This window comes from Calliphora vicina, chromosome 4, assembly GCF_958450345.1.
Source record: "Calliphora vicina chromosome 4, idCalVici1.1, whole genome shotgun sequence".
Classification (NCBI taxonomy): domain Eukaryota; kingdom Metazoa; phylum Arthropoda; class Insecta; order Diptera; family Calliphoridae; genus Calliphora; species Calliphora vicina.
Genome location: NC_088783.1, coordinates 81,706,348 through 81,842,078, shown reverse-complemented (window position 1 = coordinate 81,842,078; position 135,731 = coordinate 81,706,348). Strand labels below are relative to the sequence as shown.

General features: G+C 29.4%; 13 protein-coding genes across 13 annotated transcripts; 8 read left to right on the top strand and 5 right to left on the bottom strand.

The window, feature by feature from the left end:
- Window positions 1–1,230: 1,230 nt before the first annotated feature.
- On the bottom strand, window positions 1,231–6,985 carry LOC135958770 (N-acylneuraminate-9-phosphatase). Its single transcript, XM_065509668.1, has 2 exons — window positions 6,594–6,985; window positions 1,231–2,818 (listed from the first exon to the last, which is right to left on the bottom strand). The coding sequence occupies exons 1-2, from the start codon at window positions 6,786–6,788 to the stop codon at window positions 2,036–2,038; spliced, it is 978 nt and encodes a 325-aa protein (XP_065365740.1). The 5' UTR covers window positions 6,789–6,985; the 3' UTR covers window positions 1,231–2,035.
- Window positions 6,986–8,082: 1,097 nt separating this feature from the next.
- On the top strand, window positions 8,083–8,997 carry lin-52. The gene is made up of 4 exons (XM_065508778.1): window positions 8,083–8,205; window positions 8,267–8,359; window positions 8,543–8,647; window positions 8,729–8,997. Exons 1-4 carry the CDS (start codon window positions 8,172–8,174, stop codon window positions 8,875–8,877), a joined length of 381 nt encoding a protein of 126 aa, XP_065364850.1. The 5' UTR covers window positions 8,083–8,171; the 3' UTR covers window positions 8,878–8,997.
- A 157-nt stretch (window positions 8,998–9,154) lies between these two features.
- Window positions 9,155–10,288, bottom strand: LOC135957234 (uncharacterized). Its single transcript, XM_065507940.1, has 2 exons — window positions 9,995–10,288; window positions 9,155–9,907 (listed from the first exon to the last, which is right to left on the bottom strand). The coding sequence occupies exons 1-2, from the start codon at window positions 10,255–10,257 to the stop codon at window positions 9,532–9,534; spliced, it is 639 nt and encodes a 212-aa protein (XP_065364012.1). The 5' UTR covers window positions 10,258–10,288; the 3' UTR covers window positions 9,155–9,531.
- A 1,411-nt stretch (window positions 10,289–11,699) lies between these two features.
- Window positions 11,700–16,849, top strand: LOC135956888 (zinc finger protein 184-like). The gene is made up of 2 exons (XM_065507490.1): window positions 11,700–11,913; window positions 14,586–16,849. Exons 1-2 carry the CDS (start codon window positions 11,791–11,793, stop codon window positions 16,473–16,475), a joined length of 2,013 nt encoding a protein of 670 aa, XP_065363562.1. The 5' UTR covers window positions 11,700–11,790; the 3' UTR covers window positions 16,476–16,849.
- A 687-nt stretch (window positions 16,850–17,536) lies between these two features.
- Window positions 17,537–19,382, top strand: LOC135957988 (uncharacterized). The gene has a single exon (XM_065508839.1). The coding sequence runs from the start codon at window positions 18,092–18,094 to the stop codon at window positions 18,602–18,604; it is 513 nt and encodes a 170-aa protein (XP_065364911.1). The 5' UTR covers window positions 17,537–18,091; the 3' UTR covers window positions 18,605–19,382.
- Window positions 19,383–24,074: 4,692 nt separating this feature from the next.
- On the bottom strand, window positions 24,075–27,841 carry Rtel1 (Regulator of telomere elongation helicase 1). The gene is made up of 8 exons (XM_065507488.1): window positions 26,733–27,841; window positions 26,346–26,668; window positions 26,081–26,287; window positions 25,604–26,018; window positions 25,297–25,545; window positions 25,087–25,238; window positions 24,563–25,013; window positions 24,075–24,476 (listed from the first exon to the last, which is right to left on the bottom strand). The coding sequence occupies exons 1-8, from the start codon at window positions 27,777–27,779 to the stop codon at window positions 24,267–24,269; spliced, it is 3,054 nt and encodes a 1,017-aa protein (XP_065363560.1). The 5' UTR covers window positions 27,780–27,841; the 3' UTR covers window positions 24,075–24,266.
- Window positions 27,842–29,608: 1,767 nt separating this feature from the next.
- LOC135957516 (DNA replication complex GINS protein PSF1-like) lies at window positions 29,609–30,479 on the top strand. Its single transcript, XM_065508283.1, has 3 exons — window positions 29,609–29,792; window positions 29,854–29,918; window positions 29,976–30,479. The coding sequence occupies exons 1-3, from the start codon at window positions 29,703–29,705 to the stop codon at window positions 30,421–30,423; spliced, it is 603 nt and encodes a 200-aa protein (XP_065364355.1). The 5' UTR covers window positions 29,609–29,702; the 3' UTR covers window positions 30,424–30,479.
- A 2,707-nt stretch (window positions 30,480–33,186) lies between these two features.
- IntS6 (integrator complex subunit 6) lies at window positions 33,187–46,431 on the top strand. Its single transcript, XM_065506806.1, has 2 exons — window positions 33,187–33,440; window positions 42,404–46,431. The coding sequence occupies exon 2, from the start codon at window positions 42,674–42,676 to the stop codon at window positions 46,121–46,123; it is 3,450 nt and encodes a 1,149-aa protein (XP_065362878.1). The 5' UTR covers window positions 33,187–33,440; window positions 42,404–42,673; the 3' UTR covers window positions 46,124–46,431.
- A 25,601-nt stretch (window positions 46,432–72,032) lies between these two features.
- Window positions 72,033–103,136, top strand: LOC135957119 (heat shock protein beta-1). Its single transcript, XM_065507795.1, has 4 exons — window positions 72,033–72,405; window positions 95,330–95,405; window positions 98,773–98,868; window positions 102,413–103,136. Exons 1-4 carry the CDS (start codon window positions 72,227–72,229, stop codon window positions 102,605–102,607), a joined length of 546 nt encoding a protein of 181 aa, XP_065363867.1. The 5' UTR covers window positions 72,033–72,226; the 3' UTR covers window positions 102,608–103,136.
- A 3,760-nt stretch (window positions 103,137–106,896) lies between these two features.
- Window positions 106,897–107,597, bottom strand: LOC135957322 (coiled-coil domain-containing protein 86). The gene is made up of 2 exons (XM_065508048.1): window positions 107,344–107,597; window positions 106,897–107,277 (listed from the first exon to the last, which is right to left on the bottom strand). The coding sequence occupies exons 1-2, from the start codon at window positions 107,517–107,519 to the stop codon at window positions 106,986–106,988; spliced, it is 468 nt and encodes a 155-aa protein (XP_065364120.1). The 5' UTR covers window positions 107,520–107,597; the 3' UTR covers window positions 106,897–106,985.
- A 318-nt stretch (window positions 107,598–107,915) lies between these two features.
- LOC135958046 (probable mitochondrial glutathione transporter SLC25A40) lies at window positions 107,916–111,431 on the bottom strand. Its single transcript, XM_065508910.1, has 5 exons — window positions 111,055–111,431; window positions 110,836–110,990; window positions 110,271–110,774; window positions 109,962–110,043; window positions 107,916–108,455 (listed from the first exon to the last, which is right to left on the bottom strand). Exons 1-5 carry the CDS (start codon window positions 111,236–111,238, stop codon window positions 108,223–108,225), a joined length of 1,158 nt encoding a protein of 385 aa, XP_065364982.1. The 5' UTR covers window positions 111,239–111,431; the 3' UTR covers window positions 107,916–108,222.
- A 6,425-nt stretch (window positions 111,432–117,856) lies between these two features.
- Window positions 117,857–123,661, top strand: prtp (pretaporter). The gene is made up of 2 exons (XM_065506611.1): window positions 117,857–118,054; window positions 122,196–123,661. Exons 1-2 carry the CDS (start codon window positions 117,888–117,890, stop codon window positions 123,226–123,228), a joined length of 1,200 nt encoding a protein of 399 aa, XP_065362683.1. The 5' UTR covers window positions 117,857–117,887; the 3' UTR covers window positions 123,229–123,661.
- A 1,289-nt stretch (window positions 123,662–124,950) lies between these two features.
- Window positions 124,951–131,399, top strand: Tango10 (transport and golgi organization 10). The gene is made up of 4 exons (XM_065508612.1): window positions 124,951–125,268; window positions 125,339–126,347; window positions 129,013–129,170; window positions 130,772–131,399. Exons 1-4 carry the CDS (start codon window positions 125,146–125,148, stop codon window positions 131,027–131,029), a joined length of 1,548 nt encoding a protein of 515 aa, XP_065364684.1. The 5' UTR covers window positions 124,951–125,145; the 3' UTR covers window positions 131,030–131,399.
- Window positions 131,400–135,731: the final 4,332 nt, after the last annotated feature.

Genomic DNA, 135,731 nt, shown 5'->3' with positions numbered 1-135,731 from the left:
TTCTTTTAATTTTTTTGCCAATTATGTACGTGTGAAAGAAAATAAAAACAGAGAGCTCTTAAGGTGGCTCTATGTCTGGCTTAGAGCATAGGGAATATACTTTACCTGCGTTTTTAGATATACAGAGAGCCTTTAATAACATTAGGATAGAGGCAAAAAAAGAGTTGTTAGTTGAATTCGAGGTTAAGGACTTCCGAGTTACCAGAAGTACACCGCAGGGTGGTATCTCCCCTGGTATCGTTACTAGCAGTGAACTCTATTCTCAAGATCTTTGAATCTAAGGGTAGGAAGATAATCGCCTATGCGGACGACATTGTGATTCTCAAGTGGAAATTTATTTCGACAATCAGCGAAATCCTGCAGGCGGTGCTAGGCGATCTCTCAACCTGGGCCAAGCAAAGTAGTTATAGGAAAATACACATTGGCATCACTGATGTCATCAGTAGCACACCTCAGGCAGCATTGGATATAATCCTTAACTTACTGCCAATCGAGGAATATGTGGTAAGTGTGGCGGCTAAAAACTTGCTTATACTCTTTGAGTCTACTCTGGTAAGACCAAAGCGGGTAAGTCACACGAAAATATTGTGATAGGTAGGTCTAATTGGTCAGGCTACTGGGATTACGGACCATATGGTAACGACTTTAGACTTCGGTATTTCATCTCGAATTGAATTTTCAATTAGGGACGAGTGGGTAGGATCTGAACAGTGGCCAAATTACAGCATTCGATATCGAGTAAAATTGATCGTAATTTTCTTATTTGAGATTATGGCATTCGATATCGAGCAATAAATTTAGTACATTTTATCATAATTTCGATATCGAAATCATTTTTCGATACGATAGCACATTCTTGTGTCTTGCAGGCAGAGATCTGGTAAGCCACGGATTTGATAAGAGCACACGTCATGTAGTATGTAGTGACAATTTATGTAGATAGTCAGGCAGAAAAATCTATGGGATATTGTATAACTAGACTACAGGGTCTCAGACAAAAATGGCTAGGAGAAAGATTACATGATGAACTTGTGGATATAGCTAAATATGATCTAGGAAATCTACTAGGCTGTAGCTGGGGAATTGGCTGGCTATTTTTAGGTAACGCTTAATGGTATCACAATGGATCTCCGAGTGGATGAGTACTTCTAAAGTACCCCTTCAAATCTGTATCTGTCCCAAAAGTATAAAAATGAGTATCGGATTAATAAATTCTAAATAAAATGTTAATTTTTTGTTTGCATTTATTTCAATTTTATTTATTAAATCCATTTACATATAAAATTGTGTATTTTTTTAACTAAAAGCCAGTTTTTGGTTTGTGGATTAAAGGTAGATTTTAAAATTCAGCCATTCAATACAGCTGAAAAAATAACTTTTATTTGTTGATGAAATAATATACCTACATATAGTACAAAATTTTAAGTAATCAAGTAGAAACAAAAATACTGTCAAGATTGCTTATTATAAAAGCGTATAATTTTGTATAGCTGCTTAAGAATTTAGTTCAGTTAAAATGCTTTAGATTATCTATTTCACAGCCCGAAAACTCGGACTGAAAATTTATTTTAAAGATTTCGGAAAATTTATTTTAATTTCCTATTAATGAGCAATAAGATAAAAATATGTGTAATGCCAATTCAAATAATAATGATACTTAATGGTATATATAGCTTAGTATGCTTTCAGCTAAATTAAATATTTAAATTCGTAAAAGAACGCCAAATTCCTAATAGGAAATAATTATTAATACGTATATACCAAAAAGTATATTAAAAAAAAGTGCATAAAGCATATTGCTTTAAGAAACACACAAGCTTATACTATAGTTTATATAAATAGTTAAAAATGACTTAAAATAAAACGCAGTATTGTTGTTTAATAGTGGTTGGTTGGGTACCATGTATTGTTAGACTTAGTTAAAAAAAAAGAAGTAAAAAATCTTGTACATTCATTTACGATTTGTTACAAAAGTCAGCAAAATTGTGACTTTGAATTTAGTGTCGTGTAGTGGATTAAAAAAGGTACCAGTAATTTAATTTATACTATCAGAACTATTTTCTGAACTATTATCAGTTTCACTATTTATTAAATAATCAATTGTTGGCAAGGAGCCTGCACGACGATATTTGTTACTTTGGCTATTATACACAGGTACTTGTTCATTTATTTGATGCTGTATTTTAATATTAAAATATTTATATAAATCTAAAAGATTCCTGAGTATATGCGTGGGTTTACGATCAACATCACCATCATTATTTAAATCTTGTATGGCATCCGGTGTAAGTGGTAACCAAAATGTAGCAGCTAGACCAGCTATATTGCCACCTTTTATATCACTTTCTAGTTTATCACCAATCATAGTGCACTGTTGCGGTTGAACATTTAGATATTTACAAGCTGCATAAAATATGTTTGGATCAGGCTTTTCCCACGGCAAATCCGCTGACACTAATACACAGTCAAAATAGGGTTGGACATGTAATTTTCGTATTTTTTCCCATTGTGCATTGGAGGGACCATTTGTTATTAAGGCCAATTGATAGTTGGCCTGACGAAAACGTTTTAACATTTTAATGTAATCGTCCGGTATGGCTAAATAGCAATAACGCATTTCTAGCCATAATGGATAGATGGATTCGGCCAATTGTTTGTACTTAGGAGGCAAGGATTCGCGCCATAAGTGTATGCGCCAAGTATCTAAAGATGTTTGCGCGTTATCTGGGCAGCGTCTGAATGATTTTAAAAAGTTTTGTGTGGCATAATTTGCTTCATCTTTTGTAAAACCGTATTGGATTTCAAGACGGTCTGCGACCTGAAAATAAAGAGAAAAACAAATGAGATTATAAGAATATATGTATGTATTACTTTAAATCATCATTAAATTAATTATTTTAAATGGGTTCATTTGCGAAACTTAACTTCTTTACATTATTGGGAAAGTCTAATATAAATATGTATGTACATTAGGCTGGGTAGATTTGTATGGACGATCAAAATGTAAAAAATCGTATAGCAGAAACCAATCTACGGAAAATTCTAAGAAAGTTTCCTCTAGAAACCATAGGTCTAAAATCAAATCCTATTTGCGCATTTCGTCTTTTTCGAATTTATTTGAATTAATTCAGATCTTGGGGTCGATTCTGGTTCTGTGAAACGGTGAAATGAAAAAAACTTTTCATTTTCGTTTTCATAAGAACTTTTCATATTATCATTTCACAATTACACAAATTGCGATTCCCGTTCTTCAATTTGTTTTATTCAACTTTTTCTTTTCATATGAAAACATTTGAATTTATTTATAATTTTTTCACTAAACGAGAATCAGAAACTCTATGAAAATATGAAAAAACTTTTCATTTCACCGTTTCACGGAACCAGAATCGACCCACTGCTCTTGAATTTGATTGATTTCATTCATTTGAATTGCTAATTCATTTTTCTAATTCCATTTAATTAATTCAAAATCAATTCAAATGAATTGCGCCTCTTTTTATACCCTTCACCTTCGTGAGAAGGGTATATATAAGTTTGTCATTCCGTTTTTAATTTCTACATTCTGGATCCTTATAGATAGCGGAGTCGATTAAGCCATGTCCGTCTGTCTGTCTGTTGAAATCAATTTTCTGAAGACCCCAGATATCTTCGGGATCCAAATCTTCAATAATTCTGTCAGACATGCTTTCGAGAATTTTGCTATTTAAAATCAGCAAAATCGGTCCACAAATGGCTGAGATATGAGGAAAAAACCAAGACAACCTCGATTTTTTACCTATATCTGGATTACTAAGACATTAATATAGACAATATGGATATCTAATGATAGATATTTCAAAGACATTTGCAACGACGTATATAAATAAGACCATAGTAAGATGGACCTACAATGGGTCAAAATCGGAAAAAAAAAATTTTAACCCGAATTTTTTTTTTCACAAAAAATTAAAAAAACAACTGGAAAAAAATTAAATTTTGTTTACCTAAAAATATTTAAAATTTTGAAGTATAATTTGGTGAGGGGTATATAAGATTCGGCACAGCCGAATATAGCACTCTTACTTGTTTTAAATTCATTTGAATTGGAAATGAATTGAAATTCATTTCTGCCTAATTCGTTTGAATTGATTCAAATTTCATTCAATTCATTTTTGTTGTAAAATTAATTAATTCAAAATTATGCTAATTCATAAAGAAATCAAAAAAGAATGATTCATTTACAGCTCTGAATATAGTCAATGTTCACCAATTTTTTTTTTAACAATTTTTTTTCTCAAAATTTGTTTTACTTACATAAAATCGAGTTTTCAACAATTTTTTTTACAAAAAATTGTTTTTAATATTTTTTTTTTTTATTTTGAAGAATTAACAACCCAGCAAAAACTTTACTTACCTAGTAAGCCAGCAAGTATAATTGGAGCAAAGCGATAACTACTTATTATTTGACTGAAACACTACTTACCGTTGTTCGAGATTTTTAAAAAATTCAGGGGTCAAGCTTACAAATGTACTTACAATCAGTTGAGAAATAAGTAGTAAATTCACAACAATAAAATGTAGCTAAAAAAGAAAACACAAAAAATATTGCCTTGTGTGGGAATCGAACAGTCACATTATTTGCTTGTGTTTGATAGTCAAGCTGCTAACTCACTGCTCCATGTACGAGTTATTTTATTGGAAGTTAACAATAGTTTTAACATCAACATATAAATGAATATGATATGAACAAAAAAATTGATGGCTTTGACAGGTGGCGAACCACTAACCTCCCGTTTTCCAGATAGCTGTGCTAAATGCAAAAGTTCATTACCAGCCTGTATAAAAATAAGTACTTATTTTAGTAAATAAAATAATGTGCTGGGTAAACACCACTCCTTACAAAAGAATGCATGAAATAACTAGTTGTCATTACAAAAATTCACAAAATTTTTGCTGGGAACAGAAACTAAATTAATTGTATATTAGATGTACATATTTTTAGAGTGCTACATTCGGCTGTGCCAAACCTCATTTATATACCCTTAACCATAGGGTAACAACCTAACTCTTGCAATAACAAAATACAAGCTAGTCAATGTATTTTGTTGTTGTATCAGACATACAATTTGTTGTATTTTTGTTTGACAAATCGGAGTGTCTCGTCTCTATGTATAATTCTCTATCACCTTAACATTACTTAGTATTAATAACCTTTTATTGGTGAAAAAAATAAAGGAAAGATTTTCGGAATTAACAAGTAAGAGAGCTATATTCGGCTGTGCCGAATCTTATATACCCTTCACCAAATTATACTTCAAAATAAAAATTTTAAATATTTTTATGTATTTTTTTTGCAGTTTTTTAATTTTTGGGAAACAAAAATTTTTCGAATTGTTTTTCTTTTTATTTATTTTCAACAACCTAGCCTTATTGGCCATAACCGGTTATAAATTTGTACTTCAGTTTTTTAATTTTTTTTTTTTAAATTTAAAATTTTTTTTGTAATATTTAGCGAAAAAAATCGGGTTAATTTTTTTTTTTTTGTTTTTTCAATTTTTTTTTTAATATTTAGCGAAAAAAATCGGGTTAAAACATTTTTCCGATCTTGACCCATTGTAGGTCCAACTTACTATGGTTTTATATTTGAAATATCTATCATTAGATATCCATATTGTCTATATTAATGACTTAGTAATCCAGATATAGGTCAAAAATAGGTCAATAGTTGTAGGTTGTCCTGGTTTTTTCCTCATATATCAGTCATTTGTGGACCGATTTTAAATAGAAAACTTCTCGAAAGCATGTCTGGCAGAATTATTGAAGATTTGGATCTCGAAGATATCTGGGGTCTTCAGAAAATTTACTTCAACAGACAGACGGACATGGCTTAATCGACTCCGCTATCTATAAGGATTCACAATAAATTTTATACCCTTCACGAAAATCTTCTATACAAATGGATACGAACAAATAACTTTTACTGTATTCTTTGAAATTAATAAAAAATTAAAATATGAAATTTTTTTCTGTATCATTTATTTCATTAATTATCACTGCCTGTTTCACGATGTGGAAAGAAAAATGATTCGAACAAATTTGTATGAAAACTATTCGAAAGAATTTTAAAAACTGACTGTTTTTCATACAAATTTTTTCGACTCATTTTTCTTTCGACATCGTGGAACAGACAGTCAATTTTAAAAAACGTTCGAAAAAAATCAAAAAAATATCTCAACAAATATTAATTCATGATATATACATATATTTATCATTAGAGGGTTGCCTCATTTTTTCTGAAAAAATCACTTTTCTAGCCTTGTTTTTTTCTAAAAAAATAAATCCCCTTTTTCTAACATATATTGAAAACTCTCAACGGTAACGCTGGCTGTTACAGTAAAACAAATGTAATAAGAAAAGTAAACACTCTCTCACTCCAAACAGAGCAACGCACGCTATTTTCATATTAATGAAATAAACAAAGTTTAAAAACGACAAACCCAACCAGCAATTATCAGTGGAAAATTTCCAAAAACAAAAAATGTTTTTTTTTTTCACCAAAGAATTCACACATGTAGTGTGTTCGTATATACTATGAATGAATGTATTGTACTTACCTTACGGCATGCTTTGGAATCACCCGATCTTGTGGGGGTTAAAGTATTATCCAAGTCAAAAAAGATTGTAGTTATTTTTGATAAATTATAAACATTTTGTGGTTGTTTTTGCAATTTTTGATTAGCAGATAATTGAAAATGTTTAGCGTTGGCTGACGGACAGGTATTGTTAAAATTTATGTTCGTTGAGGCCATGAGTTGCTTAGTAATTATGAAAATAGATTTCTTTACTTATTTAAATTTTATTAAAAACAGTATTTACAGAATACAGAGAATTGCGAATTTTATTTACACGTTTCTTAATTTATTTTTTATTATTGTTATATAAAATTAGTATTACTTAAAAAAACAAAAAGACCCTGTTCCAAATGACAACTAGCTAGCTAAGCAATTATTAAAAGAATAAAAAAGAAAGAAATTTATGTACTGCTACTATGTGGGGAAAAGAAAGTGTTTAATTAAAATATGTGAGTATTAAGAGAAACTTTTTTGCATATTGCGAGAGAAAGAGAGACAATGCGGAAGTTTTGTCAATTCTTAGTGATGCCATATTGATGGAACTAAATAAAATAATACTGACAGAACTGAAGTACGTTATACGTCAACATTTAAATTATATTTCACATTTTTAATTTATAGCACGTTACTCCGTTTGAAGTAATGAACAAATATTTATAGTCCAATTACATCAGCCCAAAATCTAGTTTAATTGAGAATTTGATAAAACAAAATCTATTTAAATTTTAATAGATTTTACAAATTAAATTTAAAAATGCAATACTATATTTTGCAGTGCGATAGTTAATTCATCTACATGCGTAAACGTAAATGCATCTAAAATTAAAAAAAGTGATGAACAAATATAACAGTATTTTAGTGATTCAGTTGTCAAAGCATAGGAACTAATCAAGATCCCAATAACAGTTTATATTTTTATAATTTTTTCCTGATAATATTTATATTTTCTGTATCGCCAACCTTCGGCCGGGCGAAAGAACTTTAAACTTTGGGGTGTATCGAACACCGGCTTCGCTAAAATCACTTTTTCTGTATATCGAAATTTTCTGAAGTACATACTGTCATATAAATTCAAAAAGGTATTTTATGTTCGCAATGTTAATAATAAACAGTACCACATTATATATCATATTAATACTCATAATGATGCGATTATCTTTCAAATACATATATGAAAAATTTACTATTATACATATATATTGACTTTAAATTCTTATAACTCTTAAATTAAGAGAGAAATTTTAACGTTTTTGTGCTTATAATTGAGAGAGCTATCATCACCAACAACATTATTAAAATTCAAGCTGTTTCGATGATCTGATTAATGCCGAGATTTTTCATAACAACTGTCTTGTAGTATTTATTGCGCCTGATTTGAATTATCCAGATTTTGCTGTCTGTGATTGAATTCAACGTTACGTATAGACGTCATGTAACGTTTTCTATGTGACAGCACCTTCGTTCAGCTGTAGAAATATTGAAATCTGGTAGCTCTGCATATTTTATATTTCAGCTCGTTGTTGTGACATTTGCAGTATTTTTGTTTTTAAACTTTGAAAAATGTCAACAAACAAAGGACGCACATTGTTAAAAAGTATATATTGGTCAAAAAAAAGTTGTAAAATTTCAACAATAAATTTTATTTACATTAACAGGTTCTATGATAAAAGATGAACTGCAGGATGATGGTGGTTTATTATCACTAGAAAAACTGGATCGTGCTTCACCAGATTTGTGGCCTGAAAAAAGTGAGTTTTCTCTGCATAGTTTATTCAAGCTAAATAGAATGTCATGTTATCATTGGGTGAATTTACAAAACAAATCTGCTAAATTGTTTTGTTGTTGTGTCTGTTAATAAACTAACAAACGCAAGAACATCATTTTGTCTACTTTTACAATCACGAATCTAATTCATATGATTTGTTTTTTAGTACCGGGCATTACGGATTTTATTGCTATGAGTGACACACCTATTCGGACACCTGCACCTGAGTGGTCCAGAGGACTTTCCCAAGAGGATATGTCAGCTATGTTGGGTACGTTCATATGTATGCATATTGTACATACAAACATATCTTCTTTGGAAAATCAGTATAACAAATGTTTTCATTTTGCAGAGTTAAGTTCTTTGAAGCCAGATGCTTTGATTATGGAGATTAAAAAGATTTATGACGATGCCTATCAACTAGGTGTTAGCGAAGCCAAAGAAATGACACGGGGGAAATATTTAGGCATATTTAACAATGCGAAGAAAAAAGCTATTTAAATTATCTTTTAAATTACTCATTAAACGTTAGCATTTGAAAAAAATTAGGCATATTTCATAATGCTAAAAAAGACTGTTTAAGTTACATATTAAAAATAAAATATATCTAATCACAATAAATGCTTATTAATGTTAAGATTAGTTTAGCAAATCAAAATTTCCCAGCAGTCGTAAATTAGCTCTGGAGGGAAATCGACTTTGCAGGTAATTATCGCTTAATGTCAACCTGCACATCATTTTTTTTTTTTTGCTATTTTAGATAGATACGTATTACAAGTTATATAAAAATGTAGCTTATCCCACTTTTTTTTATTGATATTGTTAATGTAAGGACAGTATGTAATATAAGAACAGCATCAAAAAAAATTTGGGTTACACCACTTTTGAGCAGATGACCTCAAAATGCCTACAAATTTCAAAGTTATCTAACCCCCAGTAACACGAAGTCTGGTTATGTATTAACTAATAGTTATACTGACAGTTTTCATACAAAAATAATTGTAACCGACAGTATAACTGTTAATTAAAGCATAACCAGGCTTCGTGTTAATGGGGGTAAGAGATTAATGTATATTTTTACATGTTTTCATATTAAAAATAAACTGTTTTTTGTTGCTCTCCTCAAAAGTCGTTGAAAAATATTTAGCACTTATTTTAACTCATCATTTGAACTTCAGCTTCGTCCATAATATCGGCAATCTTACGTTTTGTTTTAACCTGCAGTTGTATTGGCATCTTTTGTAATTGCTTAGCATATCCTAGGAATATTAGCTCCAACGATGACAAATTTGTAAAAGAATTGCTTTGATTGTTTGATGGAGCTATAGATTGAGTCATTTGATTACATTGTGTGGAAGTATATTCAAATTTAACAATTCGGTCAGTTTTCATATTGTTCTGCTGTCCTGATGAAGTTTTAGGAGTTTCCTCATCTTTTTTCAAACTGCCTGAATTAGAGGCATTGTTTTCATCAAATCGTTTAGAATCAATAGCATTCAACAGCTCATCTTCGTCAATAGTTTCACCATCACTTCATCAGTTATAAGAAATTAGAAAAATTAACTTCATTCAACATACACAATCATAGGATGAACATTTTAAGTCACTTACTACTTACTTTATAGTAAAAAAATATGGTTGTAGAAAATCCATATGCTGGGCCAAATTGAAATCACGATTATTTCTTAAATATTCAACATATTCCAACAAAAGTAGGTTCCATTGTTCCTGTGCCTCTGAAATTGTAATTTTACATTCTTCTGCTACTGCTGTCCATTCTCTGAAATCATCATGTTCAACATTTGATGTCGAATTTGTGAAAAGGTTAGGATGATTTTTAACCGCTTCGATTAAATTCACTAAAACATCCATATCCTGCATTTCGTTATATTTCACAAATATTTCACTGTATTTTGATAGCCGAATTTATAGGTGACGAAACAACTACATGTTTAAAAACAACAAGTACTTTGCTTTTGTTAAAAGATATTTGAACTATCAAAGTTGTTTGAGGTTGTATTTGGGTTTGGGTTTGTTGTACACCAACAAATACAAGAGAATTGACAGTTCAAATATATAAACAAGCGATGAAAAAATTATCTGCTGCTATTCTTAGTTCACCCACTATAAATTCGACTTGGTATTTTGTTTACAAACAATGAAATTACAGAGTTGTTTAAACAACCAATGGGAAAAATGTCGAACATTCGATTACGTTATTCCAAAGTAGTTGATAAAATGTCGGTAATTTTTTATTTCGAATTTTTGTTGTATAAAATGAGTTTTTTTCATTAATTAATCTAGTAATAATATATTGTTTACTTAAAATATGATGAAAATAAGTGGAAAAAGTTGAAAATATATTTTCGAACAATAATATTTGCGAAATAATTTCGCAAAAGCAGTACTCTGTTCTTATCGTGAAAAACATGTGAAATAATCTGTCAACCTTATTTTTTAACTACAAAATAACATAAGCAGCACTTCTTTCGCACGAAATTAAAACCAACAGTTGCATATAAAATTTTTCGCATGAAAAAACCATACTTTTTCGCCAATATGAAGAGAGTACAAGGCGTTAGACTTTTTGCTGAAAAAAGTTGAATAGTTGAATCGATTAACTAAAAAAGGTGTAATTAGAGTGTCCAAAAAACCGGCAAATTTAAAAAACCGGTTTAACCGAAAAGGTGTGTTTTTGAAAAAAACAGCTTTTGATTTTTATCTTTTAAAAAAACCAATAATCCGGTTTTGGTTTTTGTCTTCAAAAAAACCGGTTTATATTAAATTTTTTATTTTTTATTCAATATGAAAAATACGCTAATTTAAAATTTTTGAATTCTTAAAGCAATTATTTTATATATTTTACGAAATATTGTCTAATGCTACAATTTGAGAAGACTTTTGACTTGACTCAATTTATAAAATCCTAGTACTGTCCTGCCGATTTCTTACATGGAAACTCTAACGCAATGACAACCCTGTATCAAGACGAATTCATATAAGGTGGTGTCAGATCTACAAAAACCACAAATGGTGTAACCAAATGTCAAAACACAGAAATGAACAATTAAAAATATGAGTATTACAACTTAATATAGTGTGGATAATTGAATAGTGGGGGCTTAAAATATTTATGTATGTAAAAAAATGGTTTTTTAATAAGCATAGCATATGTAGATATTGCAATATAAAAATTAATTTTGACAGAAGCTAAAACCAAACAAGCGAAAAAAAGTAATCAGCTGTTTGACTGACTCCACCTTGTATAAATTCGCCCTGGCCTGTACTTATAAATTGTTTTCAATTACATTTGTCAATAGTAAACAGACGTTGAATTAAAGCGCATTTCGTCAATTGTAAAAACATAATTATTTTTGTTTACAAAAACTAATATTTACACAATTTCAACTGAAAATGGCATCAACAACATCGTGCCGTTTATGTAGTTTTACTTGTGAAGAATTTAAATGTTTATATGACGACAATGGCCAGGAAAGTGCAGTTTATCAAATTGCAGTCAAATATTTTAATCCATCGGTATGTTTAACAGAGTTCTAAAATAATGTATTCGTAGCCAATATACGTTATCTAGCAAACGTTTTTTTCTTCCATAAAATGTTAACATAAACATATTTTTATTAGTATATGTATCTTAATATTTTAAAAGGTTTACTTACTTTTACAAAGATTAGATTACTAATGATTTTATGTTTGCTATAAAAAGCTGTATCTGGGGTTAATTAATAAATTTTTGTTAAAATATAAAGTTTTACCAAAGCTAATACTTTTTATTCTGAGATATGGGTCTCCAATGTCCGAATATTTGATGTTTTATTTTTGTTGTTTTTTATCCGATTTGTTCAATATATACAATATATCGTCACACAGACATGTAATCCGACCCGATATTTCAATCATCTGCTCATATTGTCAGTTAAACACATTTTGAAATCATGCATTAAATTTCGAAGAAACCTCTTCAATACTGATCCAATTTTCATTCTTTCTAATCCATCATTGAAAATAAGCAACATATTTAAATAATATGTAATAATGTTTATGTTAACCTTTCGTTAGTCGCAACTGATCTGGTTGATACAGGCAAACACTTTTAATTGTGATTTTTTTAAACACCCTAAATTAAAAGCTATTTCTTGATAAAACTATATTCTGCAATTTTATTTTAATTACTCTTTTAAATACTTTGAATTTACTATTTGTTTTTATGTTTTTGAAATAAAAAGTGAAGAGATTATTATCTTGAATTAAAGCCATTAACCTTGACTATAATTTAGTGTACAATAAAATCTACCATTATTACTGTAATTTTTAAAATAAAATAGATTTTTAAAAAAATTCAGAATAAAATTCGAAAATCCGGAATTGGATCTAAATGTGTTAATAATTTGGGATGCTTTATTTAAAGCTATTTCGAAAAGCTTTTAGAAGATATAAAAAATGTTTCGATCTGAAAACAAATATAAAATTAGTGTTTCAACTTAAGAGGTCCATAACTCGAAAGCGGAGACAATTTTTTTCGCCTATATTAAATTGTTCACCTGGCGATTTTAAACTAGATTTATTCAATGTTAATATCGATTTTTACTTTTAACTATGTAGTAGTTTAAAAATAAATTTAGTTGATGAGAAGGAAAAAATTCAATTCAGGTTTTTAAAGCATTCTTTTTTCGAATAAGATTTTTTTTTTGTCCATTTAATACAACCTTTATAATGGCATTCATGCTTATTTATTTTTTTATTTATTTATATGTATTATATATCGTCCGCTTAATAAAATTTTGACCACATATAGAATCAGTTATGTAGATTCTTATTATGCAATAAAAAAAATAATAGTGTATATGCTTATACACTATTGTTTTATTGAGGGGACATACATATATACAAATATGGAAGATTTCACGTCAAGTGAACCAACTTTTTAAATTGATGTCTTCTGATCGGTATGAAATTTGCACCAAGGTTAGACCTATTGGATAGTAATTCAGACACAATTTATCATCGGTCTAGAACTCTCTGAGATATAGGGGGTTTGACATTTTGGCCAAACGTGATTTTTCTCATCCATGTAACTTATTACCTATTGTTCTTATCAAAATGTGTCCCAAATAGTTTTTATAGCTATTTCTCCAATCTTTCGAAAAAAAATATTAAAAAAAATTTATATTTTTTTCCGAAATCAAAAACTTTTTTGACTTTTTTTTAAAATTGGCCCTTTTGGAGAAAAATTTGATTTCGCCAAAAAAAAAATCAAAAATTTTATATCATGAGTTACAAAACATTTATTTTGCTATATATCCCACTCGCACCCCACTAAACGAACAAATAGGTCTTATATGAACAGACCCAAGCTATCTTTTGAGCAGAAAAAAAATTAAAAAGGTCCCATTTTGTAAAAAAAAGTTGGATTTTGCAAAAAAAAAAAAAAGGCAAAAATTGCATGTTTTGAGTTACAAAACATTTATTTTTATAGATATCGAACTCGAACTCGCATCCCACTACGAGACCAAATAGGTCTTCAAGAAAAATATCTAAGCTTTTTTTTGAATAAAAAAAAAAATTAAATAAGTGTCCATTTTGAAAAAAAAGTTTTTTGATTTTGCAAAAAAAGTCAAAAATTCCATGTTTTGAGTAACAAAACATTTATTTTGATAGATATCGAACTCGCATCCCACTAAGCGACCAAATAGGTCTTAAAGGAAAATATCGAAGCTTTATTTTAAGAGAAAAAAAGGACCCATTTAAAAAAAATCAAAAAAGTTTTTGATTTCGGAAAAAAAAGATTAAAAATTTTTAATTTTTTTTTCAAATATTTTTTTCGAAATATTTTTTTACAAAGAACAATAGGCAATAAGCTACATGGATGAGAAAAATCACATGTTTGGCCAAAATGTCAAATTTCTTGTTCGAAGTCCCATTTTGTTGAAAAATGTGTCTGAATTACTATCCAATAGGTCTAACCTCGGTGCAAATTTCATCCCGATCGGAAGACATCGATTTTAAAAGTTGGTTCACTTGACGTGAAATCCCCCATATGTGTATTGATTTATATGTATATATGTATTTGCGATAGAATAAAAAGATACGAGATTGGTACTGGGAAGTTTAAAGTTCCAAAATATTTTTAACATAATCAAATTTAGATTAAAACTTCTCATTGTTAAAAAATTTCTTTAAAATATTTTTAGCTCTTGAATTCTGGTACAGATACTACTTTAAGGGTTATTTGTTTAGAATGCTGGCAACATATTAGCGACTTTCACAGTTTTCATCAGTGGATCCTTAATGCTCAAGCACAACAGGAAGATATGGAATTGATCGTACATGAAGAAAAATCGGATGAACAGATTTCGACTTTTGATGTTATTGAGTTTGATTTAATTGATGATACTAGTACATCAAAATCAAGTCACTCGACCAAATCAATTTCTTCGCCAATAAATTCGATAGAAAGTGAAGATGAAAACTATAATGATTCCATAACGAAATTGAGGCGGAAGTTGGAATGCTATAAATGCAAGGACATATTTGAAAGTTTTGCTAATTTAGATGCCCATTTTCAACAATTTCATCCAATTGACCAATTTTATGTTATTTGTTGCAACGAAAAATTTTATCAGAGATGGAATCTCTTTGAACATTTTCTTGGTTTTCACAAGCAAAAAGATGTAAATCCTTTTAAATGTGAACAATGTGGAGCTTCATTTTCACAATATGGAAACTTAAGAAGACATGTGAGAAGAAAACATACGGTACAGCCATTACTTAAATGGATATGCAAATATTGTAATAAAATGTTTAAAAATCGATCAAATTTAGAAAGGCACAAAAATAAGATACATACTTCTCAGTTAAACAATGATTTACAACACGAAAATAAAATTGATGAAGAGGAATATCTAGATAGTTTCGAAATAGACTATGAACCAGAGGAGGATATTCAAGTGGATGCAGTGTATGAAACAAACGACATTTCAAATCTTAATAAATACGAGTCTATATTGAATGCATTTCCCTTAGAAAGTTCGGAAGTCAATAAAGATCTACAAAGTTTGAAGCAAGTTTCTTATAGTAATGATATATATATAAAAGAAGAATCAGATATAGAATTTGACATTACTTCATCATCAACTGACATAAATGCCACTAAACAAATACATATGCCTGCTTTAGATATTGTTGATATAAAGAATGAAAATTCTACGGATACTGAAAGTGAAGGAGACACAAAAAAATTTAAGAAAAATGTAAAAACTAATGAATTCAACTCAGATTTAGAAAAAGGATATGATGACTTCATAGATAAATGGAAAGGGGATTTGGAATGTCCTAAATGTAATAAACACGTAATAAGTTATCAACAGCTAAGTGAGCATTTTGCTTTGGAGCATCCGGAAGAACGTTGTTATATTAACTGTTGTCACATTACCCTTTATGAACGTACAAGTATTGTTGAGCATTTACGTTTTCATGAAAACCCTAATGCTTTTGAGTGTTCAGATTGCGGCAAATGTTTTAAGAATAGCAAAGGTTTGGGCTCCCATAAGCTACAAGTTCACAGTGACAATCGAAGTGCATATCACTTACATTTATGCTATTGCAAAAGAGCCAAAGAACTACATGCCGAAAATAAAGCTAAAGGACAACAAATAGAGTACGACACTGTTGTATGTTGCCAACGTAAAAAGAAAATATTAGAAGATGATGCCCTCATTGCAGGGTGGAAAAAGGATTTAACTTGCGAAATATGTAAAGAATCTTTCTCCTATTACTCCCTGATGCGTGCTCATTTCTACCACAAACATCCAGGAGAAAAATGTTATATTTTATGCTGCCATCGCAAGATATCTCGAATTTCTGATGCATTAGAGCACATACGTTCCCATTTGGACCCCCAAGCATATCGATGTAAAATATGTAACATAACATTTTCTGGCAAAAGCACTTTGGCAAAACATATGCGCAATGTGCACATGGATTCCATACCGAAACATAAATGGGCCTGTAATAAATGTGATAAGACTTTCGAAATACGTCAAATTTTAACAAGACATCAAAATGTTTACCATTCTCAATAGAGATTGATAAATTTTTAGTTTACACTAAACTATAAAACAAAATCGTCATACTTATTCTTTAAGACTTGAATATTAAAAAAAACTGAAGATAAAAGTTTACTATTCCTTTTTTATATTCTGCCCAATTATGAATAAAAATTCCCTGGAGTTTTCTCCCTTTTCCCATTTTCCTATGTAAATTCAATGGGAAATAACTTCAGGGGAACAAACTCCCGGGGAATTTTTTATTCATAATTGGGCTGATTAATTATTTTATGAATTTATATTTTTTAAAAGTACAGTAATTTTTATTTTGTAAAATATGTATTTTTATTGGCCTATTGAGGCTTTTTAATATTACTTGAATTAAAATAAAAAAAAGCATTCGAAATCTATGTAAATGTGAGTTATATTTATGATATCATGATAATATTAATGTTAATATTTACGAAGCACGTCAACGATCAAGCATCCAGTAAAAACTGTTCCCTTGAAAATTAATAACACATTTGAAAAGTCTCGGAACAGGCCAAATATTTTTAGGTTCGGTTTCGGTCACACTCTAATTGTTTACCAAAAGGAAGCTACAACAAATCTATCTTAAACAATAAAATAAATATGAGGTCTATAAATATGACTGCTGATTTATACGTCACACAGTTCTTCTAATGTCCTAGCGGTATGAAATATAATATTCTAGTACCTAACAAAAATATATACAAAATTTCATAAAAATAGATAAATATTTAATTTGAAAGTAAATTTTTAATTAGGCTTAAGTTCATTTTTATTATAACTTATTTGTAATAATTCAAAGAATATCACTGAATACTAAAATATCGGCTATAAAACGGGTGGGTGAGGGTTTGTTGATGAAAATTTGGGGTTATATGTATTTTTAATGCCAAATAAATAAAATGCAAAAAAAAGCTTTTGGTCAAAAAATTGTAAAAATAAATTCTGGATAGGGTCACCCTATAACCCAGCGGTATGAAATATACTTTACGACCTATTCTCATACCTACCAAACATACATACAAAATTTCATAAAAATCGGTTGAGCCGTTTCGGAGGAGTTCAAACACTAACATTGTGACACGAGATTTTTATATGTATATTAGAAGATAGAAGAAGAAGATAATGTAAATATTTAAAACTTTAATTTTGTTAAACAATTTTTAATAATTTTTTTTATTGAAGAAAAATTTAAATTTTTGTTGTATGATGGCCACCACGTACTTATAGTATAAACTCACAGATGAGTACATACATATGTAACGCTTTTTTTAAATATTATCTTAATCTACTACCGTTATGTTTTAAATCAATGAAACTTTCTGCTACTTTTAATACCATTTTATGCAACGATGTATTACAATTACAATTTTCCAATTTATTGTTTTCATAAACTTACAAATTTCTAACGTCTTCTTATTAAACGGACCAAAACGATGCATTAGAAGGCCGTATAAATACAAGGCAGTGAAGATTTATCATCTCATTTTGTCAATAAAATAAAACGAAATAAATAAAAGTGTATAAGTCTGTGTGAACTAATTATTAGTTTTGGAACATAAAAAACAAGTGCTTTAATTAAATAAAAAAGTGGATTTGTAAGAATAGTAGCAGCCAACAAAATGACAGAGGAAACAAACTGTTTACGACCAGCAACTGCTGCACCTGTGCCTGGTGGTGGTGGGGAATATGTGTGGACACATAGGGAGCCTCTAATGCATTTACAAAAGTATACACCCTTCTTTCGTTTAATTGATTTTGTGGAAAAAACACGTACAAAACGTTTTTATGAACCTGCTGAACGCTTCGAGATTCTAATGTCAGCGTGCATACTAAGGCATCCAGCACCGTTTTGTCAGAATCGCCGTTTTCCTGAGGACTATTGGGCAAATTTGTCAATTGGTCCAGTTGCCGAAGCTTTTGATCGTTTAATTGCTGCTCTAGATATACCCAGTCCCCAACTATTATCGCAAATGAATGCACAAGATTGGGATACGTGGAAGAAAAAATTTGATTTAGCCATGGCAGACATACGAAGACTCTCCTACTGTACAGATTTGGATAAATTGGCTGATATTGGCATTTTCAATCGTCACACATTCGAACAACGTTTCAACATGCAGTGGCACGAATAGAATTTTGTACATGCATGCAATGCAACAGAGAGTATGATATGTAGTGCACAGAAGAGGTAGTATATATAACATGTGTATGTTGTTATTGTTTTCCCCTATGTGGGTCAAGTTTAAATAGGATGATGACGACGTTGTAAAAACATAATAATGGTGGTGGTATATTTTGTTTAAGCATCATATGCATAGAATAAAATTGGGTTGAGTTTTTGTTTTTTTATTTTTATGTTATGGGTTACATAGAGACGAGAAGAAATTGTCAAAAACCTAACTCTTGCAACAACAAAATACATCTTAATCAAAGTATTTTGTTGCTGTATTAGGCAAATGATTTGTTTTATTTTTGTTTGACAAAACGGATGCATAATTCTTTATGTTTAAAACCTTATTAATTTTTAAAAATTACATTCTGTTAGTTTCTCCTTTTTTTAATCAAATCAATGTAAAACGAATTTGTATGTAGTCTCGTATTATAATAAATAACTGTAGTGTTTTAATTTGTAATTTAGAATTAGTCAATCGTAAAGGAATTATGTTTTATACACACAAACAATTTTGTGTGGTGTGATAAATATAAAATTTTTCTATATTGGTTGTGGTTAACAAATTAATAAAAATGTATGCATGTCTCATTTTGTAGGGAGAAAAATACATCAAAACACTAGTTTAAAACCTGTAGAGGCAGGAAAATGAATGGTAATTTTATTATCTATGTTACATTTTTTTAATTGTTTAGTTTATTGCTTAAGTTGCTTTTGGCATGGCGAAGGGAAAAACTTAATAAAATGGTCAAATAAACAATCTAAATTGTAGTTAAATTTTTTTTGCTTTTTTTTTAGCTAAATTTAAAAAATTTTTAGGAATATATTTTGGATTTTTGTCAGTCAAATGGTTTTTCGTGTAATCTAACGAAATGTAGTTCATACATTGTTGCACAGTGGTTTTGGAACATATTTTTTACGTTTTAGGAATTTCGGTATTTATGTGCTGTCAATGGCAAAAGTTATTAATCCATTGATAAAAATACCTTTCGATCTATATATAATACATACGATACTAACTGACACGGCAAACGTTGTTTTGCCATACAAATTGTTCATACAAAAATACTGAAATTATGATCAAAAAACAAGTAAGAGAGCTATATTCGTCTGTGCCGAATCTTATATACCCTTCACCAAATTATACTTCAAAATAAAAATTTTAAATATTTTTGGTAAACAAAATTTTTTTCCAAAGTTGTTTTTTCATTTTTTGAAAAAAAAAATTTCTAATTGTTTTTTCAGATTTTTTAAATTCCATTTTTTTTAAAAAATTTTAAATATATATATTTTTTTAATATTTAGCGAAAAAAAAACTTTTGGTGAAAAAAATTCGGGTTAAAAAATATTTTTTCCCATTTTGACCCATTGTAGGTCCAACTTACTATGGTATTATATACGTCGTTGCAAAGGTCTTTGAAATATCTATCATTAGATATCCATATCGCACTTGATCAACCAGAGACCGAAAATAACGGGTTCACTTTCATTTCAATGGTAAATTCTCATTCGCAGACATTTAAAAATTATTTTTTGTGATATATCACTGAGAGAGTGCTTTATTCGAGAACATTTTAGGTTTGGGGTTGTGAGAAACAGAAAAGAAACAAACACAAATAATCTGGATGAGTGATTTATTTATTTTTTTCGTAAAGGTCAGCTTGTGACTTTTATTTGCGAACATGAAAAATAAATCGGAAAAATGCATTTGATGCAAATCAACGCTTAAATATATGTATAAAACTTATCAAAAGATTAATAACAATTTAAAAAAAAATTCTCTTATTTTTATCACAAAAATATAAATCACAATTTGGGTTTTTTGGTATATTCGATCTCTGGTATTATTTTCGATCTCTGGTATTAACTCAAAATTTTTAAAATTTTACTTTTTGCAAGAAATCAACTAACAACATCAATACATATGTATGTATATATCTACTGTAAAAATTTCAACGTATTCCGATTACTCTTTCATCTCGAAAACCACATTTGAGACCATTTTCGTGACCACCTTTATATCAACAAAAAGGTATTATTTTGAGTTAATACAAAAGTTGAAATAGAAATGCATCGAATATTTTCATAAAAAGGTATTATTTTGATTCATGTTAAAAACAAGTAAGAGAGCTATATTCGGCTGCGCCGAATCTTATATACCCTTCACCTAATTATACTTCAAAATACAAATTTTAAATATTTTTAGGTAAACAAAATTTATATTTTTTTCAAAGATGATTTTTTAATTTTTTGGAAAATTTTTTTTTTCTAATTGCTATTTTTAATTTTTTTTTTTAATTAAAAAAAAAATTTTGGTGAAAAAAAAAATTCGGGTTAAAAAATATTTTTTCGATTTTGACCCATTGTAGGTCTTACTATGGTCTTATATACGTCGTTGTAAAGGTATTTGAAACATCTATCATTAGATAACCATATTGTCTATATTAATAACTTAGTAATCCAGATATAGGTAAAAAATCGAGGTTGTCCTGGTTTTTTCCTCATATCTCAGCCATTTGTGGACGGATTTTGCTGATTTTAAATAGGAAACTTCCCGAAAGCATTTCTGACAGAATTATTGAAGATTTGGATCCCGAAGATATGTGGGGTCTTCAGAAAATTGATTTCAACAGACGGACATTGCTTAATCGACTCCGCTATCTATAAGGATCCAGAATATATATACTTTATAGGGTCGGAAAATTATATTGTGGAAATTACAAACGGAATGACAAATTTATATATACCCTTCTCACGAAGGTGACGGTTATAATTACATGACAAATAAGTAGTTAAAGCAGGGGTTCATGTGATGACGAAGTGGTTCAATTTATGTGAAACATGCTTAATTTTTAGATTAACATGTCATTATAGATCATATGTTATTGGAGTTATAATTAGTTATAACCATATAGAATAGACAGTTATAACCAAATTTAAAATTTCTTTAAGATATCTCCAATCGTTCCAGAGCTTCCGAATTATTCACAAAATAAAAAGTGGAAAAAATAGGGAGGCCAAAAAATTTAAAATTAGCAATAACTCACATGACAAAAAATAGTTTAGGCAGGGGTTCAAGTGACGACGAAGTGGTTCAAATAAACAGCGTTTTAAAAAACAAATATTTTGAAATTTTGCTAAGAAATAGTTTTGTTTGACAAAAAAAAAAATGAGTGTTAAAGGTAATTTTATTGCAAAATTTCGTTTTTTTGGTTTATTCAATGAGCTACACCGTTTTTGAGTTACGGTAATGTTTTGCAAACTCCTCCAAATTCTATACGTCATATCAAAGAATTAAGGGTGTACATTTCAGTTTCAATTTGAATGAATTTAATCTAACTTATTAATTATACCCTACACCACCATAGTGGGGAGGGTATTATGCGTTTGTGCAGATGCTTGTAACGCCCAAAAATATTAGTCTAACACCCACCTTAAAGTATACCGATCGACTTAGAATCACTTTCTGAGTCGATTAAACGATGTCCGTCCGTCCGTCTGGTTGGCTGGCTGTCCATGTAAACATTGTGCGCAGAGTACAGGTCGCAATTTTGAAGATATTTCGATCAAATTTGGTACATATTATTTTTTCACCCCAAGGACCAAGCCTATTGAAACTGGCTGAAATCGGTCCATTATTTCACCTAGCCCTCATACAAATTTCCTTCCGAAATTGGACTTTATCGGTCATAAAAGTTTAATTTATAAATGTATCTCCACAAATTGCGCTCCAAATAAGTTTTATATATACAAAATTTCACCAAATTTTGTTATGATCGGTCCATAATTAGTCATAGCTCCCATATAGACCCGCTTCCGAAAATCACTTTAACGTGCATAAATCGCTTAAAAATGTTGGTATACTCACAAAATTCAACATAGTAAACTTTCATATAGACATAAATCACACGACCTAATTTCATGGTGATCGGTCCATAATTGGTCATAGCCCCCATATAAGGCCCACTTCCGAAAATCACTCAAAAATATAAATTATTGAAATTTTAAAAGAAAAATGTTTTTGCTCTTTTACTTAGTGTAGGGTATTATATGGTCGGGCTTGACCTGATTTCACCAGTCGATTCTGCTGCAATACTTAATACAATGGACGTTTTTTGAACCCTTAAAAAGTTCCAAAACCCTACAAATCTAATTTAAAACCACCTTAAGGCGGAGGCCAGGCAATGAGCGGAAAAAATTTAAAACATGAAATACTTTTAGTTTTTTTCTGAGCGGTAAAGAATAAACATGGCAAAAGTGAATGTGAAGCTCATAATTTCATCTGTACAAAGCCGACCCCTATTATGAAATTGTTTTTCTTTGTTTTGTCAATCTGGTGTTAACTTTTTGCAACAGCAAATCAAAGGATTTCAGACATACGGCTGTATTTCTAAAATCTGTCTGGAAATTTGCATAGATTTGTATATAAATGGTTAAATTCGCCGTAATGTCGCCTTACATGATTTATATGAACTCCAAATCTTTTTTTCCTTAAACGCATTAAATTCTTATAAATATGAATACCGATGTCCACGTAATAACATTAAACAAACCACTTTTGACAATGGCATTTTAACCACTAACCGCTCAGTATTAAGCCACTTGTCGATCACACTCGCCGCTCATTGCGTGGCCTTGGCCTTGGTGAACATTTGTCCATACGCAAATCATTTTTATTTAAGCAAAAACCGTCAAAAAAAAATTATGGTACAAGCAAATCGAATTTTTGAAATTTAATCTAATAATTATACTCTGTTTATCCTAAAATACAAATAGTATTGATTGGTAAAATACTTGGGTGTGTTCGTAAATGCAGTAAATTTGCAACATATAACTTAATGATGCATTGGTTGCACAAATTTGCAGCATCACTGCCAACAATTTGCATTAAAAAACGTTTGACGTAAAGAAATAATCGCAAATATGCTTTTTCGAACGCTAAAATTTTAATTTGCTGCAATCATACTGAATTTACGAACACACCCCTTGTTGCTCAAATGCTGTTCAGATAAGAATACTAAGGTAAAAAACTGAACAAAAAGTATATAAATAACCTTATCATTTTGACGGGTACATTATTATACCTATAGGTAAAAAATAAACGCTGCAACAAAGTAAAATTGTTTCGAATTTTGACACAACTGCAGCCACTTGGTGTGGAAATACAAATAACACACGTTTTATTAATACATCCATTATTGATAATTAAATATATTTAATGTTAAGCCTTATTTAAAAGTTTGAATTTTTATTTATCAAATAAAGAACTGGATCTTAAAGTTTTAATAAAATATTAAACAAATACATAAATATTATCTTATTTAGTTTGTTATTAAATATTATTTTTCTCCTTCAGTCGTAATTTACATATTGATTTCGATATCATACTAAACAAACCTAAGACTACTTGAAAAATAAAATGCAACTTAAAATTTTACTTGTAAGAGAAGTGTTAATAGTTAGTAAAGTTTTAATTTTAGATTTTATTTTACATCAGCGCTTTTCTGAATGAAATGCTATTTATTAAATTAAAACATTAGATAAAAACATATGTATAACATTCTTATTAATTTTAAAGTGAAATAAAAACTTAATAGAAAAGAAGTTCTCATACATTGGCCAATCTACTTTAAACCCGCTAAACGTTCATCAAATTGCGGTCGATGTTCATTTTTTAAAAACCGTCTCATGCCACGCAACATGTATAATAAATGTGATTGACCCAATAAGCGAAATAAAAGATCCAATAAAAAGTCAATGGTATCGTCGCGTTTGTAGGACACCAACGCTGCCGTAAAAGCACTAAAGTCAGCTGGGGATAAAATGCTGCGTAACTAAAATGTTTATTGGATTATTATATGGTAATTGGTAACAATAGTTTAACGTTTTATGTTTGTTTAATATTGTAACTAATACTTACCACTTTTAAAAATTCAACTCTGCCTTCAGGTGCAGTTTCAGTATTACTTTTTACATTGAGTACTTGAGCTTTTCTAAACTCAAATGTTTGTAAATCGTTAATTGACGTTGAAGACGACGATATTGTGGATGTAGTGAGCTTTGAGCTGAAAGTATTTTCAACTAATTTGTATTTCTTCTTTTTGATTACTTCTGAAGTGGTGGGACTTGTCGAAGTCGATTGGCTTAAGGGACTTCGTTCCCGTTTGTGTATTTTAACCAAACCAGTTGTTGAGCAACTGCTACCACTACTAGCCGAGCAGGAGGAATTGAAATCAATTGCTGAAACATCTGAATCTAAACGACTCATAAAATCCATAGCATTCGGAAATTTGCCATTAAGCGACCGTCCAGCAGCCGTCGCATAGTCATTAGGTGACCATGATTGTATAGAATTAGTTTTTTCTATTTTGCTGCAAAAACAAATTGCATGAATTTGTTTGCTTTTGTAATTTATTAAAATAAAAAAAAAAACAAGGAACTTACATGGCATCATTGTGAGCATTGTGAAATTTAGTTTTGGCAGCTAATATTTCTTTAGGGTCTGAAAAGTATTTACTACGAACAACATCTGCACTAGACTCACTACAAGTATCACTAATCAAAGTCTCAACAGAGCGTTCAGTGGGCTTAGGCATCTATGTATTATGTTTAAGCAAAATTATTTGATTATTTTGAAAACAAGAAATATCTTACAATTTTGTCCGCATTTTTGAAAAAGTCTCTCAATTCCTTAACCACTGGACCAAAAGCTGTACTTTTTGGGGAAGTTCCTAAAATATCACGTATCCACTTAGATAGCTGTTGCACTTGGGATGGCTGTTGAAAACGTATGTCACACAGTAGTATGGCGCCATAATCATTACGATGACGTATAACTCGACCTATAGCCTGATTAACTGCACGCGTGGCATCCAAAGCATACCAAGCTTGGCCAGTAAGTAGCTAAATGAATAGATTAATTATGTATAATGTTTATCATTCTCTGGATTATTAAACGAACCTCATTTTCTTTTGTGCGATTCTCTTCTAAATATTTCTTTTTCAGTATAACTTTTGGATCTTTCAAAGGAGGAAACGGCAAACCGGTTATGATAACTGCACGACCATTGCGATCGGCAAAATCAAGACCCTCGGACACTTTGCCACGGCAAACGGCCATGAAACAGGCTCCCTTTGAATCCTTTATGCTTTGGTAAAATGACTCCATGGCTGTGATGAAGTCGTCCTTACCTCTAGGCTCTACATATATGGGTTTATAGCGTGATATATCAGCCCATAACCCTGAAGCCTGCCATGAGTTTACACATTGATTGAGTAATGGATACGAGGGAAAGAAGACCAACAAACCATCGGGTATAATACGGGCCACATTAAGTATCGTAGATCCCAATGAACTAATATATTTGGGATTATCTCTATTTAAGGAAAATAAAAATAACATTCATTAATTTACTAAACTAATTTATAAACCACTTACCGATTTTGATAATTGGATATTAATTGTTCGCGATCTGGACCGGAACCAATTATTTTAACATACACCTGTGAAGATTGCACTATGTGAGGATTCTCCAGACGTTGGGCTATGGGTATGGCCAACTCAGCTATGAGAGGTCTTAGGGGAGCCAAAGTACCACTAGTTAAGATGACACTTCGTACATTTGTATTTAATAATTGTTCCATACTGGAAATAGTAATTGTGTGTAAACTTTGGCTTAAACATTTTTTGGTGGTCTATTTACCCAAATCCTGGATTAAAACACCAATAATTTATAACTTTTGCAGCCTTAGTTGTTGACGTTGTGTTGCCCTTCGATAACCAGCCATCCTTGGCAGCACCCTTTGTGTACTGCTGTTTGGGTTCCTCTATCTGTACATGAACTTTAAAACTACGATAAACCTTCTGTATAGTTTCCTCTTTGTTGTTATACACAATAGTAAATAGATCGGATAACTTTTGATAACTACCACCCTTGCGTAAATGATTACTTTGCGAATCGATCGCCATAAATTGTACCAATTTGTCTAAAAGAGCTACAACAGCTTTCGAGGAGCCGTAAGATATCTAAAACGAACGATATTAAATATTATTTCGAGGAAAACCTTACAAACAGGACTAAAACATTTACATTTGCTTGTGCGAGTAAATCAAAAATGTATGATGCGGGAAATGTAGCTCCTTCTTGTTTGTTTTCCACTACTATATCATCTATAGCCTTTTCGAGTTCCATTAGCATTTCCTTAAGTAGAGCCAAATCATCCAGATTGAAATCTTTTTGTTCGTCGCCAGTATCATGCATTTCTCCCGAACTCATTGCCTTCATGATGTGAGTTGTGTCTTCTATAGCCATAGCAACATCCGACGATTTAATTTGCACGGAAGCTGATTCTTCACATATTTTTTCAATATTATGTGCTTCATCCAAAATGCAAATAGCATTGGATAGTTCAATTTTGTTCGCTTTACGTGCAGATGGATCCAGCAGATAGTTGTAGGGCATAAAAACGATATCGGCATCTTCGACCAACTCCTTAGAAGCATAATACGGGCACATTTTAAGTTTCTGTCCGGACTTTATTAGGTCTTCTATATCCATAACAGATTGTGCCCTGAAATCTGGATCATCTTTTCGCGACTCAACGCGAGAGTGAAACGAACATGTGCGAGTTTGAACACGCAGTTTGCACATTTGAATTTTGTTCGCATTTCCCTGTTCTCGCATTACCTCGGGATGTATACAGAGTTGATCTCTGGAACCAAGAACAACCGCTCTCATAAATGAATATGAGGTTCTCTTTAATTCCTGCATTGCTTGCGTCAATTGGGAGTGTGTTCGCGAGGCATAAATGATTTTCGGTACACCCCAATTGCCTTTACCTTTTGATCGATTTATCATTTCAAGTTGTTCCATTATTTCAGGCATGTTCTTATTGCCCTCGCCTGTATGGGGTATTGTCTTTTGCATATTTGCCTTCATTTCCTGTTTCTTTGTCAGAAGCCATGCTAATGAAGAGCAAAGAAGACTTAATGTTTTACCAGTGCCCGTGGGTGATTCCAACACACCATTGGTACTGTCACGCAAACACAAGATTACCTTCTCCATATAGGCTCGCTGTACCTCATATGGCTCGAAGGGGAAATTTACCGATATCCCGGCAATTATAGATTCAGGCATTTTACTCCAAAATTCTTCCTTATAACACTTTTTTAAATGATTATTCTTTGTTAGAACTAATTTAACAAATCTATTGAAATCCGCCAATTTTTACGGCAAATTATCAACAACAACTTCAACAAATGTCAACAAGTATTGACATTTGAGGTGTCATACTGTCAAACTGTTTAAGGAACTAACCAAGGCGTATTAACAAGGTGAGTGCGTCCCGGCAACAAATACAACAATGCAAAAACAACAGGCAATTTGTTTTTGTTAAAATGTACGGTAAATGTCAAAATCAAGGCGAATTAAAATATTACTATGTTATTTACAATAACAAATGTAAACATAAACAAAGTTTGACATATAGTGTACATAAAACCACAGCGAATTAAGAAACAGCTGATTTTATGCACTCACCTTGTTAATACGCCTTGGAACTAACTACTACAACAGGATGACTCTAGTCAAATTATTATAGTGCTACTGTTGCCAGTTTTGGATTTTAACCTCAAACATGTGAATTTTTCATTGACAAAAATATATATATACTTTTCAAATTTAAAATATTGAAATCAGTCGGTATTTCAAAAAATCGTTTCGAAAAAACATTCATTGTTTACATGATAGTATTACAAATATTTTATTTCTTTGTTGATTGATATTTTTCTGAAAATTTTATTTTTATTTTATATTTTCTTGACATTTTTATTTGCCTTATTTGTTTTTATAAATACATACCCGATACATATGAAAATAAAAAGTTTTTGAATTGTTTTAAACAAATTTTCAATACCGACCGTAAATCAAAAAAATCATTTGTATTTTTTGAAAATCTAATACAAATTTTGTTTAGACGATGAAATTGTATTATGATACTTGAGTTTTTGACAAATATTAATACTCAGTATTGCCGTCTATAAATAACTTAAGCAGAATGTTCGGGAATATTCCAATTTTGAAGTTTTTATAAAATTATAGGAATAGAATATTTGAAGTTTTTTTATGTACATCCGTCGAAAATATTTTTGATCGGCTTTTATATGTAAAAGAAAGTGATTATGGCTGACTTTTAATATATATAGAATATTGAGATGGATATTTATAATAATGTCTTCCCTTCCGAGATTTAGTAATTTATTCACCTCAGATTTTTTATATTTTTTGAAATTTAATCAACCTGTATAAATATTTATAATCTGTTTCCTTTTTCATCTTCAAATTTGAACGAAAGCTAAAAAAACAAAATTTTATTTGGCATTTTTCAATAAACTTAACATTTTATGATTTAAAGCTTCAATAAATTTGATTTAAACATAGAAAGATCAAATTTATATTATAAGATTTATAAATGAAAAAAAAACTCAAAAATCTATATAAATATATAAATGTCTTTGTAAGTTTGTTTGTTGGTTTGTTTATTTGTTTGAGCATCACGCCTAAACGGCTAAACAGATTTTATTGAAATTTGGAACGTAGATAGATCCTTACGTCAATAGGCTATATAGTTTTACTACGACAGGGGCAGCGAAGCGCACCGGGTCAAGCTAGTAATTTATATAAATTGAACAAAAAATAAAATTTAAAATACAATGATTATTTACTGAATTTTAAATAATAGCCAAAATATATTCATTAAATTTAAGAGGCTTAATCTAGTGAACTGATAGTACAACTATTGAGAATTTAAATCAATCATTATGATGAGTATCAAGAAAAGTACATTCATATCAATTTTTCCATCCCTGGTCGAAACTCATCTTAATTAAATAAATATCTACTGATCACTAGATGGCGCAAGATGTGAGTAAACAGCTGATCGATTAAATCAAAACAAACTATTTTATTTTGGCGCGTTAAAAGTAAACAAATATTTGCTGCATGTACATCACAATAAATGAATTAATAATACATTAATAAAACTACAATTGTATAATAAAAATGAGTAAATCAAATAAAATGTTTGCCGATAAGGCATTTGAATTAATTAAAGAATTGGAAAGATCCTCACAAACTATACCAGCCTTTGACGTAAGTAATATAAAAAATTTATAGCCTATGAAGACCCATTGTTTGTTTTTTTTTCATTTAGGACGACGGCGTTAGGCAAGTTTTGGAAGAAATTAAAGCTATATTTGAAGAAAATTGCGCTCAAGCGTAAGTAAATTAATTTGTTTGTAATATGATGAGCAATAATGTATAAAAACTTTCTAGTGCTAACTATTCCACTTCTGGAGATCGTACTTTATGGCCTTTACTAAATTTTCGTCATGCCGCCTTGCAACGTAATAAAAGATGTCTCCTTACCTACTTGCATCAACGTCTGCAGCGAATTAAAGCTTTGCGTTGGGAATTTGGTCCGATCGTACCATCCGATATCAAAACAAATCTCTGCGAGCCAGAAGTATCTTTTTTCAACAAGTATTCGAAATCGTTGGCCTCTTATATGCGTTCCATAGGCGATGGTCAAGGTATAGATTTAACGGGCGATCTTCGACCACCAAAGTCATTGTATATTGAAGTTCGATGTGTTGAAGATTTTGGAAAATTTGAATTAGAAGACGGTGAAGTAATATATCTAAAGAAAAACAGTCAACATTACCTACCAAGATCACAGGTGGAAACATTGGTACGACAAGGTATTTTACAACATATTGTCTAATATATATTCCCTATTTTTTTAATAATAATATAGAAATTATTTTTGTATAAATTAAATAGATGTGTTCAATTTTTGTTCAAATAAATACATAGTTCGAATAATTGTTTATACCATAGTAAATGTGGCAATGTTAAGAAACGGGTTCGATAAGTAGAAATATTTGTCTGGTTGTGGTTAATAAATGTGTCTGTGCGGACAAAAATGATTTGATTATGGAATACATTGAAACATGTTCTTCTGTTTAATAATTTATCTCTATAACAGATTTCTGAGACGCATTGTCATTTCGAAATTATTTTAAAAAATCCAAACGAAATAGAACAGATTACACAGATATGAATCAGCTGGTTCCAGTAATATAGCAATAGAAATCAATCAAAAGAAAATGTCAAAATGGTTGTGGTTTGGAAAGAGGGGCAATAATATCACACTAGTTGCAGACTGAAAATTGTATTTTTTTCTCTCGCTCTGCTAACCACAATCATTAAAAAGTGGTTGTTGAACGTTTGAGAACTGTCATTTGTTTCATATCTGTGCGATTATAGCGAATTGGATGGATATTAAAAACGTGTTTATCTGTTTTATTTCAATTTAAAGTTCTTCACCTCTATAAAAAACACCCTTTATATATAATAATAATAAAAAGTTATGAAATTTGAGCAGTTCAAATTCAAATTTCCAAATTCAGGTTATTGAAATTTTTCGGCAACTTTCATATCGAGGGATTGCCTGTATTCAAAATCACAAGTTTTCAGGAGAGCAAAACAACTGCTTATTTCTCTAATTCAGTAAGGGTTTTGCATTGTAAGAAATACATTTTAAATTTAATTTATTTATTGGGTCAATTCTAAGATTTTTTCATATTATTTAATGGATTTAACAAATCAATAGGTGCATAAGAAATACATTGTAAGAAATACATTTTAAATTTTATTTATTTATTGGGTCAATTCTAAGATTTTGTTCATATTATTTAATGGATTTAACAAATCAATAGGTGCATAATATATAAAATATATGTATTAAAAATAAAATATAGTAAAATAATTGTTTCAAGTTTAAGATTTACTGATTTCAAAAAATTGGTTATCCGGGAATATTATGCTCTTTAAATCTTATAAATTATTTATTTGAAGGTATTGAAAATGAAACAGAATAAACATATAATGGGCGATATATCGAAAATGCTTTAGTTAATTTAAATTATTTTATCATATTCGTGATCACCAAGTTACTAAAAAACATTTTTTTGTTTAGACGATGATATTGTATTATTATACATAAGTTTTTGACAAATATTAATAGTCAGTATTGTTGTCCATAAATTCTTAAAGTATTACATGAAGTGTTGCACTACCACCGGAGATCAAAATCCAAAAATATTTTTTTTTTTTTGATTTTAAACAAAATTTATTTAACCTTCGCTTTACCAAAGGTTTTTTTATGTACATGGTTTACCAATACCCACCCGGGTGACACTACACTTTTATAAATATATGCGACGAATGAAATTTTAAAAAATTTAAAAAACCTTATAAAAAGTTTAAAATGTTTCTATTAAATTCTATAGAACCTTAAAATTTGAGTATGAGTGAGTATAAATTTCATTTAAATCAAAACAAAATTATAAAAAATATTAAACCAATAAAAACGATGTGGTCCCCGGGTGGGTATTGGTAAAGCGAAGGTTAATCGAATTTGTTGTACTAAAACAGGATGATGGACATTTGAACATATTAGATGATAATATGAAGCAATAAGTGTACAAATAGGATCTGGATCTTCTAATTAGATAATGAGCCAAATCCAACATTGGCCATTGTAAAGGAATAGTTGTTGTGTAATGTACTAATGCTAACTTTATACTCCACTCATATTGACTTGACTGCAAAATAAGAATTGCAATAAGGAAACCACCAGTAAACTGATATATTCAATAAAAATGGATTAAATGCAACAAAATATTAATCAAGAATATTTTTCATAAAATATATAAGAATATTCTGTATATTAAAAACTGAATTTTATTACTTAAAAAATGTGGGTTTTAAATTTTTTTTTAGAAGTTTTATTTTTTACAAGCTAAATTGAATTTTTTATGTGGGTATATAAATATACTCCAAAATATGACATAAATATACTCCAAAAAGAAATAAATGCAAAAATATGATCTTATATTTAAACAGAAACATTCTACAGGTAAAAAACTTAATTTAAAGAAGGGGTTGCTCACAGATTGTTCACATCAAACGTGTTTATTATGTTTTGTTCTATGAAAATGAAATAAATAAATCCAACTAACTGGATTTAATAAATCCAATTGGATTCATTTTAATTTAACTACGGCAAAATGAGTAGCCTATTGGAACTCATTTACACTTAAAGAGCTAATATTTTAAATTACTTTTAAAATAATACAGAAAAAATTAATATTAACATTCAAAAATATAAAAATAAATTTCGGGTTTTTTTAGATGTTCCCAATTAATGGTGGAAAAAAAAACAATAAAAATTGTAAAATGTAGAACTCACAATTCGATCCATATTACATTGTTCATTATATCATGAATACCTATTATGAATCGAAAATATACTTTAATTTTTATTAGTCATCTTCCCTTGTTGCACATCCACTTATACAACATACCTTGCTTACTGTTCAATGACATTTGAGTAAACGAATATAAATACTAAAAGGAAATATGGAAAAATTCTCGCTTCTATTGCGTTTGAATTGCACGAATTTGACAGTTCGTTTCTTACTTTTGGATGGAGAGGTCGTTTGAATAAGTATAAAAGAAAATAGTCAACACGGCAACGCAAATACAACAGGAAAATAAGTAAAAGAAAAATATTTTAAAAATAAAAGAGAAGTGTGTAATCAGCGCAACAACAACAAAAGCAGCAGAAGAGACACATGAGGAAAAAATTTAACACAGTGGAACAATAACAAAATATAAAAAGAAGAGAGCATTTTCGTGCTCGCCGCGCTCCGTTTAGTGATAAAAAATTTTGTTGTAAGCAAAAAAGAAAATACAAAATCTATTTTTTACCTTCTAGTGTCAAAAACAAGAAAAAAAATCGAGTGATTGAGTGAGTTACTGTGAGTGTAGTTAAAGTAGATGACGAGGATTGTGGATGTGATGGATGTTGTTGGTCGGTCGGTCGAAATGGCTGGCTGGCTGGTTGATTTTTAGTTTAGTTCGAGTAGATGGTGTGAAGAAGTTTTGAACGAAATAGACGTAGATTATTTATTTAATTTAATGTAGTAAAGCAAAATACTCAAGAGAAGTGGAAGTTTAAAACAAAAAATGAAAGCAGCAACAACAATATTGCATTTTATTAGCAACAACACACACTGACGAACCCAACTAAAAAGCAAAGAAAGACTTGTGAGCAAGAATTTAAAAATGTATCATTTTGTTGCTGTTTTTTATTTAACAAAAAGTCTCAAAAAAGTAATGTGCGTTTGTGTGTATGATTATTAATTTTCTACCAGAGACCATACAAAAATTAACTCATGAGATTAAGTTTTTTTTATTATATTGTGCGATGCGGTGTGCGTTTTTAATTTGTATTCCCGACTACACTGTTTTTGTTGTTGTAACGCATACGGTAAATTATTGCGTACTTTTGGATGCAAATATGGCAAACGTAATGATTGCACATAAATGCTCCAGTAGCTGACATTTTTGTCCATGTGCTTTTATGGGTTAAAAAAATATTGCAAAACTACAATAAAGTTATTAATCTTTTAATTAACTTTTGAAGAAATATGTAGGACCTTGAAAGGAAATTTAAAACAATCTTCAGGATTACCAAAGTAATTTTGAATCCAAATTCACAATTTTTTAACGAAGGCGCGCAAAAATGAATTGAAAAAATCTTCAAATATCACATCATAGATTACCATTTAAATTTTGACTGCAGTCCTCTTTATCTTCTTCCCTTCCTAACGAATCATCTGCTAAATATTCATTCAACCTACTATACCACCCACCTGCTTGCTACACATTGCAAATTTGCTTTCGTTTCTTTTCAACTTAAATTCTTTTGTTTTGTTTACATATTTAATTTTGCTAATTCTAATTTAAAATTAACGGTAATTCTGTTTTCACATGTCAAATTTTCCTCATTATTGGCTTGAGTTTATTTTTGCTTTAAATTGTCAATTTTATTTAGGTTTTATTTTTTCACTTTCTAATTGAGAAATTTTTAAATGATTGAAAAAGTTCTTACAAACATTTGTTTTATCGTCTTAATTTTTTCGGCATTGTTGTTCAAAAAGATTTACTCGCACTCTAATTGTATGCATTTTCTCACTCATATACGTATTGTTATGTGAAATTTGTTTAACCTTGCCAGGGTTGTCAAGTACATAGGTAAATTTATTTTAACAGGGAATCATAATTCATTAATTCTCTAAAGAATAAATTCCTTACCGAATTATTATTTTTGGAATTTGCTTAATGGAATTACACTTTAAATTCTGTTTGTGATTTAAATTGCATTATTATTTTAGTGAATTAAGAATAAATTTCATTCAAAATTACAATATCTACTTAGACTCATCGTCACCTTTATTTCATCCAATACAATATGACAGACAACATTATTTATACTATACTGTGACTTATTTCTAACGTCTGAACGAACAATTTGAACAAAAGCGCATTTTTGTTAATTTCGTTTAATTTTATAAAATTGTGAAATTCAATTTTATGACTAATTGTGAAGTTATTAAAAATTGTACCGCTTAATGTAAAATTTTAGCAGAAATTGCAGTTATTTCGATAACAGTATTTTAGCAGTATCAACAGTTGAACTAAATAGGTATTTTAGGAATAACGGTGGCTAATCGGTAACCAACCTTCGAAGAAAATATAGACGAAAATATTATTTTGGACAAACTTATTTTGTAATTATAAAGGGATAATAACAATTTTAGAATTTAAATGTAATAGGTATAAAATTATAGGATCCACATGACAACGATGTCAAGTATATTCAAATCTGGATAAAAATAATCTTCTAATATTACAGTCAGAGTAAAAATTTAGTATACAACAAGCATTATAATCTATGAAACGAAATATTTTAATTAGATAAAGAAATATATAAGTTTGAATAAACTTAAAATTAAATTTAGAGCATAGGGTAACATAGAGACGAGACGTAATTGTTAAAAACCTAAGTATGTTGTCAAAAACCTATCTCTGGCAACAACAAAATACATGCTAGTCAATGTATTTTATTTTGTATCAGACATATGACTTGTTGTATTTTTGTTTGACAAAAAGAGTTTAATTCTTTATTATTTTTAAAATTTTAAAATTATAATTGATTTCGTGAAAAATGTATGGGAAAAAGAAACAAGAACATACCTAAAAACAAAAGTCAAACATGAGTACCTACTGCTGTATTCAATTAATCGGGTTTCTGGTTTAATCGGTTAATCGAGCAAATAATTAATCGAGGTTTAGATTTATTTGGTTAATAATCGGTTAATTTAAAATTATTCGATTAACCGAATAATTTCTAATTTAATTTTAGTTTTGCGTACAAAAACATAAAAAACGGCAAATGAGGTATTTGAGATAATTTTTGTAAACATATCGACTATTTGCTGCAACAACGTCATAATTCAAAATCCGTGTTTTTTTGAACTGAGTAATACAAAATATGCGCCGTTCTATAATATTTCATCTAGTTTTATCAGTTTTCAAAAAAGTCAATTATTTTGTATTTTGTAAACTTCAAAATTAAAATTCATGTTTTCTCGTATTAGATTAGAAAGATATTAACATCTACTATTTATATTTCTGAAATCGCATGATTTGTTGAAAATTTATTTCAGAAATAGTAAAATGTCATAAAACATTCAAAGACGTTTTTCTCGAAACAACTTTTTTTGAATTATGACGTTGTTGTTGCAGCAAATGAGCGATGTGTGAGTTTTTTATAGTTTTAGTGAGATCTTCTGAAATAATCTTTTACAAAAAGAATATAGGTATTTTAAAAGTTTTTTTCTTTAGATTTAATAAAACTTTTCTCGGGAAAAAACTCTCTCGCTGATTGTATATGTTGGAGAAATCAAAAGCATGATAAAGAATATTCCTTTTTGGATTGTTTTAGATTTTGATTAATTTAATAGTTTCGTTTAGTTATGATAAAAGACTCATTTCAAAAAAAGTTTCGTCTATACATGTAAATACAAACAAATTTCCAAAGACATGTAAATTAAATATGTCAGTTGTTATATATACTCACTAATCAAGTTTATTGGATGTTCAAAAAATATCTAATTTTAATTTGAAATTTGTATTTGAATTGAAATGGAAAAATAAATACAAAAAAAAATTAATGTGCAAAGAAAAAAGAATTTCGGTTAATCGACACAAATTAATCGGTTTATTTGTTATATGAAAATCGGCAATTTTAAATTATTCGAACAGTTAACCGTCCAAAATTAATCGGTTAACCGATTAACGGTTAATCGATTGAATACCCTAGTACCTACATATACAGTTGATTTTCCGACAAAAAGTTAATAGGTATTTCGTTGGCCTCCATTCAGCTTACTTACGTCCTCTAGTCAAATTTTCATGGAGTTTGCAAGAGGTTCAGTTACATCTTTAGTAATTTTGCCCCACTCTTCCCTTACAGCTGTTCGGAGTTCCTTCTTAGAAAAATTTTAAATTTACTATCATCAGTAAATAATATTATATTATTCCAGAAATACTGTGGAGAATTTAAGTAGGTTTTTGCAAAGTCTTTACGTTTACAAAACCTTAGAGCTACCGTAAAATATGCGGTTAATTTTGTTGGACTAGGAAGGGCAGGACATTTTGTTATTTCCTAGGGAATGTCCTGGAATTGTTATGTCTTACTTATTTCGTTACTTTATCTATAATTTTCTGTCATTTATATTTTACTAACTATATTTAACGTAATCTTAACAGTTAATTTTGTAACTATACTTGACTTAATCTGGAAGGGAATCATAAGTCTCTGAATGAAAGTGTACCTTTCTACACTGACCTTCTAAACTAAACGAATTGAAAATCACCTATAAGGGGTGATTTTTACTATACATATCCATGGTTATAGCCTATTTTTATTCATATTTTCCCGTTTTATTTTTAAAAACAAATTTTTAAGAAACAGAATTATTGAAAAATTTTATAACAATACTACACAGAAAAAAGAAATTCATAATTGGAATGAATTTTGTAATAAATATTATTAATCGAACTTTTTTTGACTTTTTTTTCCCAAACTTTTTTCATTCAGTTTAAGAACATGTTCATATGTAAATATTATAAAATTGTTCATGACGGAAATTTTTGCTTTTTTTTCATAAATTTAATATTTTATAATAAAATGCATTATAATTGGATTATCTAATGAATTAATAAAAATATTTGCTTAGTAGCCATATATTTTAAGATGAATCAACAATATCTGAAACTTAAAAAATATCATTGAACATAATAAAATATCCATAAACATTAAGCATATCATCCCCTTAAAAAAATTTAATCAATTTCGCGCATATTTGCTCATTTTGTGGCTGAAAATCATAAAAATAAATAAAATATTTTCCAACACAGAAAAAAGTTTCAACATAAATATTATGATTCGAATTCATTGATTTCAATTCAAAACATTTATAAATAATTTCTTAAATAGTATGATTTTTTTAATATTTTATGTTTTGAAATAAAATCTAGAAGGCTTGAAAAATATAATTTCAATTTCATTTTTATTTTTATGTTGTTCAAAAATGTTTGAAATTTTTCATCGAAAATTTTTAGTTTTTTTATGATTTTCAGCTACAAAATGATATAAAAAGCACGAAAATGATTAAATTGATTTAAGAGGATGAAATGCTTTTATATTTATGAATGTTTTATTATGTTTAATGATAATTTTTAAGTTTCAGATATTCTCCTTTTTATCTTAAAATATTGTCCAATATATGGCTATTATGCAAATATTCTTGCACTAATTCATTATATAATACAATTAAAATGCAATTTATTAAAAAAATTAAGTAAAAAAAGCAAAAAATTCCGTCATGTAAAATTTTATAATATTTATGAACATGTTCTTATTTTGAATGAAATAAGTTTGGGAAAAAAAAGTCAAGTTCGATTAATAATATTTATTACAAAATTCATTCCAATTATGAATTTCTTTTTTCTGTGAAGGAAAATTTCAAACATTTTTCAAAAACAAAAAAATATAAATGAAAATGAAATTATATTTTTCAAGCCTTCTAGATTTAATTTGAAAACATAAAATATGAAAAAATCTTAATATTTAAGAAATTATTTATAAATGTTATGAATTGAAATCAATGAAATAACATCATACTATTTATGTTGAAACTTTTTTCTGTGTAGGTATAACATAGAACTGTACAATTTAAGCAATTACTTAAGCATTTATTTTTGGACCTATAGTTTTAAACATAATCTCTAATAACTGCATTGGAAATTAAATAATTTGTATCACATTGGCAACTCACTATGTAGTAGCAATAAACACACTCATTTTAAAATACATATTTTTATTCTCTGAGTACTTGCCGTTAATTTTTTCTACCTTACCATCTTGAGCATAAATCTCTCATTTATTCCCACAATATATTTGCTTGTCAAAAAACTATATAGCCACGAAGAAAAAATAAAAAAAGAGTTGGATAAACACATTTGTGTCATTTGCCAACTGATAGTGAAAAGCTTCCCTCGAATTAGTCGAGTGTAGGGTGTTAAAGGGGCTACTAAAGAAATAAATTTAACAAAATAAGAAAGAAAATGCATTTATGTGTGTCTGATTGTTGTTTTGGTCTTTTATTTGTAAGATTTAATCTGGATATTAATTCAAATATACAACTAATTTGCAAAGATTTAAATATATTTTTTGTGTTTTTCATTTTGCACCATTTAGGTCATATCAATTAGTTTCTTGATAATTACAAATATTTTTAAATAAACTTCGTTAAAATAATTTTTCTTTTGGCTAGTTGAAAGTTAAAAAAATGGTTACGAGTGAGTACTTAAAAGGTGTTCTTTTTGTCATGAGTTCATTTATCTTTTCAATATCGTTTACACTCTACTCTGTAAACGCAATTGTAAAAAAAATAACAAAAAGTTCATATCAGAGTCAGCTGTTGTTTCAAGTTGTTGTCTCTTATTATTTTTATTATTGCTGTTGTTGTATCTCTATTCATAATCTGTACTTATTTTGTATGTAAAGATCTAACAAGTGTATGTATGCTAAACACATGTTGTGCTTAACATTATTTTATATCATTTGATATACAAATTATACCTACTACTAATAATTTTCCGTATATATTGAACTCTCCACTCCACTCAACTTAGTCAAAAAGTACTACATCAACTATTTATAAAACTTTTTTATTTAATAATTAATTTTATTTACATAAAGCAAGGTTGGCTACCATTAACGAAATTACTCAAATTACCGTTACCGATATTCTATAAAATTTTTAAATTATAAAAATACAAATTTTTTAGTTTTAATAAATTAGTTTATTGAAATCTACATAATTTATTTTTTATTTTTGTAAATTTTATTAACTATTTAATTCATGAAATTTCAGTTATCATTATTTATTTATTTTATTTATTTTCATTTATTTAGAATCAAGCCCTTAGGGCCAAATATGATTCATATTCCACTCAGAAAAAATTAATTACATAAAATTAAAAAATTTATACATAGTAAGAATAGAAATTAAATACTAAAATTTTTTTAAAAAAAAAATATAATAATCAATAAAAAAAAAATTGTAATATAAAGTATAATAATTATATACATTATACGATAACAGTATTAGGTAATATGCAAAGGGGAGAATAATAAAAAAAAATAGAAGCAAAGAAGCAAATTTACAAACTTTGTTCAAAATATGTTAAATGTTTGATTCGAAAAAGAAAAAAAATTTAATTTTATGGGAAGAGGATTCCACACCCGTAAGACTCTCACGTGAAGTGATCTTTCATAAATGGAAGAGGCTATACGGTGACACACTATCTGTGGGTTTCTACTAGATCGCGAAAATTGGAAACTATCTACAATATACCTCGGACAATTCATCATAATAGTTTTACGGAATAGTAACAGCATTAAAAATAATAAAGATACCTATAACTGTTACCTTTTTTTGAATCGGTAGCCAACTCAATCCTGCACCCCTGTATGGAATCTGTAGTACATTTTCAATTGGTCCTCATATAATTTCCTACAAGAATTCTTTATATAGAAGCTAAAGGCAATTATTGGTTAATTCTAGATTTCCCAATTTCCCGGACTTTTTCCATTTAAAAAATCTGTTTATTCCCGGGAATTTTTTCAATCTAAATTAAGCCAAAAACCAATTGTTAAAAAATAGGTCAACATTCAATAATCAATTTAATAGATCCGACTAAGTTTAATCTGGAAAAAAATTTAATTCGTTTCGAAAGATATTTTTTTAGATATAAACCAGTATTATTGTAATTACTGTCTGTTAATACGAATATCATTATCAGCCCAATTATGAATAAAAAATTCCGCGGGAGTTTGTTCCCCGGAAGTTTTTTCCCATTGGAAAAATGAGAAAAGGGAAAAAACTCCGGGGAATTTTTATTCATAATTGGGCTGTAGATGTTTAATTGTTAAAAAAAAATAGGTCAACATTCAATAATCAATTTAATAGATCCGACTAAGTTTAATCTGGAAAAAAATTTCAAATATTATTTCGAAAGATATTTTTTTTTAGATATAAACCAGTATTATTGTAATTACTGTCTGTTAATACGAATATCATTATCAGCCCAATTATGAATAAAAAATTCCGCGGGAGTTTGTTCCCCGAGAGTTTCTTCCCATTGGAAAAATGAGAAAACGGAAAAAACTCCCGGGGAATTTTTATTCATAATTGGGCTGTAGATGTTTTAATGTTAAACTTTTTAATAACTCCTTTAAGAACTTAAAATTCTAATTTGTATTAAGTTGACCTACTAGAAAAGTTAATTTTCCTGTTTTAAATAAAAATGTTTCTGTTTTTTCACACGGTGAAAATAAATATTCCCTTGAGAATTATTCCGATTAGGAACCCTACTCAATTCTTGAAATTAATTTGACTGGAATTGAATATTATTTATGAGCCTTGGCCCTCCCTATTTTCGGGAGGATGCTAAGCAGGATGATCTCTATCCTCATATAAGTTCGTAGAGTGATTTATGTATGTTTTCATGAAACTTGTTAATAGAATATTAATATGTACCGATTTTCGGGAAGAAGCAGTATACGGGAACCTAAATTTTGTACCGATCCTGCCAAAATTTGGTACAACGATTTCTGCTTCTATAAAACATAATATAAAATTGATATAGCAATTTTTAGGAGAATTACAAGCGTAATCACCTTTTCGCCAAATTTTGAGTGTTTAAAATTGAATTATGGTGAATTTAATTATAATAGTAAGCTTAAAATTTGGAAGGAAATTTGTATAGGTCATTTTCAATTGATTCGTTGTTTTTATATGTACCAAATTTCATCAAATTATATTCAAACTTGCTACAGATAAAAAATTACAATACTTACAGGGACAGGCGGGTGGAAAAACATCGTTAAATCGAATCTGAAGGGTATAAATAGTTTTCTTGGTGTATTCATAAAAAATTTTTAAATTTAAACAATGTTTTAAAACAAAATTTCCATACAAAATTTGATTTTAAAATGTTAAAATTTAAAAATTGTTTATGAATACGGCCATAAGTATTAAAATATAAATATATTTTTTTTTATAAATAAGTATATTAGTTTAAACAATTTGCCATACTACACTCAATATCTTACTCCTCTTAAATCTGACATACTGCAACTCATTAATTACTTTTAAATTATACATATAACTACCATATAAATTTTATACATATATTTTTCTCTTGAATATTTGCAGATTTATTTTTCAATTTTATTAAAGTAAAAGGAATGTATTTTAAACAAGATGACTACGAATAGAATAAGCGTTCTTAACGCTTATTTTTATTAACTATTGAAAAAGGAAAGGTTTATTCGCAAAGGAATAACAATTTCAAAAGTAACATTTAAATACAATAATAACGTTATAAACACAAAATCGCTCATTCAGTTGAACGACATTTTTAATATAGTTTGTCCGAAAATCGTCAAACACTAAGACAGAGTATATTTCCAAAAAGAAAAAGAAATGACTATTATACTCTTTTTGGTCGACACTTCGTCGTCCATGTGCCAAAAAGCTTATGTGAATGGGGTGCAGAAGTCGTACTTAGACATTGCCAAAGGAGCTGTCGAAACATTCCTGAAGTACAGACAGCGTACACAAGATTGTCTGGGCGATCGTTACATGCTGCTGACGTTTGAAGAGCCGCCGGCTAATGTTAAAGCCGGCTGGAAAGAGAATCATGCCACATTCATGAATGAGCTTAAGAATCTCCAATCGACCGGTCTAACGTCTATGGGAGAATCGCTGAAAAATGCTTTTGATTTGTTAAATTTAAATCGTATGCAATCTGGTATTGATACATATGGACAAGGCAGATGTCCCTTCTATTTGGAGCCATCAGTGATAATTGTTATAACAGATGGAGGACGCTACTCATATCGTAATGGTGTTCATCAGGACATCATATTACCATTGAATACCCAAATTCCGGGTACTAAATTCACCAAAGAACCCTTCCGTTGGGATCAACGTTTGTTCTCCCTGGTCTTGCGTATGTCTGGAAACAAAATAGACGAAAGAGTCGAAGGAAAAGTACCCCACGATGACTCGCCGATCGAAAGAATGTGTGAAGTAACCGGAGGAAGATCGTACCGAGTACGATCTCATCATGTGTTAAATCAATGCATAGAAAGTTTGGTACAAAAAGTACAACCCGGCGTGGTTTTACAATTTGAGCCGTTAATACCAAAAGATCCCAACAATATGCCTAACGAGGCATTGCAGGATTTGATTTTCCAACCACTTAAGAAAATGATCTATGTACAAAAACATATTAGTCAGAAAACCTTTCCCATAGGTTACTGGCCTCTGCCAGAGCCCTATTGGCCAGACCCTAAGGCTGTAACTTTACCTTCGAGAGATGCTCATCCGAAGCTAAAAATTGTAACGCCTGCGGTAGAAGAACCTCAAATGGTACACAATTTCCCAGTGGATAAATATGAAATCGAAGCCAGTCCTTTGACGCTCCAGATTTTGCAGAAACGCGAAATGAAAAAATGCTGGCAAGTGATAATTTCGAATGGCATGCATGGTTTTGAACTGCCGTTTGGTTACTTGAAGCCTTCTTCAACAACTTCACAGGTACATCTATATGTCTTAGCCTACAATTATCCAGCATTGCTGCCACTTCTACACGATCTTATACACAAATACAATATGAGTCCACCAAACGACTTAATGTACAAATTTAATGCCTACGTAAGGTCTATACCGCCCTACTACTGTCCTTTCTTACGCAAGGCTTTGCTTAATATATCCGTACCATACACTTTGCTACAATTTCTGCTACCAGACAACGTTGATAACTATTTGTCACCAAACATTGCCAACCAATTGAAGCACATTAAGAATACGGCCAAGCAGGATCAAGAAAATCTCTGCATGAAGGTGTACAAACAACTGAAGCAACCCAAGCCTCCTTATCGACAGGTAGAGACGGCCAAATTGAATCCAGGCGTTCCCTTGCGTCGAGATTTAGTGCGTCACCCGTTACATCGTGATACCTTTGCTAAATTGCACTCCGAAATAGAGCCACTTGAAAACTATACGATTGTGGTTCCTCAGCTAACTAGGCAATCATCTGCCAAGTCTTATCGCAATCCATTCGATATACCACGAAGAGATATCATTGAGGAAATAGGACGCATGCGCGAAGCATTTATGAGACCGCAACCTACCAGTCTCGTGGCCAAAGATTCGGGCCACTGTTTGCCTATTGCTGAGATGGGCAACTACCAGGAGTATCTTAAGAATAAAGACAATCCCCTGAGGGAAATTGAGCCCACTAACGTTAGACAGCACATGTTTGGCAATCCTTATAAAAAGGATAAGCATATGGTAATGGTAGATGAAGCCGACCTAGGAGAAGTGGCGCCCATGAAGGGCGGTAGTAATGGTGCAGGTGGTCCTGGTAGCCCTGGTTCGACTATGGGACCATCGGGTGTTCTCAAGAAACTGGATTCATCTAGGCCGCGCAAACGTAAGGCTGGTCCTATACGCATGGACTATGTTTTCAGACGTACCTCCACTGATTCTCGACCACGTACACCCACATCCACATCCAGTATGTCGTCTGCTAGTTCCGCAGTATCATCCCTGTCGGATTTAGAATCGGACGACTCAGCATCCGAAACTTCATCCATTTCGTCGGGCATTTCAGAGGATGGTGATCCGGAACGTTTGGTGGTGGCCTTTCCTGACTTTGCCGACGAGGAACCACCAGATCAGGAATTTGCCTTCAATGGCTATGTTAGAGATTTCATAAATGGAGTGGGCGTAGAAAATAGCTGTGATAGTTCGAACAATGATATTTTAACGCCACCCAGCAGTTCGAATCCTTTAGGCTTGCATGTCGGCCCTCTGCACAATGGTCAAATAACACCTCCTATGAGTCCTCATCCTCATATGATGCAACCACATTCTCCTGCCTCGTCGCCCCACCCATATCTAGCTAATTATAATATACCACACGAACCAACCTCGCTACCACCACCACTAATGGGATCTCCTCATATTGGACTTGGTAGTACGCCACAGCACCAACAACCACCACAGGCGATGAATGGCGGTAGTATCATCTATAATGCACCTATTCTCCAAACCACCAGCAATGGCATTGTTAATAATCTTCTCAGTAATCCGGCAATGGTGTCTCAACAGTCAGCAGCATCGAATGCATATCATGTACAAGCCACACAACAACAGCAGCCGTTGCCACAACATACACATCAAATTCCAGCTAATATACAGCAACACACAGCGCCAACACAACTGCAGCAGCAGCAGCACATACAACATAACGATATTAATGATGCTCAGGAAATATCAAGAATATTACAACAATGTCACAATGGCAATATAATACAAACATCAACTTCTACGTCGTCATCGTCGTCGTCATCATCTTCCCCAACGACAGCTAGTGATTCAACTTTAGACAGTGCAAAGGTAGATCCTGAACAAGCTTTAATGCCGCCACCTTCCTCGATCTTATCGCCCTCCATGAACAATAACAACAGTAACAGTTTTGATACACTGAAAAGAGAAACACTTGCCACTGCAACAGCAGCAGCAACCTCACCGTTTGTAACCGCATTTTCAAATCATCTCAATCACAATAGTATACAACAACCTCCGCTTCTTCCCATCCAACTAACCGATGAACAAAAAGAACTGGCCCGTAAACACAATCAAGACCTACGTGCTCAAGTTTTCCGCGATATCCGCAAACCGGGTCGCAACTACTCCCAACTATTGGAACATTTGAATTTGATAAAAGGTGATCTAGATATGAAATCAAATTTCATACAAATGTGTATAACCGAATCGTTAAGATTTCGTCGCAAACAAATGGTCAACAGCATACAGGAATGGTGGGATAAAAAACAGCAACAATTGCAAGCAACCAGTTAACAATTACTAATGTAAACTAAAGTATTCTTAAACCCTATACATACAATATACATATAGTACATACATATATAAATGAGCATTGAAGCGGTTGATCGAATGAAAATTATGTTGAAAACAGACGGGTAGAGGAGAGGATCTACATAAGTAATGACATTGTGAAAAATTTGCTTTTACTTATTAGTGTGTTCTTTTTTTTTAATTAATTACTTGAATGTGTATTATTTTTGTTCATTTGTTTGAGGTTCGACAATAATGGTTTTACTTGTTGCCGTATCCTTATTTTACAATACCGAATACAGACTTAATATAGTATTTACTAATGTCATTTAGAAAATTTATTTTCAAAATGTTTTTCTTTTTTTAATCTTTTTGTTGAACTTAAACATTTATCTAAATATCGAAGTAAAAATTCCAAAATTATGGTTTCATTTAAATACGTTATATTTCAAACATGTGGAAAAGCAAAAATGGATCTTAATTTCGATTTGTAATCCATTATTCTGAAATTTGTAAGAAAATTAAATCTAAGAAAGGTCTGAAGCAGAAACACGACCGGAAACAATTTTAAAATGATTGTATGAAAATCCCTCAGTTTTCATATAATTTTGGATTGTTTTTCGCACAAAAATTTGAAAATAGTTTTCCGGTCGTTTTTCTGAATCAGTAACAAAGTCGATTCAAATGTTACAAATTTAATTTAAAATTTTACTTTTTAACTACCGTTTTTAATTTGCAAACAACGTTCAAAATAAAGGGTTTTTATAGAATCTTTAAGAGACATTTTTAAGTATTTTATTAGGCTATGTGAACAAAATGAATTATGAATTTTTTCTGTCTATACTCGACAAATATTTATCAAAACAATTAATGACGTTTGTTGTCTAGACAAAATTGTCTGAGCAAAAGCACTAACAATTTTATCACAAGGATGCAATAATACTAATATCAGGATTAGTTTTTATCTTGACAACCATTTTGACGTTTATCATGATACAAATTTATCAGGTTAGACATAGGGTTTAGTAATCTTTGTGATATTTCTACAACGAATTCCTAAAAACCTGGTCGTAGTGATATCCTAATATACAAATTAGCTTGTATAAAGATTTATACAAATAATCGGTTTATTAAAGCTTTAACTGGGTTTTTTTAAACAAATTCCGCTGTCTTTTATATATTTTAGGAAAAACAGACAAAATATATTGAAAAAAATGTTTAATTCATTTCATTTACGAAGATTTTCCAAAACCCGGCGTCCAATTAGAAAAAATATATTAAAACTATTTATTAATTGCATAACTATTCTGCTAATTTAAAGATCCACTGCATTATTTTAAATGAAAATAGCTGTGCTTAAGGGATAGTAGCTCTCAATGACCTTGACCATGATCGATTTCAAATTCAAAGTGAACATTTCTTTTTAAATATATATATATAACAAGTCGTAACATGTGTAATACAAAATCAAGATCTTTAATATTGTAACGATACTTAAACGGCATTGTTTATAACTAATATGGAAACTTTCACAATTTTCTACTATCACTCTGCAAACCACAACCAAAGTGGTTGTAGAACGTAAAAAAATATCCATACAGTTCAATATTACTTTATTAAGAACTATCATTTATTTCATATCTGTAATAATCTGTAACATATACAATCCTAAAGATATTTACAGACGACAATACTGAGTATTAATATTTATGAATAATAATAACACAATTTCATGGTCTTAAAAAATATTTGAAACATCCTCTTAAAAACTGAATGCTCCTTAGAATTTTTAACATTTTTTCGATTCGGAAACTTACAAGATTATTAAAATTACATGACAAATGTTTAGATTTAGTTTAGGAGTTTTTAAAATATGCAGTTCACCATTCGAATGGGTGATAGAATCAATGAATTGTCGATTTTATTTTTATTTGCATTGCGATAGATATTTTAAATTGTCTTCGAGAAAAAGTGTAATGCACAAGAAATTTTAATAATAAAAAAATAATAAATGACATTCACTTTCAATTTGGTGAATTGAAATATTTACGAATTGAACTTAAAAAGTTTTTATGATGGATTTTTATGAATGTTTAGTTGCATTACTAATCATAATTTGTCATTTATTTATTTAACCTAATTAGACAAACATTCATATCTTCCTAGAAAAATCATTTCGTAATAAATTGCGTACTTCTGTATAAACACGACAACGTATGTAGATTAGAGTGTCCCGGCTTTTTTGGGAATCTGTTGTAGAAATGTCTCTCAAACAGGGACCGAAATTAACAAATGATCGGTATTGATGAGATGAGTTAATCGCTAATTTTATTTCAAATTTATAGTTTGGACATTTTGAAAAATGGTTTTGTGGGTGACATTTTTGTGCCAAAATGACCCGAATAAATTACACAATATTTTGAACAGTATGTGGTGCTAAAATATTATTATTATTTTATAATAATATACAAATTTGTAATTTTACAAGAGATAAACATAGTAGTGTGAATAACCTCACCATTTAGCACATTTTAAGTTCACAAGCAACGGTTTTAAAAAATACGATTTACTTTTAACAATATTGTTTATTGACACATACCATTCTGATATAATATAAATTCTTTTTGAAAATTGCAAGCTTCGAGAAAAATTGTTTATTAAAGGAAATACTTTTTTTTACAAACAAAATTACCTAAAATAGTGGCAAAATAGCAGCAAATCTTCAAAAAAAATGTCACATTGTTACAGTTTTATAACAAAAAATACTTTTAAATTATAATTATAATAAATATATTATTTTTGCATATTTTTTTTAATATTTGCTCGATTATTTTATATTGTCCTACTCCTTCTCCCAATTTTTAACTTCAACCAATATTGATTTTGTACAAATAATTTTTTTTTTGTAAAATTACTATAATGTAATAATGTAAAAAATGAATTGATATTTTGTTGAGTATTTTGAACATAAATATTTTCTGTTGAAATCAATTTAATATCCTAGTTTTCTTTTTAACACCCCCTGCCTCATCGTTTTACCTTTTAGTTTTAATTATGTTTATAATTTATTGTTTAAATATTAAAATATAATAAAATTTACTTAAAGTAAAATTGATTAAAACAAAAAAAAAAAAACAACACAAAAGCTAATAATAAATATAAACAAAATAATTTTTTAATTTTAGTTTAGAAATTTAGGTTATCATACAATTTAAGATACATAAAAAAATATTTGCTAATTTAGTAAAACAATTTAAAGTAAACGAAAAACAATCTATTTGTTACAAAGAAAATACTGTTTTTATTAGAGAAGGAAGCACTGGATCATAACAAGGTTAAAATTTCAATAAAGTAATAGGTGCGTTCGTAAAGGCATTAAATTTTTGCTTAAACTGCAAACTTTTGCGACAGAAAACTAAATCATGCAGTGGTTGCAAGAATTTGCGGCATCACTGCATAACAATTTTCAATAAAAAACCTTTGCAATGATGGCAAATATGTGTTACTGCATTTACGAATGCACATAGGTCTGGCCAAAACTCAAAACTCTTTTTCCTATATTTGTTGTTAGGATGTAGTAGCAAACACTTCAGATAAACAAAAAAAAATATTTTGTTTTTACAAACTTCAATTAACCGTTATTCTATGAAGGGAGAAAGTTCAATGTTTTAAGTACAGTGGTAAACTGAAACACGTGGTGTAATTTTTTGTTTTCTTTGAGTCACATATTACACGACTTTTTAAGTCAGTTAGTTATGGATATTAATGACGATGGAAAGTAGTTAAATTTTTAATAGTGAAATATTCAATTAAAATTATGGTAATAAGAAATTACATAAAAAACTTTCATAACCTAAAAATCAGTGATTTTAACTTTTTATAAAAAAAAAATAGTATATAACTTATATAATTTCAACCGATTTCAACCAACCAAAAACGCACAAAATTACAGTGATATTTTGTGCTTACGAATCATCAATAACTTTCTGCTAGTTTTTGCTTATTTTTAAGAAATCAATTTTTGTTTCAGGATACTTTTACTTCAAAAATTGTGATTTACTCAGAGTTTGGCAGAGTGGAAGTGAAAAAAATAGAAAAAAGTTAAATTATTAAAAACTTAATAAAATGTATGTTTTTTGTTATTAATTGTATCATTTGTATGAATTTATGTATATAAGTGAATATTTTAGTTTTGGCCAAAAAAAGTGGGTCGCCAGACCTATGTGCAATGTTGCGATACCTATGTTGGCATGATCCTGGTTTTTCAAATTATGTATGTAATGAGTTTTGAAATTTACTTTCAGCCTGATGATTATGAAATTCAAAAGACGAAATGAAATGGTAAATATAAAAAACACATTTATTTGTGAGGAAATTATTATTTTATTAACTACTATTCTATAAACCCTGCAAACAATTGGCACAACAATTTCTCAAAGTACTATTATTTCATTATCATTTAATTTGGCTCCCAGCGTCACTTCGCTTAGCCATCATGTCATTTATTTACCACCTTTAATAGGTTCGATTTACGGTGAACGATTACGAACAAACATTCCTCTATTATTAAGGCAGAAGATATATAAATTATAAACAGGGGTTCTCACAAGCCCCCCTGACCCATTACTATAAATGCCCGGCCCACTTTTTTTTCATATTCTTATACACAAAACATACAAAAACAACAATTTCTATTGTTAGGCATACATACATATAATTTATAATTATTTTTAAAAAAATAGAAGTCAAGATTTCATGTTGAAATTGAGAAAAAACTAATTTAATGAAAAACTAAAATAATGTTAAGAAAATATAAATTGAAAAGAAGAAATTCCAATTAATATTGAGAGAAAGACAAATTGTATTTTCGCAATCAGTTTTATTGCGTTAACCTCATAATTTGCTTAAATAACAAGTTTTGAATATAACTTCCTGAGTTTTGAATATAACTTGTAAAATGTCAAATAAAAGTAATAGACATTTAAAAAGCTGTTTCCCCGAAACACAATTTTCTATTTAAGATGACAAAACTAGATTAATGGAGTCCGCAATGTAAAGTGGATTCCCCGGGGCACCTAATAATTATCTAAATATGGTCTAAAATGATGATAATTCTATTATTTCTCAAATAGTACATTTTTCAAGTTTCGGATTAGGACAAATGTTTTCTCTTGTGTTGTGCGTTTGATATTTCACCTCCCTCCCGAATACTGATAAACATATTTTTAACTGTATAATTATGGTTACATAAGATAAAATCCAAATTCAATTTTTTTTTCTATCAGTAAATATAAAACTTTTCTATTGGTGCAAATCATATTTCTGATTGCGATCAGTTAATGCTGATAATTCCAGCCATAATCATAGCCCCAGCCAATTTATTAAACATTTATAAATACATATATGTTTAAACGTACATATATGATTTAGAGTAGCTCCTAAAAATATGCAATCGTTTTTAGATCATCTTTTAAACCATATTATCGACAACCGCATTATTCTAAAAAACACCATTTTTTAAAATAATAAAACAGTGTTGCCACTTCATATGTAATTATTAGAGTGCCCAAAAAACCGGCAAATTAAAAATACAGGTTTCCGCGTTAACCATGTCGGTTTTATCATTCTAAAAAAGGTCTATTAAATTTATTTTTATAGACATAATTGAAAAATAAATAGATTTTAACAAACCTTTTTTGTTTATTATATTTGCAATAAATAAACTTATTGGCTTTAATTGCATATGTAATTTATTTTCTATCACAATAACCATAAGGTACAAATATAAAAAAATTAATCGTTATTGTTTTGCCATCATATTTCAGTTTTGTGGACGCTAAAAGGTATATTTTAAGAATTTTGTACTAAATTCTTCCAAATTTTACATTTCTGAATATTTAAGGCGTCTAACTTTATGCAATTATTTTAAATCTTTTACGAAATGCTAAAATTTTCTAAAAAAATAAAGAATATTTTTAAAAATTTTATAAAAAAAATTGTAAGCAATATGTTACGTTTTTGCATTTTACAAAATCATTGGTAGGCAAATAGAGGCATTTAATTTGTATGCATTCAGCATCAAGCAACTGAATGAAATATTTGTATTTTTACGATCTATTGTTTACATTCAGGTTGTGTTCGTGTAAATTGACGAAAATCTTCGTAACCTGAACAATATGAAATTTTAAATAGTCACTCTCTTTTAATACACACACTTACATTACACACTGGTAATACAGTTAATGTTAAGTCTAACAGCGCCTACAATACACTGACTCTCTGCAACTTGCTATTACTATTTATATACACAGTGTTATCTTCTAGTAGTTTCATGAATTATCTAACGGACAAGACTAGAATGTTCTATTTCTAGAGCTTTTATCAGCTTTAATGTTAGCAACTTTAACATTTAATGTTGTTATAATTACAAATATTATGTGTAATTTTTAATTACATATGTAACGTATTTGTAATAGGTACTTAAACTGAAATTCATAATTTTAAATCTATCCTACAAGCCCAGTATACAACTTTTGATCGGCTGGTGAAACGAAGTTCGCGTAGAGAGAAGAGGGTTTGGATGGGAAATATGGCCACAGTAGCCTAAGCATCTGCCGATACACATCGATGTAGAGATTTGTACAAAATTGCAAAACAGATATCAGAGAACTCCCTTTCAACCACATATCCCGTTTAATACCCGATAGGAGGAATTGCCTCGTCCGTGGAGCGGCAACTGGTAATATGGTCCGACTATTATGCCGGCATACTAGTACTTCACATATTTACTGACAGTGATCATTAGGTCTATATAGAGTGTATACATTAAATCGAATATTTCGCAAGAAGTATAGAGAGTCATTAATCGGTTTATATCGTATGGATTCGTGGGCACTGGGGCATAGATTTTAAGAACAGGGTGAACAGGTGATTCAGAGCAACAGGATGGCTGGAAACATAGGGCGTATACACAATATATAGCAACGTCAACATACATACGTTTGCACAAAGTGAGCATATTTCAGGCGCCTGCCAATTATCTGAACATATTTGTTTAATTAAATAGTATTTTATTTTAAGAAGATTACAGTGGAAGATCACTTTTACAACCGTCATGTAAAGTCAAACACATACAGTGGCTCACAGCTTATTTCGTGTATATGATTTTTTATAAAAGATTTCGTTATAAAAACAATAACTCAAAGCGTATGTCGCAAAATGCACTCCAACATGAATGGCAGAAGATAACGGCGGAATATACACAAAATCTGGTTAACTCTATGCAATCTAGACTTAAATCAGTTTTAAAACAAAAGGGATATCCCACAAAATATTAGTTTTCTTTAAAATGTGAATAAAATTGTTTTAATTTATTGTTTGTAATAAATTAATTTAGTAATTTAATATGTGCACGAAATAAGCTGCGAGGTTATATTTCTTGAAATTTCGTTTTTATGTTAAATATTTTTAATAAATGAATTGTTTTTAATTTTTTTTGTTAATACAATAAATAATACCATATTTTCAAATATTTGTCGGTGTTCTGTTTTTGATATGTAAGATAGTTATAAAAATATAACGAAATCTTTTATAAAAAATCATATGCACGAAATAAGCTGTGAGCCACTGTATAATAAAAATATTTATTATTTCCTCTAATATTTGAACAATGTGTAAGTAAATGTTTTAACCGTCATAAGGTCTTCAAATTTACTGACGTTAACGATCTTCGGGTCAAATTTTACCCAAATACAAAATAGATATTTTTGTTTGCCATTTTTTTTCGCAAAACCCAAGGAGTATTAATCAGGTGAGATCGTCTCGGCAACAAACACAATATTTTTTTATTGTAAAATGACTGACAATGTCAAAATATGCACATGAAAACTGTAAAAACAAACAAACCAATTTTGGTCATCCGTTGAACTTTAGAGGATTCAATTTCACTGCTACTCACACCCGATTTTATTGTTTTATGTATTTTCATTAATTTTTTTTACAAAATTCTTTGTTTTAAACACAATTTTCGATATTTTAAATTTTGTAATATTTTTTTTAAATATTTTTTTTTAATGACAACAAAAAATATAAAGAAAATTTGACAAATTCAAACACAACATAAACAAATAAATAAAAATCAGCTGTGTTCGTAACTTCACCTTATTAATACTCCTTGACAAAACCTAAAGTAGTTGTTGACATTTTAAATTAAATAAAATTCATAAAATATTAACCACTCACTTTTAGAAAAAATTCAATTTTAATTTCAAAATTGTTCAAATTTGACCCGAAGACCTTATGAAGGACAAGAAACACATTGTTATGGTATTTACCCGGGGAATCCCAGTTTTCACACAAGTATAATGTTCTGCAATTATGATGAAAAGAGACTGATATATATTAGTGTTACCGTTAGTGGCTACACATTGTTTTAATGCACCTTGAAATATAAACAAAGAAACAATGCTGCCAATAAAACCGTTTAATTTAACATAAACGAATAGAGTTAGCAGCACTGACACTATTTTAATTTCAAAATGTTAATTTCAAGTTAATTTTTTTTTATCGTTTCAGCTTTTTTATCGATGACAAGATGTTTCTTAATATATACATTCACACTCCTTGTCATAAGGGCTTAAGTAAAAAAAATGATAGCTTGCCAAGACGTAGGGTTACTTTCTGTAAATTTAATAACTAAATAAGGTTAATGCCACTAAATGTTAAACAATTATAATGCTACTCTGCTGATTGTGATAAATTCTCTTATACATATGTATGTACTAATTTTCTTTCGTTTTCTATAAATATGTACTTCTTTGTATAAAATGATTTACATATTTGTGTGCAACTACTCACTGTTCAAATTTGTTTCCATCTGCAGAATATTTTCACTTTCGCAATATTCGTAAGGCAGTATGTTTCAATCTATATCTATTCATATGATAACACATTCGGTTTGTAACATATTGATTACGTATGAGTAATTAAATATAGGAAAAATCCCTAATTTCAGGTAATTCAGTTTATCGTAAGATTAAAGATTTTCTATATATATAAAAGAGTAACGTTACTGACTGACTGACTGACTGATTCATCATCGCACAGCCCAAACGGCTGAAGCTAGAATCACGAAATTTTAACTGTGGGTTCCTCCCTCTCCAAAACGATCCGATAAGAAGGGATTTTTGGAAATTCGAACGTTTAGGGGGTAAAAAAGGGTAAAAACGGGTAAATTCGGTAACCTTATATCTTCAAAACTAATAAAGATATAAAAAAACTTAAAATAGCATGTTACTCCATTTAAAAAATAAGCTGACAGGTGTTTCGTACTTTTTGGAAATTCGAAACTTTTAGGGGAGAAAACGGGTAAAAACTGTATTTTGGTACTTTTTTTGCACCCTATGTATCTTTTAAACCAATAAACATAGAAACAAATTTTAAATCGTATTCTTTAATTAACAAAAAATAAAAAATATAAGTTTGGTACTTTTTGGAAATTCGAACCTTTAAGGGATAAAAATTGTGTTAATTTTTGGTACTTTTTCATAAAATATGTTTTTCTATAATTTGACATAGACATACGAATATTTTATTATGAGCTCCCACCACGTTACAGAAATTTATTTGAATGAAATTGTACCACCTCAATGGGGATAAAAAAGGTACCAAAAAGGGGATAAAATCGGGAAAATACATTATATTTGAAATTATTAAGCCAATTTTGATAATTTTTTTAACGTTGGTTCCTGGATTCATACAAAAATTAACTAACAGCGTGTTATTTGCAACTCGAGTACCAAGGTGTATATTGGGCCAAATCCGGGTAAACAGTTTGGTACTTTTTTTAAAACATATTTATTCTTGGGCACATGCATAAACAATTTTGGCAAAATGGAATATTTTTAAATTTCAAACTTGAGGGGTGTTCAAGTAAGAAAAGGGAAATTGGTACTTTTCTCCTAATGGTACTTTTTTAAAATTTTAAATTATTTCAGTTATCGACATTAAAGTTAGCTGATATTTATTTGAGTGAAGTTAGTGTTAGGAATAGGGGATAATATTTAGGTACCAAAATGTGTGAACTGAACTATAGGTACTTTTTTGTTCATCTAATGGTACTTTTTTGAAATTTCTATAATAATGGACTTAGAAACATGAAATTAAACATATATGGTCCTAAGTGAGTGAGATTCTAGCGGGGGACTTTTTGGTACTTTTTCTTTATTGGAATGGTACTTTTTGTAATTTCTTCACCAATGAACCTAGAAACATGAAATAAAGCTTATATATAAACCGAGTGAGTGGAAAACCACAAGTGTGGGTTTTTTGGTACTTTTTCTATATTCTAATGGTACTTTTTTGAATTTTCTATAACTATGGACTTAGAAACATGAAATTAAGCATATATGGTCATAAGTGAGTGAGAATTCTAGGGGGAGACTTTTTGGTACTTTTTCTTTATTCTAATGGTACTTTTTGAATTTTCTATAACTATGGACTTAGAAACATGAAATTAAGCATATATGGTCCTAAGTAAGTGATAATTCTAGGGGGAGACTTTTTGGTACTTTTTCTTTATTCGATTGGTACTTTTTGTAATTTCTTCACCAATGAACCTAGAAACATTAAATAAAGCTTATATGGAACCGAGTGAGTGGGAAACCACAAGTGTGGGCTTTTTGGTGCTTTTTCTATATTCTAATGGTACTTTTTTGAATTTTCTATAACAATGGACTTAGAGACATGAAATTAAGCATATATGGTCCTAAGTGAGTGAGAATTCTAGGGGGAGACTTTTTGGTACTTTTTCTTTATTCGAATGGTACTTTTTGTAATTTCTTCACCAATGAACCTAAAAACATGAAATTAAGACCGGAGTGAGTGGGAATCTACAAGTGACTGCTTTTTGGTACTTTTTCTATATTCGAATGGTACTTTTTGAATTTTCTGTAATAATGGACATAGAAATATGAAGTTAAGCATATATGGTCCTAAGTGAGTGAGAATTCTAGGGGGAGACTTTTTGGTACTTTTTGTTTATTCTAATAGTACTTTTTTGAATTTTCTATAACAATGAACTTAGAAACATGAAATTAAGCATATATGGTCCTAAGTAAGTGAGAATTCTATGGGGAGACTTTGTGGTACTTTTTCTTTATTCGATTGGTACTTTTTGTAATTTCTTCACCAATGAACCTAGAAACATGAAATAAAGCTTATATGGAACCGAGTGAGTGGGAAAATACAAGTGGGTTGTTTTTGGTACTTTTTCTATATTCTAATGGTACTTTTTGAATTTTCTATAATATAATGGACCTAAATATGAAACTAAGCGTATATGGTCCTAAGTGATTGAAAATTCAAGCGGATACCTCATGGTACCTTTTGTTTATTCTAATGGTACTTTTTTTAATTTTCTATAGCAATGGACTTAAAAACATGAAATTAAGCATACATGGTCCTAAGTGAGTTAGAATTCTAGGGGAGACTTTTTGGTACTTTTTCTTTATTCGAATGGTACTTTTTGTAATTTCTTCACCAACGAACCTTGAAATATAAAATAAAGGTTATATGGACCAGAGTGAGTGGGAATCCGCAAGTGTATACTTTTTAGTACTTTTTCTATATTATAATGGTACTTTTTTGAATTTTCTATAACAATGGACTTAGAAACACGAAATTAAACATATGTATATGGTCCTAAGTGAGTGAGAAGTCTAGGGGGAGAATTTTTGGTACTTATTCTTTATTCAAATGGTACTTTTTGTAATTTCTTCACCAATGAACCTAGAAACATTAAATAAAGGTTATACGGACCCGAGTGGGTGAGCAACTACAAGTGGGTGCTTTTTGGTACTTTTTCTATATTCTAATGGTACTTTTTGAATTTTCTATAACATAATGGACCTAGAAATATGAAATTAAGCGTATATGGTCCTAAGTGATTGAAAATTCAAGCGGATACCTCATGGTACCTTTTGTTTATTCGAATGGTACTTTTTTTTAATTTTCTATAGCAATGGACTTAAAAACATGAAATTAAGCATACATGGTCCTAAGTGAGTTAGAATTCTAGGGGAGACTTTTTGGTACTTTTTCTTTATTCGAATGGTACTTTTTGTAATTTCTACACCAATGAACCTAAAGCCATGAAATTAAGCTTATAAGGACCCGAGTGAGTGGGAAACCACAAGTGGGGGATTTTTGGTACTTTTTATATATTCTAATGGTACTTTTATTGAATTTCCTATAATAATGGACCTAGACTTTCCGAAGAATTTCAAAACCGCGGTTTCGGTTTTAAAAAATTAAAAACCGATCGGTTTCGGTTTTGTGATAATTTATTAAATCTTAAGTATTATAGAAACAAAATTAGTTGATAATATAGGAAATGATATACAAATCTAAAATTCAAGCTTGACGGGTTATGGTTTAGTGAATGCGAATTTAAAAGTGATAATCAATGGTACTATTTCCTTATTGCAATGGTACTTTTTGAATATTTTATAATAATAAACATAAAAATTTAAAATTAGGAACACATTTTGCATTTTCTATAATAATGGACCCAGAAATATGAAATTAGACATTTACAATTAGATTCGCAAAGTGAGACTTGATAGTACTATTTCTTTCTTCTAATTGGGGTGGCGAAGCGCACCGGGTCAGCTAGTTATATAATAAAATTTTAAATTCATCAGTGGTGTATGAAACAAAATGTCCTATGCTATGCTAATTATGTTAATTCCTTTTCTGATTTTTAATCAGAACTTCTTAGATATTTGGAGTGTACGAAAAATAAGAGATCTTTAATTTTCTTACATATGTATGAGGATCCAGAATATTAAAATATTCTTTATAGGTTCGTAAATAAATATTGTAGAAATTACAAAAGGAATGACAAACTCATAGTGGACATACAATGAGTGACAGTACAATGCTCATAAGATAAATTTAAATCTAATAGTTTTTATATTAAATTATAGGAAATTTCAGATTTTTAATAATTTTGTATCGTGACGATAAACAGTTCTCATACAAAAAAAATGTTAATTGGAGGTTTATCGTTACGAAAAACGATAACCAGATATTGAGAAAGTTTGACAAAAATATGTACAGTGATCGACATAAGTCTACGTACGACCAAAATTTTTGACACTTTGTTAGAGAAAACCCGGTAAATAAAAAATAATAATGCAGTTTGGTTTGAAATCTATTTTTATTGTTATGCACCAAAAAAAAAAAATGTTGTTGCAATGTAAACTTGCAAAATTATTCATAAAAAACAATAAAAAAACATTGACAAAAGTCTACATACGACCACAACATGTCTGTTTGTTTTGAATACTAACAGATAAGCATACAATTTATTAAGTCTACAGTTCAAACAATATTCAGTAACTTTGAAAACACTGGTAGAGTTAAAAACAAGCTGCGAAGTGGTCGCCCAAAGAAACTACATCGTAGAGTTGTAATCTTCATTTTAAAAGAAGTCAACAAAAACTCAAAAGTAAATACCACAAAATTGGCCAAAGAACTCGCAACAAGATCAGAAGTTATTGTTCATCCACGAACAATTCAAAGAACCTTAAATAATAATGGTAATTAAAGCAGAACTCCTCGTAAATTAGCGAACGGATCGCAAACTTCGTTTGGAATTCGCCCAATAGCACTTTGAAAGGGACATGGAATTCTGGAAGCGAGTTTTGTTCACTGATGAGTTGAAGTATAACATATTTGGAAGTGATGGGAGAGATAAAGTATGGCGCAAAACAAATACAGCAATGGATCCGAAAAACTTACTCGCTACAGTTAAGCATGGTGTTGACAGTGTGATGGTTTGAGGCACTGTCGCTGCTTCTGAAGTGGGAAAGTTAGAGTTTATTGAGGATAATATGGATCGTTATCAGTACAAATCCATTTTGGAACAAAATTTGAGAGCATCCGTTGATATTTTAACTCTTGGTTAAAGTTGGATTTGGATTCAGCAAGATAAATCAAATCCTATATTGCGCATTTCGTCTTTTATCCAATAAAAAAAATTATTAAAAAAAAAAATACTGAAATATCATCGAATCGAATTACATAAAAACCGCCCTGGAGTCTTATGTATCGGACCTTTAATTTAAAATTATGTACAACGATTACTTGACCAGATAATATAAGATTAGAGCTTGCGTTCCACAAAAGGAAGTGTTATTGGGTCTATTTATTTTACTCCTCCGACTTGGCTATGTAAGATATATTACGTGTTTCTACATTTAAGCCTATTATTAGCTCGCAGTGAAATCTACTAATAGCTACATTAGATGTGTGAAGACATGGTTCATAAACTTGCGAATACGATTGAATGAGATAAAAACTTTGATATTCACTTAGATAGTTGCGTTGGTCTCATAATATAGAAACCAAGAAGTTAAAAGCCTTGACAACATAGTTATCCTGTATCAAACCGTTTTAAAATTAATTTTAACACATGGAATCCAAGTACCTGCCGGCTAATTACTGCAGTCGAACACGATCGAATACTTATTCGAACGTGAGAATTTTTTTATTTTTGGGATTCTCTTATTCAATATCGAATAAAATGTATAGAAAATTATAATGATTGTACTTGATAACGTACGAGTTTTTACACGAACGCTAACAAGCGTTCGAAATTTATTTCGATTATGAGTACGAGAATTTTCCCGCTTGGACTTGGAAATACCATTAATAAAGCATGAGTTTAAGAGAGTCCGTGAAATACACATTTAAACTTCAAAGCCACTAACTAAAAAAATCAGATTCAATAAATAAACAATCCATAAGAAAATGGATCCATCCTTTAAACAAGTAAGAAATTATAGTCAAGCCCGACCATATGATACCCTACACCGAGTATATGATTATAAACAATTTTCTGTTGATATGAATCTTATTTTAATGCCAAAATTTGTAAGATGTTTATGCTGGATAAAGTGATTTCGGAAGTGGGCCTTATTGGGAGCTATGACTAATTATGGACAGATCGTCACAAAATTTGGTGGGATGATTTGTGTATATGTATATGCAACATATTTGTATTGAATTTTATTTGGATACTAACATATTTCAGAGATTTATGCACATTAATGAAATTTTCGAAAATGGTGATTATATGGGAGCATTGTGGACCGATCGGTCAGCTTATATAAAACCTATTTGTGCTGAATTTTTTTTGGATATGTTTATAATTAAGATATTTATGAGAGCTTAACTATTTTCAGATAGAGCAGTTGTATCGGGGCAGGAGAAATAATGGACCGATAGTTTGATTAGAAGGTTTACATGGACGGACATCGACTCAGAAAGTGATCCTGAGCAGATTGGTAGACTTTAAGGTGGGTTACAAACATCAGAACTAACCCAATATACCCTCCCCACTATGGTGGTGTAGAGTATACAAATTGCCGGTGTAATTTTTCACTTCTATAAAACTTACTAATGGCGAATATTATCTTATATGAATTTGTGAACGTTTAGAATGATTTTGGTTGTATTGAATTTATTTTTACTGAGTATTAATACGATAACAATATCGTTAACAGCTTTATATATCCCGACCACGGCAAAGACAGCTAGTTTTAAATAGTTTGTTGGAATTATATAAGATTGTACATTTTAGGGCATGTCACACATTTCGTTCTGCAAGGTTTCAATGCGTTAGTTTTTATTCCGATCGATTTTCAGATTCTATTTGATTACGTTAATTCTCCATAGATTTAATAATTCTGTTTTCCGGAATGTCAAGATTTTATAAAGATTTAAAAATTAACCAAAAAACAAACAATTGCAAATAAATGTCAATTTCACTTTAAAGAAAAAAAACTGAAAATGGTTTTATTCCGAAACAAAATTTCGTATTACTTTTTCTGAAGAAGCAATCGAAATGGAATTCTGTGACAGAGGGTTTAGATATGCGGTTATACATACATTGTTATGGGAGTGTATAAATAATTCGACCTATCCTTACATACATATATGTATACAATGTATATAAATAAGTACAATTTTTTATTAATTTCATAATATAGAACAAATATTATTGAAGTGAGTAATACTCATAAAAAACACACAAATAAAGGCAAATTAAAGAAAACTACGTCATTTATGGCATGTGGGATGCCATTTAATAAAACAAAAACAATAATAACAACAACATTAATACACAAATATTTATAATGAAATTAATTTTGTTAGTTAATATACCTATAAATTATGTCACTTAACAACAAAATCTTAAAAATGTTTCTTCAACTTTGATTGATTTGAAAATGTTTCAACATTTTCTTAATCTCTGTGTATCTATAGTCAACAAATGCGAATTTTCTGGGGAAAACAGCAATTGTATGAGTATTTGGAAAATATTTTTAAAACAATGACAAACAAATTGTTTCAATATTATAGAATATTTTTTTTATTATTGCAATAATCATACATATACATATGTAGTATGTATGTAGAATAAAATACAGCCAAGGTTATAGAATAATGGGTTTATTTGTCCATAGACCAGGCAAGATACAGTGTAAAATTTGAGTAGGAAGAATCTGCGAGTGAATAGGTGTACACACATACAATTTTTTACCGCACTGTGTACTAATACAATTTTTATTTAATTTCAAAATGTCGTTAATCTGAATTATACAAATTATATAAGACATGTTTAAAGTTATTAAAATTCCTTTATCTTGCATTCAATATTTTTCACTTATCAAAAAATACCAAATATCTATTTGAAAATGTGAAGCGAAAATTTTGAGTTTTTCTTCAAATTTTATTACCTCAGTGTGGTGAAAAAAGTACCAAAAGGGTAAAAACGAAAAAATGCAGAATATTCAAATCATTGAGCCAATTTAAAAAAAAAACAAGTAAGAGACCTATATTCGGCTGTGCCGAATCTTATATCACCAAATTATACTTCAAAATACAAATTTTAAATATTTTTAGGTAAACAAAATTAATTATTTTTCCAAAGTTGTTTTTTTTCATTTTAGTTATTTTAATTTTTTTTTTTAATTTTTTTTTTAAATTTAAAAAAAAAAATTTTTGTTTTTTAATTTTTTTTTTTGGTGAAAAAAAATTCGGATTAAAAAAAATTTTTTCCTATTTTGACCATTTATAGGTCCAACATACTATGGTTTTTATGATTTAAAATTATTCAAGAAAAGATTAAAACAAAATTTTTTTTGAAAAAAAAAACATTTTTTTGGTTGGTTTTTCACGGAAACATGTCTTTTTTCAAAATTTTACCTCTAGCAAAAAATGGGGCAAGAACGGGCAGCTGGAAATTTTTGTATTAGGTAAAGGAATAATCAAAGAACTTATTTTGAAAATATGGCAAATATAGAAATTGATAGTTTTTTTATTTTCCTTCAAAGTTGAGAAATAATGGATAGTGCGTAAATATCGATTTACTTGGACAAATACAAAGCAAACAATACAATTTTTGTTTATTCTTTTCTTAATAAATACAGGCAAATCCCGGTATAACGAATCTCACTTTAACGAAAATCCGATTTAACGCACGGTCAAATTCGTAACATTGACTAGCTTATATAACGAACGTTTCAAAAATAGTATGCTCGATATAACGAATGGTGAGAAAAAATAAAGAAAATCAAACAAACAACCAAATTTTTAACATTGATAACCTTATATAGCGAACATTTCGAATATTGTACGTTCAATATAACGAACAGAAAGTATAAAAACAAAAGTATAAAGAATGTTAAAATAAGAAAATAAGTCGTTACAGTACCGTTTTCAATGGTTACTATCTTTAAAAATAGGTGCTGTAATTTTTTTTATAGTGGTTTTAATTGCTTGTTTCACAATATCGAATGAAAGATTTCGTTCGCATTCTAAGAGAGAGAAACCATTCGTTCACATAAACATGAAGGCAGGGAATCCAAAATCAGCTTTCTTTAGCTTAGAATGCGAACGAAATCTTTCATTCAATATTTTGAAACAGACAATAATTGTGCAGGTATTCATGTGAATTAAATATGGGGAACCTTGGAAGAATTTCATTGAAAGAAAAAGTAAAAAATTTAAATGAATGAATGAAATATGAAAAAACAAAGTTATCAACATTTTGAAGAAAATAAAACAAACATTTTATCGTGACTAAATGTTTCCTGTAAATTATCTTCACACAAATTAAGTCGAATCTTCAAAATTATTTTTTTTTTAATGAGGGATAAACAGTTTAATTTTCTACAGGTTGAATCATTTTCAGAATCGAAATCCCTTACAATGGATAATGCACCAAGCCATTATCCACGATTAATAGGATATTCATTCCTTGATTTGGACGATATTCATTCCTCCTAATGTCACACAGCTCATCCAACCTAGGGATCAAAATGCCATACGTTTAGTTAAATTCCAATACAGAAAAATTTATCCAAAATTAAAAAAAAACATCTCGATATTACGAATTTTTCAATTTAACGAATGGGCCTGACAAAATATCGTTCGTTATACCGGGATTTGCCTGTATACACTGAATGAATCCGTACAGAAATACTTATAATATAAACTAGCAAATTTATGGTCACTTTTCAATACATATTTAAAATTTTTATACCCTTCACCTTCGTGAGAAGGGTATATACATATAAGTTTGTCATTCCGTTTGTAATTTCTACATTTTTCATTTCCGACCCTATAAAGTATATATGTATATTCTGGATCCTTATAGATAGCGGAGTCGATTAAGCCATGTCCGTCTGTCAGTCTGTCCGTCTGTCTGTTGAAATCAATTTTCTGAAGACCCCAGATATCTTCGGGATCCAAATCTTCAATAATTCTGTCAAACATGCTTTCGAGAAGTTTGCTATTTAAAATCAGCAAAATCGGTCCACAAATGGCTGAGATATGAGGAAAAAACCTCGATTTTTGACCTATATCTGGATTACTAAGACATTAATATAGACAATATGGATATCTAATGATAGATATTTCAAAGACATTTGCAACGACGTATATAAGACCATAGTAAGTTGGACCTAAAATGGGTCAAAATCGCTAGCCAACCTTGGTAGAATGTCGTTTCTAATGAAATTTTCAATGCAACCAACACGGAATAACATTATAAACTATTGATCTCGTATCTTTGAGATATTTTTCTCCAATTTTTTGTTTATATAAACTATTTTATTTGAATCTTAACTTGAAAATAAATTTATTCGATTAATGGACAATTATTGATCGAATAATGTTTTATTCTAAAATTAAATATTTTATTAAATCGAATATAAAATTATTCGAATAATTTTTATTTTAAAGACAATCCTAGTAGGAACCAATAACGGGCGAATTCATTTCATAAAATCTAAATACTAGAGGTATTTTTACAATATTTGTTTAAACTTTTAATCAGTTAATTCAAAACTGCATTATTCATCTTTTAAACAAAATATCTATTATATATGTATGGATGTACATATATATTTAATACAATATTTGTCTATAAAACCATCAATGAAATAGTATTCTAATAATAAATATAATATTCAACATATATTAATAATTATGTAGGTGGTTTTGTTTTGTTTACAAACAATTCATTTTTTTTTTGTTTTATTGTGTTAAACAAATATTTGTTTTTGCTTCATTATAAAACAACAACTTTCTACAAAATTCGAGATACAATAACATTTTTTTGACACACAATATTTAGAATTCTCAATCTGTAAACCTCCCCCTCAAAACCTCTTCTTACTCACTTGTCAATAGTTGAATATGAAATTTATTTTATAAATAATTCATGTTACAGAATTTCAAGTTCAAGTAAATAATTTTATGATTGTGTTACAATTTTGGTAAGATCACATGACATTGTTGTTTTTTTTTTTTAAATATTGGAGATGATTTTAGAATTACACCTACTTAAATTTGAATTAATCTGAATTGTTCTTTAGTAATCACATAATCTTCAGACATATATTTTTTGTGTAGTAATAAGATGACAAATATTTTATTTGAAAAAGTATTATTTATTTAAATGGTTACAATAAATTAAAAGACTATTAAAATGAGTCTTTAATAGGAAAAAAACATATGAATTTATCATATGATCCAAAAATTTTCCATCAAAAGGAAAACATTTTTAAAGTGAGGTGCAGTGGTTTACAAAAGAATAATATTCCGCTTACAACTTTATAGCTTTAATCGGGTTTTCATTGAAGATCTATTAAAATTTCTTTAGTTCTTACATGCAAATATAAATCTAATTTCGACTCGTTTTTATGATAATAAACGTTTTTTGATGGTAAAATGTTCAGTAAAACAGCCCTCATATAATAATTCACACCATATTATGGTTATTTATTGTATCTTCATTACTTTATGAACTAACAACAAGTATTTCAAATCTTATATCTAATTGGGTGCCACGATAGACCAGTCGATAGTGTGCTGAACTATTAATCTGAGGGTTGCGAGTTCTATTCCCGCCATAGACTCTGGGTGTAACTGCAGACAAGCAAAACGATTCGCAGTTTGTGTTTGTTTTTAAAAAAAAAAAAATATAATTTAATTAGTCCAGCCAGTGCCGAACGATAAATTGTTTATTCATTGTTGCTCTGATTAAATTGGCCTTCTTGTTTTTGTATTTGGTCTGCTGTATACCTCCTTACTCGAATGTGATCACTGTAATCTAATATGTTGCGGGCCAATGGGTTTGGGTGAATTTAATTTTTTTTTTAAATATTTTTCTACATTTCTCGTGGTCTCAGTTTTTACAAGAGACACGTTTAGATCTTTGTGTATATTTGCGTTTTTGATATACCTGGGGGCAACTGTGATCATTCTTAAATACTCGTTTTGGCGTCTATGGATTTTTTCAAGATTTGACGCTGAAGCCGTGCCCCATAGCTGGATAACATAACACTATATCGGTTTTGTGATCGAGTTATAAAGTAAAAGTTTACAATCTAAACTAATCATAGAGTTTCTGCCAATGAGCCAATTAATTTTAATTGATTTTAATTTTATTTGAGCCAACTTTGCATCTATATGACTTTGCCGTGTATGGCGACGATCGAGATGTATTCCGAGGTATTTAACTTCCGATTGTTGAATTATTGTTTGGTAAATTTTATGTGTACATTTTAGCTTGTTGACTTTATCACATCGCTAAATTACCAGTGGGGATACAATTTCTCGGGCGCTCAATAAAGTAACAATAGTGGGTGAGTGATCTGAAGATAGTTACAACGAGGATTCAACTTAAATCATTTCTCTTGGGATATTTTTCATCACGCTAAAATCAATAACATCTAGTACAATAACACCGCTTGAAATCACATTCAAACCCATTTTAGAAATTGTATCAAATAAAACACGACCTTTAGGGGTAATCAGTCCTTATCCCCAGAATGTGTGCTTAGCATTATACATAATCGCCAGCAAACCGGAAACGAAGGCCAAGTGACAAGTGAATTCGAATATTCAGTTAAAAAACATTGTAGAAAGTACACCACAGATGGCGTATGTATTAGTAAGATCTAGAATATTCGAACTTTGACAGTTAAAGAGAAATCTAGAGTGCAGATGTCAGTGTTATAAATAGTGGCAGAGGTTGCAGTCGTTAGTGAGTTTATCAGAGACGCTATTCGAATAAACATCAACTGAGTGCCTTAAAGTGTGCTGTATTTTTCAAGTGAATTCATGTACATTATAAAGTGTCTGTATATCTGAGAATTTATAAACGTGTATAAAAAAACATTGAGTGACTATTTAATTCTGTGGTTGTTGTACATTTTAAATAAATAAAGAGTTGTTACAATTTTTAAACTAGTAAACGGCTTTTATTTGCAATCAAAAGTATCTGGTTTATTTAAAGGAAATAAACCAAGCGTTTTGAAAAGGTTAAAACGTAACAATATATTACATATTCATTTATTCGAAATTTCTGGACGTCAAATAAGTTTTAGAAGTCAACATTACATCAATTTGTGTTGTAGCTTCCAGTCGCCTAAATTAGAAGTGGGAGGTTGGTCTGCAAAATCAAGGTTGATATTAGGATTATTTTTATTCCCTAGTTATGGGTTGTAAGTGAATGTTTGATTTGTTCTTAGAACACTTGCGTATGAACCTTTATTATTTGTGGTTTGCGAGATTTTGGGGTAATGGGAATCTACCAGGTTCGTTGTTTGCACAGGATAAATATTAGGTTTATAAAAAAAAATTGATAAATTAAACAATTCATTATGAATAAGCATTTAATTTATAATTATTTAATAAAAACAAAATTATTGCTATTAAAAAATTATCGTTAAATTTATGAAAACAGGAAATCGTACACTTTCTTTACAACTGTTCATTATAGACTCCCACACATACAACACTGCTGCCATTTAATGCAATGCTGTGTTGAACTACTATAATTTCTTATTAGATTTTCATTACACATGTGTCAATGCGAATTCATACAAGGTGGAGTCAGCCAAATAGCTGATTACTTTTTTGTTCGCTTTTTTGGTTCTAGCGCCTGTCAAAGCTTGTTTTTATATTTCAATATCTATATATACTATGCTTATTAACAAATATTTATTTTTTACATAAATATGTTAAACCCACACTATTGAATTATCTACACTATATTAAGTTTTAACAAGTAAGAGAGCTATATTCGGCTGTGCCGAATCTTATATACCCTTCACCAAATTATACTTCAAAATAAAAATTTTAAATATTTTTAGGTAAGTCCAACTTACTATGGTCTTATTTATATACGTCTTTGTAAAGGTCTTTGAAATATCTATCATTAGATATCCATATTGTCTATATTAATGAGTTAGTACTTCAAATATATGTCATATCGAGGTTGTCCTGGTTTTTTCCTCATATCTCATCCATTTGTGGACCAATTTTGGCGATTTTAAATAGGAAACTTCTCGAAAGCATGTCTGACAGAATTATTGAAGATTTGGATCCCGTAGATATCTGAGGTCTTCAGAAAATTGATTTCAACAGACAGACGGACTTGGCTTAATCGACTCCGCTATCTATAAGGATTCATAATATATATACTTTATACGGTCGAAAAATTACAAACAAACTTACATATATGTATATGTACATTAGAGTGACAGCCGATTTTTTTTTTTTTAGATTTCAAAGAGTGCCGGGTGGAATATTGTGACACTAGGCCTAAATGTTAAGTGCTGAAAATTTGAGCCAAATCGGACAACGATTTCTGGACGCGCATCGAGGTCAAAGTTCAGATATATGCAGAATTTTACTGTTAATATGGAATAAATATGTGAAACTCGTTAACTTTCTGCATTGTTTTCTAGAAATATGTAGATTTATTTATATTAATGAATATTACATTAAAAAAATTTTGGAAATTAACCCGGTATCTCCTTTGGTTCAAAATGACCCAAAAACTGTATTATCGCCAAAATTAGAGAAAAATGCAAATTTTTCAGTTTTTGAAAAAAGTTTGCTACTAAATAAATACTTTTGCAATTGAATGCAAAAGAATCGAAATGTGTACGTAATTATCGTTGTAATAAGATATAAATGACAAAATTTGATTAAAAAATTTTAAAGTTATTACAAATTCGCCAGACCATTAACGTGTTTCAGGCCACATGAACAAAAAATTTAGGAAAACAATTAAGATATTTCGAGAAAAATTAAAATTAAAGCTCATTTTTACTTAAAATATGTCCGTATTTACTTGTATATGAGTTTTTGTCTTCGTAGGATACCGTTAACCTATTTGCAGGTATGGCCAAAAAAAATATTTTTTTTAACGGCTGTTTCAAAACTCCATTTTCAAATTTTGAAAAATTTTGTTAAACAAATTTCAGATTTTTTCGATCATCACATTGGGGTTTATTGAGATCAAAATAGGGAATAAAAATATGAAAAAATTATGTCAATACCTCTTACAGTTTTTCCGTACCTGCGATTTAAATTTTGCGTTTTTCAAGAAAAACTAATTTTTTGTCCATATTTAGGCGAATGAGTCCAATTTCCTTACTGTTATACATTTTAAGTAAAACCTATTCATAATATTATAGTCCTTGTAATTTTAAATACGTTCTGAAAGTTTTACTGAAATCGGAAAACGATAACCTTTGAATCGTGAAGGTCAAAGGTCAAATTTTTCAATATTTGGAATTTCTAATGAAAAGATAGCGAAATGTTATATATTTTTGGCCCGATTTTAATGCAAATTAAGGAAAATATAACATAAGGTCCAGAATTTAAAAAACTAGCACAAAAATGGAAATTAACCCTTAGCAGCACTTGGGGTCCAAATTACCCTCAACTTTTAAAATCACGAAAAACACAACCATTTTGACCCCAAGTCCTCTTAAAGGTTAAAATCCATTTTTGCACTGTTGTTGTAAATGATAGACCCTAATATATATTTTCCTCAAGTTTCATGAAAATCGGGCCAAAAATATATAACATTTCGCTATCTTTTCATTAGAAATTCCAAATATTGAAAAATTTGACCTTTGACCTTCACGATTCAAAGGTTATCGTTTTCCGATTTCAGTAAAACTTTCAGAACGTATTTAAAATTACAAGGACTATAATATTATGAATAGGTTTTACTTAAAATGTATAACAGTAAGGAAATTGGACTCATTCGCCTAAATATGGACAAAAAATTAGTTTTTCTTGAAAAACGCAAAATTTAAATCGCAGGTACGGAAAAACTGTAAGAGGTATTGACATAATTTTTTCATATTTTTATTCCCTATTTTGATCTCAATAAACCCCAATGTGATGATCGAAAAAATCTGAAATTTGTTTAACAAAATTTTTCAAAATTTGAAAATGGAGTTTTGAAACAGCCGTTAAAAAAAAATATTTTTTTTGGCCATACCTGCAAATAGGTTAACGGTATCCTACGAAGACAAAAACTCATATACAAGTAAATACGGACATATTTTAAGTAAAAATGAGCTTTTATTTTAATTTTTCTCGAAATATGTTAATTGTTTTCCTAAATTTTTTGTTCATGTGGCCTGAAACACGTTAATGGTCTGGCGAATTTGTAATAACTTTAAAACTTTTTAATCAAATTTTGTCATTTATATCTTATTACAACGATAATTACGTACACATTTCGATTCTTTTGCATTCAATTGCAAAAGTATTTATTTAGTAGCAAACTTTTTTCAAAAACTGAAAAATTTGCATTTTTCTCTAATTTTGGCGATAATACAGTTTTTGGGTCATTTTGAACCAAAGGAGATACCGGGTTAATTTCCAAAATTTTTTTTTTAATGTAATATTCATTAATATAAATAAATCTACATATTTCTAGAAAACAATGCAGAAAGTTAACGAGTTTCACATATTTATTCCATATTAACAGTAAAATTCTGCATATATCTGAACTTTGACCTCGATGCGCGTCCAGAAATCGTTGCCCGATTTGGCTCAAATTTTCAGCACTTAACATTTAGGCCCAGTGTCACAATATTCCACCCGGCACTCTTCAAAATTTTAACAAAAATTTTTTTCCATACAACTGATTGTCACTCTAATGTACATATACATATACCCTTCTCACGAAGGTCGCAACGAATCGCAATAATCGGTCCATAATTATAAAAACCCACTAAAAAATTGTGGTATTCAAATAAGATTAAATACAAGTAAGTTTCATATCAAAGGAAAACTGTTTATAATCATATATTCGGTGTAGGGTATTATATTGTCGGGCTTGCCCTACTATACTTTCTTGTTAATTTTTCATTTCTGTTTTTTGACATTTGGTAAGACCAATTGTTGTTTTTGTAGAACTGCCACCACCTTGTATTAATTCGCCTTGACATGTGTCAAATAAAAGCACCATATCAACGCAAATTACGTTCAGTCTTTCAGATAAAAGCAAAGTGCGAACAACTAAAAAATACTAATCGCAATTCACAAGTGAGACACACAAAAATAAAATCTTTTTTTTTGAAAAGCAAAATATCTCTATCGCAACAACAAGATAAACAAAGTGTACTAGAAAATATAAAAGAAATAAAAAAACAAATTTGGTGAAATTTCATATTGTGAGATTAAATAAATAATATAATAAAAAAAATCAACATAATGGCCGATTCTAACAAGCGTAATATTCCTATCAAATTGGGAGACTTCAGCGTTATCGATACAGAATTCAGCAGTATTAGAGAACGTTTCGATTCTGAAATGCGTAAAATGGAAGAAGAAATGGCTAAATTCCGTCATGAACTCATGAATCGTGAAGCTAATTTCTTCGAAAGCACCAGGTATGTAAATTATTAAATAAATTTTGCAAAAATTTAAAATTTTTTAAGTAAATCTCAACAAATAACGGCTGCTACTGGAGGATAAAATGTTAGATAAATTCTAATTAGTTAGTTTAGTAATGGAAAGGAAACGGATATTTTTACCGGCTTTTTTTATTCTGATTGAATTTTTGTTTCCATTTTGAATTTCAACTATGATGAGTTGTTAATGCAATTTAATATTATTTCCTGGTTTATTAAATTATTTTGCATTCACCGTATTAGTTTTTTTTTTGTTTCAAATTTCTACATTTCAGTTTCCCACACATTAGTAACATAAAACAACAAAAACAATTAACCAAACAAGAGAATAAAATAAAGTACATAATATGTACCTACATACATACATATTTATTTATTTCATTTCTTGCTCTTGTCTACGTTGCCAAATGATTTATATTATTTTGCGGAGGTAGATTCTTGTGTTTGTTATCGTTGTTGTTACCCAGCAGTTAAGCAAGTAGTCAATGTATCCCTTATAGACAGTAATTGTCACTAATGTCCAAGTGGTCGGCTGTCTCCAATTTATATATTTTGGGTCATTTGACACGTAGATATGTGCTCTTTGTAGTGCATTGTGCAATTGGTTATTTTATACATCCCAGGTAATCTAGTAAAAATACAATTGTCACTTAAGTGTATCTAAGTAATCTAGAGTGTAGTCACTTTAAAGGTTTATTTTTCTATGCATTTTTTTTGTGAGAATTTTGTACAAACTGGTTTTATACAAATTCTGTTGATATAATTCTTGTCACTTTAGTGTCTCTAAGTAACCTATATAAAGTAGTTATTTTACCCACCAGAAGTAATCTGTTGGAGAGTTGTCGCGTGCAGATTTGTTTACAAGCAATCATTTATTGGACTAGTTATGTAGCTGATCAAGTAGCCAGTTAGGTATCAGTAAGGTAACTGATTCTATGTATCCGTTAAGGTAATCCAGTCTCATTATAATCCAAAATGGTCAATTGACCCCCTACTTAGGATATGCATGTGTTAAAATAACTAGTCACGTCGCTAGTTATGTAACTAGTTGTCACCCTAAATGATAGGCAAAATCACTAGTTCGTCATAGTCCTTTAGAACTGCTGGGTATTATTGGTGTTGTTGTTGTGGTTTTTAATGTTACACTATTAACCAACAACAAAAACAATAACGGTGAGGTATTTCTTTTCTTTGATTTTTCGTGTGTTTGTTGTTCGTTCATTGAAAAGGTTGAATGAATTATTGTCGGCCAAAAAAATAATGTACCGTGGGTAGAGTTTGTTACATTTTGATTAAAATTAATAAAAAAAAATTTAATCTAAAAGTTAAAAGTACAGTGAAAATCCTAAATAATTTTACAAATTTCATAGGCTGATACCAAAATCAGTTTTTAATCTATTCAGTAGTTTCAGATGTATTTAGAATATTGTGTGTCCAAAAATATTATACATGGGAAAATTAAACAATTGTTGTTTTTTTTTAATTTCATAAAAAGACTAAGATCTAGTTTTTGGTATAAAGATAATCTACAATCTCTGTTTAAACATAGCTTACAATATAATTTGTGTTTTTCACTTATTGTTTATAATCTAGGTTTAACTGAGCATCAAACAAACAGCTGAAATATAAAATAAACAATTCAGCATAGCTGTAGTTTTATTGATATACTTTATTAATATCAATATACAGGTCTGTCACACATTTTGTTCGGAATGTTTTCAATTCCGTAGTTTTTATTCCGATCAATTTTGTTTTAGGTTCTTCTTCGTGTAATTTATTAATTCCAAAAATATTTAATAATTCTATATTTCTGATTTAAATTTGAAAGCGTTTTTTATATAAAAACAAAAGGGAAGCTTTTGGTACAGAAATTGATTAAACATTTTGGAAAAACAAATAATTACAAAGAAATATCAATTCCACTTTAAAAACTGAAAGTGGTTTCATTCCGAAAGAAATTTTCGTTTTACTTTTCTGAAGAAGCAAAATACGGAATTAATTCCACTTTCGATCGGAATGGAATTCTGTGATAGGCCTGATAAAGTCCGCCAAAATTTGTTTCATATATAACTTAACAGCATATTGAGCTAAGTTTAACTAACAAGTAAAAAACTAGCTCTAAAGCAATATGAGACATAAATCCTAAAATTTCTGAACCCATTAGGTTCAAAAATCAAAATTTTGTGTTTTTATCCCGATAATTTCTGGAAAAATTTCTGTTTAATCAAAATAAGTATGTCAGATTTTTATATATAATTTGACTTTACATTTTTTATAATAATTTTATTCGTAACACTTTAGGCTTTCATTTAACGTATCATACGGTAACATTTGCTTTCATAGTCCCATGTTATGGGTCATTAAACAAAAATATTTTATTCTTTTCCGGGAGAGAAGATTTTAAAAGTTTTAAAATTATATATCTAAATTAATGTTTTATATTGCAAATTGACTAAAATTTAGTGTATTTTATTGCGTTAATTTTGAAATTTTAAATCAATTTCGAAAAGCTTTCAAATGATATAAAAAAATGTTTCGATCCGATCAACTTCAGACGCTCATAAATCGGAAAATATGGACTGGCGACAAACAATTTTTTTTCTAAATCACTTTGTCGTCGCCCATAAACTAAATTTGCTCCGCCATTTTTCGAAATACACACACTTCTTCAACAAATCAATTTACTTATATCCCAATGTAGACATAGAATCCACAAATAAAAATAAATTTAAGGATACCTTTTTCATATTAAATAAAAAATTAATATGATCAGATGATAAAAGATATTTAAGATTTTTAGTTAGTAAATATCTCAATGAATACGATTTATAACTGGTTATTGTTTAAAATATTCAATATAATTATTTGTTACAATAAAACCAAAAATTTAAGAATTACAAAACTTTTAAACTTTCTACATAAAACAAACAGAACAAGTTCTAAATTTGTTTCTATTTACAAAAAAAAAAAACTATCTATCAAGAAAAAAGCAATTTATCTTTGTGACTCCACGGTTTTTCTGTTATTTGGATTTAACACGTTTGAGTGCCTTTCTATAACAACGACCTCCTACTTGGCGGCATTTTCTTCATCATCCAAATCGGATTCTAAACCTAAAAATACAAAAAACTATATTAAAGACCAAGAACAATTTTTTTTAATATTGCCAAGCAACAAATATTTTAACTAACCGACCAAGTTTACACGGGGGAAATGTTTAAAGGAAAAAAACCAACAAATTTTATGATAGATACACACGTTTAGCCAAATCTTTGAAAAAAAGAATATTTAAGAAAGAAATACAAGAAAAATTAAAGATATTTTTAGAACTGAATTTCTTTTTTTTTTTTCTTCGTACATAAATTGTTCTAATGAAAAACAAAAAATTAAATGTACTACGAAATAGAAACACACATAATTGTTGAATATATGTACATATGTACATTAGGGTGGCCCCAAAATTTAAGTTGCGGATGTTCCCACCTAAAATGAAAATTTGATTCATTCTAAGACTACGTTTTGAATTTTTTTCGTCCTGGGGTCAATATTTGGCGAGCTGGATCGAAGGATAAAAAGGTCCTTTTTTGAAGTTTTTTACATTTTTTCCATATTTCTTCCAAAGGAAGTATATGTAAATTTGGTATCATATGAAAGGTCTTTGAGAGGCGCATTCAATTGGTTAAAAGAAATTTAAAAAAAAAAAATTTTAATTAAAAAATTTTAAAAATTTTCGACAAAATTTTATTTTTTTTTAATTTTTTCATAGAATTTATTCAAATACATAGATGAAATTTCTTGATCATAAACATCATGTAATTTCACCGAAATGGTTTTTCTCGTTTTTTAAAATTCAGTCCAGTTCAATGTTTATTCAAATTTGTTTAAACCCAATTTCATTCCTATCTGTTAAGCAGTTTTTCACATGTTACTTAAAATTAACAACAACATTCCAAAGGAATAACATTAAAATAATCATTATAGCGCTATGTATAGCAAATGTTTTAGCTTAAATTTAAATATTCGCAGTGTAACAAAAGAAAAGTATAAGAATTTATACATCGATGGAAAGCTTATAAAATTTGAGTTATTTTGATGCCCATACATATACTATGAATTGAGTACAGAGATTGTCAGATAGGGATGAAATTAGGTTTAAACAAATTTGAATAAACATTGAACTGGATTGAATTTTAAAAAACGAGAAAAACCATTTCGGTGAAATTACATGATGTTTATGATCAAGAAATTTCATCTATGTATTTGAATAAATTCTATGAAAAAATTAAAAAAAAACTAAAATTTTGTCGAAAATTTTTAAAATTTTTTAATTAAAAATTTTTTTTTTTTAAATTTCTTTTAACCAATTGAATGCGTCTCTCAAAGACCTTTCATATGATACCAAATTTACATATACTTCCTTTGGAAGAAATATGGAAAAAATGTAAAAAACCTCAAAAAAGGACCTTTTTATCCTTTGATCCAGCTCGCCAAATATTGACCCCAGGACGAAAAAATTTCAAAACGTAGTCTTAGAATGAATCAAATTTTCATTTTAGGCGGGAACATCGATACCTTATTTTTTCTCCATACAAACGGGGCCACCCTAATGTACATATGTACATATTTAGAAAACAATGAAATTTTATCTCAAGTTTATCTCTTGTATCAGAAAGTACTAATAGAAATAATGGCAGCAAATATAACAAAATTTTATCTACTCCAAAATGTACAAAAAATGCGAAAATAAATAACACTCACAGATAGAAGTATGCGTACACAAACACATTGCTAAATTTAATTTCTGAGCAGATGTGAATCTCTCTCTTGTACGCCCATAATTTTAAATTGCATTTTCGGTTATTTTCAAAAATGTTTAAATATTAAGACTCAAAAACACTTGTTTTCAGGAATTTTATATTTTGCCTACACATTTTTTCTGTGTTAATAAAATATTTAATAAATTTAATAACAAGGTCGTTCTTGGCTGTATGGCTGTTGATATTATTAAATATGTAGAATACAATCAATTGAACACTTTAATTCCATTACTACTATTTATTATACAAATATAGTACAGTTCTGATGCATGTGTTTGCTAAAGTAAATATTTAAACAATATATTTGATTTGTTTTTTTTTCTGTTTTTTCAATGATGTTTATTTAAAAGAAAAATGTAAATGATTCAGAAGAGAATAAACATAAATGATATTGAAAGATGTTTATGAATTATTCAAATATGTATTTCTGAATTGCTTTAGCTAATCAAATTGAATTTTAATATGCACTCCTTACCAAAATATATCCCAGCAACTATTTTAATTTAAATTTAGTCATGAGTCCTTTAATACGCTATACCCAAAGTACATACATACATATATTGTGAAAACGATATTTTGAAACACGAAATTTCAATATTAATATATTATCCATATTTAATAAATTGTATTTACACAAATATCGTAAGTAAACATTTTGTATTCTCTTAAATTTGTATAATAATTAAAACATACGATTCATAGTGTCTCGAACGCGACATTCGTACACCTTTGAAGTGAACAGAAATAAAGAAATTTAAATAATTTTTTAACAACTAAGATTAGCTGAAAATACACTATGTACAGTGAGCCTCAAAAGTGAGTAAACAGCAGCGAATTTTTTGATTTTTTAAGATCATGAAAATCATTATAGTCCGACTTAAATCTATATTTTTCACAACCAAAGATATTATTCAAGCCAATCTCTATCAAACTGAAACTTTAAAATTTTAATCATGGATAAATTTTAGAATTTTCATTATCTTAAAAAATATCCAATAATTTTTGGTGTATACTCACTTTTGCGGCTCACTGTATATCATAAAAACAAGTAAGAGAACTATATTCGACTGTCCCGATTCTTATATACCCTTCACCAAATTATACTTCAAAATACAAATTTTAAATATTTTTAGGTAAACAAATTTTTTTTTCAATTTTAAAAAATATTTTTTTTTTAATTTTAAAAAATATTTTTTTGTTTTTTAAATTTTAAAAAATATTTATTTTTTTTTGATGAAACCAAAAAATTTGGGTTAAAAAATATGTTTCCCGATTTTGACCCATTGTAGGTCCTACTTACTATGGTCTTATATACGTCGTTGCAAAGGTCTTTGAAATATCTATCATTATCTATATTGTCTATATTATATATCTATGTATAGGGTCGGAAAATTATATTGTGGAAATTACTCACGAAGGTGAAGGGTATAATAAGCACATAATATTTAAAAAAACCCACAAATTTCAGCACTTGATAGAAGAAAAGTTTTAGCAAAAAGTTTATTTTGCCCTTATTTGCTAATTTTTTTTATATTGCAATAAAAGCATTTCTACATGTGATGTTTCATCTTATCACTGATTAAATTTTATTTATATTTTATTCAATTTTTCCATTTCATTCCCTATTTCATGCGAAAAGCAATTTAAAACACATTTTGTTTCATTTTAGTTAAATTTCTTAGTCACAATTTATAAAAGTGTTTGCCCTCTGCAAATGATTACAGCAATAAATAGACTATTCATTTTATTGTTTATCATTTCAGTCATTTTATTTGTTTGTTTTTTTACTTAAGCACACCTTTCTCCTTTTAGAATGTGTTTCTTCAAGTGAAAGCCAGAAAACCATCAGACTTTTCATTATATTCCTACTAGGGTTTTCGAATAAAAATTATTCGAATAATCGAGAAAAAAAAATAATTAAAAATTTTCAGTTTAGAATGAAAAATTATTCGACTAATAATTGTCGAATATTCAAGTAAATTTATTTTAAAAAAATAGTTTATACAAAAAATCTGAAATAAACAAAATCAATAATTTATAATGTTCCTCATTGGAAATTTCTATATTTATTGAGATCTGTTAGGGCTCACAACATAATCAAACTTAACTAGAACATTTAAATTTCTGTTTTGGCCCACGGCTGCAGCCAATTGATATCGGTTCGGTTAGGTGAACTAGCCACATATTTTAGACCCATCGGAATTGAGCTGGAATTTGGCACAAATCTGTTGTCTATATCTCGTTATTATATTGTTAAATTGGGTTAATATTATTCCTTAAATTAAGTAGTCCCGAAATAAATATCGGTATAGAATTCTTGACCAATTTATAATTAAAAATTTATCTTGGATTCTAGGGAATATCCGACTGTATTTTCTTACTTATTTTTTTTATTATTTATATGTATAAAAATTTATTTTCTGGTTTCAAATATGTATATAGTAAATTATTCGAATAATATTTTTTATTGATTATTCGTTGGAATAATCGAGGAAATTTTAAAAAATAATTTATCACTCGAATAGTTAAAAAATTGTAAACTTTTATTTGATCAAAATGAAACTCGAATAATTGACAATTATAAATCCTCCCATAATGGGCGTTCTGCTAGCTGCAGTCTGTATAATAAATTACATACAACAATAATAATTTGTATATAAAAATTATCCAGTACCACCTACCAAGACTAAAATGCTAAACTAAATACTAAAAGTTGACCTATTTTAATAGATATCAAATGAAGTAAGTATACAGCCTTTTAGCAGACTAAATAAAGTTTTTAGAATTAGCCTTCAGATTTAAACTTAAACTGAATTAGAGCGTCAAGCGTTTTAAATATTATGCATTATTATACTGTATGTATAACAATCAATTATTTCCCTTTAAATTTAGTTTGTATTCTATATTAATACTTACTATAAATTTTTATGACCTTTAACATTTTACCCCCACTAATTTGCGTCCAAATAAGTTTAGCGCTTTGTATCGCATCTATAGTATTAAAATTTTGTTTTGGTTTTCCAATTGACTGTTTATTATTTAGTATATAATATACAGATACATATATGTACATATATATATATACAAACATATCTATGAGGTCACTATTTCTTTTTCATCCAAAAACGTGCTTAAATATCGTTGTAGTAATTGTCTGTTTATTGAATATGTATGTTTGAAGGAAATTTGTGTTTCTTTGGTTTTGTGGATTTTGTATTATGTATATGACTCATATAATAAAGTTCATTTCTTTACCATGAAGTAATTTAATACAAGTGGATTTACTTCCTACCCTTGTGCGAAAAGAAACATAGAAACGAATTTGTCATTAGATGATAGAAATGTTAGATTAGACATTTAGTTTTGTAATGAACAATATACATATGTATGTATAAATACATAATGCATGTAAACAAAACATTTCTTACATTTCCAATATTAAATATCAAAGCCACTACTGTAAATAGCAATGAAAAAGCTTAAACGTTTAAGATTCTGTAAAATCCCTGTAAGGAATATTTTAAAGATTTCCTTCCCTTATTCTATATCGAATAAAATGTATAGAAATTTATAATGATGGAGTTTGATAGCGAGCGAGTTTTTACTAGTAACCTCCGATTATAAATGCTATAATTATCCCCCTGAATCTTTGAAGGATGTAACTGTATTGTCCAGAGGAAAATGAAATTATCGGTTTAAAGTTTAAATAAGAAAGAAGCTGACATTATTTCATTAATGTCTTAACTCTCCCAGTCATGCTATCTTATCTTAAAATGTTCATTAGATAGCATTAAACACATTCAAGACAACAGGCTACACGACTACACGAACACAACTTCTGCTGGCTGCAGTTGTAGTCGTGTGGCAGCTACTGAATTATTTTAAAGACGACAGCTACAAAGTAAACAGCTGATTTATAATTCAGTGGTGCCACTTTAAGAAAAAATAACCGTACAAAATTCTAAAGTAATTAAGCTTGAAACAAATTTTTTGTGTAAAAATATATATGTATATGGTTATAATTATTTATGTACCTGTTATTACAGTCCCGAACTAGTGATTTTAATTGACCTCAAATAGTCAGCTAAAAAGACATATTATAGACAGTCCAATGAACGATTGCTTGTAAACAAATCTTTCTCCGACAACACTCCAATAGATTGATTCTGGTGGGTAAAATAACTACTTTCTAAAGTGCGGAAAAAATAAACGTTTAAAGTGACTTCACAATAGTTTACTAAGAGACACTAAAGTAACTATTGTCTTCACGTTATGTTGCATGGGATAATAGTATACTTAAGCAAAAATAAAAATAAACTTTATGAGAATTATATTAACACAATTTGTATAAAACCAGTTTGTATGAATTACTCACAAAACTTTTAAAGTAACTATACTCTAGATTACTTAGAGACACTTAAGTGTCAATTGTCTTTACGCTAGATTACTTGGGATGTATATAGTAACCAATAGTCTTCTGCACTATAAAGACCATATACGTGCCAAATGACCAAATGATAAGACATTAGTGACAATTACTGTCTATAAGGCATATATTGACTACTTGCTTAAATACTGGGGTATTAATAATATATTTATAACTGTATTATTTTTGTATGCGAAATCAAAATTAGGAGTTGTTTTCTAAATTTTGTGATTTTTTTTTTTGCAAAAATGTCGTGGTTAAAGCAATTGCAATATTATTAGATTTAATACGCATTAAAGATAAATTTAAGATATATTTCAACTCTATCGTGTGATAAAACTACATAAATAGTTTCTATAAATCCACTGTTATTTTACTTATACAGTGGTGGCCACCAATTTAAGACAAATACTTGAATTTTTTTCATCAACTGAATTTTAAGTGCGATAGAGCCAAAATAAAAGGACTTCTAAGGGTATGAAATTTATTATTAATGTTTCTAGTTTCTGAAAAATGTTTGGAAAAATCGGTAAAACATATATGGACAAAGATATGTGGAACGTTGACTCACCTCAGCGAACATCCGCTGTTAATAACATGATATGACCGAAACTAATGGAACTAAAAATACGAAATTTGGTCCGAATATTTTATAATAATAAAATTATAATGATATAAATGTGAGAAAATATGTTTATTTAAAAAAAAATTTTTGGTCAAGTTGTAGAAAAATTGTATGTGTTCATGGTGAATATGTATGAATTGACACAGTCGATAAAACATACTTGTGTGTTAAAACAGTCCTCATGCATACATATTTGTGGAAATATTTGAAAAAATAATTGACAATTACATGGAATTTAGCAAACAATTTTTGTCTTAAATTCCTGGCCACCACTGTATATGTTAAAATCATTTTCGAAAGTGCAGTATTTTTGAAGTGTTGTCAGGATTTTTATTGTTGAAAATACTTTCTTGTTGTCATTCTTTGTTGTCAAAAAAAAAAAATTCAAAAAAATTTACAACGTATACATAGCACGTTCTTTACGTTAATTAGGTATATATGTATCTATAGAATAATTTTTAACTGATAACAAAGAACAAAACTGTCAACAAACACATCTACACACATGAAATCTGCTTTAATTACTCTAATGTCACAACAATTAACAATGTACTGTACAGTTTGTATTGTTCTGACGTTTATAAAAAAAAACTCTCTTTTGTTGAAGTGATATTAACAATTGTTCTCTTGTATGGTTTTACACCGTAATAAAGTTAATAAACGCAAAACACGTTAACCGTTATAATGCTTTAAAATGGCCATACAGATACGAGATTTGCAATTACTTTTGAATTTTTATGTATGTATGAACGTGTGGCGCTTAATATGATTTTATGACGTTTTAAGAATTGTTTCTGTCTTGTTTTCGATTAATTTTATTTCGTTTGTGGTTAAAACGAATATTTGTATTTGATTCGTATTTACTTTATTTCAGTAACTGAAATAGTTGGGCATGTATATTTAGGGGAATACATTACTAAACTACGAACTAAAATATATGGAGATCATATGAAGGTTCAAATTAAAAGTCACTTTACAGCTATACGAAAACCTTCTTATCTTTCTACTGTGGTTGTTCGGTTATTCCAAAATTTTATGGACCGAAGGATTATGGACCTATTAGTCATATTATTTCCTATTGAAAACTCTGGAGAGGACAATTAATCTTCATCGGAGAGTTACATTGCGAGGACTCTCCAGTATGAATGCTCTTATATTCCGGAATCATGGCCGATGTACATTGTGGTATAATTTCTAAGAGTGGTATATACTTATTAGTCATCTTCTTTCCATTTGAAAACTCTTCTTCTTCTACAGATTAATGTTTATCTGAGTATGTCGATTATACCCAGACTCTGAACATTTTTATATGAAAGGCAAATTTGTTGAAACGGCGCTACCAGATTTAGAGGACTCTCGAGTATGAATAATATACTTTGACAATAATGTCATCTCACGTCCGACTTTATCTTTCGACTTGAAAACTCTTAAGAGACTGATTAACATTCATCTGAGAAAGTCGATTAGACCCAATCTACTATCTGCCTCTCAACATTCCTTACGAAGGCCAAATTTGTCGAAACGGCGCTTGTGAGTTATATTGAGAGAACTCTTGAGTATGGAGAGTAAACATTAGTGGCTTTCTTGGACAATAATGTCACCACAGGTACGACTATATCTTTTCATTTGAAAACATTCGAGATAGTGATTACTGTTCATAGGAAAATGTTGATTAAACTCAATCTACTATCCGACTTTCAAGGTGGCTTGGTAAGCCACCTTCAACCTCTTATAAATAAGTTATTACTTTAATATCTCTAAAACTAGTTACAAGTAACGGCTTTAATAACTCATTGAGTTAAAAAGAATGTGCTCATGCAAAAGACTAGTCATTATTCAACTACTTCTATGTAATGCAGCTGGTATATAGTAGTCAATAAAATGTATGTTATTCAGTAATTGCAAATCATTGCCATGTGTTTGCTGGATTTTGCTATTATTTTTCTCAAAGTGTATTATGTATTGCTATCTGGTCTGGTTTAGCAGTAATTCTCTTTCCTTAATTTACTAGCCAATAAAATTACCGTTAACTATGAGTTAAAAAAAAAACAAAAAGTTGTTATAATCAGTGTTACCATCAAACACATTTAGCCAAGCTAGCAGCAGACATTCATCCCACTTTTGCTAACTGACCGACTGCCGTTCGTTGTCGTCTGGTTGGCATGGTAATAAATGAATTCGTTTGAACAAAATACAAATGAAACCCAGCAAAATTCTCCCATTCTTCTCTCACTGATGATGATGTCATGCTTGGTTTGATTTAAAAATAAACATTTTGAATAAACTTTGAATCGGTGTATACGATTTCTTTGTAGGTATTTGTTTATTTTTTGCTGTGTGTGGATTTTTTTAATTTTTTATTCATTCTCGTATTAGAGGAAAATAAAAACAACAAGTAAGAGTATTAGATTCGGCTGTAACGAATCTTATATACCTACATTTTGTATAAAAACATTTATTGTTATCAGATGTTTGCCTATTTTCAATACTAATTTGGTATTGATAGAGCCATATTCCGGGAAGATAATTGTATGTGTGCCAGGAGAAATCATTTAGCTATATTTTCTACAGAAATTGTTTTTTGTAATAGTGAAATGTATTATCTACACTATAATTGAAGAAAATTTAAAAAAAGTTTTGAAAAATACCAGCTTTTTTGGAGGTTGTCACATTTTGATCCATAAATCTGGTTATATTTAACCGATTTTGACCATTTTCAATACCAAACATTTCACCATGACCAATATTTGCGAAAAATTCCTGTCTGATATGTCTTTCCCTGTAGGCCATATCGTGACTTCAACAGACATACGGACGGACGGATATACCTAGATCGTCTTAGAATTAGAACCCAGAATATCTATACTTTTATGAGTCTTCGATGAATATTTCGATGTGTTACAAACTGAATGACAAAATCAATATACCCCTCACCTTTTTGTTTGAGGGTATAAAAATAAGGTGTATTTTGTTCGATAGCAAACATTTGTTTTCTTCTCGAATATTTTATTAAAAAAAATAAAATAAAAACTTGAAAGATAATAAAATCCGAGAAATAAAATAATAAATTTTATCGTTATTGTATTGAATTGAAATATAGAACAGAACTATTGGAATTTAATCGCCTGCTGTATGTTGTCTGCAAATGGCTACCCATAACAGCAACAACTACACTGAAAGAAAGAACAATAATTTTGTTTAATTTTCTGAATATGTCAGAAATTTTGTTGTATTTAAAAACAAATTTGTTTAATGTTTTAAAGTTTGTAACATATGTTTAGTTTTTCTTGCAAATTCCAGTAGATCATGTTTATATGATTTATATTTAGATTTATTTAATTTTTTGTTTAGATTAAACTTGATTCTTTTTTTTTGCTGTTTCTAATGCATTTATAAAATTCAAATATAATTTGCATGATCTCATCTGCTGTTTAAATAAATGCTTATCGATGGAAAATAATGATGTTTACACGTACGCTTTTAACATTGCTTTTTTTCGCTCTCCAAAATTGTGAAATATTTTGATTTCTTATAAAATGTTTTGAATTTGTTTTCTTTAAATTGTTTATTTTATTATAAACATAAATAGATATTATGTACTTGGTTATTATAGCAGATACAGAATTTATTTTGGAATTACTTAATTTTAACTTTTAAAATGTTTTGTCAATATCAATTTATTTATAAATTATCTAACAATTGTTTAATCTTCTTTATTATTTTATAATTATTGTTTTCGAATTTCTTCATTAAAATTTTAAGTTTTATGAGATCTTCTTTCCAGTACCTGGCTCACGAAATTTGTATCGTTTATTTTATAGTTTATTGTTTTGGTTTTTAAATTTTCTAAAATCTTGACCCTATCCATTTTTACTATATAAAAAACTTATTTCTCGAAAAATTATCAAAATAAATTAAATATTAAATTACGGTAAAAAATTGTGCTTTTTACATTCTTTTCTTACATATTCTTTTTGTTTTAGTCTTCTTTCTTGCAGAAATTTAAAAGTTTCCATTGTTTTGTCAATGCTAATAAATAAAATCACATTATATGTGTTTCTGTTAAACTTTAATTAAAATTTAATATATTTAATAAAACACCTAATAAATTTGTATTTGTCTTAGAAATATACAGTGGGGAGCTCAAATGAGTACATGTTTCTAATTAGTGCACTTCTTATGGAATAAAAATAAAACTAATAAAGCAAATCCAAAAATTTTTTCTGTCATTTATTTTATGTTTAATATGTAACAAAATGAATTACAATTCAAAACAAAAAACATACAGTTCTAAATAAAAAAACAGACAAAACTAAAATAACTCGCATGTACTCAATTTTGCACCCCACAATAACTTTAGGGAAGAATTGCATTTTTTAAAAAAATTTTCAAAATCCTTTATTACGTAAATAAAATTTTACACGCATTGGCATATTTTCTATAAATTTTTCATTAACTTTTTTTGGAATACTCTCTCTCTCTCGTGCTCAATCCGCTGTTAAAGCTCGTACAAATTGGTAGGAGTTAATCGGTATTGTTTCAACCGCCAATTCACGATTCACTAAAAATTCTCAATAGGATTGAACTCAGGACATTGAGCTAATAACTGCATTAATAAGACATTTTTCTAGGAACACCATTCTTTACGATTTTTGACGTGTGTATTGGGTCACCATCCTATTGAAAAATTACTTCTTCTGCAGGATAAGCATTATAATCTACAAAGTCAAAAGATGAATGTGAAAAATACAAAGATATTTACGTATTCAGGTCGGTATATCGAACTGGACACTATTTCGGTAGAAATTTTGCTCACTAAACCATTTTTCAAAGTTTTTCATGAGTGCTTTAATTCGCCGTCCTGCTGTAAAATAACTTATTCGACATGATTGGCGCTCTTATCCACAAAATCGGAATGGCAAGTCTATAAATTCGGTATGATTAGTCTTCAATATACGCAGATAGTCTTCTTAACTCATTATTTCGCCGATTTTTTCAAAATTGGTGACACAGTAAGGAAACAGTAAAACACGGTAATGATATGGGGTTGCTTTATATGGTGCCACCTTGGACCCATGCAAAGAATCAATGAAATAATGGGAAAAGAAAACCATCTGCGTATTTTGCAGACTCACCATACCTATTTTGTAGTCTCATCATCACGTTTTTGTATATAAAAGAGGAAATCCTGCAGAAGAAATAATTTTTCAATAGGATGGTGACCCAATGCACACGTCAAAAATCGTAAAGACTGGTATTCCTAGAAAAATGTCTTATTAATGCTGTTATTAGCTCAATGTCCTGAGTTCAATCCTATTGAGATTTTTTAGTGAATCGTGAATTGGAGGTTGAAACAATACCGATTAACTCCTACCAATTTGTACGAGCTTTAACAGCGGATTGAGCACGAGAGAGAGAGAGTATTCCAAAAAAAGTTAAGGAAAAATTTATAGAAAATATGCCAATGCGTGTAAAATTTTATTTACTTAATAAAGGATTTTGCAAATTTTTTTAAAAAATGCAATTCTTCCCTAAAGTTATTGTGGGGTGCAAAATTGAGTACATGCGAGTTATTTTAGTTTTGTCTGTTTTTTTATTTATAACTGAATGTTTTTTGTTTTGAATTGTAATTCATTTCGTTACATATTAGACATAAAATAAATGACAGAAAAAAATTTTGGATTTGCTTTATTAGTTTTATTTTTATTCCATAAGAAGTGCACAAAATAGAAACATGTACTCATTTGAGCTCCCCACTGTACATTTGAATTTGGTAAAAGGAAATGTTTTTGAAAACTGAAATTACAATATGGTTAGTTTCCATTGTATATTAACACACTGTATTTCGGTTATTGTGTGTCCTAGATGATAACTATAGGAAATGTTATAAGTTTATCATTTATTAAATATTTATTATTTCTCAGAAATGTTTTCAATTTAAACTTTTAGTAAATCCTTGAATTAATTAAAAGTTATTATGTACTTGTAAACACCCACACAAGTTTTTTTTATAATTTATAGAAAATGTGTTAGGCTTTGAGTTTTAACTCTAGTTTTCATAATTTAACTACATATGTATTAGTTAACAAATACATTAGACAGAGTTTTTAAAGTATGAAATCATTTTTAACCAAATAAAATTAATTGCTCTGTAAAATTATATATAACTACACCATTTCCAATTGTAGAAGTTTCTAATTGTATTTCAGAAATTTCCAATTGAATTTCAGAAATTTTCAATTGTATTTCAGAATTTTCTAATTGTATTTCAGACATTTATACAAAGCCTATTTCAGAATTTTCCAAATGTTTTTCAGAAATTTCTTAAATACAATTAGAAAATTCTGAAATTCAATTGAAAATTTCTGAAATACAATTGGAAATTTCTGAAATACAATTAGAAACTTCTACAATTGGAAATGGTGTAGTTATATATAATTTTACAGATCAATTAATTTATGCTAAATATTTGTCTATACTTGACAAATATTTAGCATAATAATTAATGACGTTTGTTGCCAAGACAAAGTTGTCTTTGCAAAAGCACAAACAATTTTGTCTTAACGAAGCAATAATACTAATAAATGGAGACTATACCTGATAATTTTTTATCTTGACAACCATTTTGACGTTTATTATGATAAAAATTTATCAGGTATAGACAGGGGTTTAATACATTTGGAAAATTCTGAAATATAAATGGAAACTTTTGAAATATAATAGGAATATTCTGAAATTCAATTAAAAAATTCTGTAATACAATTGGAATTTTCTGAAATATAATTATAAAATTCTGAAATAATTTTACTCTTTTTTTAACGAATAAATTCTTTTAAACGTCGATTTGTAACCCACATGCAAAAAAACTTTATTATTTTAAATAATAAACAATATTCAGTTAGCACTTATTGAATATTTCGTATGTATGTATGAATAATTGTGTTTTTAGACGATAATCATTTGAAAAATTGTTTTTATTTTCAATTATATTTTCAAGTTCAGTATATGGTGCAAATGGCGGCGGGTGTTTTGTAAGCGGCTGTGTGTAAATTGTTTTATCTCACCACTCTCTGCGAGACACATCAGCAGCTTAAGCATCGAAATTGAGTAGTTAGACTTTAAAGTTCATATATGGTAATGAATTGTGTAGATAAAATACAAATTGTATATTGAAATGACAAAATGTATGTATGCAAATTATATTTTGCAACTAAAATACAATAATATGAATATTGTAAGTTCAGTCATGTTTTATGGCAATTTTGTAAGTGTTTTTTTGTTGAGATACGAGAAATTTAGTGTTTTCTTGCATATAAAAACGTTAAAATGATTCGATAACCGTAAAAGGTGTATATTTTTATAACGTGCATATTAGTGTACATATGATGTATTTATGTATATGAAAATGAAATAATAACTTGGAGAAATAACGTAATACTTTTGTAAAGGAGTGAATGAAATTTAGTAATTCCTAATAAATAATTATACAATGAATGTATGAGTCTGAAGGAATATTCACATAAGCCCTAATGAATTTTAATCTTTAGAAAAATATTAAAACAATTTTACTTTAATCTTGAAATAAACACCAATTTTCTAAATAAGTATCGATTATTTGATAATTTGTACAAATTATTATTATTTTTTTGAAATATTAGCTTTCCAATCTAAGACAGTGTTGCATTTTTAATAATGATCATCAATTCAAAATGTCTTCAAACCATAACTCAATACATATTTATTTTGCTAATGGCTAGTGTCAAAAACAAATTTTTATTTACAATTACAAACATTTCCGCTTTATCCATCCACTAGACTTTCAATAAAAATTGTTATTTAAATATTTACACAGTTATTTAGTTTTCGTAATTGCTATGAATAGTTTGAAAATAATACAACCAATTATGATGATTAAAACACAGAAATATGCAAATTAACAGACACCCAAGACATGATGTCATAAATTTTTAAAATCTTTTTTTATTTTTTTGTTTGTTTTCAGAATGTTTATTAATTCAATAATTTTATGCGATACAAAAAAAATGTATTTGTTTGTTTTTATAATGTGCATGTATGTATTATGTACACTTGTACATATTTACAATAATATATGTATGTACAACAAATAATAAATATTAACGCCTTTCAATGCCATTGTAGCAAATGACTTTTATGAAATAATTCATTCATTCATACTTATTTCAACTGATAAAATTTTTAGAGGATAATGAACCTAAAGTAAAAAATTTTGCAAATTTAATTGACATTTTTAATTGACGATTTTTTTAGCAGCTTAATTTTGTATTGGTGTGACAGTAAATCTTATTGATTAATTATTTTTAGGTTAAAATATTAGCTGCTGAGGCAAATGCTGTTGCAATAGCAAAATTTAGTAGTATTTTTTGCATTTCAACAACTAAATACACAGGATTGCAATTGTCATACCATTGCAACATTCAAAATGGTTTTTGCATCACTCTCTCTTTTTCAATATGGCGAAATTATAATAGTAGAGAAACCGAATGAATGGAAGAAAATAGTCATAGAAAAACAATTATTTGTCAAGATGTTGTCATAATTTAATTGTGTATTGCAAACTTTGTTAAAAGAAAGGAATGAAAAGTGCGTTCGCAATCAATGGCAAATAAATTGCAAATGCTATATTTCACAGCTATACAATTTTGCATTTGCAATGTTACCAGGTCATTGGTTGGACCGAATCTTAAATAGTATTAATGGAAAAAAATTATGAAAATTGCAACATTAACCTTAGGTCTTCACGTAGCAATATTTATTGTTAAGCACAATCAAAAACGTCGGCAGAATAATAGCACAGGATTGCTGATTGCTTTAGGTGGAGAAAACGTTCGTCACAAATACAAAATTTTCAACGCGAGAAGTTCTATGAAAAACCGAGGTGTATTTGCTTATATTTTGAATTCCACTAATTTCTTTGTTTTTTACTTTTGATACTTAAATAAATTAAATGTTTATGCATTAATCACACCGAATCATAAAAAGAATTTTACATTACCCCCTGTCTATACTTGACAAATATTTCTCATAACAATTAATGACGTTTGTTGTCATGACAAAGTTGTTTGTGCAAAAGCACTATAATAATATATGGAGACTATACTTGATAATTTTTTATCTTGACAACCATTTTGACGTTTATCGTGATAAAAATTGATCAGGTATAGACAGGGGGTTAATGACAGCATATTGCTTAGCAATAATTGCTCAAGCAATCAGTAGATTAATCATTGCGCAATGAATTGCTACATATGACAATTGCTGTGTCTACACATCACAAATTTTATGGACACAATCAAATCAAAATAATATTCAAATAGTAATTTTTTCATATTAGCCTAGTTTTGTTGTGAAAACGGTCTATGAAAATACTGTTATACAAAAGATATAATACAGAAAATATTGTTATACAAAATATTTTCTAGAGAAACTGTTGTTATACACAAAATATTGTTCTACGCATGATTTCTATATGACTGTTATTCACATGATTTGATATAGAAAATACTGATATACACACGATTTTCTATAAAAAACAGTTGTATACACGATATTCTATAGAAAATACTGTTAAACACAAACATTTTCTATAGAAAATACGGTTATACTCAAGATTTCCATAGAAAATATTTTAATCTGTAGCAGAAAATCGTACTGAGTTTATAGCAATGTGTAAATTTTTCATGTTACTCAAAATATTTAAAATTTTTTGAAAGTACTTTTGAATAAAATATATTATCTAAAAAAGTACGATCGTCTCAACTATATCTAATATAGCAGCCGTTATTTGTTATTTAGGTAGTTTAATTGTATGTAATATTTAATTATATTTATTATAAATATTTTCTACATACATATAATTAATATATTAATCTTATTATATACTCTTTTTTCCTTTATTCCACTGGCTTTAAATAAATAAATGCTGCTTTTATATACATACATACGTAATCTATAATATTAATTGTAATATAATGGACGTTTACTATTTCTAATATATTTCTATTTTGGCTGTCTTACAAAAAAATAATGAATATTTAATTAAAACAAACAAATAAATCTCATTTATAAAATAATATTTATATACAATACATATTAAACAGTACAACAAAAAAGACAACAACAAAAAGGTATTAATAAAATTTTCAATTTAGATGCAAATATTACAAAGAAAATATACAAAATAAAAATTAATGTACATATTTCTTTTAAAAGATACATAAAATATCTGTTTATAAAGTGATTTCAACATAAAAAAAATACAAAACAAATGTTTTTTCAACATAAAATCTTTAGACTTCAAAATTTTATTTTTTCGTGGTTTTATGTTGAAAATGTACCGAAAATATCTTAATTTAAAATACCTTTACATAGAAATCTGGTACTTTATTAAAAGTATTCATGTGAACATGTTTAACAGCGATATTTATTGAACGTGTAGCATGCGGTATTCAGCAATCGCGATCAATATCGCTAAATAGCTTAATTTTTCGCGATCCGGATCGATGATCATAAATAAAACAAATAAAGAATAAATCATGACGGTAATTTGATTTTTCTAATCAACCACCTACCCTCAAAGCAAAAAAAAAATGAACATGTAGCATACGCGCTCTATCCATAATTCCATTAAAATGTATTTGATTCGACCCAATTATCACAATATACATATATTCTACGTATAGCAGTGCTCTTTAGTATAATAAGTTTTGCTTTCGAAAAATCATATTTGGCATCACTACATCAATACCGAACATTTTGGAAAACGCTGAAACATTTATCATTTCAATAATCAAGCTGAAATTACTAATTAATTATCCCCTGGTTATACCTGATAAATTTTTATCATGATAAACCTCAAAATGGTTGTCTAGATAAAAAATTATCAGGTATAGTCCCCATTTATTAGTATTATTGCTTCGTTATGATAAAATTGTTAGTGCTTTTGCTTAGACTTTGTCTTGGCAACAAATGTCATTTATTGTTATGATAAATATTTGTCAAGTATAGACAGGTTCAGTAATTAATAAATTGTATTTTTTTTTTAAAAGTTGAATTTTGAGGACTCACTCTATAAAAAAATTCAATTTATCTTAATATTTACTAATAAGTTCTCATATATGTTAAAAAAAAGTCTGAAAATTTCAAAATTTATTTGATTAGATTTTACATTATATATGAGAACTCAAAGGGTAACATTATTTATAAAAAAAAACAAAAGATTTAAATCGGATTTTTAATATGTACATTGATTTTTATTTATTCATATACAAATTTTAATTACTTTTATTTAAGTGACTAACTTTTCTTATTTTGTAGTGTAAATTTTAATTTTCAATATTTTGTAATGCGTATATTTAAAATTAATTTATATACATACATATTTCATATTGTTGTTAATTACGAAAATACTCTACATACATAAAAAATGTATGTATTTTTTTTATTTTTCAAAATTGTTCATAAGTCTGACAAATTTCAAAATTATTTTTAACACATGACTCAAGCAATTTTTTGTTGTTTTTTTTTTATTTAACACATTTTTCACAGTCATATTCATTTAATATTCTTATTTTGTATTTTCTAAAAACAAAAAAGAAAATCATCTATATATGTTTGAGTTTTTTTTTTATTTTTCTGTTTTCACCTGTCAAATTAATGGGGAAATTGTGTTTTCATGGCATACTTTATGACAAACAGAAAAACACTTCAAATCAATTTGACATTTTTGAATATTTTTCTTGAAATTTATTATAAAACAGTAATGAGCAGTAAAAATTCCAAAATTGTTGTTTTGTTTGTTTCTTTTATAATAATATTTATAACCACATGTGTGTAGAAAACAAAAATTCATCATATTTTTATTTTTAAAATATAGTCTTTCAAAGTTGTTAATATGGAACACAAATTTGTATGGTATTTGTACAGTTAAGTAATCATGGCAACTATTAAACGAGGTTTTACCAATCTTTCCTACTTAAAAACTCACTCTTTATTTACATTTTGTGTAAATACTTGAAAATAAGTTTATTTGCAATTAAAGCAAATTCAACAAAATTTTGTTGTTTTTATTCTTTTTTTAAGCGCCATTTAATTTTAGTGTTGCTTAATTTATTTGCAAAAACAAAACAAGAAAAACATTTTATAAAAAAAATGTTGAAAACTAAATTCAATTTTACTGCTAGATAAAATTTTATGGTTTTGCCTCTTGAATTTGCCAAGTTTTTATTTTTCTACAAGAATTTCTATGTCTGGCAAAACTCAATGTATTGACGTACAAAAAGTACATTCATTCCTCTTCTAAATTTAAAACACTTTCAAGTATGTTATTTAAAAATTGTCTTTTATTGTTAAGAAAATAACAACTCAATCTTAAATTCTAACACCTTTTTTCCAAACATACGACAACAGCTGCCAGATTCATGTTTTAAATCTAAAATTAGCTTTACTTCCCACTTAAATAACAAACATAAATATGTAATTAAAAGATTTCCAATATCTTAAATACATGCTTCCATTATCTAGTATTGAAGCTGGGTTTATTTTTAGTTTAAGGAAATTCTAGCAAGACATCCGTTTTCGCCATTTATATTTTATTTAAGGGTGGTTTTCTTTTCATCTATATTTAGTTTTCAAAATCAAAATTTGTCTTAATATTTTGTATAAAAACTGGAGCTCATTTCCTGATCTTTAGTTAGTTTTAAAGAAACCTTTGTTGTTTAAACTTCAATTTTAAAGTTTGTTTTAAATTATTTTCTTTTAATTTTTAATCATCATGAATACTTTCAATCGTTCATTTTCCACACACACCAAAACTCATACACGTTCGTATAGGTAAATTGTAATTCGTTCATTTCAAAATTATTTCAAACTTGATTTTAATTTATATTGGTGTATAATTGTTTTTATATTTGTAACATTTTTTTGTTGAATATATTGTATTATTTTCTTTAGTATTTTATTAACAATTTCTTTTATTATTTATCTTTTTTATTATAGCTCAACAACAAATTCAGCCCTCTCCTCCAGACCCAAACAAAATTATATTTCGGACATGAACTCACCTTTGATTCAGGTAAGAATTAGTATTTTATAAGAAATATGGTTATGTATTTAATAGTAAATTCTAAAATAATTATCAATAGAACATTAATGTAAGAAACCATAAATTAGATTTCACATTTGTGGCAGTGTCGTTTTCTTTTCGGGAATAAATTGGCACTTTATGCCCTTTTTTACAAAAGTTTGTTTGTCATTCCGTTTAGGAATTTGTAAAATATTAATTTGCGATCCTATAAAGTATATACATACATATCGTTAATTCCCTGAAAATTGTTACTTTAATTAAACATACTTAGCCCCCTTTTCTCAATCTCTGGTTATCGTTTTTCGTAACGATATACTTCAAATGAAATACTTCACGGGAAATCAAGATTCATTTTGAAATTTCCCGGGATCCCGGGAATTCCCGCCTAGAACAAATTATTCAATTTTAAGAATGTAGACTTCGTTAAAAATCTAAAAAATGTCTTTGGTTTTAAAATGTAATTGGATACAAATAAAAAAATCCAATAAAAATTTAATATAAAGAGGTAAACTGACACGATTTCTAATTTTGGTTATATACAAACTTATCACCATTTGTATCGGAATAGCTAATTCGCAAAAAATAAATATTTTTTTTTTAATTTTGAATTGCATTGTTTTGATTATTAAAACAAAAATTAAGTAAAGATGTTAATTAAAACTTGATGATAACCCAATAATGGTGGTTTTATTCCAGAAATTTTAGTTTTACTCTTTGTTAAAAAGCAAAATACTAAAAAAACTACAGTTTCGGTCGGATAGAATTCTGTGACAGCCCTGAACATTCATGAGTTTTTGGAATATTTTGAATAATGAATTGTATGAATCTTCTACATTTGTTTTGAAGCTTTAAGCTTCTTTTAGAGAAAATCAAGTTCAATAAAATCACATAAAACTAAGGAAAATAATTTACCGGGATTTCGGTATTCTAAACGGCTTGTACAAAATGCAGCTATTAAAATTCGTATTTAAATCAATAAAAGGTCTCGGAAATTCTTCCATTCAGTTTTTTCAAAATGCCCAGGTCACAAATCGAAATACAAGACAAGGACAAAATCTGTCTGTAACAAGATGTCGTCTTGAGCTGACAAAACAACGGATACGTTTTGCTGGTTCTAATGAATTTAATAATTTGCCTGTTTCTTTAAAAAATATTTTACTTTTTTCAACGTTTAAAAAAGAGCTTAAGTTGTTTTTATTAAACAATCTAGAAACACTTCTTACGCAAACTTAAAAGATTTTTATAAATATAAATTCCATTTTTTTTCATATGTAAATAATTTTCAATATGTTAATATGTAGTGTAAACACAATGTAAATAAACTAGTTGCCTATTAGCCTCTTTAATGCCAATTTTGGTGCTGAGACGCGTACTTAACATGTATTAATACTATTTTTAAATAAAAATTATTATTAAAAAAAAAAAAAAAAAAAAAAAAATGTTTAAAAAAATAGTTTAGTTCACATGAAAATAAAATAATAATTTTGATAAATTTATGTTTCATCAACTTTCAAAGAATAATGTAGCGGTAAAATTCTGAATATGATTTTTAAACATTTTAAATAAATTGGGGTACCTCTTAATATTATTTAAAGTAAAGACGAGTCGTTTGAGGTATATTACGATAATATACCCGAAGTACAAACGATGTAAAAGCACTTAAATTTACAGAAAGTGAAGTTTTAGAAATGCATATGTAGGACTTTTTAGCGTATATAGTATAGTAATGATAGTAGTCTAGAATAGTCTAGTGATTGTAATATTTGTACTACGTACATATTTTATAATAAAATCGCTGGTACATGTTATAATTCTCATTTCCAAAATATTTCAGTAAAATTCCAAAATTCCCGATTATCATCTATGAAAGTTTTAGTGACTTATGTGCCGAATAATTAAAAAAAATAATCTTTTCTGGGATTTGATCAAAACCTTGATAGCAAAAACCCACGATTTCTAAAACCAATCAAAACTTTCAAAAATAATTTATGAATTATATTTGTTTCCAAATCGGTGAAATTTGAGCCAATTTCCTAAAAATATTTTCTACCCGACTTTTTGAAGAAAATCTTGAAATAAATCTGTAAACAAAATTTATTTTTTTTCCAGTTGTTTTTTAATTTTTGGGAACAAATTTTTTTTAGAATTGTTTTTTTTTTTCAATTTAAATTTTTTTTTTGTTTTAATATTTAGCGAAAAAAACTTTTGGTGAAAAAAAAAATCGGTTTAAAAAATATTTTTTCCGATTTTGACCCATTGTAGGTCCACTATGGTCTTATATACGTCATTGCAAAGGTCATTGAAATATCTATCATTAGATATCCATATTGTCTATATTAATTATTGACTTAGTAATCCATATATAGGTCAAAAATCGAGGTTGTCCTGGTTTTTTCCTTATATCTCAGCCATTTGTAGACAGGCGGACATGGGATAATCGACTCCGCTATCTATAAGGATCCAGAATATATATACTTTATAGGGTCGGAAATGAAAAATGTAGAAATTACAAACGGAATGACAATCTTATACCCTTCTCACGAAGGTGAAGGGTATAAAAATAATTTTAATTTGGAAAAGTGTTTCTCATTCTGTTTAATGATCAAATGGGAGAAAATAAGTTTATCATAGATATATTTAATTTTTTAATAGTTTTTGTCCATTACTTTAAAGCATTTTAGGTGATGATATGAAGATCTAATTAAGGTTGTATATAGCCCATGTATTAAGCTTTAATTTAAGGTATAACACATGCACTCTGCTAAAATTCCGTTCATATTAACCGATTAGATAGATATTAAAAAAAAAAAAAAAAACAAAAAATTCTATTAAGGAAAAGGGTACAATGTAAAACTCCGACTTGTTTTTATAGCATTTTAATTTAATTTTAAATTTAATTTAACTGAGGTTTAAACTTTATTTAACCATTAAAATTATTTACATTTTAAAAACTATATCTTGAATTTGTTATTCATTTCAAAATCTTTAAAAGTTTATTTCCTTTTGAATTTAAAAATCTCTAACTATAAAACTTTCACTACATAATGATGCCGATGATGATGATTTCAAAAGTCTCTTGCCACCCACATAAAGTTAATTGAATATTGTCACGTTTTCATGGCATTATTTATGAATAAAATACTGGTTATTTTTTTGTTAATAAACTTTATAATTAATTAACAAAATTATAATAAATACATAAGTATTATACTACATGGAAAAGTAAATAAAATTCTAAGAATTCTGAATATACAATTAAAATATAATGATTATGTAATAGATATTAATACTTCAGTGCAATTATTATTATTAATTATTTTTTTCCTTTTGTTTCTTATTGTTTGTCTTTCTATAGGAGGATGGTGATAATAAAGTATTGAAATTACGTTTCGATGTCAGTCAATATGCCCCCGAAGAAATTGTTGTCAAGACTGTTGACCAAAAATTATTGGTGAGTAAATATTTATTTTAATTTGATGATGATGATGATGATGATGATGATTTATTAAGTAATATAAACATTTGAAAATTATAAATTTCTTATACTAAATCATAGTAAGACATAACAAAAATGTTGTGTGTCTGATTGGCTGAAATTTTAACATTTATAAATTTAATTACAGTATTTTCTTTTGCATGCTAAAATATTAATTATAATAAAAATAATAAATGACAATAATAAAAACAATAATAATAATATCAATAATAACAACAATAATAGCAACAACAATAATAATGACAACAGATCTTGTTTACAAAAGCTTATTCCTATTTAATGAAATTCACTTATAATTAGTTTTCTGTATTTTAGACAATTTATCAGAAAAGTGTATAAACGCACATAATCTTTGCCATTTAGTATTGCATAAACCTCTTCAGTCGATAAAATTCTTTTCCCAAATATTGTCAAACGATAATTAGATAAAATGGGACATCTGCCAAGAAAATGATAAATATTCTCCAGTTCATTACAATTGCACAATGTACATATATTAGTATCATTCCCATAAAATGGACGAGAGTTCAAATTGAGTAACCCTCCCCTAGCTTTTATGATCAGGCTTATAATATGTGTTGAATAATAATCGCAGAAGTATGGTTTAATGTCATATTGCAATGCATGGTATGTGTCATGAAAACGTGAGTTTCTGGCACTTAAGACAAATTTTTCGCGTTCCAAATTTTTCAGGGAATTCAGTATGAGGTTCTGGTGATGTCGAAAGTTTCTTCTAAAATGCGCAAAATTAAAACTGATTCCAATTTCACTGCACAAAGTCCTCCAATATGGTTGCCAGAACACCTGCTGTCGTACTGTTTCCTCCGCTAATATTCGTGGTAATCTATCACCTGGCAACTCGAAAGTCTTCCTAATATAGCTAATATGTAAATTCAAAGTTTCAATATAAAGTGATGGTATACCTGTTTCCAAGTGAAGCATATAATTTGGAGTGTTTCGGGGAAGGTATAATATTCGCTTCAAAAAATATCTCAACAATTTTTCAACTTCATCAAAACTAAGGAAACCCCATACTTGTGCGCCATAAAATAGTATGGATTTTGCAGCTGAATGGAAAATTTTTAGTTTGTTTGAAATGTTTATTTTAGGGTGATGAATGTAACTTAACCAAGTTGAGTTAATAGCAATTTTGGAGGAAGTTAGTTTGGCTGCAATATGTTTTCTAAATGAAAGATTATAGGTTAAAATAATTCCTAAGTATTTATATTCATTTACTATATCTATTTGATTGGTACCATATTTCCATGAAAGATCACGACTAATCCTTGCACTGGTTCTAAATATCATTATCTTAGACTTGTCTAAGTTTATTTTCAAACACCATAGATCGCAGTAGTTATGCAGTGCATCTATCATGTTTTGTAACATAATTGGACAGTCTGATAATAAGACAATGTCATCTGCATATAATAGGACTTTTACAACAGTATCATCAACAGTAATGCCACCCGGTAGACATTCATGAAGGTCATTTAAATAAAGGGAAAATAATAGTGGACTAAGTAGACATCCCTGTTTAACACCTTGCGTGACTGTAAAGGGATTTGATAAAGTACTACCATCCCAAACTTGACTAGTTGTATTATCGTATAGCTTTTGTAATATCCGTAACAATTTCTGTGAAAACCCTAAACAGCATAGCTTATAAAACATTGAATTTCTCGGTATTATGTCAAAAGCTGAAGAAAAATCAACGAAAAATGCAAAAGTTCTCTTTTTCCGCTTAAAATTAAGATTAACAATACTGGTTAAATTAAATAAATTGTCAACAGTAGAATAATCTTTGCGGAAACCAGCTTGGAATTCATTTAAAATATTGTGATAAGATATCCAACTGTTAATACGATTGAGGATGAGGCCAGTAAATATTTTATACATAGTGTCGAGAAGCGACAATCCTCTGTAATTTGTTACCACATTAATGTCACCCTTCTTGTTTGTTTTTTTTTTCTTTTTGCATATTTTTAACCCTTTAAGAATCTCGAATTTCATAAAAATGAAAAAAATTAACATTTCTTATAAATTGAACTAAGAAGATGACAGATATTTTTAATGTCTCATTAAATAGACTAATAAATTAAAAATTATGGAATTTTGCTCCAGAAATTATTATTTGACAATCATTTCATTTGCATCCAACTCAGAGGACACCTCTCGATATACATATATAGGAATAAGTAATCAGCGATGAGAATTTTAAAATATGTAGAAATATTTAAATGACCCCATTGCATCTTAAAGTGTTAAAATTTTAAAGCAACAAATTAAAATATTTTTTTTTAAGAGATTTTTGTTTGTTTAACTTTTTTTCTTTATTTTTTGTTTTCAAAAATTCATTTTTATATAAATGATGACTCATTTCTGTATTGTAGAATTTGTCTATTAGAAATTTGTTAAATTGAATTAGTTTTCATGTTTTTGTACATCTCTATATTTTAATTTTGATTTTTTTTTTGGCATATAACGTTGTTGAATTTTCGAGAATTTTTTTTCTTTTTGCAAAATAACAAGAAAAACAAATTGTGATGTCAAGGCAGTTTATTCTGCTAGATTTATGAATATTATTAATCTTTTCAAATACAACTTTTTTGAAGACAAATAAAAAAATAAATGAAATCTGTTAAACAAGTACTTTCCTTTTTTAACAAACAAATCTCTAAACACCTACACAAAATATGAAATTCAATTATTTTTCAAAAATGAAACGAAAAGAAACAAATAATGATAACTGGCCAAATAAGTGAAAGAGTTAAAAAAATTAAAGGTCTGTTTCAAAATGTGATAGAAATTAACGACTTTAACAAATTAGTTATATATAGCAATACATATTTAACGATTAAAAACATGATGAGATAATAATTCCGATTCGAAACGGTTAAAACGTAATGGTAACGCTAATTTGTATTATTACGGTAACGGTTATTAATAAAATCTATATATATGTATAAAAGTTAAATGGACCATGTATGTAATGGCATCACGTGAGATCGGCTGGCGTGATTTGGCCGATTTTTTTTATTCGTTTCGAATTTTTTAGGAGATGGTTTGCAAAGAAAAAAATTCCGGGAAAAACTCGAAAAATAATTTTTTTAGTCCAGTCAACTGTAATAAAAAAAGCTCCCTAAAGTATGCAGTACAAATTTAGACATTTTATTTGCAAATAAATAAGAACAGGCAGGTGTTGTGGGTTGGAGAAACTTGAAGAACTAACATTAGTAAATGCTACCGGGCGAAGCCGGGGCGGTCAACTAGTTATTAATACAATTTACAAAAATTAAAAATAAGTTGAGAAAGGTGAATTTTATTAAATTTTGTAGATTTCAATTAATTCAAATGTAATAGCAGATATTTTGCTAACGGTAGCTAATCTTGCTGAAATGTTGAGATAATGGTTTTAAGTTTCACTTAAACGCTTTATAAATTAATTAAAAATATTTCGAATTTAACTAAATTTCTTTTGTATTTGTTACCATTTCAGGTTCATGCCAAACACGAAGAGAAATCCGACACAAAGAGCGTCTACAGGGAATACAATCGTGAATTCTTGTTGCCCAAGGGTGTTAACCCTGAATCCATTCGCTCGTCACTCAGCAAGGATGGTGTTCTTACTGTAGACGCTCCTTTGCCGGCTCTTACTGCTGGTGAAACCATGATTCCCATCACTCACAAGTAAATGTTGCAGCCACATACTACAGTTAAACTATACTTACAACAACATCAAATGTGTGCTACTCCAAACAAATCATCACAACAACAACTACTACCACCACCACCAAAAACATTAGGCAACTCCTTTTATTAATTTATTTAGCTTTTTTTTTTTGGATGATGCTCTCAAAGAAGGAGTGTAATGTGTAAAAAAAGCTAAAATGTTCTTAAATTTAATTAATAATTGCTAATTTTAAAACGTCTTAATTTGTTTTTATATTAATTTAACATAATTATTTTAATTTTGTTTTCTATTTATTGGGCAATTATAAGTTTTTATTAATATTTTATAAATGTGTGTTTTTTTTACCAAATGAAAAGAAACAAAATCCTTATATGTAGAACAGTTTAATTGGTGCAAATTGTTTCATGTACTCAATTTATTTATGTGAAAAATTTTTATTTTTTTTTGCATAAATATTATCAGAAATGAAGAAAAAAAATAAATAAATTATAAATAAAAAAAATTTGATACTCAAAACCAAATGTAAGAATTATTTGTTGTTTTTTTTTTGTATTTTTTTATAATTTTTTAATTTTTCTTTTCAAGCTATACTTACTTACCATGCCATGATCTGTGTGCGCAATTATATATTTTTGATGAATTTTAGCATTGAGCTTAAACTTAATAATCGAAATATTCGTATTCGTATTATACTAAATTTGTAAAACAATGAATTTCAATAAAATTGTGAGAAATTTTTATTAAAGAAGTAATCAAAATATTGTTTAATTTTAATCGAATTTTAAAAAATTGTTCAATACCGACCGTAAATCATAAAAATCATTTGTATTATTTGAAAATCTAATAAAATGTTTGGCTAAGCTACGTTTCCGTATAATTCTATTTAATGTGCGACATTATGCCGCAACGCACCCAATTGAAACGAAAACTATTCAGAAACGAGACGGTGACGAACACCAACGTTTTTCAGTTTTCGTTATCGGCGCCGATTACGGTGTATGCGGAAACCCTGTTTTAGACGATGAATTTGTATTATGATACATCAGTTTTTGACAAATATTAATACTAAATATTGCCGAGAAAGAGATGGGGGAGCCCCAGTTTGGGTTTAAATAAGGAATGGGTATCCGTGAAGCGCTTTGTTCTCTACAGATACTAGTCCAAAAATGTAGAGATATACAAAAGCATGTTTTCATATTGTTACGTTTTAACCTTTTCAAAACGTTGGTTTATTTCCTTTAAATAAACCGGATACTTTTGATTGCAAATAAAAGCCGTTTAGTAGTTTAAAATTTGTAACAACTCTTTATTTATTTATAAAATGTACAACAACCACAGAATTAAATAGTCACTCAATGTTTTTTATACACGTTTATAAATTCGCAGAAATACAGGCACACTTTATAATGTACACGAATTCACTTGAAAAACACAGCACTCAGTTGATGTTTATTCGAAAAGCGTCTCTGATAAACTCACTAACGACTGCAACCTCTGCCACTATTTATAACACTGCCATCTGCTCTCTAGATTTCTCTTTAACTGTCTAGACTCTAGAGGTTTCTAATACATAAGCCATCTGTGGTGTACTTTCTACAACGTTCTTTAACTGAATATTCGAATTCGAATATACGGTCGCAGCAAACAGCGTTGCCAACTTACGATTAATGGTCAACTGAAAGCTTTTATTCAATGTTAATAATGCCCACAGATGTGTTACAGTTTGCTATTACAGCACTGTTATTTGAAAGCATTAGGCTACTTTTAAATCAGCCGTTAAAATCGTTATATTTGAATTCAAGTACAATTTCGTAACAATATGCTTCGTAGATAACGAAAAAGCTTGTAAAAAAGTGAAACACGATAAACTAATGAACTTCCTTATGTCAATCGGTATAGACGTCAAGGAAATCCAATGCATCAAAAGGTTTTATTGGTACTAATCCGCACGATTTCAGGTTAACGGAGAGCTGTCTGAAAGCATTTCAATTTCGAGATGCGTTCGGCAAGGTTGTATACTGTCCCCATTATTGTTTAATATACACATGTGGATTTAAAAAAAACAATATAAATTGTAAAAATTTACTTCAATAAGGAATATTTCGCATTTTTTGTTAAGGAGAACTTTTCTAAGATGAAAATCAAGGATTTCCACTAGCGGAAATCTATCCTTTAAAAAATTCTGGAATTTTTTTTGTATAAATTTCTTTCAGACTTGGACAATAAAATAGGTTTTTTAAATCTATCCTTTAAAAAATTTTGGAATTTTTTTTATTTAAACGAATACATTTCACATTAAAAATTATTAAAAACTCTTTTGGAAGAGTCGTGGCCATCTTTTTAGTGGCAAGGGTCGGAAACTAGTTCATCAGCACAGGGAACAAGAAAAAACTTCAAATATTATTACCAAATCCTTTGAATGGTAAAATAAACTTCGTTACAAAGGCATTTTAACTAAAACAGAACTTTAGGAGATGTGGAAAAAATTAGGGCATAGCAAGTACATTAACACGAAGCCTGGTTATGCCTTAACTAATAGTTATACTGTCGGTTAAAATTATTTTTGTATGAAAATTGTCAGTATAACTATTAGTTAACACATAACCAGACTTCGTGTTACTGGGGGTAAGAAGATTTTATGTCTAACTGGGAAGGTAATCCCATTCCTAATGGCCCAAAAAAGATTCCTCGAAGTAAAATTAGCGATTTGAATACCTAAAACAATTATCCTGCTTATTCATGCAACATTTAATATGAGGTAATAGTTTGGCTTGGCGATTGAAGCGACAAAAAAGGCAAAATATCCTTTTGAAGGACGAAACTAAAAAAAAATTATTTGGTAATGGTGCCGAAAAGCACCGAAATAAAAAGAGTTCATTCTGAAATTTCCCCAAAAAAAAATCTCATGGTAAAGGGCTTGTTTACTTTGAATATAATAGGTCCAATACCCGTTATTAAAAACACAATAGATGGTTATGTGTGCAAGGCTTTATTGAAAACAGTAGGCTTCAACAAAATAATGACTACAAGGACTCATCGAATTTGGGAAGTAGAACTTCACAATTTTTTAGTAGCCAAGTCAATCCCCCGACCTAAATTCAATAGAAAACCTATGGGAAGAATTAAATAAACACATTTATACGCTTTTCTGTAGTAATGACAAGGAATTTTTCAAAAATTTTCCGAAATTTTGGTATTTTTACCAGGGGGGTTACTGCGTAACTCAATCCGAAAACGAAAATGTGTGTTAAATACATTGTAATTCGAAAAGATTTCCTTTCGAATCGAATTAGGGAGTAACCCCCCAGGTAAATCCATATCGTAATGTATTTTCGTCCCTGCTGAGGATAACAACAGTTATTGGCAAAATTAATGGAGGATATACCGGCTATTAACAGTGCGAATTATTATTCATCCAAAACAATAATCATCTTCGACAAATCCTTGTTTAAATTTGAAGTTTTCCCAATACACCTATTTTATTGTCCAACTCAAAAAGAAATTTAAATTAAAAAAATTCTATAATTTTTCACAGGATATACATATTTCCGCTAGTGGAAATCCTTGACTTTCATTTTAGAAAAGATTTAAATTTTGGGCTACATATGCAATATTTAGAAAAGTTTCCATTGTTTTGTCAACCACTGTATATGAATATTTTAAGTCTTTTGTATATTTCTACAAATTTCTAAGCTGAATGTCCACTATTTTAGTTAATACCTATGTTATGAAACCAAATTTTGTTTTTAAATTATTGGGCTTTTAATTTTATAACTCGTGAATTAAACATTGCAAATTTGAAAGAAATGTGATTTATTCATAAAATGTTAAAGAAGATATCTTTGAAATAAAATTAAATTTAATGTTGTACATTGTATGGTTTAAAAGTTATGTATTGCTGTATGTACACTTTTCTGATTTTTATTTTTTTTAAATTTTCAAGACGTTATCAGCCCAATTATAAAAAAAATTCTCCGGGAGTTTTTACCCTTTTCGTTTTTGAATAGGAAAAATGAGAAAAGGGAAAAAACTCCCAGGGAATTTTTTTCATAATTAGGCTGTATATTTTTGAACCTGAAAGGGTCTCTAGTATTGAATTACATTTGTATGAAGACTAGGTAAATAATTGACCGACTGATACCAATTTCAATTTGGGACTCATATTTTACCAATTGATACCTGTAATTTGTGCACAAGCATTACATGGAAAGCCAGCCAACCAATGAGGTTTGACGGTCATCGCTACATCGACTAAGTTTTTTCAAAATAAATATTTAATAACACAAATATTTGTATTAAATTTTTCACATTTTTATTTAATTAAAAAAATAATAAACCTACATTATTTACAACTAATGAAAAATCAGTTATTTTGAACTCATACAAATTTTACCTCACTTAAATCACGCTTTTGTATAAGACGCATTTGCTTCTTCTTCATGCGTTTCAATTTAGATGGATTCTTAATAACTTGTACTACTTCAGCACGTCGTTCATTGGCCAAACGTCTTTCGGCGTTTTCAATGCGACGTTGATGTTTAGCTACAGCAGCTTCTTTGCGTGCCTCCTTCAATTCACGCGATTTTTCTTTGATGGCACGCATTTCATTGCGAAGTTCCATTTTCTTTTCAAATGTCAAACGAGGCTGAGTTTTTTTCACAGAAGAAAATCTTAATTGGGATAAAAAAATAAAATATAAAGTAGATTTCTTAAATGTTTATCATTGAGGAACTTACTTTTCTTTAGGTGTTTTCCATGGCCGGTTCGATTTGGGCTGGCCACGGGGAATTGCATTTTCTGGCTTCTTTATAGTTTTTGGCTTTTTCAATTTCTCAATAGTTTTATTTGTCTGTTGATTTGATGTAGTTGACGCTTCACTTGCGGTAGGTTGTTCATTATTTTCATTGGTCATTTTACAATACAATTTTCAAGGAATAAATTTTTATTTTTCACAATTATCCAAATAAAACGTCTCACACGTGTGTTTGTTTTTGTTATGACAGTTCTTTTTTTCTTTAACAGAGTTGTATAATTTCATGTGGAATCTATTTGCAGAGTTGTATTTGTGCTAGTGACGTGATAAAGTAATCGATTACTTGGGACAATAAATTATTCGAAAATTTTAGCCAAAAAGCATAATTTTTATTAACTGTGGGTAAAATGAGTATTCACATAGGCCAGATAATTGAAATAGAAACATGTATTTTCTTTATTCTTGAAAAATATGTTTTTTTGTTATAGAAAAGATCAAAAAAACATTTTTCAAAAATATTGTTGATGTGTATTAATTTTCCAATAAAAAAACACATTTTAATAAACACTGATTTCCTTTTTATTAAAAAGAAAATTTAACAAAATTTAAACTATTTATAAAGAACAACATTTTTCATAGTCAATTCTTTACAACATATGCAAAATAATTACATAATCTAGTTCTATTTTTTTTTTGGTTTAAATACATTCTGTATAGTATTTCTAATATAAAAAACTTATGTCGTTTGCACACGTAGAAAAACTGAAACTTAAAACTGTACACAACAATTATTACTATGTATAATAAAATTATAGGAATATTATACATCTGTATTATAATATGTAATATGATTATTATAAATTTAAACATTATTTTTACTTGCAACAATTAAATTTTCGTTGTAATGGTGGACATTGTGTTGATAAAAAAATGATTTGCTATATTCAAATGTTGATATCATTATTGCGCAGGCGGGTGCCACCTTAAATAGACGAGGGCCCAAACCAGCAAATACGCCACGTAGACCATTTAGAGCATATATAGACGCGAGTCGTTGCATAACCCCACGAGAGGGTAAATCTTTTGCGGGTTTATCTAAAATTGAAATAAATAATTAAGTGGTATTAAATAATTTTAAATAGTAAAATTCAGAAAACTTGTAATACTTATAATACATAATTGCCCAATTCACAATTGATGTCGTAGTGTTGTAGCGTTGTATGTCATAAATATTTTTCAAACTAATATTTCGAAACAAAAACAAAACATTAATAAAAAAATTACGACATACAACGATACAACGCTACGTCACCAATTGTGAATTGGGCAAATGAGCTCATTGAAAATATGAAATGTTATTAATAATTTAAGTTTATGCTTTATGACTCTGATATTCAGAGTCTGAATGGATTTCTTCTTATAGTTTAGGAGTTATATACCTTTTAAATATCGATGCATAAATGTTAATCGCCCATGTTCTGAAGAGCGCATATCTCTGACAAACGAAAACGCTAGAAATTTGGCGCTAGTGTATACTGAAACGAATATCAAAGCTCGTGATTTTCAGAACATGCGTTTTGCGTGCATTTACAAGGGGAGAAATTTTTTTTTTTCAGTTTTTACAAAAATTTTGTTTTTAAATAATTATTTTGCATTTAAATGTAAAAGAATCGAAATGTTTACGTACTTATCACTCTTATGAGTTAAAAGACGAAAATGGTTAACAAATTTTAAAGTTATTAAAAAATTCCACATACCATTAACGTGACTCAGGCCACTTGAATGTGAAATGTTGAAAAAAATTAATATATTTTATTAATATTTTGTTCGGCCATACAATCTTGAAGCACTCTCATGTAAAAGATCAGTTCACCCTCAGTTTACAAAAACTGAATTGTTTTAATTAGAAGGCAATATATATCAAATTCTCTTTTGTAAAAAAGTCGGTATTAAAAACCACATTAAGGTGTCCAATACGATAATATACTGGATTCAGTTATATATAATTTTAATGCTTTCGCCAAGTCTTTCAAATGATATATAAAAATCGTAATTAATATACAATTTTAATTCAGCAGTAAACAAAAATAATTTTTTTTTTAAATAAAATGTTTAAAGATTTAAATCTTTGGTATTTAATGCGTTAGATTTTCAGATTATATATTAAATGAGAGAATAATATCATATCATATGTACATATATATGGCTCTTGTCAAGATTTTTCAAATGATATATATGTTGAAATCGGATGTATGACAGATGAGATATTTAAGATTACATTTTATATCATTAAATGCCTATAACTCCTAAACCAAATAAGAGAAGAAAATTTCTACACCAACAATATTTTAATTAAATAAACTATAGGGTTAAGAAATTATTAAAATCTGAACCATCCAGAGTGATATATTTAAGTAACAGAACAGCAAATTTCGATTACGAAAAAATAAAAATTAGCGTTACCATTACCAATTTAAAAAATAGTAAAATTTTTATATACACATTGATGTGAAGAGTAATTAATTTTGTAAAAAATTTAACTAACTTTAAATCAAAAAATTTCGAATGAACCTTGTATAATTTATTTTAATATATACTAACCTGCAAATATCACTTTTTCACCAAACTCGATTTGTTCGTGGGTCTTTATCACATCGAAGGGGGTTGTAATTGTGGCTGCTAACTAAAAATGTTCAACACCAACAACAAAGTAAACATTATTAATTGGACAACAAAAGTATGATAAGAATACAAATACGTGCATATATGATTACAAATTTTGTTATTCTGTTGTGAAATCATTATTAGCACAAATATAATTGGCTTTAGAGCTATCACTATGGGTCTACTTGAATTCACAACAACAGAATAACATTATTGTAACACATGTACATATGGTTGGCCACTTACCGAGCCGGATATTGCACCGGCAAAGAAACTAAAGGTGAATGTGGGTTCTACAACATTGAATTGGGATTTTATGGATTCATAACAAGTCCAATAAATGCCGGAAAATGGTACATCACGCAGTATAGTGGGCGGTAGACCACGCCACAAACCCAATATGCCTTGTGTTTGTACCACTGTCCGTATGGCCGAAGTGATTTGGGCATAAGTCATTTTTTCCGATTGCATTTTCGTGCGTATAAGCTCAACGGGGCTGACAACGGTTACGGCACACACACGGGCCGTTACACCAGCTAATAGAGGTACGAGGATAGGAATATCTCGTCCTCTAGGAGAGCCTTTAACATCAGCCAGGTACTTGTAGTGAAACTTTAGGAAACGTTCTTTAAATTGTTCATATGCCACAAAGTAAATAACAGTAGAAGGCAATGCAGAGACTAAGGTGGGACTTAAGCCAGACCATAAGGAACCCAGGCCCTCGGAGCGGCTAATTTTAACTAAGGCATCCTGTTGTCGTCAAAATAGAAAATTATAAAACAAGATCTTATACTGCACTGTTAATACATACTATGGTACCATTAAGCTGAACTGGTTTTGAGTTTTGGTATTTAGGATCACAAGGACATAAATGGTCCATTAGTCCATTGCAATAAAGGAAACATTTATTGGACATTTGTGTTTGCTGAGCCTGCAGTCTTGTTTTTACCACATCCAAGGGAGTCACTATAAATAAGTAAACATGAATAAAAAACGATTTGTACTTTGTTCCCAAAAGAGGAATGCTCACTAAAAGTAGCTGTTAACATAGCCCCTGTGCACGCTGAGGCCACCTGTTGTGAGGTTCGTATCCGAAATCGCGGGTCATCTTTTAGTGCATTAGATTTGTTTTCTTTAAGCTGTGTGTTTGTACTACCAACTACATTATCGCCGGCCTCTTCGCCAGCTTTATGATGCGTATTTTGTATTGCCATTTTTTATGACGAAACTGATTCTAGCCTACTTTTGACTCCCAAATTAGCTATGATTTAATTTATGTTTTAATTTTTGACATTTGTGTAACAAAAACTGAGTATTCTTTTTCAAACACACTTTGTTATCTTTTAATATTTTCTAAGATTCTATTAACTTTTTTCACAAAAACATAACTATTGTGCAAATTATTTTTTAAATGTCAATTTTTGACATTGAAATTCATGTGGAAATTTACGATCCACCATACAGAGTTGTTTAAAAAAGTAGTATGAAGTATTGTTTTGACTTTTATTTCGTTAACGGATAATTTAAATTTGAAATATTTTAAAACAGCTAATGCACTTATATAGAGGATGTCACAGATATCAAATTCGTACGAAAGTTAAAGCAAAACGTATTTAGTTTATATAGGTTAGGTTAGGTTAGGTTTTCCAGGCAGCCACGAAATAAGGAAGATAGAAAGAGCAGCTCACATGGGTCCATCAATGGTCCTTTTGTGTTACCTGAAAGTAGAAGAAAGAAGAAGAAAGAGGGACAGATATAAGTGAAAAGGGAGAAGAAGAAGATTGAAGAAGTTAAGGAGGAGATGTAAGAAGAAAAAGAGAGGGAGGAGGGAGGAGATCTTGGAGAATTTACGTGCCAATGAGTCGGCGATCATTGGGTCACTCTAAAGTGATCGCCGTGTCTGGTCTTTTCAACCAATTACTTCTACCTATAAAGGCACTAATGCCCTCAAGCCTCATATTCGAGAGCTCAGAGAGACTATCAAGGGAACGATGCCCCAGAAACCTTAGGCGTAGATCTCCTAATGCCGGACAATGACAAAGAAGATGAAAAATAGTTTCATCCTCCTCCTCATTTTGACAACTTCTGCAGAAGTCGTGGTACGGCAAACCAAGTCTCCTAGCGTGGTTACCAAAGGTGCAGTGTCCAGTTATGACCGCCACTACACCACTCAATTGTGAGCGTGTAAAGCCAAGAAGATGAATTGTCCGTCCCCGATTTAGTCGGGGCCATATCGTCCTGGTCATAGTGCATGTGGGTTCACAGTCCCATCTTGCCTGAGCGAGCTCATAGTAGAAGTTACTAATTTGTAGCTTGCATTTGGATAACGGAATCCCACATAGGAAATCTATGTCTCCGTCAGGTAACATGGCGCCTTTCCTCGCCAGATCATCGGCAACACAGTTGCCCGTAATAGTAATATCCCCGTGTCCCCGTACCCACTTGAGTACGACTATTGAATGTCTCGCCATCCTGTTTAAGGATGCCCGGCATTCCTGGACTAAGTTAGATGTTGTGTATACACCTGTCAGGGATTTTATAGCTGCCTGACTGTCAGTATATATACAAATATCCCTGTCAGATATCTTGTTATAACTAAGCCAGTTAGCCGCCCTTTTGATGGCCGATAATTCAGCCTGAATAATGCTACATTCATTCGGAAGTCTGAAAGATAACCTAATATCGAGTTCCCGAATATAGACACCTACGCCAACTCGATCTCCCTTCACAGAACCGTCCGTATAGACTGAGAGACCCATTGTGTCATGTAAGGGCCCGTTCATTGCTTCCGTACCACACGGAATTGAGAAATCGAAATTCCTCGCTAAGAAGGGCCTAGAAATGCAGTAATCGATATTCTCCGGAAGAGTCTGAATACTACCTATTATGCTGGCGTGACCATATGGAGCGTGTTTCCACGCACCAATCGCGTTTAGCCTAAAGGCAGAAGTAAATGCCATTTTTCTTGCCATAAGATCCACAGGGATCCAGTTCAATATAGTAAAGAGCGACTTTGTTGCGGTCGTTCTTAAAGCTCCTGTTATCAGGATTGCCATTCTCCTTAACACTCTCTCGAATAGCATACACGTCGAGCCACTGTCTAGTGCCTTCCACCAGACAGAAACTCCATAAAATAGTGTCGGCTTAATGACCGCATCACATAGCCAGTTGACAAACTGGGGTCTAATACCCCATTGCGTACCTATCGCCCTCTTACAGACATACATAGCCGTCAAGGCTTTTGACGTCCTTGAAAGGGTATTGGGTTTCCAGGATAGTTTACTATCCAGAATAACTCCTAAGTATTTCGCACTGTCCGATAGTGTTAGTTCAACACCATTTAATCGGGGAAGCGAGAAATGAGGAATCTTGTACCTCCTTGTGAACAGTACAAGTTCAGTTTTGCCTGGGTTTACACTCAATCCACTGTCCGTACTCCACCGACTCAGTATACTGAGTGCATGTTCCAGGCGTTGTGATATCGTGTCCAAGTGGATCCCAGAGACTGCCACCGCGACGTCATCCGCGTAGGCGACAGTTTTATAACCTAAGAGATCCAATTTCCTGAGCAGACAATTTATGGCCAAATTCCACAGAAGTGGCGATAAGACACCTCCCTGAGGTGTACCCCTAGTGGCCATTCTCGTGATCACTGCCGTTCCCTTTTCGGAGCGAATGATCCTGTATCGTAGAAGGTTTGTGATGAACCTTACAGTTGATTGGTCTAAACCAAGATCCTGTAGAGCTGAAACGATAGTTGCAGATTCTACGTTATTGAAGGCTCCTTCTATATCCAGAAAGGCCACTAACGAGAAATTACCAAATTCAAGGGATTTCTCTATATAGTTTATATAGAAAAACATAAAATTCCAATTTCAAATGAAAAAGTGGAATTAAAAATGTGTAAATAAAAGAAAAACTTTAAAATATTTCATGAATGCTTTTAGGAGTCGCAAATAAATACAGTGACTCAGCTTATTTAATGCAGGTTAAATTATTTTAGAAAATCGAAAATTTGTCAATGTTCATTCAATTTATCAAACAAATTCTATATAAAATGCAATGATATATGTCCTGTTATAATGCTGAGGAAGAAAAAATAACAAATACCAATTGTGGATACTTTATAATTTATATACTTTGTACTTAATATACTTTATAAATAATTTCATTTTTAAGTTTTCATTTTAAATTTGAAAAATGTTTGTGTTGGAATATAAAAGTTGAATTATAATTATTGATTTTTGACAAAAACTTAAAATACAAATAAAATTTTGTTTCCCATTTTTTTAATAAAATTATCATTATTATTATAAAAATATAACCACCACACCAATCTAATTGAAGAAATATTAATGAAAAAAGAATTTTCTCCTTAATTTTTTAAAAAAAATTTTTAAACGTTTAAATTTTTTTTTTAATTTTTAAAATAAATTTTTTGGGGAATAGAATTTATGAAAAAAAAATTTGTTTGATGAAAAAAAATTTAAAAAATTTTTTTTTCCCAATTTTACATACTTCGTTGCAATGGACTTTGAAATATCTATCATTAGATATCCATATTGTCTATATTAATGACTTAGTAATCCAGATATAGATAAAAAATAGGGCAAAAATCGAGGTTGTTCCGGTTTTTTCTTTATATCTCAGCCATTTATGGGCAATCGAGCCGGAAAAATTCCCGATATATTGAGGTATGAATCATGTATGTAATTTATTAGGGGACCACGGAAAGTTGATTTCAACATGCAGACGGACATGGCAATATCGACTACGCTATCTATAACGATCCAGAATATATATACTTTGTGGGGTCGCAAATGAAAAATGTAGAAATTACAAACGGAATGGCAAACTTATATATACTCTTGCCATTCATGGCAAAGGGTATAAAAATAATTTAATATACGTCAATTCTTAAATTGACAAAAAAGGCTAAAAACCGGTTATTCTAACTCTTAATTCGAAAACCGGTTTTTAGAATATGTCGGATATTTGACAATACTATATGAGGAGCTATAGATATATAATAGATGGAAAAATTTTCATAATAGGAGCAGTGAGATCATCTAAGCCATAAGGTAATCCACTAACTACAATTTCAGTTTTGTTAATTTTCTTATGTATGTTATACATTGTTGTCTTCTTCCAATTCAGCAAATTTCTTGGCGGTCGAATTATCAATATGATTAATAAACTTGATGTAGTCCTTGATTTCATGTCCTTGAGGCAAGATGCTATTTCAGATTTGAAACAAGCAACAGTATCAGCTAATGCTTGAGTAAATGATCTTTGTTAGTAAAAATTATTATAATGATTAGCTGCAAAAAAAAAACGCACAACTACTCAGACACAGCGTGGTCAGTATTTGTCATAATTTCATATTATATTTATTAAAAGATTTATTTGTTGTTTTTTGGATTATCCAAATAAGGTTGTGTAACATGTGGTAAATTTTGTAAATTTCTCCATTTTTCGAGATAACCTGCAGAAACATCTTTTAAAAATTAAAAACTGTGGCATATTAAAAACTTTTAAAACTGGAACAAATATTTCATAATCTGAAAAAATAATAATTTTAAAAATTTCATATATAAGTATGCATTAGAAAATGGTGCATACCTCTTAATGTTTGATACAAACTCTCTAGCTGCCATGACAAGCATCGTTAACACTATTAATTTTGATGGACATACCTCCAATTCTGTTTAAAATATTCCTTTAATCGTATAAATTCTGTTCCAACAAAATTGTTTCGGCTGACAAAAATTATATGTATTAAATGTACATACATTTAAATTCAACTCCCATGCTAAAAAATGTGTATATATTGAACACTAGCCAAAAAATATGTCTCATTTGTAATAATTTTGACAATATATACAATTTTGTAAAGTTTAGAAACTCTATTTTATATTCTATATCTGCCTTAATGGACCATACATTTCGGGTAATGGGTGAGAAAATGAAATTTTGGTATTAATTTTTTATTAAATAGAGCAATGTACATTAAATTATGATTTTGTATTTTAATCCAAATTGCGTTGATCATTACCATTTCCAACATTAGAAGAACGAAATTCCAAACCGGATTTTTCTTAGTGGCATACACCTTCGAATATGTCATGCATAAAGTCCACAGAAACATTTTTGATTACATGGAACAATGGAATGTTATTGAACGAACACTCGTGAATACCAGTATCTAAGAAATCTTCAATTAAAACATCAGATTCGTAATTTTCGAAATTTCTTATGGTAGGTTTGAAATGAAAAAAATATTGAATTTAATGCCAAATTATCTCCGAGAGCTAATGTCAAAATAAACTTCACTTTTTTCATCTTCATTTGTTGCTATATCCACATACTTCCAAGTCATAAATTACATTAATTGTTCATTAAAACCATTTGTTAGGGTTAAGAAGTTTTATATCATTAAATTTTAGAACATATCCTAAAAATACTTGTGCCGGCTTATAAAGAGGGCGCCGATTTCAGATTTGATTGATTCTGGGTGGTACTTCTCCCGGACGACCCTGGTAAGGCTGAGCTGTTTGTCTACCGATTCTATGATGTTCACAGAGAATGCAACATCTTTTGGGGAAACGGTATTTCGGCAAGTTTCATCATTGGCAAATCATGTGAAATCATTTAATTTTGGTAAGGAATTCATGGCTGACGGCACCTCCATCAATGATATATCCCGGACATCAAGTAGTGATCTAATAACACCAAATGATGTAGCATCTGCCCTGAGGACTAGGGCTAATAAGTTACATGGCTATTCTATTTAACCACATTGCATATTTCCTTGAAGTATGGAACAAAGGGTTGGTGGTTCCAATTTATAAGCTTCGCTCGGACCCTAAACGTGTTGTAAATTACAGACTGATCTCACTGCTATCGGTATTCGGAAAATTGATGGAGTGGTTTATACTGTTAAGAATACGAAACAGGATCATTGATGGTGGGGGCCTTTGATATGGTTTGGCAGGAGGGCATTCTTTACAGGATAATGGAATTGGACTTTGACCATGCGACATGCAGAATGATTAAATATGTATGTAAATAAATAACTCTTCTGCTTCACATCATGAATACCGCTATAGAATCATCAACTTTCCAGGGTAATTTTTTTTGTTCTGTCATTTATGAAATTTTTAGGCATCGAATCATTTTCACTGCTGCTGAAGACATGGTAGAATACATCCATGTTTATTTGTATTTTAATTACTTTTTCAATAAACCTAAATTGAATAGAAACCATTTTGTTTTATTAATTCATAAAATTTAAACCTGAAACTGTTTTATCATATTTTCTGTCGATAACAGTAGTTGATACATCGCAATACAGCTCTATGTAAAACGTCAAAGGCAACTCTATTTTCAAGCAACCATGGTGGATGGTAATTTGTTGCTACTGTGAGCCGATGCCACTGCGCTGCCTACGTCGTGAGCCGCTTATATGAGCAACACGATTTTTTTATATTAAGTTTTTTGTAATGTGAAATGGGGGGTCTTCAAACCAATCCATTCCATTAGAATTGCATGGTGTGTTTTGGGTTTGACGTGATCCAGTTGAGCGGGATTCGATGAAGCCATTGCAAAAGTTTTTGCAACCATGGTGGATGGTAATTTGATTTTCAAGCAACCATGGTGGATGGTAATTTTCTATCCCATCCACACAAGTTTTTTGCCGGTCTTTGACGGCAGACACGTAAAGATTTCTGCAACAATCATTTTTGTTAGTGAAGTTGAAACAATAATTGCAATCAAATTTATTCATAATATTTATGCATAAGTATTAAATTGTAATTAAAACATAGTGTGGTGTAATTTAAAAAACAAGAAAAGAAATAAAAAATGGCGTGGCAAAAAATTTTATGTTTAGCAATTATTGCATTAATTTTGCCAACCTTCATAGCTGCCGAAGATGGAGCTGAAGAAAATTTTGCTGTGGAATTGACCGTAGACAATTTCGATGAAGCCATTGCAAAAAATAATCATTTTGTTAAATTTTTTGCACCTTGGTAAGTTAAAATTATTAATAAATAATAATTGTTGATAAAACAAAAGTACAATTTCTTTTTGTGTTCAAACAAAGATAAACCATTTGTGAATCATTTTAATTTATTTTTTTAACACATGTGCAAAAAGTTCTTTGTTTTTCATTTTAGCCTTTTAATTTTAAATAGGTACAACCAATTTGATTTATACACGTAGAGTTTATAAGTTGTTAATTTTTGTTTCTTCGATTTTGAAATATGTACATTTTTCAGTTCAGTTTTTAACCGCCTACGTATTTATGGTATAAATCTGTAGGTATAATATAAATTTCCTAGTAACAGTGACTATTTTAAATTAGAGTTTCATATAAAAGTTTATCATTTCGTAGCTTTTTGGTGTTGACTGACCATTTAATTCAAACGATGACTTTATTGTGTAGGCTTATTGTGTCAATCGCCAGTCTCTCTTATCTCTTTTTAAATTTTTATTTTTTGCCCCTTTGATTATTATTGTGTTTTCAATTTAATGCTACTTGATCTTGTTTCATATAGTTTATACATTTAATTTTTTTACCCATGTTTTGTTGATGTTTCCTCTATTATTCAAATCTGCATGTTGGCGATAAGGAAGCATTTATTTCTGTTCAAAATGTGTATTAGTTTCATTGTTACACTTTAAAAATGGTTTTCTTATCAGTACGTGCTGGGCTAGTGCTTTCTTTTGTTTCTATTTTTATGGGTATATTAAACTCAATATTTTATACTAACAAATGATAACATCTATCTTAGAGATCCTTATTTAGTTTGTTGTTATTAAATGCAATGAAAAGATAATTTTCAAGCATTATTTGTTGATTATGATTAATGACTGATACTTGAAAAAATTGAATGTAAGTCTAAAACAATTGAAACAGCTGCAAGTACAAAATGCGAAAATATATGTATAATCTTGAACTAAAGTACAGCACCACATTAAACAGTGAAAATGCTTGTTTAAATAGTTTGTACTTCTGTTATCAACAATTCTGAATGCTGCATATGGATGTGTCGTATCTTACACGTATACCCATCGCCTTAAAAGAACAAACAGTATTTTTGCAAAAGTGGTGTAACCGCAAACTATTTTTTTATTGGTATAGGTATTAAACTTACACCATTCTTTCTACATTACTTTGTTCTCAGTGCAAAAACGATTTTTTAAGCTACATCTCCTTTTGAATACTCCACTTTTGTATTGATATTGGTAATGTAACACCAGAACAGCAACCAATGATGGGTTACACCACTTTTGCGCTGATGGCATCATATGTACACATCTGCTCAAAATAATAGATACACCAAAATTTATTTTTTAAAAACGAAAAAAAATAATGGTATATTGTAAAATTATAAAAAAAATTCAGTCGATTTTTATTTATAGTTAAAAGGAGAGTAAAAAACAAAAACAAAATAGGTATTTCATAATTAATAATAAATATTATAAAGTAAATTAAATTTCTTAAATTTCGAAAAATTTGGTGCTCATAATAATAGATACATTTTTAAAAATTCTTTTTAAACAAAAGCTAATAAATTTTATCTTAAAAAAATTAGTTTATTATTAAAGTAAAGCTAGTATCCAGTATATCCACCTTTGTTTTGTAAAACTTTCTCCACTCTTCTGGGCATACTGGATATCAAGTTCTGACACTTCTCCAATGGAATCTCGTACCATATTTTTTGCGTTTTCTCCCATAAATCGTCTTTATTTTTGAAAACTTCCTTCGAAAGCCTTATCTTTAATTCACTCCACAAGTTTTCTATTGGGTTTAAATCAGGGGATTGGCTGGGCCAGCTTAAAACAGGTACGTTATTCTCCAAGAACCAGTTTTTAACTAATCTTGAACTATGTTTTGGGTCGTTGTCCTGCTGGAATGTCCATATTAATGGCATATTTTCCGATGCATATGGAAGCATTACGTTTTCCAATATGTCTCTATACCCACTAGCATTCATGGTATCTTCTATTCGGAATATCGGACCAACACCATTCCATGAAAAGCAACCCCAAACCATTATGTTTCCCCCGCCATGTTTTACCGTCTTTTTTGTAAATTTAACGTGGAATTCATTTCCTTTTGGTCGGCGTACATTTCTTTGGCAGTCGTTTCCAAACAAATTTATTTTTGTTTCGTCGCTCCATAAAATATTTCTCCATTTTTTTTCGCCTTCACACCCGGACCATTGTAAGTGCTCTTTAGCAAATTCTAATCTTGTCTTGATATTTTTTTGGCGCATTAGTGGCACTTTTCTGGCAATTCTTCCCGGCAATTTAGCTTGTAAAAGACGACGACGAACTGTTTGTGGACTGATTTCGTTACATAGCTCCGCAGAAATAGCTTTCGATGATATGAAAGCGTCTTTTTTAACCATAAGGACGATCCGCCTATCTGTTTCTGGACTGGTTTTCTTTGGTCTACCGCGAGTTTCTCTTTTTTGTTTTTTAGATAAAGCATTTTGGACAAAATGTAAAGATCTTCCTATGCTCTTTGCTATTTCCCGTAATGATTTTCCTTGATTTCTCATCGTTTGAACAATTTTTTTCTCATCTTCGGTACAATGATGATTTCGTCCCATTTTCTTCAAAAGAGTCCTATTTTTTATAAAATTGTTGCTAAAATTTAAATTATACTTACTGTTTCACGTAAATAGGAACAAAAAATTGCACAAAAAAAAATTGTATATAAACAAATTACAAATTACTGATGTGTATCTATTTTTATGAGCAAATAATTTTTTGTAATTCAAATAAATTCGTTTTTAAAAATCAACATGAAAGCAAATAGGTGCCAGATTTTTGACTGACATGACATTGCCAGATAGAAATTTTAATAATATGATGTATTCTTAACGCTTGCGAGGAAATTTTCAATGTTACCGCCATTTAAATTTTTTCCAATTAGGTGTATCTATTATTTTGAGCAGATGTGTATATAGAAAATATGAATAGGTATCAAATGAAAGACATTTCAAATTCGAAGACCATTCCGGAAAAATTATTTTTTAACCCGTAATTTTTCAACAATATTTTTTTAAGGACTATAATCTATGATTATTATACACTCAGGTCTCGATTTATGCATATATGCATTCCTAAAAAAATCGCATAAATTGAATTCGCATAAAACGATACTCTAGCTTCATACAAAAACTAATGATTCGTTCCAAAATTCTGAAAAACCGCATAAATTCAGATTTTAATTAAAAAATCAGAACAAAATCGCATAAAAAAATCAATAAAAACAAAATACGTTAAACAAATAAACAAAAATATTTATAATTACAGAAAAAGTGAAAGTGATCCAAAAAAAAATGAGCATGATTAATCTGAATCACTGAATAATTGTCTGCATCGGTTTGGAATTTGTTCAACGTCACTTTCATCACTTGATGATATTGTCATCATATGTTAAAATATCATTTTCATCACTAGAATTAATCTAGTGAGAAGGGGACGAAATCGAAGAATTTTTAGGAGCTTCAATTGCTTCTTTTCTTGAAAAATAATTTGTCATTAAACTTTGCGATTTTGAATTTTTAAGTTGCTTATGCAACTCTTGTTATCCGGAAAACAGATATGTCAGGCCGCTATGAATATTTAATTATCATTCCGTATCTGAATCTATATTAAGAATTTGATTTTGTAAAAAACAAACTATAACCATTATATCAGTGATGCAAAATTGGTTTAATTTAAAAATGGTAAAAATGTTATGTAAATGAAGAATTAAAAAAAAACTTTAAAAATCATCTAAAATTTCAAAATCTTTTAAAATTCTAAAAAAAAATTAATTTAAAAATCGCATAAATTTGAATCCGCATAAAACGAGACCTGAGTGTATTCGCAAACAAAATTTGATTCTTAAAAGAAATAAATTAAACGTAGAAGTGGATATAAGTCGTTAAATAGTTATCCAAATGGAAAAAGGAAGAAATTAAAGAAAATTTGAAATGGTACTATTAAGTCTCCCTTTTGGATGCTCACTTAATCCCCAATTGTTATATAAGTAAAATATTTGTTTGTTTGAAAATTCCCAAATTCCCAAATTTCTTAATTATTCAATATTAAATAATATGATTTAAAATAAAACATTTATTCATATCACATTCTTCTCTTCACCTCTAGGTGCGGTCATTGCAAACGCTTACATCCTCTCTGGGAACAATTGGCTGAAATGATGAATGTCAAAGATGAACCCCAAGTCATTATTGCCAAAGTCGATTGTACCCAGCAACAGGAATTGTGTGCCAAACACGAAATAACCGGTTATCCCACTTTGCGTTTCTTCAAATTGGGCGAAAATGAATCTGTGAAATTCAAGGGCACCCGTGACATGCCTGCCATAACTGAATTCATCAATGAACAATTGAATGCCGATAATGAAATTCCACATGGTGAAGGCTCGGACGCTGGCGTTCCAGTTGCTGTTAAGGGCAAAGTTGTTGAATTGACTGAGGAAAATTTCGCCAAACATGTTTCAAGCGGTAATCATTTTGTTAAATTCTATGCTCCCTGGTGTAGCCATTGTCAACGTTTGGCTCCCACTTGGGAACAACTGTCCAAGACTTTGCAAAACGAAGAAACCGTAAGCATTGCCAAAATCGACTGCACCGTCTATCGTCCCATATGCCAGGACTTTGAGGTTAAGGGTTATCCCACTCTTTTGTGGATTGAGGATGGCAAGAAAATTGAAAAATACTCTGGCTCTCGCGGTCATGATGAATTACAAGCTTATGTTAAGAAAATGTTGGGCAGTGATGGCAGTCAAGAAGCCGCTTCCACCGAGAAGCCAGTTAGTGGCGAACAAGATAAAGTACAAGTCTTACAATTGACTGGTGACAACTTTGAGAAATCGGTTGCTGATGGTGTCACCTTTGTGAAGTTCTATGCTCCCTGGTGTGGTCATTGTCAAAAATTAAGTCCAGTTTGGGATCAATTGGCAGAGAAAATCCATGCTGGTGAAAAGGCTATTAAGATCGCTAAGGTTGATTGTACTTCCGCTGAGAACAAGAAATTGTGTGTTGACCAACAAGTCGAAGGCTATCCCACCTTGTTCGCTTATAAGAACGGTGAGCGTCAAAGTGAATACGACGACAGTCGATCCCTGCCCGAATTGGTTAGTTATATTAGCAAATTTGCGGGTCACGATGAATTGTAAAAGGGTTTTCTGATAATTGTAGCAGCTCTCTTTTCCCCTACCTACCTTTTACTCTATAACCACCGTTGTTTCATCTTCCTCTCGTATTTAAAATAACCTTCACCTTATGCTAGGAACATTTTATGTATAAACAAACAAACATCTTGCAATTATTGTTTTCATGTGCATTTAGTTTAAAGAAAAGACAAATTAATTATTTTTTTATATTTTGTTTTATGTTTATATTTAGACAATTTGTTTTTTATTGTTTGTGATGTGTGTAATAATTTCTGTTTGCATTTCTTTTAGATTGTGGTCCATTTTTTTGTTTTTGTCAAATGTGTTTGCGCTTTTTTTAAACTTTTCATTAAGATCAAATTATATAAAATGAACATAAGTATGTAATAAAGAAAATACAATAAATTTTAAATAAATGAAATACAATCGAAATGAACTTTTTGTGTTTTGCAATTTGGAGGAAAAATATGTTAGGTTTATGACTGTAGAATTCCCTTATTCTATAACTCATACGTTCGTTCTGTATAATATAAAAATGGAATGTTTTATGTAAATGATTAAATTTTTGTATTCGATAAATATTTTGTTAAATAACAAAATTTGTCTGTTATTAACGAACTGAAATTTTCAACGATATGTATTTTGTGATAGATCAAAAATTATTTGGGTAATTTTATGGTAAACTAATTTTTTTTAAAAAAAATCGATTTCAAAAATATGTACATATATTGAAGGTGCGAATTACTAAGGCGTTATATACGTCGTTAAAAAGGTATTTGAAATATCTATATTCAAAGACCTTTCTAACCATTGTCTATATTAATGACTTAGTAGTCCAGATATAGATCAAAAACAGGTAAAAAGTATCTCAGCTATTTGTGGAACGATATTCCCGGTCCACATGTATGCAAATTATTTGGGGGCTTCCGAAAGTTGATTTCAACTTACAGACGTATGTTGACTATGCTACCAACAACGATCCAGAATATATTTCGTTACCATAATATAGAAAGGCCCTAACTCGTGTTTTTTTAAGTCGAGATTTTTTGTCTAAATATGATATATGACCATTTATCAAAATAAACGAAAATCTGGGCTTACAAAAAAATACGAGTTAGAGCCTTTCTATATTATGGTAACGATATATTTTATGGTGACGCAAATATATTCCCTTGTCACTCATGGTGAAGGGTATAAAAATCATCTTCAAATAAAATCATAGGCCTTTTCGGAAATGCATCACTGCGCTGCATCTGATGCGCAGTACGTTCTAAAATACAAAAGTTGGCAACACTGCAAATGTCTTGAGTTCTAAAAAGCAAGAGAGAAACAGATGATGCGCTAAAAACCATCAAACAAGCATCACAAAAATAGCTGATGTATTGTCTGCGCAATAGCATCAGCAGATTTGCATAAGCATCGCAAATTAATCACATATGCGCATCAAATGCAGTGCAGTGATGCATTTCCGAAAAGGTCCCATATTTAATTTATTTATTAATCCGTATTGTAATACAAAGCATTTGATATTTTAAATTGGCTTTAGGGTTAAATTAATACTGCAGTATGGCAACCTTCAATTATCAAAACCTACTACTAAAAATTACAACTCTGCATTGTACAGCTGATTGTTTGTCTAATAAGAAGAAGAAGAAGCTTTTATTATTATTTTTACAGAAGAAAATTGTATCGAAAAGTCTTTATTAAAAATTTTGTTGTAAAAAACCAAATAGAATCCCAGTAAAATTTGTAAAGTATAGAAACATTTTTACCATAAATCGTAAGCAAATAATTAATGCCATGTAACAGGAGTTTGAGTATTCTAAAAAGTTTATCCATAAATTTCTAATAAGAAAAAGTCATCTCAAACTCACTGGAACAAAATTGAGAACAGATTTTTGCAGTTTCGATTGATTGGAAATGGAGAAAATGTCCTCAGATATGGGTTCATCTAGTGGGAACAGTAGTAGTGGTGGAGATGACGAGGTATTACCCTCTATTATTGAAATGGATGACCAATCCCAGGAACGTTCAATAAGTTTGGTAAGTTTTGTGCAATTGTTTGGAAATTTAATTATTAAAATTATGTTCATATTTTGTTTATCTTTTACAGCGTGTAATGAATAATTCAAGCAGTGTCCTAAAGAAAATTGCCAATCTGTATGCGGAACAATTAATGTCGGACATTATATTGGTGGTGGGTGACCAACAGTACCCGGCCCACCGTGTTATCCTATGTGCCAGTAGCGATGTGTTCCAAGTCATGCTTATGAATCCCGAGTGGAATGAGTGTCGAAAGCACGTCATCGAATTGGTTGAGGAACCATGCTGTGAGGCTGTATTTCCACAATTTCTCAAATATTTATATGTGGGTAAAATCAATATATCCCTTAACACCGTAATGCCCATGCTGGCATTGGCCCATAAATACAATGTGCAAGATTTGGTGGAACTCTGTGTCCAATATATGACGAAACATACAGCTAAGGCAGCTACTCAAGGATTTCTAGTTTCCTGGCTTCAATACACAATTGCCTTTAGTCCTCAGCACAAAGAGTTAACGGAGGCCCTAAAACGTTTTCTCAAATGGAATTTAGAAATTGTGTCCGAATCCAAAGATTTTATGGAACTTGATGTTACGGTTATGGCCATACTATTGCAACAAAATGATTTGGTGGTGCGCAGTGAATACAAACTATTTGTGATTTTGGAAAATTGGTTGCTACAACGTAAAGATCTACTGGATAATGACGACAGCTTAACAGATGTGGAAAAGCATGATCATTTCATACAACTTATAGAACAAACGGTTATTCATATAAGATTTGCCATGATGACTACTCGCGAATTAGCTCATTTATTAATTTTTCCTTTGTTGGAATACCACAAAGAATTCATCGTTCAGCATATGGCCATTGGTATGTCGTACCAATCGGGCCAGGAGGAACGTGTAAAAGAGGTGCGTAACTCTTTGGATGGTTGTCTACAATTTACACCACGTCTCTATTCGAACGACACGTGGAGTATCAGTAAAGTAGTGAACAATTTCGACTTGATTGACAAATATAGTAATTATGTGACATGTTTCTTTACACCGGGGAATATTGCTGAGACTGAAGACGGTAAGTATATGATAACAGGTTAAGGAATAATATGATTTATAATAAAATGATTTTTCAATGACTTATTATACGGGTTTAAGATGTATTAAAATCGCTACTTCTAGCGGAATTGTTAAATTTATAGGTTTAATGATTTAAACAAAGTCGATGGTTTCTATAATAAAAAGACCAAAAAGTTATCGTTTCTCGATTCTAGCTTTATTCAATTTCATCAATTAAATTTTCAATTCATTCATTTGAAAATTTGTATCTATATTGGATTATATTGTAAAAATATATTAAGCACCATTTTCGCGACGTCTAGATATTTCTTAACTTAAAGTTATACTGTCTGTTAAAATATTTAAAGTATGAAAACTACCAGCATAACTTGAGATTAAAAAATAACTAAACTTTGTGAAAATTGGGACAAATGGATAAAATTTAATGAATGAATGAATGAATGAATGACAAACAATTTAAAACTTTTTGTTAATATATAAATGCTATTGCATTTTTTAGAACATCAATCGTTGCATTTTGTATAAAACGATCTGTCCTCTGTGCGTCGAGTCATTGTACGGGCGGATATAGACACTTCATTAATAACACTGTCCAACATCATTTTTGAAACAGAATATATATGTAATTCTGAAAGAGCATGTTGAGTAGATAATTTTTGTGGAATAAACTTATAGTTCAGCTGGTCCTACTTTTTTTTTACAGCGGGTCAAAGTTTTAATTTTTTGGTCGAAGGGATCTTATACTAAATGAAAAAAATTTGTAAGTTGAAGTCCGAGAGAATATTATTATTGTCAGGCTTATATTGTGGAATTTTATATTTAAAAACAAAAAAAAAATCCAGCAAAATAAAAAAAATAAATAAATGAACCTAAATATCTCTTGAACTAAAAGAGATAACTTACATATGTATTTATGTTTTTTGTAGATCTTCCTAATGACTATTTACATTTTATCTTATTCGGATGATAAATGGATTTTTGGTGATTTTTGTTGAAATTTTTCAGTAAAAATTTTCGTAGAATATTTTAATCCTTAAATATCCCTTTTTAAAAGACCTTTCTTAAGAATAAGAATTTTCTCAGAAATTAACTTGCAAAATTTTAGAACATGGTGATAAAAGTTTAGCGATTTGCAACTCACATGCGATTGAATATCGTGCGAGTGTCGGAACACACAAAACTGAACAAACAATTTCGATGTAGTCATTTTCACGACTTCATACGTTACGTTACGTTACAGTACATTACAATTCATTCTAAATGCCTTCCTAAATTCGAATAAATTCATCAATAATGAAGCACATAATAATATCATTCAAGAACAGTTTTTAAAGATGAGAATTCAAATAATTCACATTTATTTAAAATTATTTGAGATTAAAGTTATTTTAGATTTAATATAGAAATAAATTTGAAATTAAATATTCTTTGTTTAATTTAGTTATTAATTTGACATTTAATACCATCTGTAGAGAGCGCATATGACAGATTGTTATATATCGTAGCTATATGAGATTAAAGCTACGATCAGAACTATATTCTAATGCTGAGTGCTCGGTTTATTTCAAAGGAAACAATAGCGAAAATTCTCTATTCAAAGAGCTCTATTATAGATATGCGTTTATAACCATATTTGTTGTGGTATTGGTTAGCATTCTTTCAAAAACAGATACAAAAGTTCCAATGGTGACCACATCAATAATTATGAGACTTGTACAATGTCGACGATATCTGCTTTTCTTCGCATACACTAAATGGATTGAAAAATAAACTTGACATATTCATTGAAAATAATTGAATGCTTTAAATGCCTCAACGTCAATAAAACCAAGATAAAGCTAATCCAAATCCTCATTGTAGTTATAGATGATACGCAAATTATAATGATGAGGAGCTATATTCCACGGCCTCCACTGTGGAATAGTTAGAATTTCTGCAAATATACATAGAAGCGTTACTGAGAGAGAAAAAACCTAAGTCTGTTGTCAAAAATCGAAGTCTTGTTGTTTCAGCTGAGTTATGTCTTCGACAGGAGAGTTTCCGATCTATGTGTATTTATCTATGCCTAGAACCCTCAAGGTTCGCCACGTTGGAAGACTCAACAGTCCCTGGATAAGTGCATTTGTATTGCATTTCATCACATCACCCCCACGTGAGATGACCATGCCCTCAAATCGCTTGTCGCAAAAAAAGTTGGTAATCATCGACATTGACGGCCTGGTCAACGTCGTACCCATTCATCCAGAAATGGAGCTAATCGGAACTTTGCTGGAACTGAACATCCATTTTGATAAAAGAATTTTATAATTTGTACGTATTGCTGAACACCATTTTTGTCCATGGTGATTTGGCAAAACAAACTGAATAAAGGACAATCAATTCGACAGATGAAGCTTCAACAATATGTCTGATATCAACTGTCAAATTAAATGTTGGTAGATTTTATTATTAATTTAAGTCAAACCGAAATTACTGATATCATTCCAAACTCCTTAACGAAATAACAACAAATACCGTTAATGAAATAATCCAAATTAGTGTTACGTTTTCGAATCGGTAGTAAACCTTGTTAAAAATTAAAGTTTTATTATTAATAAAAAGTAGCTTAGCGCCCTTGAACTCCAGGCAAACAATATAAATTTCTGTTTGTATTATATTTTCAGAACAACCAATAACATGGGAAGTGGAATTCTTTCCTCGTGGTATCAAATACAATAAAGCCAAAATGGTGTGGGGCGAAGACGTCCCGGAAGTCTCTCTTAATACGGTGCGAGTAAGAGTGACTTGTAAACATTTACAAGTAAATGAAAAACGTTTTAAAGTAAGTACAACATATCGATGGCTTAATATAGAAAGGTCGTATCTCGTTTTTTTACAAAATCGGGTTTTTTACATATTCTGGTAGACAAAACTCAAATAGAACTCCCTTAAAAAATTCAGTTTCCTACATTGACGGATAACAGATTTACAGTAATTATAAAAAAGCCCTAACTCATTTAAAAAATCGTTTGAAAGAAAATCCCCTAACTCATTTAATGCTGAATGCATATTTTTTGGTTTATATTAAAACAAACAACTTTTCTAAAAATATTTTTTGATATATTACAAATTTTTAGTTGTTTTTTTTCAATTTCACTTTCTGATAATATTGAGTTTTTTGCTTCTCCTGTAAAGCAGAGTTGGAGGTAGTGCACTAAATGTTGAGTGCAATCAACATTTCACTAGCACTAAATATTATTTTAAAAAATATAGTTTTAACTAATTTTCATCAGCTTTAGTGGTAGTGAAGCTTATATTTTTATCACTAATATTTTTTAGTGATAGTGATATTTTTTTAACTATAAATCAATTGAGTGGTAGTGTAGAAATAAGCACTAAACTCAAATAGTTAAAAAATTTAACAATAACTAAAAAAAAGCTTGAATAATTTTCTTTGCACTAATATATTCAAAATTAGTGATCATGAAGTTATTCCAGTTTAAACTAGAATATTAAATATACAGATGTTTGTTGAGCAAGCTTCAAAGTGTTTTTCAGCATCCGAAGAAATAATAACACAAAAAAACACTGATAATGTAGGATTCTTAGATTTTGGGGAAATTGACAGTAAGTGAAAAAGTTATTGAAGAAATTACTTAGTTTATTAACATCTTCAATGTTAGGACAACATTTGTTCAGAAAGATGGCATAGAAAGTGAAATACGTGCATTCCTTTTAAGCTCGGACACTGATATTTGCAGTCTCAAAAAATATCCAATAATAAGGCAAATTTTTTTTAAATTTAACACGCCTTTGGCTTCTTCTGCTCCAGTAGAGCGTTTATTTTCTTTTAGTGGAATGGTGGATTCTCCTCCGAGAAATAAATTAAGTGATTCGAATTTCGAAAAGCTTGTTTTACTTAAAGCCAATAGTCGCTAATTATTTTATGTGTAATTGCTTATTTCTCTTTTTATTGTAATTTGTATATTTATATACCGCTTTTACGTTTTTTCCTTAAATATATTAACTTAAACTATGAATAGAGTAAAACATTTCTTTGTTGAAAAAAATAGTGCAGGAATATTTTTTTAACTAAAAATTTTAGTGTAGAAAAAATTATTTCATTAGGCTGCAAAAAAAATATTTTAACTATTTTCAAAATATTATTAGTTAAAAAATTTTAACTACACTATCACTATTATTGAGTGAGGTTTATATTTTTCAACTCATCACTAAACATTAAAAAAATTAGTGAAATATTTTACACTACCACTAACTATTAGTGATAGTTAAAAATTAGTGCACTACCCCCAACTATGCTGTAAAGTAACTAAAAGTTGAGATACGACCTTTCTATATTAAGCCATCGATATACACATACATAAAATTAAAAACAATTAACAATTAATAACTTCTAAAAACTTCTATTTCCCAACGTTATAGATTGCTTGTCTTATAACTGGCGTACAAAATAAAATCGATCATATTCTAACTTTGCATGAACGAACCGAATACTTTAGTGGTGAGCAACGTGTTGTTAACTTAGATAATTTAATACCTTTCGATGAATTGGCATTATCTTCCATTAATCTATCCCCCCATTTGGTGGGACCAAATCGTAATAACTTGGAATTACACGTCATAATTGTACCAATGGGTCCCTATACTTGCCGTGATACTCCCTCTTTTGATTTTAAATAAAGTTTCGTTTCACTTAGACGTTTATTTTATTGAATACCAAACTACTCCCCACCCCTTTCCTCCAACCAACTCTTGCTAATATTTACTCTACACATGTAATATGTAATCAAATGATCTTTTTTCAAATATTCCTTTTTTCCCCTATATTGTTTTAAGATATTATTATTTTTATTTTTGGGTTGTTTCACAGCTATTGATAATATTAAGTTGTATATTATGTTTACCTTTTATTTAATTGTTATTATTTTCGTAAATTTACAATGATTTCGGTATAAAATCACTTTAGTTTTGTAATAAATATGAAATTGTATTAAATTGAATTCAATCGACTGCTAAAATAAATACATACATATAACGTTTTATGAAAAAATTTACTTTCTAACAATTATTCTTTTTTTTTAATAAATAAAATAAAAACAATTTGAGATATAGAGAGGAAATTCGACATCGATATTGTCGTATAAACAAAGTCCATCTTTTTCGTTATATGTAAATGCTCTTCCCTTTGCAGAAATAATAGTTTCATTACTTTATGAAATATTTTCACTACCAGTTTGATTGCGTTGTACATCATCATAGATATAAATATAAATGCTAACTAACACTTTACTTATTTGCGAATTTAGTTAAATATGTATTAAGTATAATACTCAAACAAACGTTGATTTTACAGCACCTAATTAAGATATATAGCTTTGTTTTGTTAAAAATGCCTGCCTGCTGAAAGTTATTAGTCTAATTTACTAATTTTATATGAAGAAAACAAGCAAATGTCCATGTGGCCTGTTTTAGAATTAAATAAAAAGTAAAATTATTCTGCTGAGAGGTAAAAAATAGCAGAACACGTGTTTTCCGTTTTTTAATTTTAAATAATTTCTTTAAAGTTAAGGTTAAATATAGAAAGAGGTGTTGTTTTATCTTAGCAACATCAAAACACAGCTAAAATTTTGCCTAAAATTACTATCAATTATGATTTCATTTAATACATTCGTATATAACTGATAACTATTTGAACTAAAATTGTCTCTAACTGTTAATGTTATTTAATTAATGTCTTAGATAGGTCTATTTTTGCCCAAGCGTCTACTTTCTAAGTTTTTTTTTAATCCTTTTAGTTGTAAATTTTGAAGGCAGCATAGTTTTGGTTAGTAACTCGAGAGAAATCTGTGGTTAAAATGTGCGTATATGATTTGATGATTTAGATAACAAAGTTAACTACTTTATTTTTAAGTTTTATCTACATGAATATTTGTTTAAAATTTGAACATGTTGTTCAAAAAATAGAAAAAAACTATGCGTAATGATTTATGTATTTATGGTGATATTTTCAACACCCACTACTAATGAATTAAACAGAAAACCATTTTTTTGATGACCATAAATAACTAAATATTTATGTACTATAGAATACAGTGGTGGGAAGGTGATTTTAGGTGGCGCCATGACAGAGGGTTTTAAAATTTTTATGGTTTAGTACTTACAGTGTATATTTCGTAAATGAGTTACAAATAGGACATGTTTAAGTTTATGTATTATTAACCAAAATATAAGGAAATGTCATAAATTGATCACTATTATTGACAACTAACTGTTTCGGCTGATACAGCTGTACTCTTATACTCTTCAACTTATATCTGGCTAAACTTCCTGCAACCCCCCATTTGTCTCTATGGCGTCCTATGTGGATAATTGTACCATCTTCTCATCAGGTATCAACATCGACGACATATGTGCCAAAATATCTCAATACTTGAACAGGCTTTTTCATCCTTGGTGTCCCTTTTCACCTCTTGGACCAAGGTGGCGCTCAACATCTCAGGCGAAGGTCAAATTATCTCCACGGTACAAAATCCGAAAATCTTAGGTGTAATCTTTGACAGCCTCCTTTACTTATCTTCACAAATTAAAATAATTCAAAGGGCAAAAATAGGAACAAAGTCCTTAAGGCTCTTGCTGGCACCTCTTGGGACATGGATAAAGACATACAAGTCAAAAGGTCACTCTCTTCTTAATTATGCAGCTCCAGTATGGACTTCATTTCTTAGAAACACCCAATGGCGAGGTTTACAGACGGCCCAAAACAATGCACTCCGATTCACACTCGGCTGTGTCAAGATGACGAACGTGGATCATCTTCATGAGGAGACCAGATTAATGTCAGTCATACAACACAACGTAATGTTGACTAGACATTTTATGTTGGCATGTCATCTGTCTAGTCACCCCAACCATCAGCTTATGATGAAGGATCCCCTTCTTTGACACATCCAGATGGACTTCCGACGCTTTCGCATCACTTTGAGAGACAAATAAGAGCCGTTGGTGCAGTTTTAACAACTGATATCGCGCCATGCATTGCCTGTCATCTAAAGTCTACACGACACACTGCATTTTATTCTCCAATTAAAGAATCCAGATTTCTAGAAGGTTGCCCTAGATATTACTATTCTGAAATATGACAATTTCAATTTATCGCCAGTAGGAAAGGAGATCTCAACTAAGTGGCAATGGGGCGCAAGTTTCTCAAATGAAGGCTCTGGAGGCAGACAGGGCAACGATTAAAAGTATAAGAAACAATTTATCCATGATAATAGTTAAGAATGCTGCACCAAACGCTCACAAACCAATATCTGTATAATATTGTATTGATAATATTATAGCAATATGAACCATTTTTCAGAAATAATTTTTTCAAACAAAAAACATTCTATAAATTAAGACAAAAACCGTTACAATTGACATCGTAATTTTGAAAAGTAAGTTCACCTTATGATATTATTTTTTACTTTAAAATGCAATTGGTCAATTCACAAGGTCTCCTATCATGTCATAATGTCTCAAAAAACGTAAAGTCCTGAAAATGCACAATATCCCAATATAATACTTACTTGACAAATTTTAAAACAGCATTTCTGATGATATCTATATACAGTGGTGGCCATCTAATTAGGGCAAAATTGCTTGCTAAATTCCATGTGATTAATTTTTCAAATATTTCCACAAAAAGTAAGATTTTTGATTTGGGCGTGATAAATCAAATTTATACCGCTAATGACATCAAAAAAAAAAAAAAAAATATTTTGTCAAAAAAAAATAACATTTTTTTCTAAAAAAAAAAAAAAATTGTCCACCAAAAAAAATATTTTTTTCATTCGAGATATGAGTGATTTTTCTTCATTTTCATCATTCAAATAATCACAATTTTCATTTCGTTGCATAACACCAATCTAAAAATTGTAATTCACAGTGGTGTACTCTGAATCGAATGATTTGGTGTAAGCGAAGAAATTAATACTTTCCAGCACATGTCCGGTAAATACAAAATTTTCATATCGTTCGATAAAACATGTAGGCCGCTATTAATAAGGTGCAACATTGTACTATAAAAGTTCTTTTATATTATAATATTAGGTGCATAAATAAGAAATTTCCATGTGAAATCAATTTTTCGTAAATGCAGTAAATTTGTGCATCACTGATGCCACGACCTGCAAACTTTTGCAACATATAAATTAATGATGCATTGGTTGCACAAATTTGCGGCATCACTGCCAACAATTTGCATTAAAAAACGTTTGACGTAAAGCAATAATCGCAAATATGCTCTTTCGAACGCTAAACTTTTAATTTGCTGCAGTGATGCAATCATACTGAATTTACGAACACACCCTATATTGAATAACTCTCCGTATTCCACTTTTAATAAAAAATAATGGGTTTATTCAAATAAAATTTGTTTTCATTTAGTCACTGACTGCATTTGATTTGCTTTGCGTTAATTGCAGTTTTGTGTTAATCAGTTAAACATCTATATTTCTCTAAGGAATCTGGGAATGTGCAATTCGAACGGTAATGTTGTTCTGTCAATTATTGAGCCGATTCGAAGCACTTCCTACAAAATATCAGAAAGTACAACTCATGCTTTCAAATGGCGTCCTTCGGGGCAACTAATATAGTAAACAACATCGGATTCATGCTCACCTTTAAAGTTCAAGGCCAAATTTACCACAAAATTGGAGCATTGTTACCGATTCCAAATGATGATGCGAAGTTCATTCAAATTTATTTCACAGGAAATGAAGCTACAGAAGCCGAACGCTATCGACGAACATGTGTGTGCATTTGATGCAAGCCCTTCTGCCAAAACATTCTCAAAACAATTGTTGGACATCGGAAATGGAAAAATTCCAATTGATCCCGTCACAAATGAGATTTCATTCTCGCCGAATTTCTGCCAAACTACAAAAATTCGGATTGGGGCACCAAAAACTGATGATGACAACAAGCTCAATGAGCGAATTCAAAACAAGGAACTTTTTATATACCCTGGCCTTAAGATGAATTCATAAATATTGTTACGTAATTGTACTTGAATTCAAATATAACGATTTTAACGGCTGATTTAAAGTTGCATAATGCTTTCAAACAGCAGTGGCTCTCAAACTGTAACATATCTGTGTATATTATTAACATTGAATAAACGTTTTGAGTGATCGTAAGTATGGCAACGCTGAATATTTGCAGCGACTCGTATATTCGAATTCGAAAGCTCTAGACTTCGAATATACGAGTTTTGACAGTTAAAGAACATTGTAGAAAGATCACGAGAGATGGCGTGTGTATAAATAGTGGCCATGGTTGCAGTCGTGAGTTTAGTTTATCAGAGACGCTATTCGAATAAACATCAACTGGGTGCCTTAAA

Excerpts from the sequence above, each read along its gene's own strand:
- LOC135958770 (XM_065509668.1), bottom strand. The coding sequence starts at position 6,788 with ATGGCCTCAACGAACATAAATTTTAACAATACCTGTCCGTCAGCCAAC. Across the intron at positions 2,819-6,593 it reads ATTCCAAAGCATGCCGTAAG|GTCGCAGACCGTCTTGAAAT; the intron begins GTAAGTACAATA and ends CTTTATTTTCAG.
- lin-52 (XM_065508778.1), top strand. The coding sequence starts at position 8,172 with ATGTCAACAAACAAAGGACGCACATTGTTAAAAA. Across the intron at positions 8,360-8,542 it reads AGATTTGTGGCCTGAAAAAA|TACCGGGCATTACGGATTTT; the intron begins GTGAGTTTTCTC and ends TTTGTTTTTTAG. Across the intron at positions 8,648-8,728 it reads GGATATGTCAGCTATGTTGG|AGTTAAGTTCTTTGAAGCCA; the intron begins GTACGTTCATAT and ends TTCATTTTGCAG.
- LOC135957234 (XM_065507940.1), bottom strand. The coding sequence starts at position 10,257 with ATGCAGGATATGGATGTTTTAGTGAATTTAATCGAAGCGGTTAAAAAT. Across the intron at positions 9,908-9,994 it reads CCATATTTTTTTACTATAAA|TGATGGTGAAACTATTGACG; the intron begins GTAAGTAGTAAG and ends TAACTGATGAAG.
- LOC135956888 (XM_065507490.1), top strand. The coding sequence starts at position 11,791 with ATGGCATCAACAACATCGTGCCGTTTATGTAGTTTTACTTGTGAAGAA. Across the intron at positions 11,914-14,585 it reads TCAAATATTTTAATCCATCG|CTCTTGAATTCTGGTACAGA; the intron begins GTATGTTTAACA and ends AAATATTTTTAG.
- LOC135957988 (XM_065508839.1), top strand. The coding sequence starts at position 18,092 with ATGACAGAGGAAACAAACTGTTTACGACCAGCAACTGCTGCACCTGTG.
- Rtel1 (XM_065507488.1), bottom strand. The coding sequence starts at position 27,779 with ATGCCTGAATCTATAATTGCCGGGATATCGGTAAATTTCCCCTTCGAG. Across the intron at positions 26,669-26,732 it reads ATTTACTCGCACAAGCAAAT|ATATCTTACGGCTCCTCGAA; the intron begins GTAAATGTTTTA and ends CGTTCGTTTTAG. Across the intron at positions 25,546-25,603 it reads ATCGCACAAAAGAAAATGAG|CTACTTACTGGCCAAGCTTG; the intron begins GTTCGTTTAATA and ends CTATTCATTTAG.
- LOC135957516 (XM_065508283.1), top strand. The coding sequence starts at position 29,703 with ATGAGTAAATCAAATAAAATGTTTGCCGATAAGGCATTTGAATTAATT. Across the intron at positions 29,793-29,853 it reads AAACTATACCAGCCTTTGAC|GACGACGGCGTTAGGCAAGT; the intron begins GTAAGTAATATA and ends TTTTTCATTTAG. Across the intron at positions 29,919-29,975 it reads GAAGAAAATTGCGCTCAAGC|TGCTAACTATTCCACTTCTG; the intron begins GTAAGTAAATTA and ends AAAACTTTCTAG.
- IntS6 (XM_065506806.1), top strand. The coding sequence starts at position 42,674 with ATGACTATTATACTCTTTTTGGTCGACACTTCGTCGTCCATGTGCCAA.
- LOC135957119 (XM_065507795.1), top strand. The coding sequence starts at position 72,227 with ATGGCCGATTCTAACAAGCGTAATATTCCTATCAAATTGGGAGACTTC. Across the intron at positions 72,406-95,329 it reads AATTTCTTCGAAAGCACCAG|CTCAACAACAAATTCAGCCC; the intron begins GTATGTAAATTA and ends TTTTTATTATAG. Across the intron at positions 98,869-102,412 it reads CTGTTGACCAAAAATTATTG|GTTCATGCCAAACACGAAGA; the intron begins GTGAGTAAATAT and ends TTACCATTTCAG.
- LOC135957322 (XM_065508048.1), bottom strand. The coding sequence starts at position 107,519 with ATGACCAATGAAAATAATGAACAACCTACCGCAAGTGAAGCGTCAACT. Across the intron at positions 107,278-107,343 it reads TGGAAAACACCTAAAGAAAA|ATTTTCTTCTGTGAAAAAAA; the intron begins GTAAGTTCCTCA and ends ATCCCAATTAAG.
- LOC135958046 (XM_065508910.1), bottom strand. The coding sequence starts at position 111,238 with ATGGCAATACAAAATACGCATCATAAAGCTGGCGAAGAGGCCGGCGAT. Across the intron at positions 110,991-111,054 it reads TATGTTAACAGCTACTTTTA|TGACTCCCTTGGATGTGGTA; the intron begins GTGAGCATTCCT and ends ACTTATTTATAG. Across the intron at positions 110,775-110,835 it reads TTCAGCTTAATGGTACCATA|GATGCCTTAGTTAAAATTAG; the intron begins GTATGTATTAAC and ends TGACGACAACAG.
- prtp (XM_065506611.1), top strand. The coding sequence starts at position 117,888 with ATGGCGTGGCAAAAAATTTTATGTTTAGCAATTATTGCATTAATTTTG. Across the intron at positions 118,055-122,195 it reads GTTAAATTTTTTGCACCTTG|GTGCGGTCATTGCAAACGCT; the intron begins GTAAGTTAAAAT and ends CTTCACCTCTAG.
- Tango10 (XM_065508612.1), top strand. The coding sequence starts at position 125,146 with ATGGAGAAAATGTCCTCAGATATGGGTTCATCTAGTGGGAACAGTAGT. Across the intron at positions 125,269-125,338 it reads AGGAACGTTCAATAAGTTTG|CGTGTAATGAATAATTCAAG; the intron begins GTAAGTTTTGTG and ends TATCTTTTACAG. Across the intron at positions 129,171-130,771 it reads TAAATGAAAAACGTTTTAAA|ATTGCTTGTCTTATAACTGG; the intron begins GTAAGTACAACA and ends CCAACGTTATAG.